Source organism: Pagrus major, chromosome 3 (assembly GCF_040436345.1).
Source record: "Pagrus major chromosome 3, Pma_NU_1.0".
Taxonomy (NCBI): Eukaryota; Metazoa; Chordata; class Actinopteri; order Spariformes; family Sparidae; genus Pagrus; species Pagrus major.
This window is the reverse complement of record NC_133217.1, coordinates 13,241,408-13,363,264: the sequence shown is the minus strand read 5'-3', so window position 1 is coordinate 13,363,264 and position 121,857 is coordinate 13,241,408. Positions and strand designations below refer to the sequence as shown.

Below are 121,857 nucleotides of genomic sequence, written 5' to 3'. Positions count from 1 at the left end.
CAAGCCCAGAGAAAGAAGCATTGGCAAAACCCGTCACGTGTTGCTGCAGGAGTATAAATAGGATGACATCCATCTTCCCCCAATAAATAGATTTTCTTATTAATGTGGCCGGTTTGAGCAAACGGCATGTGGAAGACAAATTTGTCCTCTCCTGCCGGGTACAATGGAATTTTGTTTGACGTTTAACGGGCGATGGCCTGTGCCTGGCAATAAAGCAAAGTAGAATATCGAACAATAATATTTATGACGTTTCTGGTTAGAGATCAGACTTCACTCGTTAAACCGCATGACTGGAAAATGAAGTCTCCAAGGAGAAGGCATGCAGAATGATCCAGCTAATGAGCGAGCATTCGCAAAAATCGAAGAGAATTCAAATGAGGCTATGATTGTTTGTTTTTTCAATGCAAATGGCCGTTTCAGAGAGGAATGGGATTATGATAATGCATTACCACAGGAGAGGGCTTTTTCTGTTTGTTATGCAACAAAAAAATACTGATCCGAACGGGCAAATAGAGATGAATCTGCAATTAAATTGTTTGTCTCCTTGTAATCTTTCTCCCTTTGTCCCCTTCTTCCTCTTGATCCCTCTCACTAACTCCCTCATCCATTCCAACTCATCCCTCTTCCTCTCGCTCGCTCTACAAATCCATCTCTCACTCCTCCATCTCGCTACTTTAGGACAAGTGAGACGGCCGAAAAAATCCCCTCATAACGAAGGTTATGAAGAGATTACCAAGCGGATTAGAGCAAACTCCAAAGGAAGAACCAAAGATCCCTGCATCATAATCAGCCCCATGTATTGAAGCTGCTATCAGCCGCCTGTCCAAAGTGTTCCCATTACAGCCTTCTGTGACAGAGCTCAATCCAAAGGTCTTGATTCACTCCATCTCCCTCTTCCAATTGCGTTAATTGCAGCGCTGTCACATGCTGCTCCATGCAGCCAGATAAATCACATTTGGGATGTAGTATAATTCTCTTTTATTGTGTCTGAGAGGGACAGTAGGGATCAGTGCTGAGGAAATCATAGGATTTGTATCACTTTATATCTTAATTGTTGAGCCAATGGACGCATTTGTTCTCGATTACAATTACAGAGAGGGGGGACATGTCCGCTGGGTGTTCTGGCAAATAATAATGACTGAGACACATCATCACAATAGCTTGATTATACCATATATGTTTTCATGAAAAACACAACCTGATTGATGTGTCAGTGCAACGGCATGTAAATCCACCCTTCAGCACAATTAACTGCATTCCAGGTCTTAAGGGTCAGTTCACCAAAATGACGAAGAACATTTTTGCAGTATACCTCTCATGGTGTCTAGAGTCAGTTAGCTTTGGTTTTATTTGGATTTCTACCTCCGTCACACAACAACGGATGAGAATGTCATTTTGCTTGTGGTGCAAATAGCATTTAAAAATGACATTTAGAGAAATCAGCAGTAAAATCACTTTCCAGAAACAATCTTCATGTTGTTTCGCAGAATCGATAGATCTTATTGTGGACAGATGGCAACTGCTTTCTGTTGAAGAATTTTTCCCAACAGAAATGGTTGACAGCATTTTTCTGGGGATTATTCAGAACCAGGACATGTTTCTGGAAAGAGATGTTGTAGTGGAATTGTTTTCCATCAAGGATTGGCAGTTTCCGTTTCCATCCATTAATTTAGTCTCTACGGAAACATAGAGGATAAAACAATAGTGGATGGATTGCCTCAAAATTTGGTGTAGATATTCATGGTCCCCAGATGAAAACAATTGTAAGCAAGCTAACAAGCAGAACTACGATGGTGAACATGGTTAAAGTATACCTGCTAAACATCAGTTTGTTAGCATATGGACATTAGCATTTAGCTCAAAGCATTGCTGTGCCAAACTACAGTCATGCAGAGCTGTGTGCATGGCTGTAGAAGCTTGTTTAAATGTAACTTTTCAAAGCTGAGTGCCATAAACAAAATCCCATTCACCCGTGCCATATTAGATGCAGCCATTGCAAAACCTTGGCCAGTTAAAACAAAAACTGTCTCTTGCCTCGATACCCCCAGAGATATGTTTTTGTACTTTGGATGAACTGACTTTTCAAAATAATTTTTTGTTTATTTGTTCTCAAAGATTGTTCAGGATGGAGAAAAGGGGTGTACGTTTGAGCCAGACCAACTGAATAATGTGGGTGACATACTTCAGCATTGGCTTAATGAAATGTTACTGGGCGAGGAAGTCGGGTCGCCAGGGGTAGCCTAGCCACCTTGATCTCTATGCAATATTTCTGCATTAGCATAATCCGCACAGGCTCTTAAAAGCACTAACAAAAGCACGCTCACATCCCTTTTGCCAACCCCTCAGGCACAAGGGACTAGATGGGGGGTTACATAGGGGGTTAGGACCAAAAGAAAGCAAATACTAGTTTCTTCTTGGAAACACAGAAGAAGGACTCTGGAACATTAATACAGTCCTGTTGCTCTCTTCTACTTGGAGATCCCCCGTGCGGAACATGCTGGATTAGTGTGTGTGTGTGTTCCCAAGTTAGTGTGTGGGTGTGTGTTTTCTTTTAAGGGGTTTGGGTGGAAGGCTCACAGTAAGAGTCATACCGTCCCTGGGGAGCTCTGGTAAGATGGTATAAAGTTTCACAGACACACTGACACACACTGGCCTGGAGCTCTTCCACATGCATATTACCAATTTCTCCTCGAGCCTATGCAGATAGGCTTAATGAGCTCCACGAGGTGCTGAAAAGGCTTTGCCATCTGGGGTCAGAGGTCAGTATACCCTCGTGCATGTCTTAAAGAGCTCTCTAGAGTCAGGCTATGTTTATGTGGAAATCCCACCTACAGTGCGATCAGTTATGCATCACTGGCCTGCTGGGGGTAACTTGTTGAAAGGTCGAAACTTTGTGTTCGCTCCAGACGTTCTGTGGAGGAAGTTTGGCAACGGAGCAAGATTTGTGTCAGCAGGGCTTTTTCTGATTTAAAATGTATCTCCTTCACGACCGCTCATATCACAGCTGTGGTGGAGAGAGTGAAACATGCGGCTCAGAATATTCCCAAAATATGTGCAATACGTGATGCTTTTGTATTCACCAATTTAGCCTGTGCTTTTCGGACTGTACCCATGAATAATATACTGCACACATGAGGAAAAGTGTGTGCACTCTCACTATATCTTCCTCGCTCTGTCTCTCACACACATACAGTGTGGCCTCCTGGGATGCTTCCCATAGAAGCTAGGTCTCCAGTTCATAGACTGAGCATCAGACAGAGTGCACACAGGGGACTTGAGTGTGCGTGTGTCTGTTTTTTTTCTTTCTATGTGCATGTCGAGAGAGCATGAGCAAGATAGACAAAGAGTACGAGATGTGATGGCCGACAAGTCAAGGTGTGAGATGAGACACATTCATCATCCCAGAGGTGCAGAACGGTCCAGATAGAAGCGAAGGCGACGGCTAAAGAGGAACAGTGTCAAAAGAAAAAGGAGGCTGGGGAAAGGGAAGGAAGGAAAAAAGCGCAGACAATTTTGTGGTGAGTGAGAGCCAGAGTGGGAAGTGACAGGAGCACAGGAAGAGCTTTGGCATTCATAATGCCCCATTTTCAAATCCCGAAACATAATCAACATGTTTGCTCTCAGCCGGCCAATCTAAACACTCAACACAAACCCTTATAATCGGGCCGAGGATTAGTGTATACCATAAATATTCTCTGAGTGATGCAGACAAGAATAGGGAGACGGGTGGAGAGGGGTGGCGTGTCAGTCAGTCTCTCCCAGACAATGGCCCAACACTGATTCTGTGCCCCGATGACCTTAGCAATGAAAACACTATTGTGAAGCCACTTTTAATCGCATCATTTCATTTTAGTCAGTCATAATCCGAGCTAAATGGAATCGCAAAGGCCAACAGCCCGGAGAAGAGACGTGCTGAAATGTGTCTCCAGCAGATAAACACGACTTTCTGAATGAGGAGCATGTTATATTTTTAAGTCAGCTGGGTTTAGTAGAGGGGGGATGCTGAAACATGAGTCAAGAGCGAAGTTTCTGAGGAATGCTAATTTAGCAGGTTTAACTGTGTGGGATGTGTTTGGCACCGTGTGATATTAGCAAACTTATTTCATCTTGTCTTTCTGCTCTCGCATGCAACAGGGAGTTCTGGCCTCCCAGTGGTCTTAAATACAGACACACACTCATACAGCGAGCGTTGTCATGGAGCCAGATATGCATACAGCAAGCATCCAGGAAATCCCAGCTGAGCACTGAACTTATCAATAATGAAGGCTTGTCAACAGCTGTTATCGGCTAGTGTATCGTGGACATCCCATGCTTGTTTTTCCAGCATTCGGTTTGAAGCTCTGCAGGCTAACGTGTGACATGTGAAAAGGACAAGAAGAAGACCACAAAGAGTAAGAGCGTCCGTACCTTCTGAAGCCACTGGGTGTTGTTCTCCATGGCACTCTCCAGACTCTCCAGCTTCGTCTCCTGCGAGGAAGACCTCTCCTTTTGGGCCTTGACCGTCTTGGATTGGCTCGTTCCAGGCTCGGCCTCGGGCGGGGCGTCCCTCTGGAGGGTGTTGGTGACCTGGAAGTCCTTTAAGGGTTGGCAGTGCTCCACCTCGGGGAGGATGAAGGTGTAACTGCAGGGGCCGTGCTGCACGCGGTGCTGTTGGCGCTCCGAGCCGATCGCGGCAGCCAGCAGGTAGGCCAGGTAGGCGAGGGTCAGGGCCAACAGGCGGCCCATGTCAGGGGGAAGAGAGGGAAAGGGGAGGGAGGGAGGAGGATGCTCCACCTGGCAGAGCAGAGAGGGGAGTCAGGTGAGTTTCCTCTTTCGGTCCACTATCTCTCCTTTATCTTTTTCTTGTTAAATTGTCCCTCAAGACTCTAACTCTGTCTTCCTACTGTCTTCTCAGTCCAACCCCTGCTGCTCCCGTCTCTGTTTTATCACTTTCCCCTCTCCTCTTTTGGCACGTCCTCCACTTTGCTGATGCATCCAGAAGTCTTCTTTAGCCCAGTTCCTGCTCCCGCTGTTCCTCGTGAGGGCAGACAGAAAACACACACAGGAAAAGGGAGATTGACTCCTATTGTAGCTTCAGCACTCCAGCCAGCGCATGCAGCTCGGTCCAGGAAACCAACAGCAGACTTCCCTCCCACCATTTATCTCTCTAACTGAAAAGTTGCTTTCCTCACTGCCGTCTTTTCAAGCTGCTGGAGTCCATATGTAGGTCCGGAGGAGAGGAGGGGTGGAGAGGAGAGTGGCCCGCTTCAGGATGTTGGCTGAAGTGGTAAAGCTCTTAAAGTAGAGAGAGAGAGAGTGGCGCACCTCTCCACACACACACACACACACACACATACACACACATGCACCTCCTTAGCACATAATCACTCAACCACCCTTCCCTCTTTCACTTTTTCCCTCCCTCTTACGGTACTCCTGTTTGCGGGGGTTAGAAGAGGAAGCTACACAAATACACAGGGCTCACCGCAAGAGCAAAAACTAGGCACTTTCTCTGACAACTCTTTGCTCCCTCCCATTTCTGTTCTCTTTTCTCTCTCTCTCTCTCTGAAATCCAAATGTGCTTTATTGGCATTACCAGTTAATTAAGTGCAGCACTGCAAAAACATGTTATACAAGCGTTAGAATGCATTTAAAAAAAGGTCAAATAATAAAAGTATAATCGTTCACAGCATGAGTCAGAAAGAAAACAAAAGGCTTGTGATCAAATATTTTAAACTCAAGGCCCAGATCTCGCTGAGCTTTCAACCATATCGTTTCACTATGCAGTATTCTAAAAAAAAAAGCAAATGTTACAAAGAAATCACCAGGAGTAAAATAATTAAAACAAATAGTTAAACAAGTAATTTAGCAGTGTAATAAAGTGGTAATGGTGAGAAAAGTAGAAGGAGAGAGATTAAAAAACAACCATCAGGAGGTGGATTTTGGAGGAGGTGTTCTGCTGGTTTTCCCCCAGGCTGTCACATGCCCTGAGATATTTTGCTGCCTCCATGGAAATGTCAGTCCTTCCGTATCTTTATTGGAGTTTTATATTGGCGAAGAACTGGCTCTTTTGTTTTTAAACAGGCTGCAGTGTGGCATCATGTGTCTCTACCTCTTGTTGTTGGCTGAACTGACTCTGTCTGTTTGACTGTCTCTCGCCAAGCTGTTGTCACTGTGGTCTGTATTTGATTATTGTGTTTAGTTAAAGTGAAACTGAATTTTGAATGTCCCTGTCTTGATATTGAGGAATATATCAGAGATACTGATAGCTATTGAAAGGACAAAACATTTCTGAAAATATTTGTCATCTTAGCATCTACTGTAGTCTTCATGACTTTGAATTCTAATGGCAGTGTTTTGACATCTGAGTGCCCAAATAGCATTGGCTGTCAAGTGTTAGCAATTTAAGTTGTCTCTTTGCAAATTTCAGCAATTAGAAGGAACCATTTTAAGGTTGGTTTGTATTCCAGTTGAAAAGTCACTTGCAAAGCTCGCTAACATTAGCACCAATATCCATTCGACCTTTCCTTATTTCAAAGCTTGCTGAATCACTGTCCAGCTCCTGCACTGTTATATTTTCCCCACATTATACAAAAGAGAGGGATCTACCTACTCTTAGCTTTCTTTGTTTTATGGGTCCGGTTGTGTGTATGATGACAGATATTCAGACTGTCAAAACTCTCCGCAACAGATGGTCCTGCAACACTTTATGTCTCAAATCACAACTCGGAAAAATGTACTAGGTGCTTAAATCAAAAATGGGACTAAGCAACTGCTAGCAACATCACTGCTTTGCCAGTTAATCATCTGTGTAGCCATTGGAATTGATTAGCTTGGAAGGCAACTGGATTCAATCCATCTTGTCATGCTTTAAGTTATACGCTTGTGGCCGAATCACAGTTGTTCAGTCCTATCAGCATCCGTCGACGAACTACTGGCAGTAGGAGGCGTGGTTTAGGTGTGACGACCAGCAAAAGACTGTTCATTTGAAAACAACAATGGCTGCTCCTTAAAAGGTGAGCTTAGATGCTGCTAACATCGGTAGCATCGGAACTGGAGAGTATTTCTTCACTGCACTCTGTGCAACAAACCATCTGGCATATCACGTTGTGAAAGAGAAGCCATATTATATACAATATCTGAGTGCCAACACAAATATATTGTACCAATTAAAATATCACTACCCACATTGTCAAGATGAGAGCCAAGATTTCACAGCCCTTGGAGGACACTAATTACTTGTGACCAATTGATTACACAGGTTGAAACCACCAATGACAAAGTACTCCAGGCAAAAATACATTTTAATTTCATTGTAACTTCAAGTTCTTCGGCAGTTACTCCGTCACTATGTGTTGTCTGTTCAGTGCTGAATAGCATTCACAAGACCAGCTGATGGCAGGTCTTCTCTCTGTCTTCTCTCAATGGTAACACAGAGCTCTACAAATGGTAGTGGTTGAATTTGGTGCCATTTAAGAGTTAAGAGAACTGTAATGCTCTTGTTTAGATACTAATTAAAAGTAGAAATTGGCCTCATTCAGCTTGGCATCCATTTATGTTTCAGAGGATGTTCTCTTGCTCTCTCACTAACACTGACAGCCAAACCTCCTCTACATCAATTTCAATTTCCTCCATCTACACAATCATTGTTTTATTCATATTGCGACTATTTTTACCGACCTTATCTCCCACTGTGCTATAAAACATTCAGTCCACACTAGGCAGCACAGATTGTCCACTTAATCATAGTCTGAATGGACATAGTCATAGCAGGGGCACCAAACTCACTTTCAATACATCCTGCTTCTTTCCAATACTCTCCTGTGACAGTGATCAAGTACCACTGAGTCACAAAAGCAAAATAAAAACCCTCCAAGGAGAGCGAGAGAGGAAGTTGCCCCGTCACACATCCGACATGAAGGCTGTTTGTTTGCTTCCTGTGATCAATACTCCCAAAGAGGAAGAAACCAATATTAGACTTTCAAATTCAACATTTTCTCTCTTCCTCAGTTTCGTCTTTGTTTTTTTTGCTTTTTCCCACGTAAGGGGACGAGTGTACAGTATGGACGTCTTAATCTTGCGTATACTTTTCATGCACCGGAGAATCTTAGCCCTTATCTTCCAAGCATGATGAGCATTCCACGCTGCCACTGTTGTGTGGACGCTTAATGAGCCAGCAGCTTTGAACCCCAGTGTGTGGCCCCATCACTCAGCATAGCAACGACTCGGATATATAGCGACACGCATCAACTTATATCCATGGCGGTCATGCTTGCACTGATACACAGTACCCACCTTATGAACACGGCACGTTTGATTGATTTTAAAGAGCAAATTAACATCAGCGCATAGATGACGGTGCTGATTTCACAAGCAGAGCTGTCGGTGTGTGATGTTCTCCTGTGGAAAACTAGAATAATAAAGGAATGTTTTGCTTCAACCTCGAATTACGGTGCGGTTTTGTTTTATTATGCACACATCTCTCGGTAGACATCGGTCAGACAAATTGACTTGTATGTTAATTAAATTAAAGTACTTCCAACTACTGTTCACGGCAGGAAGAACTCTCTGTAGAGTCTGTTCTTGCCACAGATAATAATCAGATGTCACTTTATGTTCAGCACTCTATCACAGTTGCGAAAATCTGGAAACTTGGACGTGAGAAACATAGAATAATTGAAAACAAAATAAGTTTTCCCACTGAATTGATTTATGCACAAACACGAGCATGCTGCTGTTTTTATGTGTAAAAGAAATTTACACGTGAGACTTGTGTGGGATGTAATGAAGGATGGACATAGCAAGTGTGTTGGGTAACAGGACACAAGTAATGATCTCGTGCAAACTCACTCACACTGTAATATCCAGAGGGAGAACTCCCAACATTGTTCCCCTTGTGGCCTCTTTCTGGGGAATAAAAAAGCACATTACCGTTTTATTGCACTTAGTTTTTCATAAAAAGACAGACTGAAGAGGAAGATGGGATTATATCTTTTTGGCAGAAATAAAACCAAGTGGCAAACAAAGCGAGTCACGCTGGAGAGCGATGTATCGGTGTGATTATTTATGGGGATGGCTTGAACAATCACACTGCCCAAGGTCTGTTGTGTGTCCAGTCAAACACTATGTATCATCGGACTGTTTCCAGTGTTCACTCACAACATGAGGGTAAATATTAAAGGGAGTCTGCTTTCAGTTACGCAACTGAATATGAGCGAAAGTGAAAAGTGGTCGTAGCTGTGTGCTGAGAGGAGTTTGACTGCGGTCCAGTATTCTTTCATGAAACAAATATCTGCTCATAAACCAAGCCTACATCCCATTCTAAAACACTACGTATATTATCTCACATGATATATATCAGATCATGCAGGTAAGCTCAGCTGGATACGTGTGGAACTAACACTAAAACATGTTCTCTTCTCTTTCTCACATATTTCATACAGGACATGCATATTTTTAGCCGTGCTAGCAGCATGGCTCTAGGGATGGCAATGTCGGTAGGCCCGCTTTGGTCCAGGCCAAAATACAGTATCTAACGGATTGCCATGTAATTTTGGACAGACATTCATGGTCCCTAAATGATGCAGCAGTCTGATCTGGATGATCCCAAAAAGGTTCACTTTTTTAGTTTTAACTGACATCTTGACGAATACTGGATGGATTGTTGTAATATTGTGGCCAAAGGTGAATTCTGAAGACTTTGGTTATGCTTCACCAACAGGCCGAAGGATAGAAATGTTGTTCAGCCAGTGCAGACTGAAATATTTTAACTCATGCCTGATAGATTGGCACCAAATCTTGAGTGCACATTCATACCCTTTTTCCTCCTGTGGCACCGTGAGGTTTTTATGTGAAATGTCTCCACAGACACGAGACGGATTTGCCATGAAATTTGATACCGACATTCATGTCCCCCTCAGGATGAATTCACATAACGTATTTGATCCTTTAACTTTGAATCAGGTCAAAATGTCTCTTTGTTTGATTGATGGTTTATGACCGAATAGGCTCAGCTGGAGTTTATGTTATGTGCTAACTTTGAAGAACATTCTAAACGAAGATAACGAACATAGTCCTTGTGAACATATGAGCACGCCTATGTTACAGCCTGACAGAGCCATTAGCACGCTCTTAGTCTTGTTTGTTGCCACATGGCCGGGGCTGTCAAGTCTTAAAAAACAGAGATAGTGGAGGAGTTGAATAAAAACTATTGTGGCTGTTACATTCTTAGCCATATGATCATCAAAATAAAACAACTACATTATGAAACACTGATTTGTTCATTGACGAATTATGTGTTACAATAAAACCTGTGGCGACATATTTTCACGTCAGTCACCTGCACTATTTTTAGATTTTCCACAGAAACTGGAAGGAAACATCTCATATATAAGGTTAAGTGCCTTGTTTATTGAAGTATACATTTCAAAGATAAACACATTTTCTGCCATATAAAACAAAGTATGATGTTAAAAGAAATTGCCGAGGGCCCATAACTCAGTGTGCTGCAGTTTAACGCTTTCCCGGGGGGATGCTGGTTGTTTAGTTTAGTGTCTCCTGTCAGGCCGAGGTATTTCCCGCTGCTCCCCGAAGGCCCTGAATCAATCCGCCTGCTGGATTCGAAGGTGACATTCAGCCTCCCCTCCCTCTGGTCTGGGTAGAGTGACTGGGTTTCTTCCTCGTCTGCACCACTTGTCACCCAACCCTGTCCCCTGGGTAAAGTGCTGTGAAAGTGACAACAGCAAAAGTGTAAGAAAAAGAAAGAGAGAGCATGTTTTTGTGTTAAACAGGATCTAGAAAGGGGAAAGAAAACACAAGGTTTTTATTTTATTTTTAGAAGCCAAGCTTGCCAAAAGTTTTCACTATGCAGAACCCATCCCTAGCCCAAATGCAGTGGGATCCATCACTCCTCACAGCAATCTAAGCCTTCCTCCTGGGCAGGGTGGAAAGACCATAGAGAGAGAACAGAACTGCCCCAGATTCCCCTTAAAAGTTCCTCCTTTAAAGGCCCGCCTGAAACACTTAACACCCTCATCCACTCAGGCTGTCACTCACAAGCAACCATCTGTTTAAGATTTGTTTGTTCAGACTAGGAGAGACGCACAAAGTGCCCAGCTCAAGCTGCCCAGCTCAAGCTGCCCTGTCGCTGTCTGCAGTGGGTTGATAATGATTATGATAACAACGATGAAGGTGTTAGCATAGCTTTACTGCTTTCCCTCATGCTGTTTCTGGGAGAACAAGGCATCTAGGCAACAGGGAGCCCCGGGGAGCTGTTCAGAAGAGAAAACAAAGTTTAGCTACGCTAATTTGAACTGGAAATGAGATGAACTCGGATGAACCACATCTGACGAACCACAAGACCGAGACATGAGCTGCTATAGTCAGTGTTCATTAAAGACATGCAGGGCAACTAAATCAAACTCCTGATGTGTTCACTCTCTTGTGGTACAGATCACTTGGGCAAAGATGCTTGAAGATGACATAATCACAAACTGACTGGTCCAGAACAAACAAAGCTCCAGACTGAATTGTACCACAAATGCCATGGAGAGTGATTCACCCGTGGACCCTTTTGATTGTGTACACAATCATGTACACATTCATTTCCATGGAGACTAAACAAATAGAGCAGTTGGTGTTCTTCGTTCCACGTTACAGGGAAGTTTTACCTCTCCTGACCCACCGATCAAAGTAACGCAGCCAGCCCAAAGAGGAAATTCCTGCCCTGGCAAGAAAAATCTATTATTGGCCATAAAACCCAACCTCTCTGCGATTAAGAAATAAAATGCAAGTTGACTGTAATTGATCCAGGCTGATGCAGACAGAAGAAATATTGGCGTTGACAAATAGGCACTTGGGAATTAACAGATTCCAACTCCAGCATTCAGTTGAATGTAATGGCAGACAGGTAAAGAGTTGTGAGCATGTAGCTCTCAGTGTATGTTCGGGCCTGCCAACCACTCTACATAGACAATTTAACAGCCCTCATAAAAACAAGAACATTAAGCAAAGCAGGTCCAGATCCACGTCTGCCTCTCATCGACCTTCCTCATTCGTTCCCCATTTGATCCACTTCTCTTGAATGAAAAACGTCCCGACTTCGCTTTCCCCTTTATAAATTTAACCCTCTTCCTATCGCTCCGTGACACATACATTCTGCTATGTGAGAGCTGCCTGTTACACAGCCCAGAGACCATTATTCATAGCAAGCTGTCTCTTGTAAAACACCACCAAGAACCTGTTCGAAGCCTGGGCGCAATTAATTAGAGAAATAGGCAGATGAACACTGTATAATGTGGTGTTATTTTACCGCTGTTGCTTCCTGCCCAATGACTTATGTAGAGTTTTAACAGAAAGGCTTGGTAAGGGTGTGATGATGGCAATGAATGATCTAATGCACATTGATTCCAACGCCTCGTTTCCACATAACTCTGTGTGCGTGTGCCAATCATCCCTTACGGGAACCTCTGTGATAACGAAACTCCTCGAGTATGTTGAAAATAGTTTTCTGCAGATTTCGAGCAGACTGTAAACACAGTGAAGCATGCTAGCTGTGTAGCGTATAGAGTGAAGTCATAATGTAAGTTGATCATATGTCTTTCAACAAAATATTTCAATACACAATACACTTCTGGCTGGCCAACCTCATCACTTTTTTGTTGCTATGCATCAGTGGCGGACTCAGGTTGTTTGAGGGGCAGGGGGAAAAAAATAAAAAGGGCACCAGTTGTGTGCTGCGAGGCACCAGCGCGCAGAAAGTCATGATTAGAGGGCACTTCACCATGTTATTTTCTTGATAATGCTTTAAAAACAGAGAATAGCTTTTCTTTGACGGAGAAGGCTTTTCTATCCATCGGTAAAGAAATATGTTTCCTTGTGTTGAAAACTAAAGGCATGCGTCCGTAATTACAGACACGAAGCTGTGTGGAAACGTTAACTGTAAGCCGTCAGGAAAATCATCTGCTTCATGCAATCACGGTTCATGGCACCTTTGCGCCTTCGACGTGTCTGTTTCCATTCTTATCCCCCCTCTGGTTAGAAGGGCTTCCAGTGGCTCCACACACGTGATCTAACTATAAAGACCCATAATGTGCTTCATATGTGATTTCAAACTGCAGTGTGTGAGGGTGCGAGTGTGTGTGCGTGGTTAGGAGGCACCCCTCTTGTTGTGCAGTGAGATTAGGTAATACAAAGCATTTTATGGATAAATGCATATTGGAAGCAGCTGCTTTTCACCAGCTGTGATTGCATCGCCCTTGATTTGTGTTGAGGATCAGGAAGTCCACCCAAACAGCCCAACCATTGCTACCATCCACGCTAATGAAAATATATATAGTTATGGGTGTGCAGGCTTGAAGTACTCTGTGAGTTCTTTTGGGATGGCTGCAGATACTCCAGATACTGGATACTAGGCACACACTGCACATGGCTTTGCATGTGTGTACTTACATTAGGTTTCATGTGGAACATATTCAACATGACCTCTGACCCCTCACACACTCAGTAGTCAGTTTCCTTTTCCTGACACCAGCACCTGGGTGCACTTTTCCACTTTGCACATTTTCACCCCAGGGGGTATCCTTTGTGTTTGTGTGTGTGTGTGTGTGTGTGTGTAGTGTACATGTGTTTGTGTAGGTGTGTGCATGTACATTTCAGGCCCCTAACGTCCAGTTATGGAGGTGGTAACATGGTCACTGATTAGAGCTCATTAGTGTTCAGCGTTTCGGAGGACGTCAGTTCCACGATAGAGTTGTTTGTGTGAATGCTTTCTTTGAGAGTGTGTGTCAATGTGAATTTATGTTATTGCCCTTGTTTTATTTGCAGGTTTTCCATTATAAAAAGCTTGGCCAAAAATGGCAAAGAGCTCTTAGTCCAGAAACACTCCAGTTGAGACAAAAAGGTTTAAAGTTTTTACGCTGGCTGGCAAACTGCATAACTGACTCAAATGTTGGAACACAGATAGAGTACTGGGCCTCTAGACGAGCTTCAGGAAGTGGAGGATGCCTTGTCGAGACTGAGCATTTACAGGAGGGTTGAGCAGGCACTCAGCTGAAACAAAATTTTGTACTCGAGTATAAGTATCATATATGTAATATGTGTCATCATTGGGTTGCTGACAAAGGTTTATTCATTCAAGTATATAAAAAACGTGTTCTGTCAATAGCTCTCTTACTCTTGCGATCAAAAACAGTAATCTGAAGCTCAGTTCGAAGGTTGTTCTTCAAATAGTTTTCAAATTCATGCTTAATTTAGCAACTTCTGATTGGCCCTGCCCACTTCCGGTTCAAGCACCACCCACATCTGCTCTAAGCTCTGCCCATTCCCAGTACGGATATGGACACAGATAAATTAGTTGGTTTAACCGTGGATGTAGTATGATAGCAAGTGGATACAGCTTCAGAGGCAGAGCTGCGTTCACTCCTCGGAAAGCTGCTCAATGACGCATGAAGCCAAAAAAGCTTGGCTTCCCGGGTGTGAAATTACCCAGATCTTCTGCATTGTGAGGCCCATAGAGTGTGCGCAGTGTGCACAGAGTTCCATTGGCCAAGCTAGCTAACTTGAATGAGAATAAAATAATTTAATCGTGCAGCTCTTCTAGACTTTCCAAGTGTTTAGGACCGAATGGATCAAGTTACGAAAGTGAAACGAGTCAGTTTGCAGGGATGCTCGAAAATATATATTCACTGTTTTACAGCCACTTCTTTAAGCTTATGGGAATTACTTATGTATGTAATTACATGGTGTAAATTAGCTTCAAAGCCTGGCACTTGTCCTGGGGGCTCGGGTTTCACAGATACAGATACCCTGCTCATCCCTGATTTACAGCTGTGCTACAGCTAACAGCTTGTAGTTCACAGTGAAATAACGGCGATCCTCCACGTGATTTTTTTGGATGCCGAACTAAAACTGCACAAAAAACACCTGAGTAAGATTTGAACACAGCGTCAAGATGTGTATCCGCACACATAGTACAAACTCAACTCCAGTCACAAACGTGTGCACAAACATAATCTTACAATCTGACACAAACACACGCACAGGACCATCTTGAGTGGATCTCACCGAAGCCCTCGGAACAGTATGTCCCTGTGAATTATGGTTTTAATGCTTCATCGGTTCCCATTAGGCTATCCATCACACCGGGGCTCGCTTAGTCATGGAGCAGTTTGATCAAGCTGGAGAAATCGGATGATTGAGAGAGACAGAGCAAAGAGTTGAGAGAGGAGTGGAAAGGAATGGCAACGAGGGCGGGGAAAAAGAAAAAAAAAGAAAAAAGAAAAGCATGCAGATAAGTGGTTGTAAACGAAGGAATTAAAGAGAGGGAGATAGCTGGGGAGAAAGATGTTGCTGTGACCTGGAGGGAGATAAAATGTGTGGATAAAATGGGCGAGCAGCAGCGGAGAGAGCGGGCAGGGGAGAGGAGTCATTTAGACAGATTGATGGTGATGAGGCAGAGCTTGAGATCCCTCCAATACTGATAACTACTCACGACTCAGAAAATGGGCTGTGTGCGGCTCTGTGTGTGTTTGTTTTTTCTCATTTACTCATCGCACGGTCCCTTGCTGCAATAGCAGCTCTGGAAAAGTGGCCTTGACATCAGGTGGAATCCAAACAATATTAAAACACAAACGCTGGTCTACTTAGACTTGCATGAATGAAAACACCAATTTCAGCACTGTCTCGGAATTCAATTCTAGGTCCCTGGGGTGTTTCTGAGTCATTTCGCATTATAGGTGGCAGGGAGAGGAAACAGAGGACTGTTTGCGAGGACAAAATGTCCTAGAAATGCAGGTAATCAGGAAACACACAATTACACACACAAATGTGTCCTATAATGGAAGCTCATTATGATGACTTGTGCCATGAAATTGTCCCTGGTCCCTCTATCAAACATGTAATTAACCTTCTGGTAGCTTAACAGTGCTGATGGAATATTGGGTCTTTTTTAACTACATGCCTCCATCATGTAAAACTATTTTCGTTCCATGACCAATTCTCCCTTTGTAGATCACAGGCACGTGGAATTCTCCATTTCTGCAGCCGGTGATTACTTCCAAACAGCCTTGATAGTAGACCTTGAAAGCTTCTTGCTGAAAGAAGAGCGCACCTCAAACAATTGTGTTGTTTGATTGGCAATCAGGAGCAGAAGGAAATTGTGTTTTCAGGGAAGCTGCTTCTCAATTTTACCCTTTCCCTAGCTGCTTTTCACCCTTTTTTAAACTTAGAACGGCGTTTTACTTTGGTACCAATTTTGATAAATGTTACGTGTGTTACGCAGCTCTGCATGATGTTAGCTGGAAAATGTTAAACGCAAAAGTGTTCTGACCCAGAAACCATTCGCTGTGCTGCAATGCCGGGCCACACAGGTCTTTATGTGGAGGAAGTATCAAGTCTGATGGAGGTGTTAAAGTAAAATGCTGTCAACAATATGGATCACCGGCCACAGAGGGTTTCAATCAACCATGCAGTACGAGCGGAAAAGGTATGGCAACTCTCCCCAAAATGTCAGTGACAAATGTGCAGTCCGAGAGCTCTGAAGGTTGAGTGTTATTGGGAGAAGAGGGAGGAATGACATGGAATGAAAGAGTGGAAGATAAAGAGATGGATGGAGCCGGACAGGAGACAGAAAAGGGGAATGGTCGGAGATAACGCAAATGAAGACAAGTAGGAGTGGAGAGAGAAAGAGTTCACAGAGTCCAAAGAAAGGAGAAGATGGTTGAAGAGGACACAAAGCCACAGGTTGGGGTTAAAGCTGGAGTCTTATCTTAGAAGATCAGCCTGAGGGATGGGAGCCCTCCACAGTGGAGTCCGGACGAGGACAGGAGGAGGAAATGATGGGAATGTTACAGCTGGTCTGTTTCATAGAAACCTGCGAGGAGAGAGATGGAAAACAGAGGAGATGCAGCGAGCCATATGCTCGTCCTGGCTCACTATGTTCCTCCCCGAGCACCTAAAGAGAAACATCTAAGAAAAAAATTAAAAAGAAAAACATCCAAAAGAAAATGAACTCTTGTTGTTATTACTTTACAATATGGCGTGGCTGTTTGAGGTAGAAGAAAGGTGTGTTCATGTCTTGCCTGAATGAACCCGTTGCTCAAACAGAGGAGTGCATGTTCTTGCTTTTATTACCATGCAACGCAGGAAAAGTCAGCATCAAAACCTAAATGCTGCTTGATATTAAGCTGGTCGTGTAGCATCTGGTGTTACTCAAGAAGGCTGAATGTGCTTGTGTGTGTGTGTGTGTGTGTGTGTGTGTGTGTGTGTGTGTGTGTGTGTGCTGTGTGTGGAATGTTGATTATTAGCCTGTTTTAATGCTTTTACGTAGAAATGAAATGTCAGACTATGTCAGCATGGGGTGTGGGGCAACTTATTGAAAATCTGAAGGTGAGCGTGTGTCTGTAAGTCTGTATGAGTGGGTGCTTAGTGAAGTTAGATACACAGTGTTTAGTATTTGAGCATGATGGTTTCCAACTGTGCCCTATTTGTCAGTAGTGCTTTATATCATACGTTACAATGTAATCACTTCTCTTTCATAAGTTGGACCGAACACGCCAGTTGTAGGTACAGATGACTAAAACAGAGCCATACTGGAGACTATTGGCAGTTTGTATGATCTTTTCCTATTGGTTTTAGACAAATAACAAAAACAGAACCCAGTATAATCTGCACATGGCAAGAAACAATGCTGACATTTTCAGTGCCAATTGATCCAAATATAGCAAAGTGCCAAATGCACATTCACTTCATGAGACGAATAAGAGTTGTATCAACTTTGTTTTCTGCCTTTATAAGGACTCCCGTGTACAGCGCTGCATCCATCAATGCCACAGATAACTATACGCAGAGTTGTCCCTTTATTTTATGATATAAATGGTGTACCATATAGTTTCCAAATGTGTATCATCAATATTAGCCTGCATTATTTTATTTTTTGGCCACTTGGGAGCACCACAAGTAGGAAAAACAGTGCTGTCTCAACAGCTCATGAAGAAACAGAATGGTACTCAGTAGAATGCATACCCCCGCCAAGGCCTAACAGTCCCCTGTAATTCAATCAAGCCTAATCCAATATCAAATTACAGATACTTAAACCCACTAGATCCAGATTTTGTTTTGGATTTGAGGGAAATTGTCTTTACACATAGATACCAGCCGGTATACAGCTGATATGAAATCAAGATCCGTGCATTATTCCCTGAGAAATTAACAAAATAAAGTGTTAAAGAAAGTGAGAATCTGTCCTTTCATCTGGATCCGCACCAAAAGTTAACAGGGTCTACTCTGAGACCCATCCTCCATCCAAACACAACTTTTCGGCTATGTTTAAAAGCTAGCTGCTAACATTCTCCGTTTGCTGTTTGGAGCTGGGCTGCAAATACACAGTTGTATTTTTCAGATCTTTTTTTTTTTTTTACTGAAAACAGCTGTGAATGAGGTTTATCAGAGCAATCAGACCAAACCGAAACAGTTTCAAAAAGTTTCAGGGCATAAAACCAAAAACAATGAGCTGAAAGATACCTTAAAAATGCTTTGTCAAGCTGAAAGGAACTTAAGTCTGATGGCAATTATCTGCAGGTTGGTCACTATGGGCGACCGTGTCACAGTCATTTAAATGAGTGCACTTAAATGTATATTTGAAATACAGTTGAGAGTCATCCCCTGTTACAGCAAATACAATTGAGTTTACAGTGTGTCTGCTTGTCAGAGATGCTGTTGGGGGGTTAACGGGGCTCTGAGTTTGACAGAGCCCTTGATACATGCAAGCAATAAGATATTTTCTGTGTCCTCTAATTTACCTCATGGTATGTCAGCATATATGTTACTGCAGGCTCAAGCAGCCAGCTGTACATTTCTTCTGTTGTGTAAACCTTTATTAGTACAATTGTGCGATTACCTGAGCCATCTTGGACTACTTTGTCCCTAAGTATGTGTATGAAAAAGGATAAATGCTAGAAGATAAACAAGAGCTTGTGTTTACTGCTTGTAAAGATGAATCATGCTCTGCTTTATTTTCTGCTTAATCCAATACAGAGCTGATGTTGGAACATCACAGCAGGCGATAGATTTAATTACAGTTCTCTTTAACGGTTTAACTGTGGCATTGTTAACAATCCATTTGTGCATGCCATCCAGATGTAATACAGTAATTATGCTTCATCTTCCCCATTTAACAAACGTATATTATATAACTGTAATGCAGAAATTGACGGTCTCTAAATACAAACACCTATACAAACATAGTCACAGCAGCCCATATCTGATCCCTGTGGAGAGGAGTGGACAGAGAACAGCTGTTTTAGAGGAAATGTCTCTCAGACATGTTTGAGTCCTCTTTTTATTTCTCTTTCTCTTTTTTCTCTGACAGAATAGGCAAACATTTTTTATCTCAAAATCTCAACATGAAACTGAGCTCACTGACCCACTAATACTCCTTTCACAATGGACAAAAATCCACGAACACCCGCTAACATCTGGCTTTTGTCTTCATTGTAAATGTGTATAATCAGCATGTGCTCACTCGTCAATTGACTCTGCAGTATTCACAGGTATATCTCACAGATGATAAAAAAAAGCGAGATGTCTCACTCTTTTGCAACTTCTGCTATCAGCTCCGGAAGAACACTTTGTTTCTTACTGACTTTGTGAAAGGGGTGTAAAAGTGGTATAACAGTGTCATTGGTTGCTATTGAGCAGTTCTGCTAGCATGATTGTTCTTTTTAAAGCTTCCTTTCGCACTTGGGGCAGGGCTCCATAACAAACTAAACTTCAGACCCCATGAAGTGAATATGGCAAACATGTTCGCAAACAGATGCTTATTTAGACATCTGACAGACATTGTGCAACATTAGCATTCATTTGGAGTCATGTTTCTGACCACCTAATGACTGTCAGTAAAATATTTCAGTCCCGGAGAAATATTTATGGCCCTGCCGCAACCAAATTTTTCACTATGTTCACCAGCTTGTCACTAATTTATTCTGTTGCTGGTTGGTGCTGGGCAGGTAGTAAAGTTGGTTTATCACAACTGAAAATGACATTAATGAGGAAGATGAAAGTGAACCGAAATGTCAAAATTTCAGACGGTAAAACCAAAACAATGATGTTAAAACGCTCCGTAGAGATGAGGGGAACTGCAGAGTCTTATGTTTTAATAATGATAATGGGGGCATTGTTTTATATAAGAATATTGATTAAATGCAGCTTTAAGCAATATATTAGAGAAGTCTGGCATGTTACATTTTAGAAGCAAAGGCATTCTAAATTGATTTTTAAAGCAGTCGGAGTAGGAACACATTTTTGCTCTTCACTTCTATTTGCTTCTTGTGCTCATTCCTGCTTTTCAATCTTTGTGCTATTTCCCTTTTACTGTGTGAAAGACGTCTCGTCGTTTGCTGCATTTCTGATGTCTATCTATTTGTCTATCTGTTTATGAGAAAGAGAAAAAGAAATGGAATGACAAGTGTAATGTGCCCTTGTAAAAACATGTCAGCCTACTGTACGAAGACCTCCTCCAAGCCTACATGCAGGAAATGAAGTTGATTACAGAAAAACTGCATGAAATTGTCCTGCCTCTTGTTATGTCACGGCACCGCTTCACCACAGTAACATCACATTCATCTTCATACTTTCAGTGATTAATTAAATACATACTATAAATAGCTTTAAGGGATATTGCTGACATTTAAGCTAATGAAAAAAATGTCATCTTAACTTTAAAGTAGACAAACCGCTGTGTTGGGAACATGGACAATGTCCCCTTTCTCTCCCACAGACACACATTTAAAACTGAGCACAAACAGATGAACCTGGGTATATCCCTTTAAGTCATTTTTTGGATCATCCAAGGGGCACAGAGCTGGACTGCTAAGGACCATTGTTCGGTTGTCTTGGCTCATTTTGGGTGCAGGGCTTTTTGAGACAGTATTGGCCAGCACTCCGTTGTGGATTTATTATGATTTATTTTGCATTCCATCACTGCGAGCTGACAGTCTGTGTGCTGCTCGCTTGTCAGAATAACACCACATTTCTCATTCATTTTTCAGTAAGAGGGCACCGCAGGTCCAAAACAGCCCCAGCTTATATACTGGGACTAGTTCTTGGCTTGGTGTAGAAAACAGTAGGGACAGCTAACAGCAGGGTGTTAGTGCTCCATTATGCTTGAGCAGGACAGAGGGGAGTAAAGGTTAGCTTATTGAGCTTGTGAGTTTGGCTTCTATACAGCATTATATATAGTATAGTGAACAGAAAATGCCTTATATTTGATTCCACGCTGTAAATCCAGAGCCATGAAAGAATATGAGGCATTATTGTGTGGTAGTAGATGTTAAATATGGAGGGATAGGAACATTTAAAAAAACAAAAAAACAGAACAGATTAAGTGACATTACTCAGACCTTTTCTCATCAAAACATATGACTATGATATGACTAACTCTTGAATAATTCTTTTCGTGGAAGTGCGGGAAAACAACCATACTTTTTGCATGAAGTTGGGTTAAAAGTTAATACCCCTCTCATATCTACGTGCCAAATATGAAGCCAACAGTCAGTTAGCTTAGCTCAGCAAAAAGAGAAGGAGGAGGAGGACATAGCTAGCATAGCCTTGTTTAGTCAAGCCTAACACACATCAACCTGGCTTAACAACAAGAACAAAAGTAAAACATACAGCTCATCATAATGGTTAAGACACCATGCTAGTCACCATTATTAGCAAAAGCTTATGGCGTTTTACACCGTATAAATTAGCCTAGCGGTTAGCAAACGTTTTCTCTAATCATAGCTTAACACGTTACATTTATTATTTATACGTTTTTTCTTTATCACCATTGGTTTAAGTCACTGCGTCCCCCGACAGAATACCACAGTTAGATTTCAGCATGACATTGCTGAAACACATCCGCTAACACTGCTGTAGCGAGAGCAATAAGGTAGCCAACTTCTGAGTGAAATGTCCTCTTTGTCTGTTTACCCATCTCCTTCTGTATTCCTGAGAGGGGAGTCATTATCCTCATTGTCCTTTTTCTTGGCTGCTTGCCATTACCTGCCTGGAGCTAGCGCTGTTTGAATGTTAAGGAAGGAGGTGCACTTGGAGGGAAAAGGCGTCACAGGCGGGGCATGGGAGCTTCAAAATAAAGGGGTGTCTTACAGGTGATGTTTTCATTTTCGCATCGATGATATTGGATCGTTAATCATCAAACCGATATATCAATCCGAATCGATGGATCATTACACCCCTAATGGTAGGTGGATTATTTGAGCTAACTTTGGTCTGAGGTGGGCTCGCTGTTGCCCCCTGCCTTCAATCTTTGAGCTAAGCTAACAATCTTCTGACTTGCATCTAACTCTTGGCAACAAAGACACAAAACGTTGAAATATTCCTTTAAGTGCCACATAAGAATGCACCAGCTTAACATGTGCAACACGTGAAAGCAAAATCCCTGAAAAAAGAAAAAGTGTAGACATGATCTGCCTGTTTCTAGTTTACATCTGCAGCACATCTATTGTGATAACTTGGATTTGCTGTTTGTTATTTATGATGTTTGAGGTTTGGAAATCTCACACTACGGAGTTCAGATAGGATTTAAAGACTACATAGCTTCATGCCAGACCACCTTCAAGGGCCTATATATCTCACCAGTTGCGTTCGCTGAAAAAAGCCTTTCATCGCCCTAAAAGTTAAATCAAATTCAGGGGAGTGCTGGGAAAACCTGCGGGGATACAGCTTTAATAGTGTATCTAGCTACCATAATAGTGTCAGAACATGAAATATTCTTATACATTAGCCAATGCAAACATATTAAAGTAATAGTAACAATCTGTTGCCCCTTCCCCCTCATCCCTCATTTGGCCTTGGTCCGTTATGTGAATGTGTGCCATGCTTTGTCGCCCTAGAAACACCTCACCGAGCTCAGGCTGGGGTCAACGGCTGCTAAACGGTATTTTTTTTTTTCTTCTCCACAGCAGTCATCGCTTTGTCAGCCTGTGACTCAGGGTCGCTTCTCACTGTACGGCTGTGTCTCGCCACTTCATCAGGTTCAACTCAGGTGGCAGGCTCGCCGAGAAAGCCGGATCTGACTCTCAGTGACTTCACTTCACAAGATCGGTGCCTCGAAAGTGGTTCTGCGGCGGGCAGAGCACGGATAGGTGAAGATCTTCACTTGAGTCTTCTCGGATCGAAGCCGGTGAACAGAGAGGAAAGAAAGTCTGAAGGCACGTGACGCACCGTGCTGTGCGCTTCGTGATCGACAACCAAATCACACCACCAAATGTCTTCATCCGCTGAATTCCGTAATAATTTCACATGTCAAGGACGCTTGACTAGACTAGAGAGATTTTCACACTGAAAGAATAACCGTGAAACACCCTAATGAATATGTTTCATACCAGACAGCCTCATATCCTCTGCCTGTATATCATCATCCTGTCAGTGTGTACCTCTCCTCCCTCTGCTCCGACTGTAAACTACGCCTTCTCAATGGAAGGCCTGACAGTGCGAGCCTCGGGGTTGGCCTCGAATCCCGCTGGGTTGTTAATGACCTCCTCTGTTATCACTCCGCTGCTACTCCTCACACCTGCACTCAAGAATAATATTTACCCTGTCTGTCATCATCGTGCGCTGGGTGTGTGTGTTTGTATGCGTCTTCCTGTCTTTGCGTCAGACTGTAATGATGACTTCCATTCAGCCCTTCTCTCGATGGACACGGCCTGTCTGTGTGAAACGGATCTTTCTCAGGAAAAGTAGGAGCTGAGAGCTGAATACCAGCGCAGAACCAAAACCTCCCTGGCCACTCATAATATTTCAATTAGGCGCTGCTTAAATGCATGAGCATGTGTGTGTGTGTGTGCGTGTGTGTGTGTGCTCGCTTTGTTCTGTTTTGTGCATTTGTGTGGTGGCCAGATAATGACTGAGCGGGTATGTGAGGTGAGGATGTGTGATGATCACATATTGGTTGAATTTGGGTGGCATGTTGCCTCATGCGTCTGTCAGTACGCTATGATAAGTATGCTATCCAGTCGTGAAACAAGATGTGATTGCTTTCATTTAGAAAAATAACAGTTAAGTCATATTCCCCCGAGAACTTAAACATGAGCAGGGAGGAAGAGAGAAAGAGAGCGGTTCTGAGGCGGTGGGGAGAGGCCAATGTTTTCCTTGTCTGTTTTCGAAGTTTGAGGAGGCTGGGGATTCGTTTATAATGAGAAAGACAACAACTGCATGATGATTCTTTTCAGTTTTCACCCCGTGAGAAGATCAGCACAGCAGGATTTTGGCTATGGATGCATTTCCATGCATTTGATCTTTCAATTTTCTGAAATCCGATGCGCCTGTGCTCTCAGTGTTTTAGACAGTTTTGTGTGTGAGATTGTGGTGTGTAAAAATGCAAAATGAAATCGAATCGGTGCTCTGTGGCAGATTTGAACAACATAGCAGCAGTAATAAGACAGGCTCAGTGGATGTGTATCAGACAGCTGCCTGCGTTTTTTTAAGTTGTTTGTTGTTTGTTTTAAGCGATAGACGCCTTCTTCCTGACGAAAAAACTAAATCTGACAGAGATTTTTATGGCCCTGGTAGTCCACTGGAAAACAAGAAGAAGGACGATTAAAAATCCTCCATTGTCCACACATCCCCGGGTATCCTGTAGTCTGCTGGACAATAAGGGGGTCTGTGGGCCATCATCAAATTTCTGTTTAATCAGACCACAAAAGAGACAAGAATTAGCTGGCCAGCATTCTATTTCCTAATTGTATTTTCAGTGGTTGTCTGGTGTAGTAATGTCAGCGGCTAGCTTTGATTAGCTGTTCTTAATTGAAATTCAGATGTGTTTTGGCTTTGTGTGGTAGCATCGTTCAACATTTCGGAAAACCATTTGCTTCCTTGCCAAGAGTTAGATGAGAAGACTGATACCAATCTTGTCTCTTCAATATAAAGCTATTTAAGCTTGTTCTGTTTCTTTGATCAGTTAAACTGCATCAAAGGGTTCGTGGGATCCAAACCACACTCTTCCTTGATGTTGCAATTTCCAACTGCTCAAGGAAGTGACTCATAAGGATTACAGAAAAGCACAGTTCTGTCATTTGGTTTTTCGGAACTCTGCTGACATTGTCACTTTTGAAACACACTTGTTGGAGAAGTGGCAGTGAGGCAAACACTTCACAGCTCAACAGAGCAAAATGAATTGGAAGACCATTAACTGTGTCTGCTCGCGGTCTCCACAAAATGCAAATTTGACAAAATCTTTGCGGAAACGACTACCAACAGCACGAATCTCGCCATACAAGATCAACCTGATTTTATGGATGCAGAGAAAATACAGTCGATGGACATAAAGCATGAAAACTGTGGCTTCAGAAATAGTTAAACCAAAGACTCTTTAACACAAAGGGAATACAAAGACTGCTTACGTTACAAGATTCAACCCCAGAGACTCTTGGCTAAGAAAACTGATACAAAAAGGCTCAGAACTACACTGTGCTCCTGCATAATTCACTCCAATTATATCATTTAATGACTATAACCTGTTTTTTAATAAATATAACAAAGGAAAAGAAGGCAATAGTTCATATTTAATCATTGTGTGCAAAGTATGAAAAAGGCAATAAGAAATTTGAGTTTGTTAATGTAGTGTGATCAATGTAAGTGAAGCAGATACACCACTGAGCTGGCCTTCTAATTTATGTAATGTGGTCTGCTGAGATTCCCTGTAGTGTGCAATAAATCTCAATTTACTAATAAAGGCATCTCTGCTCAGCTTCCTCACCGCTGTCTTTATCATCCCTAAGGAGAACAAATGTATAATCCCCAGTTGTAGCAGTGGAGGCCTCCACAGCAATCAAGCTGCTCTGCACACTGGCATCTGTTCATATGTATTTGCTGCCATCTAGTGGACACAGGTGTAATGGCTGCGTTAGCTGTAATGTAATGACTGTACAATAGGGGTCACTATAAGGTCCCCTTTCACATTGCCATGAGTTTTGTTTATTCAGCCCATTTTGATTACTGTGGGAACCAACCTGCTCTTAGTGAAACGACCACTAGATGTCAGTAAAGGGCTCAGTTTGCTGTGTTGATCAGGTATATTAAAGCTCTCTTTTACTTGTCCCTTCATGTCTGAAGTTAATATATGATCCCCTTTCTGTTCAAATCTCTTTCATTTAAGCATTTTATCCTCCAAGGAGCTTTCACGATCCTCCATTCTGTGCACTTCAGCACTCACATGGCAGATGTTTGCAGATGTTAACACCGCCATACAAAAAAAAAACAACAGTGTTACTGAGAGAGACAGAAGCAAAGACAGAGAGTTATTCAAAGGCCTGTGTCTGGGTGTCTTACAGAGTTTTCTTTACACCCAGGTGTCATTCATTGGTCCACTCCCACAGCTTTGGGAGGAGTCTGATTGCTGCTCAGACCAACTGGCTTCACAACTTGGCAGGAAATATGTGAATTACTCCTAAAGCATCCAATCACAGTGTCTGCAGCTGCCTGTTGAGCGCTTATTCAGTAAGTTCTCTCCTGCCCCAAATCTAAGGTGAAAACCTGAGGCGTTTTGAGATACTGTGTGTGTGTGTGTGTGTGTAACTATATATAGTTACACGTGGTTTGTGTGTTCGTGTGTGTTTTCCACGTCGCTGATAGTGTATTTTTCTTCTGCTTTCAGGTCAGGATTATTACACCTCTCTCTCTGTCCTCTCCACCCCTCCCCATCCCTCCATCCATCCCCCTCTCCACTCTCAGCTCCCTACCTTCCCTCCTGAGTGGATTTTTTTCGGGGCAGTGCACATAGACCCCCTCACCCCACCCCACCACAACACCCCCCTCCTCCTTCCCCTCGGACAGCTTTGCTCCACCAGTTCTGCACTGTGCCGGCCTGGAGAGGAGTAAGGGAGCGGAAAGAGGAGCGAGAAGAGAGGATTTGGTGAACCGAGGAGAGACAGACAGGGGAGAGGGACCATGGCTGCGATCTCTGCCTTGCTGAAGACCTGGGTGTTACTGCAGACCTTGTGCCTGGCTCTGGCTCAAGTGGTGAGTGGACAGGGGAGGTTGAAACCTGCTTTATCTGGGGTTCAGTGGGGATAAGGGCCCCTGGAAAGGGCTCTTGATGTCTTGAGGTGATGTTATAGGTTGTGCTGTCATGGTTCTGGTTAAAGTGATCAAAAAGCCAACACAGATCTGTTTGTGGTGACTACTTGGCTTTATAGCATGTAAAAGAAAGTGTTTTTTTTTCTCTTTCTGCTGTGGAGACAAATGAAACTGGACTATCTTCTGTGGATTATCATCCTTATCGTGCATGGACACTTATCTCTTCTCTCAAGGCGAGGATTCGCCATTACCTGGGTAACCTTTTTGTGGCTGAGAAGATTTTATCAATCGAAGAATGGAGGATTTTCTTTTAGTTTTTCATGGGCAGCCATGACAGAGATGGAAGTCAGTGGGCACTGACACACACAGAAACAGACAAGCTTTGTCCCCTGAGCGTGAAAGCCCCTATTCAAACAAGACACCTCCACGTTATTTACTGGATGTCAAACAGTTGTGTCTCTTCAGGATTATTCTTGTTTTTACACATTTTTTCTGAAAAACCTGGAAGTTTTTAAAGTTGGATCCAATTTTCTTTTTTCATCTGTTGGACTGAGCGACCCACTGAGATGATATTAAAGACTCTTAGTGAGAATTTGGATGGAGAGGTGGGGGCGAGCCAGGGGTGCTGGGGGTAAACAGTGCCAGTCTCGTGACCCCTCCTTCCACATTCCTCCTCAGTCCTTTGTTTTTACCCCTCTTCGTAAGCAATTTAATACAGCATTGTCCTTTTTTCCTTATTTTGGTTAATTTTTGTGTGTATTTTTTTATTATGATGCTTTCATTCGAGCTGATGTCAGTGGACACAATGCATTTAACCAACCATAATTGGATGTTGGTCAACCTAACATTATATGACAAGTTAACAATTATTGTTTTTCTATTTATATACGTGTTATTTACAGTTTTGCATTTTTTTTTATGGCCCAATCGCGTGATCTGTACAGCACGTCTAGCCTATCTAATGTGATTTTCAATGCTTTGACAACATTGTTTTCCCAACACCAGGCTAATGGGTCCATTGGTATAGTTGTGACATGCATATTCAGTAATTGAATCTACATCGTATTACATTAAATGATCCACTATATAAAAATATGCTTTAATAAAACTAAATTCCCAAATATTAAATCTAAACTGCACAATTACACCATAAAGAAAATAAAGAAAATAACTTTTTGCTCATTTAAATATAATTTGTTTGCCTACAATATCAGCATCATAGTCATGTTAATGTTTTCAATATTGTTCTGATATTTGTACAGTTCTATAAGAATTGCTCAGGGTTCACTGTTATTTGTCATTATTCAACAGTTTTAAAATGTCTCTCTGTCTGTGTTTCAGAGGGGTCCACCTGGACCTCAGGGCCAGCCCGGCCCACCAGGCCCCTCTGGCATCCCTGGATCAGACGGCATTGATGTGAGTATCCACGCAGGTTTGCCCAGCAGGTTTGTCACAAAGACCATCATTGTGCTGGAGAAATACCAACCCTGTGCTGCTCTGCAGTACCGCAGTCTTACCAGCGGAGGTCACTGCAAAATGAAAACACACCGGCACAAAAGAGCTCTGTTCCCAGCAGAGAGAGGGGTCTTTGAGACGGGACCCTTGCCTCAATCCAGAGTTTGTGTCACAGTAATGTGATACATTTGAGATATTCTCGGGGTTAACTACACACAGGTTGGATAAATATGTTGTAAATGGAGGCTGCTGGGCTACTGGAGCAGGAAACAGGCTGCCTGTAGAGACTTTGTGGTGTCTGATCCATGATCCAGAATGAAATGTGATTAGATTTTAGACTTGTTCAGATCTGCTAATATGTTTAAACTATTTGCAAAAGTTTATGATCTTAAAAACTTTATTGTACCAACTTTTTTATATGCATCTCCCAGATATGCTCTTTGTGCATTCTGACTTGTGACTGATCCATTGCTGAGTTCTCAGTATTAGTTTGTCACCAGAATACAGCAAAGACAAGTTACTGCATTAAGAAAAAAGAGCAATGTGTCTTGGTCCACACTTGAAGGTGTAGTCTGCCCTTCAGTTCGAACGCTGTGGTTTTTTCCCTTTTGGGTCTCTGCCACAGGAAAGGTGGGATGTCAACATGATGGAGAATTCAGCCTTTGTAGAAAAACTCTGGGCTTCATCTCAAGATTGTTTAATCACTGAAGTCTTTGAACATGTGTCCAGGCTGGTAGAACATGATATTAATGTTCCAGCCTTTCATGAATGTCGCATTCAGTCTCTGCATTATTCATGCAGAGCTACGATGACCATCTCAGTAGCAGTATAACTTTCTCAACTTGTCCCATTTTAATGATGTATTAGAACTGGTTGAATACACAGGCTTTTGTTAATTTCTTTATTTTAATTCATATTTATTATTTTTATGTAAACCTTTAATTAATCAGTTAATTCACATAAGGTCCGGAACCCTGTTTGCAAGGCCAAGGGGTCGGAAACAAGTCTGAAAGTGATGAAGGACAAGGTGGTGATAGATAGACACAGATATAATGAGTTTTATGAATGAGTTTGATTGGTCATGTTGCTTACATGACAAATGTCCAAAGTTAAATTAACAAACACCAGATAAAAGAGCTAACCTCTCCACTCTGTCTCCCTGCAGGGAGATAAAGGACCTCCTGGGACCCCTGGTCCACCAGTAAGTTTGTACTCTACTGCTTGTTAGAATTTAGATTACAAAAACTTTCATGTTCGATTCATCCAGATTTGGTTTAGTCCGTGACAATAGTGTGTTTTTTTGTAGGGACTAAAGGGAGAGCCGGGAGAGCCAGGTCCTGATGGAGCACCAGGAGAGAATGGTATTGACGTAAGTAAACTGAGTGATGTCGGTATTTGGTGTGTGTTTGAGAGAAAGAATGAGACACACAGAGAGAAATAAGACAGAGAAAGGGCTTTGTAAATGTGAATGAAACGATAACAGTCACTGCCTCCCACAAGAAACATTCTGAGAGGCTTAATGTGAAAACAGCTTACTAAGGCAAAGAAAAAAAACTTTCAGGTAACAAATGTGAAAGAAACTGGGAATAGCAAGATAGGGCCTTACAAATATAAAGGAAAAGTATTTTTGATATAAATGAAAGAAACAAAAATTAATATAACTAATTTTCTAATGAATATTGTGAAAAGAACAGACAAATACCTTAAAGGACCTATATTTTATTTAATTTAAATAAAATATATTTATGGGGATGTTTGAAGCCCGAAGTTATTACAATAGTAAAAGCAAAGACAGGGTTGGTGAAGGTTATCATAAATAATATGATGATGAATAAAAAGTCAAAAAGCATAATGAGATAAAAACTTTAAAGGTACTCTGTTGTACTTTTGGCCACTGGTGGTGCTATAGTGCAGTGTTTTGATGAGTGGGCCTCTGTGTTGTTTGTATCAGTTGTCGCACCTGTACCTGTACGACAATGTACATATACACCATGAGTGTGAAATGTTGTGACGAGGGTTCAACAACGGTATTAGATTTTCACAGCATGATAACCATCTGAGAAAATATCATGCTAGCTCAGTATACGGTATTACACAGTTATTATTCTTATCCTCAGCTTAAATAAAAAATATTATGTTCCCACAGACATGAAACTTGAAGTGATTGAAGTATGTATATATATATATATATATATATATATATATATATATATATATATACATATATATTTCATAACACTGATATGGTAGAAGTCAATAATTCAGATTAGCAAATGAACACGGTACGGTAACCATCAAGTTTCATACCACAGTGTACCTTGAAACTGATATATCGCTGCAACCTGCTGCGCTGATTGGAAAGGGCTATTAAAAAGAAACCGAACACATTGGGAGTCTGACAGAACAATCTCGACTCAATGTCCACTTACAGAATTAACATTTTCCGGAAAACTTTTGTGTGTTTGTTTTTTGTCACCTTGTCCTCTGCAGCAATTCAGCTTGCTCAGTTGTCATAACGATATAACTGTTTACATGTCAGCTTGCTTGCTGTTATGATTTCAAGCATTGCACATTTCACACCTGAAGGCATGAAAGTAGTTTCTCCAAACAATGAAAACTCAAGGTCCACCTACTAGGTTTTTCAGAAGATATCCACTGTCTCCTTGACACAGCCTGGCAGATGAGAAAATGTTTTACAATGTTGCTGCAAGGATGTGCACAGTGACTTTAGCTGATAAATGTTAAATGTTAACAAAGCTGTTTATAGTAAAAATTCCACAGAGTACCTTTAAGTCATTATAAAGTCATTAGTGTTCAGCCTTTGTTTGTAGCTTTAATGTAATATTTAGAGTGTTTTAGTGCTTCCCATTTCGCTGTGATCATTTTGGTTGTAATGTCTCATAGCTCCTTTTTCCACTTTAGAATTTTAAATAAAAAAACAAGCTTGATAAGCTACATTAAGCTACTGTACATTTCACAGTAAAGCCTTCAGAGCTTCCCTCTATGGGCTGGCTCTGTATTCTACATTGACAGCCATGACACTGCCTCGCTGACCCTTGACCTCAAAACTGTTGGTTTATTGTCAGCAAAGTGATTATGTATTTAAAGCGTATTCAATGAGGTTAATATACATTACATCGAACCCATAATCCCTTGCTGATTATATCTATTCAGCCTCTGGTAATCACAGGTAGCGAGGAGTTTGAGATAAAGACGAGCAGATGAATTTAAAATGATTTCATAGCTTTGAGGCACTTCAGTTATAGATTCACCTGATACTAATTGTGGTGCAGCTTTTCTGGTTTCAGTTATGCTAACACAAGTTGCTGCTTCAGGCTTGGTTGGAGGGGAATTGAGTGTCACATGCTAACAGAGGCACACAAACACACACTCACATGCATTCCTCAGAGATTTAGCCAGTAATCCGGCCTGGAATCTCAAATCTCAGGTTTGTTTCCTAATTACTAACAAGAACAGTGTCAGTTTCGATCAAATGTGTGATTAGCCCTATTGTTGGTAGGATTCATGCCCCATATATCGCCCGTGCAAAGCACAGTGGTAACCCACAATTTCCTATCTAACCTCCTGCGATATTTTGACCCCGATATACATGTCAAGCATATCTGCCTGCCAACATCTCTTTGTGTCTGTCTCCAGGGTTTGATTGGAGCAAAGGGTGATCGAGGTCCTGTTGGGAGTCCCGGCCCTAAGGCAAGTGTCTGAACCTCCACATGAGAACAGATTTCATATTTCATGAGGTCCAGTTGATGACAAGAAGGTCTCAGGGTCATGTTTCTTGTCACTGTTGTGTTGAGCATGAAGCTGAGCTAGGAGAAAAACAGAAGGATAAAACTGCATTTTACCTTTAGTATAGCATTGAACTTTACCTGATGATATTGTCCTCATTTATCTGTTTAAGATTCTAGCATGTCGCTAATTTAGTTACATTGTTGTTTTGTCTGCAGGGTCAGCCTGGACCGAGTGGTGAACCTGGAGCTCCTGTAAGTCAACGATTATCTATCACCCTTCAGTGTCTACAAAGTAGGCATGATGTGTTAATGTATATAATTTATTTTCTTATACGATACAATGGTGGAAGAAGTTTATTAGAGTCTTTACTTAATTAAAAAAATGACCATATAACAATGTAAGAATGTAAAAATACTCCAGGTAGGTATAGGTACAAAAATAACCATTGTTAAAATAACTAAAATAATAAAGTTGTTAAAATAACTAAAATAATAAAGTCAATAGCTAGTTGACTATTAACAATGAAATGCTTTATAAATAATTTATTGAGTAATTGTGAAGGTTTATAAACATCAGTTGCAACTTAAAGCATTGCATGTTTTTAAACAATGAAATAACTAGTAACTAAAGTTTAATTAACCATAAATTTACTTTATTAATGATGGTTATTATAAGATGTTACCCAGCCAAATCATCAAGAAGTGCCAAAAGTAAAATTAATCTTTGAGTGATGCATTGTTATATATCACGTTATTACATTGCTGCTGATGTATCAATATGTAAGTAGCATTTTACTGTTGAGGCTAGCTTTAGCTTCTTTATATACAGCTAGTTTAGTGCAGTGGTTCCACGAGTGGCTCACAAGATAAATCTGAGTGCTCATTAGATGATCTGTTTGTATGACAGAGGAAACAAAATTCTGCAATACAAAACTCTATTCGTATTTTATCTTTAATCTTCTATGAAATGTTGAAGAATTTAGCCTTTATTCATCATTTAATGTGGAAGTAGATAACTTTTTAAACCCTTTCGATGTTTGTTTGTCTGGGGAAAATGGAGCCTGGTAGTAGATTGAATAGCAAATTGAAAGTATTCTCAGTATTCTCTTCAGAATGATAAGTTAGAGTAAAAAGTTGTCTATTGCCACTTTAAAGAAGACCAAAGGTCCGTTCAAGCCAAAAAGGTTACAGACCATTGGCCTAATCTTTTATGTATTGCATTTGTTTAAGTTTAAATCTGCAACTGTAAAAACTAATATACTTACCATAATAATCTTGCACAAGGTGCACTTTGACTAATTAGATGACATTGTACGTAACAAGGCTGTCATGATACTCTGAACAGAATAGGCTTCAAACGATGCCTGATTCAGCCCATCATAACTCATTTTCATAACAAACATATTGTAACCCAGCTGCTCTCATAAGATAACCTCCAGAGTCTCTTTAACTTCATGCCTGAATGCCTGACCAGCTGTGCCCCCCTTTTGGGTTTGGTCTATCCAGATGTGGCATATGCCTTCTACAGCCGACACGAGCCTTATTCCCACACACACCCCCTTAATAAAGAGGAAACATGCTCTCCATGATTCACATTTTATATACATGTTATCATTACATGCAATTCATGCACCTAAATCAATTCAGCAGTGTCATGTAGACACACCTGCACGTCGTCTGTAGCACAGTCTGACGCCACTAGGTGGTGCTCAGTCTCCATCTATCAGACATCATCCAATATATTCAAACATTAAGTTCAGAGTCATCCAATGTCACGCTTGAACGCAACACTATTAGTTAAATCCTTTGTTTAGCATTAGCAGGCGTCCTGTCTGGAGGCTGTGCTTGTACATCCAGCTGCCTCCTGCTGCACAGACAGGAGATCCTGCCCTGTGGGCTGCTCTTCCTGCAACAAGGCTTACTTACTCAATTACTGTGTTTATAATTAATTCCAAGCAAAACACACAGCAAACACAAAGTGATTGCGTCCTGTCGCTTTGTTCTTCTCGAGCACTGTTTGCCCTGCACTTTGACACTGTACACACATATTACTGAATTACTGCTGCCGTTATTAATTGGCTTTCGCAAACGTTAATTGATACTTTGACGGATTGGTTCCACTTGTTATACAGTAATTTAACCCCTCGTCCCTTCTGTCCACACAGGGACCCGGCCTTCCAGGACTGGCTGTAAGTAGCTTGTATGGTGTAATACAATTATGCTCTTATCACTTAATGGCTTCGCTTTGAGGTGTGGAAATAATTTGGAGGCTGCTGGGATGTGTACACATTGTTCTCTCTTGCTCTCCGTGTCTCTCTGTCTAGGGCACTCCAGGACCAATCGGTTTCCCAGGTGAAATTGGACCAAATGGACCAAAGGTAGCAAAGCTGCACTTTTTTTAATAACTGCCTTGACTTATAAACGTCTATAAGCTACCAGACTATAACATTTTCAGCTCCTTATTCACAGTTTCTTTCCTTCCTTTTCATCATTTAGGGTATCTTGGGAGCACCTGGACCTCCAGGACTTCCTGGACCTCCTGGCAAACCTGTAAGTGTCCACCCAGGATTAGTTGTCTAGGAAATATCAGCAATTATTGATTTTGTTCAATTCAAATATCCAATCATAATCACCTTTCTCTCTGATTTCTAATGAAACAAATGCCAAACTTGAGATTTAGAGGTAGGACTGCTATTGAACGATGGGATAACAGGAACACACAATACATCACTGTAGATTGTGTTGTATATCGGTACTAACAATTCATAGGACCCCTTGTATTGCAGGTATCCATGTTATTTTGTCCACCTTCCATTAATCTAAGCTCAGGATCTTTTCAGGGTACACTGGAGAGATATTGTACATGCTGCGAAAATCCATCCATAATTTCCTGACAGCTCGCTGTTCATGTTTTGAAACTAGACACAGTTCCCCACTTTTGTTACAGTAGAAAAAGATAAGGGTAGTAAGCATAAGCAACAGGAGTACAGCTGCATAGATCCAATTCTTTTTTAGTTCCGATCCGATACCTGAATTTGGATACTGTTCAAAATACCAGAACTCTTTTTCTTTGGTTGTCGGTTACATGAGGCTGTAGCAAACCACACAGTGCTTATTATGAAAGGAAAACAATAAATAAAGAAATATTACATTTCAATATTCCACAGCAATTTATTTGAAGTGTAGGTTAAGTAGGCTTCACATATAAACAGGTGTAGGACAGAAAAAGAATTACTTGAACACATCAAATCAGCAGCTATGCTCTATCTACTACTAGTAAGCAGTTCTCTACACATAAGTTTGAAACTGACAATCAATCAGTCTATGGAATCTCGAACAGGACTTAGATCAGTGACGTCACTGTGATATCCAATAAGCTAATTACGTCAGTATTGACACTTATTGAGTTTAACTTACCTATACTATACTAATGCTATTGTAACTTTTACTGATATTTTGTTGCTTTATTAAGATCCATCAGTGGTATAAAAAGTGCCAAAGATTCATACTTGAGTAAAAAGTACGAACAGTACTTGAGTAAAAGTTTCTGTAGTATCTGATAGTAAATGTACTTGAGTATCGAAAGCAGTTTTTTGACAATAAACCAACACAAGTTATGTACAAGTAAAAGTAAATTATATATATAAATGTATGCAATAAATGTTGTGGAGTAAAAAGTACAATGTTTGCCTCCAAGGTGGATTGTAGTGAAAGTAAAGTTGCAGAAAATTGTACTAAGTACAGTACTTGAATATATGTACTTGGTTACATTCCATCACTAAGATTAATACATACTTTATTATGCCTCAAATAGAGGTTGACTACGCAACTACATAACATATTTTTATTAGGAATACTTTCATTTGTTATTAGCAGAGCAGAAGGCTGTTGGTGATAAGTGCATAATAACTAATTTGATAATCCTAACAAATAATTGTTCCCGCTGTCGATCAGGTACCGCTCAAAATATTTTGCTGTTGAGAAAAAAACCTCTCTGGTCTATCTCTATGAAATTCTGACACTTTCCTTCAACTGCTTTAAACACAATCTTTGCCAAATATGTGCTGTAATTTCTTGTTGTATCGGCAGACGTTGACACGATCTGCAAAAAGCTAATATAGGCTGAGCAAATGTATCAGTCGAGCTCTAATTGATGTCACAGCAAATCTTTTCACATCTTCTCAGTGAGACTGCCGAGAACAGCTGTGAACAGAGGGAGACATAAATGAGCTACACAAAGTTTATTGAGCTTAATCAAGCATATAGTTACACCAGTATAATTGCAGTGAAGTTATATATTATTGAACGGGATCACAGTGTAAAAATCAACATCTTCTCATGCTATCTTGCTCCGTTCTGCAAAACCAGCAGCAATTAATGTGTTTTTTAAAATGTGCTGCATGATAACAAAAGCACCTAGCGCACTGCGGCTCGTACGGGTCCCAACAGACATCACAAACAGTTCTGAGCGGTGCACTTTCAAGTTCTGTTTTCAGTGGTACATGTACTCTCCTGTGTGCATCTCAGAGTGGTTCCAAGAAGGGGGAGGTGTCCTCATTGAGAGTGATGCTCCCAGCCCAGGGGAGTGTATTTGTTTAGCTTTAGTGCTGTCCTAGGGTAAATAAACCCCCCATTAGATCAGTGGGTTGTCTCATCTGACTGTTGCAGGAATACATCATCCCCTGTAGAGATACTTTACTTTCTAACTCAATCTATAAACAGAGAGAAGGAAAGATGGGGGGAGATATAGATAGAGAGAGGGAGAGATAGTGCTGGCTCAGCTCATGGGAGTAGTGGCCAGGTGCCTTTCTTCATCTATCTGCCCCTTCAGCCATCTATCTGTCTGTCCAGGGTCCTCCAGGGAAGTTCATTGGTGGAGAAGAAGGCAGCGCAGAGTTCCAGGTAAGATCTAACGACATGCCCCCGTGTTACAAATCTGTTTTGACTTCACTTTTCATAATCCGTGTATTTCCTTCTCTCGACAACAGTGTCCTCTTAACTGTCCAGCAGGACCGAAAGGCCCCCAGGGACTGCTGGGAGTCAAGGTGAGTAGTCGAGTTTGTTTCAAGTTGCCCTGAAGGTAGAAGCCTGCCTCTTTCAGCATCTGCGATTATGTTGCATCACAAAGTAGTTCTGACATCCCCTCTGACGGATTGTTGCCCTCCAGGGACACAAAGGACGTGCTGGTGTTCTTGGAGATCCTGGCAGCATAGGAAAAACGGTGAGCTGCACTATCTCTGCTCCGCACATGCACTTAAACATCCATACATGTACATGTTGTACAGTGTTGCACACTCACCCACCATTCTGGACCAGCAGAGGCAAGGATTAGCTCTAATGAAGCCCCCCGAGGCACATGACTGGCACTAATCTGGCTGCGATTAGTCAGGCCTGGCCTTGGCCCTGCAGTCAGCGTGCAGCGAGCCAGATGAAAGGGGTGCTGAAGAGCCAGGTACATGAAGGGAAGGATGAGAGAGTCAGGGTTCGCGCAGCCCTCTCACCTTGCTGTATTAAGCAGAGCTAATGAGCACACAGTGGGCTCCAAGGGAGCGGCTAGCCAGGCCTCAGGAATTAGCCTCTGATCTTCCCGCACAAGCAGCCTCAGACGCTCAAAACACCCAACACACCAAGTTACCGCTCCATACCTAGCAAACAGATGTGAGGCTGCTATTGATCTCCTCATCCAGCTCTCAGAAAGAAGCAGAAAGTGTGTTTTCCAACAGGTCAAGCTGTGCCTGTAATAACATGGATAAACCACACCAAGATGAACTGGTTGAGCTCCCAACAGCAGGGTCGGGTCAGGTTACTTTGAAATGTAGTCAGTTACTGAATACATTTTTACATGACATGTTATAAATCGATAACACGACCTAACCTGAATACTTTAGGATTACTTCAAAATAAAACCTTGAAAATATGGTCATGGCACTTTTCCAGTCTACAGAGGCTTCCATGAAAGGTGCTGACCTGCTCGTCAGGGGAAATTTGGGGTTCATTATCTTGCCCAAGGGTACTTCAACATGCAGCTGGGGGATCCGTGGATCGAACCACTGCTCTAACTCCTGAACCACTGCTGCCCCATATTAATATACAGCAGCACCATACACTAAAAATGGACACAGCCACAAAAAATTGAGTTCCACAAACATTATTTTTCTCTTCAAACATCGCAAAATATTTTAAATGCAAATAAAATGCAGTTAGCGAATTTGGTTGCACTCTTGTACTGCTTGTATTCTTCATCATGTGGTACAGAGAGTCCCACCATGGGACCTTATTTCAGACAAAGATATATATGGTAGTGAAGGACGAGAGACACATATTTTTTTTATGCTGTTTGAATTGTGCCAGGAGTTAGTTTGTCAATTTCAAAGACAATTTTTAAACTTGCCAAAGTCGCAGTTTGTCATAAAACTAATCAAGTATAAGACTGTGAAATTAGATAATTAGAAAGACCTCACACGCAGCAGACGTCTAAGTGACATCTCGTTTGACGCTCAGCGAAACTAACCCATAACTGACCCCTCATAGAGTTGGTCCTGTATATTAGTTATCTCCCAAAACTGACTAACCTCTCCTTTCAGATAACTGCAGTTGTCAATATGGCCAGATTTATTGTTTTTAATACTTTTCCTTTGCTAAGGCGATCGTCATGTTGGTGTTTGTGGTATATTAAGTGAAGTGATGTATTTCACAGAGTGGTTTTACACAAAACTAGATGATATTTTACTATCTTTACAACAAACTGGGAATTTCTTGACTTGCAGAAGTATCTTTTAAATTAAAAAACATTGTGTGTGTGATTCATGGCACAATTCAAAAGGGATCAAAAATTTGACTGCTGTACAAATTTTTTTCAGGAATAAGGTCCCGGAAGAGGCGGGAAAACGTGTCATGATTTTAAAACTGACATATTTTAAAGACACAACCAAAATGTAATCAAGTAAACCTTGACAATGCAACGACTATCTAATTACACATTTTAAAAAAACAAATGTATTATAGTTTGATTATAGTTACTTATTTTGGTATTCTGACTGCATGATCCAAATTACATGTAATCCATTACTACCCAACCCTTTCCATTACATTGGTAGGGTTTTCTACAGCTAGCTTTAGCTGGCTGACTGCCTTGCGCTAGATTTTTAATAAGCTCAGCCAGAAACATACCTGTATACTGTACAACCATGAAAGACCAGTTCAGACATCGAAAGAAACCAGCAAGCATCACAGACTGGATTCAACTCTACGGTTAGGCACACAAAACCTAGACCTGCAGCTTGCAGCTCTGTGAAAATGTTTGAATGTGCCATGATTCGTAGCAGGCAGCTGTGCATTAGATAGCAGCACAGAATGAGAAAACTAATCAGCCTGTTCTGTTTCCTCTCCTCCACCAGGGTACCAAGGGAGAAGTGGGCATCTCCGGGGAACAGGGCATCCCAGGACCTCCGGTATGCTGTGAACTTTTTAGGTCACTTGACAAAGTTAGACACATAGAATAATATTGTATTTTTTCACATGGTATTATCTTGATTTGACAGGACATGCTGTTATGACTAGACCTGAGTCATTCTCTGTCTCACCCTGTGTTTCCCCGCTTTTCTCTAAGGGTCCGATGGGTCTGAGGGGTTATCCAGGGATGATGGGTCCTAAAGGGGAAGCAGTGAGTACCACCGTTTCTTTACTTTTGTCTCATCTTACTTTCTTCGCCCTCTTTCTCTTTGGGTAGGAGTCTGCTCTCATTCTTAGATGAGCACCAAGGAGGCACAGCCAGACCTGCCCCCACTATACAAACATCATCCATTACCAGCAATGGGGACATATGGAAATGATGCTAACACAAATCTCTCCCCTCCTCTAATGAGTTGGGGTTGTCTGGGTCCGCGGTGCCTCCATCTGTAGTTAATGATCCGCTGTAGCCATCCGTCTTACTGTTAACATTAGCCGCGTTAGCCAAGTTAGCGCCCCGGCTTAGTGCCAAAGCAAGAGTGGCTGGCTCTCTGTGTAGCTCCCATTAGCGAAGTGAGTTAAGCGCTAATTACCCCTTTATCACAATGAATAGTAGGCTACTGTGACTTAGCATCCTCCCTGATCTGAAGTGATTGATGGCACATTTTTTGTTTTCCCACAGGGTCCTCGTGGTTACAAGGGCATCAACGGACCTGTAGGAATTCCTGGGCCTCCTGTAAGAACACACACACACACACACACACACACGCATACAGACACACCCGCACACACAAAGAGTGTAGACTCCTCATAGAAAAATAGGTACCCACATTAAGGTTCACTAAGCCTCTCTCTGTTGTTCGTAGGGTGAGGAGGGACCCCAGGGACCCCCCGGAGAGGCAGGAGACAAGGGAGACAAAGTAGGTGACTCTTCTGGTGTTTTTCCCTTGAAGTTTTGTGTCAAAGCAGTGGCACAAGACAAAAAAAAAAGAAAAAAGATGAATCGTGTCTCAGAAGTTGAGTGGGCACAGTGATCCTGATGTGCGCTGCAAATACACTGACGCCGGTTTGGTTATCTTCTGCAGGGCAGCCGAGGTATCCAGGGCCCACAGGGCGCGGTTGGCAAAAAGGGAGAGAATGTGAGTGACGCACTTTTGTTTGTGCACTACACAGTCGAGGTGGCGTTCAGAGAGCGTGCCAAATGAAGTTCACTGACTCATCTGCCTGCTTTTTCAGGGTCTGCCGGGTATTGATGGAAAAGATGGCACACCTGGTATTCCTGGAATAAAGGTAAAGGGCCGCCAGCCATGGTAATGATGAGAACGTTCGATCTCAGTAAAAAAGATGGCAATTTATTCTTCTTCTGTTCTCTGTGCTGCAGGGCGGCCCCGGCCAGGCTGGGATGCCTGGTCCTCCTGGTCCTCAGGGAGCAGCGGTGAGTGATCCTTCAGTGTAGTAGGGGGAGGAAATGTGTTTGTTCAAGGATTGACGCCACATGCAAATAAGCCTGCCTGTAAACACTTATTGTCACTCAGACCACGTAGGGGGGTCAATCTGTTCTCCTCCTCATTTTAACAAAGCCTGAAACAGCGACGGTGGCGAAGCAATGTGAAGCCACCTGTAAAGCTTGGTATGTTTTGTTTTCTGGGCACTCATCCAGGTTAACAGTGACCCTGTGACCTACGCTGTTTTAGAATTTCAACCACCTTGAAAAAGCGTTTTTCCCTCCCACTGCGAGTGATTTATCACAATCAGACCAGTGGGTATACTCATACGTGTGTGTGTGTGTGTGTGTGTGTGTGTGTGTGTGTGTGTGTGTGTGTGTGTGTGTGTGTGTGTGTGTGTGCGTGCGTGTGATGTTTGTGTGCCCGTCATTCTGACTAAAGGGTAATGGAGCATGAGATGCACACTATGCTGTGTGGTCATTGCGGTGACACTAACACTGCTGCAAACTCAAACACCATAACTTCGTCTGCTTTATACCCTACTGTGATATAGCATAGCACACGCGCGCAAGCACACGTACACACACACAAATCACTGCAAGGAAACCTGCTGCAAAGTATTTGCTGGTAGTTGGCACTGCAGCTTATTTTCATTATTATTACTATTATAGAAGGGATCAGCACTATAACTTCCCACGAGCAGCACATACTGTACTTATATCCACATTCATTACCACTTCCATTTTCAGGGTCACTCTCTGTATTTCCACCATGTGAAGTAGACTGTACAGCGTACAGGTGTAACTTTTTGTCTTGTTAAGATTTTTCTTTGGCATTTTCGGCTTTATTGCATAGTGTACAGTATAGAAACAGAGAGAAACATAGGGGGAAATCAGACCTAAAACAAAGTAGTCCAGCTGTAGACAAACCAAGGATATTGAGACTATGTGGTTTGCATCTTTACCACGAGCCCACCCGAGATACAGACTTTGCTTTGCACTAATTTCATTCTATAATTCTGTCTGTAGGGATTGCCTGGCAGTCCAGGGTCAAAGGGAGGAGCTGGAGCTAAGGTAAGCCTTTTAAAAACTCATATTACATCATATTAGAAGATTACATTTTTACCATATAGCAGGATGGCTGCAGTTTCTTGAAATAAAATCTAAATTCAGTTTCATAAACATTAGATCTTAAAGTCATTGAATAGCCTTTGTGAGGTTTTAATTGCCACAAACATTTGATCAAATTTCATTTTTTTCTTTTAGTAAAAGTCCACATTTCTGATCATACAAATCTTTAAACCTACCAATGAACTTAAAGGGTAACACATGAGGGTTTACCACATTAAATAGTGTTTACACGTCTCAGGAAGTACTACAGCATATGTGGAAAAAGTAGTATCAAGCCTTTTGTGATGCCAGAAAAATCTGCTAAATTGACTGGAGTCAATGTTGCATTATGGGTAATGTAGGCGCTAGGTTTTGAAAAGGAAAAATAATGTGTGGGATAAGGAAGGTGATCTCAAGCCCTCTTGTGTTGATTTTGATCATTTGTTTTTAAACTGACCATAATTAGTCCAACAGGAGTGATATGCAGATCTGCTAATTTGGTCCCTACATTAACCACAGTGCAGTTTAGCCATTGAGTGACATCACAGGAGGCAATTATCAGATACATGGCGCTTCCTCTGGAGCCACCAAAGGCCTTATGCTACATTTTTGACATGTGCAGTCGTACTCCGCAAGACCTGTAAACACACTTTAATGTGTGAAATTGGTGGAGTCTTTTTACTTTAAACTTGTACTTTCCTGTTGACAGAATGTAGACAACTCATTCTAAAAAAAATCTTAAATTTGATTTCAAATGATCTTGAAACGGTCTTAGCATTACATGTAAGTGTTTACCTCGTCTTACCATCTCTTTTCCCTTGTTAGGGCGAGCCTGGATCTAGGGGTCACGTTGGCCAGTCTGGTGAACCTGGACCTCTGGTAACACACAGAGATTTATACCAAAATATGGATTTCTTTTTCAGTTTATTTGCAATTACAGAGTAGGGTGAATAATTGTACTTTACCTGCGACCTCCTAGGGTGAGCCTGGTGTCCCTGGTGAGGCTGGTATGGAAGGAGTTCCTGGACCTAAGGTAAAATCCTCGATTGTGACATGAAAGCACTGAAAACTGCATCTGTGAACAATAAATACTCACCTCGCCTGACTTCTACAGGGCGACCGAGGCCAGCGTGGAGAAGTTGGGCCACAGGGAGTAGTTGGCAAGCCTGTAAGTTGCTTCTATTTAGATATTTTTTCTCTAAAAACATGTTTTAGCTTTTACACACACACATATATATATATATATATATATATATATATATATATATATATATGTATATATATATATATATATGTATATATATGTATATATATGTATATATATATATATATATATATATATATATATATATATATATATGTATGTATATAATTATTTTAATGTCTTTTAACAGGGAGGCAAAGGAGAAAGAGGACCAATCGGTGTTCCTGGTGCCCAGGGTCTAAGTGGAACCAAGGGAGACAAGGTTTACATGAAATAATACTTCTAATGCTCTGTCAAACATGTGCTGAACTGCTTGTATTCCAACACACTATAGTTACCCAGACGTGTCCGTTGGGGGCAGTGTTTACCCATGAATAAAAGCCATGAATCCACAGTAAATCACTGAGTGAGGCAAGCAATATAAATAAGCAATATAAATGATAATGTAAGCATCCTCATCTCCCATGTTTCAGAGATGAGACGACATCTCTCTTACTTTGTGATCTGCGGTGTCACCGACTTGAATCAACATTTAGTTCTGTTTTTTTTTCTTTTACTTTGGAGGATATTATAAGTTAAATTTGACCACATTTACATGCACTCAACCCATCTTTCTTTCCAGGGATTCCAAGGAAAAGTTGGGTCAAAGGGAGACATTGTGAGTAGAAGTTTTACTCCTTTGAACTGGATTGTCACAAGCGTATCTCATATTGCTGTGTGTTGTACCTTGGCTCTATGCTGACACATATTTTCTACAAAAATCCTCTCAGTCTCTCTCAACCTCTTGATCTTTTTCGCCTAGGGTGACCCCGGCGTTGAGGGATTGGCTGGTGAGAAAGGTGAAAAGGTAAAACATCTTTTACTGCACAACCTAAAGCTGTTTCAAACTTTTTCTTATAAGGAACCACACAAGTCTCTGAGTCTATATATATATATTTACTAAAACTTGCAGGATTTGGATGAGACGGTTTAAACATTTGGCTCTTTGAGGCATCAAAGCAAAGTGATTTATAGCGGAAAATATCATAACATGCTGAAGTTAAGAAGAAGAGGAAGTCTGTTTTTGAATTTGCATACAAATCCCCATAATAATCCAGATGGCAAATGAGCTATTTACATGACAGTGAAGCAATGATGCACGTTGGCTCTTTGAAGCAGCGTTCTTAGACATTCATTTACAAGATTCATTCTTGAATTATTGCTCAATGAGTGTCTCTGAGGCATAAATGATAGATGGAAGTGATGAATGTGAAAACAATAGAGTCTCTGTGTTTGCATTGACAGGGTTTGTCTGGTGAACCTGGGCCCAAAGGACAGGTGAGATTGTGCTTCCTTCCTTCAATTGTTCCCTTCTTTCTTTTAATATCATCAGTTTTAATCAGCCTTTTTATTATCTCTTCATAAATGTACTCTTCCTTAATGCTTCTCTCTTGGCAGCAAGGAATTAGGGGCGACTTAGGACACAATGGACCCACGGGAGACCCAGGTAAACCCGGAGACCCCGGACCATCAGGACTGCCTGGTCCTAGAGGACTCAATGGAGAGCGAGGAGTTCCTGGTATGCCAGGCATTCAGGGATCGCCGGTGAGTCCATCTCACATTTATGATGCATGGGACATATTGATCGATGCACTTGGTCGGTCGCCGACTCTCTGCAGTGCTCAGCTTCCTCTTCTTCTCCTCTCCAGGGACGTGATGCATCCGACCAGCATATTATTGAAGTGGTATTGAAGATGTTGCAGGGTGAGCGTCTTGACCTGAATATTCACCTCTGATGTCCATAGGGGAGATTAGATTAGCTCATTTCCCTACTTTCATCTCCTGAGCCATCAGTCGCCCATCATCAAAGGTAATTTAATCAAAATGATGATGTCTGTCTCTACTGTTACAGAGCGGCTAGCAGCGGTGGCAGTGAGTGCCAAGAGGGCTGTGCTTGGCGGAGCTGGTGTAATGGGTCCTCCTGGGCCTCCTGGGCCTCCGGGGTCACCTGGACCTCAGGGGCCACATGGCTTACCTGGTGCCCGTGGCATTCCTGGCATGATTGGAGGACCTGGACAGATTGGAAACACAGGACTTAAAGGTAGACATAGGCAGTAGAGTATCTATCAATACATCTGCAACTAAAGATTATATTCATTATCGATTAATCTGCAGATTATTTTCAAGATTAATTGATTGTCATTTAGTCTATAAAATGTCAAAAAAACCAAAACAATGAAAAATGCTCACCACAATTTCTTGGGCCCAAACAAGCCTTTTCTACCAAATTAGCTCTGGTTCTTGAACTGGTTCCACTCAAGATTCTTAGTGCAATCCAGTGAAACAGCCCACGTTTCCATCAGTCTTGAGTGGAATCATTGTAATCAAGGATGTGTTATCAACAGAAGGCGTTGCACAATGCACGATGACCTGCAGAATATGACAGCCCCACTTCAGGTCAAGGAAAACCTGCTATTTTTTGGTTCAAGATGGGAACCAACTTTGCGGGTTCTGAACCAGTGTATTTTTGGCTGAAATTCTGTATGCAGCAGCTGCAGCTGTATGCGGTGGAGCACCAGTGCGCAGAAAGGTGTGACATATTCATAGAAGAGGGCACCAGATTTTGTCCACTGGATGAGCACCCTAGAGGGCACTTTCACAGCATTTTTTTGAGAATCGGGGTACCCCCCCTTCTTTCATTCAACCACCAGTCCAAAACAATAAACTCATTGAAAAATGAATGAAAAGATTAAAAGATTATCGAAATAAGTAGCTTTTTAGGGTACATCTGAGCCCACCGTACTTTGTCTTCCAATAGGAAAGAGAGGGCCAAAGGGAGACAGAGGAGATCCAGGTAAACCCCATCCAGGACTACCAGGACCCCCAGGAATACCAGGTAAGAGCTGAAGCCTCCCAAGCTTCATGCACACACACGGAATATAAAACAGTACGAAATACTCACCAAAGGTTAAGAAGAGGAAGGGGACAATAAGAAACTGAAGGACTTGGCATTACAGCTCTTGCCACGGGAGAGGCTGCTCAAAGGCATTTTAAAAGCATCATTAACTCCAGTCATTTAACAGATGCTCTTGAATGAGAATGTAATAGGATTGCAACAGTACACACTAATTCAAACTGGGGGAAACAGACACCTCTGTGCACACATACACTCAATTTGAATGCATAGATAGAGCATTCATGTGTAATCCAACTGCAGAGAAGAGCTCAGAGAGATCTTCTCAACATGGACTGATCTTGACCCCAGGAAATCAGTAAAAAATCCCCACTTGATGTTGAACCTTCTCCTGCCCACAGGTCCTCCTGGTGTTGATGGAGTGGCTCGGGACGGCAGGCCCGGCGAGAGAGGACCTGAAGGAGCAGCCGGAGAGGCCGGTTACCCCGGTAAGGCGGGTCCGGCAGGTCTCCCAGGCTATTGCGAGGCGGCGATGTGTCTGGCTGCGTCAGCGTACACCTCCCCGAGACTACAGGAGGCGGGAAGAATTAAAGGACCCAATGTTTAGAGCCCCGTCTCTCCATTAGCAGCTCACAACACCTGGGAGAGAGAGAGAGAGAGAGAGAGAGAGAGAGAGAAAGAGAGAGAAAGAGAGGAAGAGAGAAGGCGAGAGACCACTCTTCTCTGTAGGCCAACATCGAGAACGAGGGGTGGGGGACAATAATAGCGACTGGGTGTATAAGCGCGCCCCCTCCTGAAACTGACAACCTGAAGTTTTGACGGGTGGGACACACTCTTGATCTTAATCCCCCACATCACCATGACAACAGCAGCTCACAGCCACCCACATCCCTCTGAATTCTCTAGTGTTTTTTTTTTGGATGATGTCAGTGTCAGTCCCATCCAAATATCCCAGCCCCGTTCCAGCAGCGAGAGAGGAACAGATTTATATTGCATCTCCTCGTCTCCCACCACCATCACCACAGTATCTATGAGCTGAGAGGAGCTGAAACCCAAGTGTGGTGAAAGGTGCTTTTCTTTTACATCGTGGTCACTTTAATAACACAAACAATATTTTTGTCTGAGATGTGTTTTGAAGATTTTAATGCCCTGCCTCTCTTGCAACATCACACCTGATGCCTGAAAAGTGTACGAAAAGGAGCAATAAATGATTGAAGCCTAAATTTACACTCAGTACTGTAATGTATTGTAAAATGTAGTTTTGCATATGTAAGCCTGACTGAAACCCCCCGACTTACCTCATGTGTACATTGCCCCCCCTCCCTCCGCTACCCCTACCCATCCACGCTTTCTACCCAAGTCTCATTTTAGAAAACTAACGACTAGCTTTATCTCTTCCTCTTGTTGCCTGGCAACAGCATATCCCGATGGGCACTCCCATCTCCCACAATGCAGTGCTGTAAATCTTTGTAAATGTGTGTTGATTATTATGTAGAGAAAAAGAAATGGGTTACGATATGCACCAGCAAAAATCCTGTGTTAATGAATTCAGTGAGTAATAAAAAGTTCCTACAGATATAACGACTTTTCCTCGAAACGAATCAGTCCGAATGTGCCTCCTATGCCACTGTCAACTTTCCACAGGGTGTCAGCGATTTAATGACTGATTTATTCTCATCAACAGAAATTATTTATTGTTCTTTATATAATCATCTGTAAAGAAGGTTTTTTTTTCCCTGGCTGTTCAGGTCAACCCAAACCAATAAAGAGGAACCTTTTCTAAAATGTAATGTTCTTCTTTATCATGTGGGGATTGGAAATGAGTCTCTTTACTCTTTCAGCTCCTTTTCCTTTCATTTCTGCTATTCTTCCAAGTCTTTAATAGCAACAGTTCATGCATGTAAATAAACTCCTATGCGTCTATGGCAGCAGATGCTCAGCTTTTTTTAAACATTCTTCCAGCACCAAGGCCAAATGTCCCCACCATACTTCACTAGACTCCACAATAAAGTTGTTCAAATGCACATCGGTGCACGTCTCTTGCAATGAAAAACAACCACACTTCATCAATTTTGCTTTAAAACGTGTTTTTTTTTTTCTCAAATGCTTCATAATAGAACATGTAAGGCACGTGTTACAGTAAAGAAACATACAGTATATACAGGCTGGTGAGTTGGTGGACACAGATGGGATTACTGAACGGGCCAACTAGGCAAAAGGGTCAGGGGCCCCTGGGCCAGAGCTTCTGTTTTAAGTGACTGTTTCTCTTTTCTTTTGTGAAAATCAATCAAACAAACGATTAAGCGACACAGAACAACCACAGAGAGACATAGAGCAACCACAAAAAGTGCATAACGTCAACAAAGAGACACAAATTGAATAAAGGCACAAAACAACTTCAAAGGTACATAAAACCACTACGGAGAGGCACAAAACTACACAAAGGAACAACAACTAAAAGAGAACTACAAATAGAAGCAAAAAAACTACAAAGAGAGGCAATTAAACTATAAGAGATGCAGAACAACTGCTACGAGACACAAAACAAGTTAAACTTCAATCTGGCTCTGCTCCTCTGGAGGAGAAGTATCTTTTACACGTCTGTACCCAGGGGCCCATTGTCTCATAATCCGTCCCTGGGTGGACGACAGTATTTAAATCATTTTTGATACAACACAATGATAACCACGGGATACAACTTCTTTGAAAAGCAATTTAATTCAGTCTTAAGTTGAACATTTCCCTTGGGTTAGCTTGTGAGAAACATTAGTCTGACCACGACTCATAGTTTAACAAATGTTAATTAAACGACAGAGATGGTAAGAGATGGTGGTGATTTAAAACTCCATAGACTTCCAGATATAAAAATAAAATATAAAAAACCCAAAATACAGTAACATGTAACATTACAAGAGCCGTTAGTGATGCTTTTCAGAATATTTTCTTTATCTCTACGTGATTGTGTGGGCTCGGTGGCCATGCCCAGCGTGCTGCATTACAGTACCTTCAGTGAATGGGCTCAAATATTGCTCATATTTTCTCAAACAAGTGCCCGGTGAAGCAGACAGATGGCAGATATTACATTTACTTTGGAATACGAAATGAAATGAGATGCTTTAAAAAGGTTGCGTTTCCAAGAAGACTGGAGTTAAAATGACACAAAATGGTTATAACAACCAATATGCTTTCTTGTGTAAACACATTTTTCTTAAATAATTTGTCTTTTACCAAACACATTATTCCATTTTGAAAGCTTATACACCTTAGAAAAATATCCCTTTGACATTTGTTGTTGCTTTGTATGCATGAAAAATAAGTGGCTAACCATGCATGTGCCTTTTTATCAAATCTTTTGAAAAAGTATAAAAAGCCACTATATATAAATATAAATATATACATAACAGTCAATCCATCAAAGAGGGTATGAATGCAAGTTTCTGACATCTGTTCCTACAGAACTGAAATACATTTCTCTGGGTATTCTCTTACAAGTCAAATTCAAATATGTATCACACCATAAGCACTGTCAGACGATTAGAAATGCATGGGATGCTCTCTGAGTGTGATTCTGTGTGAAAGGAAAAAAAGATATGAGAGGTGGACGCAAAGTGCTACAATAATTGTGTGTATGCTCTTCCTAGAGATTTAGGCAAAGGAAATGAAAAATAAAAGAAACAGAAGAGGCCAGTATTAATCAAGGAGAAGAAAATACAGGTTGTGATTCTTGTCACCTCCCCCTGGGTTGTTTGAAAATGTACAAAAGGAGTGAAACTGAAAAAAAGAGACAAGACCAAAATATAGAGGCAGTAATATAGCAATGAATTGGCATTCACAGGGAAAAAGAATGATGCAATAAAATGTGCTGCTGCCGGTGCGTCTCTACAAGCCTCATTCCAGCGGGGCCCTTAGAAAGAAATTGTGGATTTTTGCTCACAACTACAGTAGAAATAAGTGAGAATAAATCTATACAACCGAACAACAAAGGCGCTCCTTGTTTTCATCCTGTGATCAGATTTAATAACTTTGGGTCACGGTCTTTGGCTTCATGTTTTCTGTAGTTTCTTTGCTTCAGTCCCCTCTGTCCCTCTCCTCTGTCCCTCTACCAGGGGCCTTTGATAGGTGGTCCCTTGGGGCTGTATTCTACTTGATGGCTCATACAGTCTCCAGGATTACATCGGCCATCATGTCCCTTTGAACCAGGCTGTCCAGGAGATCCTGGGATCCCAGGAACACCCTGCTGGCCAACAGGACCCGGGGGTCCCATCTTACCGTAGCCTGGGGGGCCTGGGACACCTGAAGGAAGAATAGAAGTAGAAGGAATGCAATGATTGTGGCATTGTCATTGAACTGGTACTTAAAGGTGCAACACATGAAAATTGGCCACCTTGAATTCATCCCAACAAATAGGGGCAACATGTCACCAGAGGAACTACTAACAGCTTCTAACTATATTATTTTTATCCATCAATGTAGATACTGTTAGCGTGTTAGCTCAGTTAGCCGTGCAGCTAGCCAGACTGCCAGGGGAGTGTTGGTATTTACACCGCTAGCACAGGAGCTTTGGACCACTGGGAGAATGAGTTTTTTTAGGCTCAGTGATAGCTAGTTAGCATGCTAACTTCAGTAGATATCTCGTCAACACAATACAGACGTGTCTTTGATATAACGTCAAAATTGTTATTTTTTCATATTTTGTTGATCATTTTAGTTCATTTTTGAATGTTTTAAACTAAAATTCTTACATACTGCACCTCTATCCCTCAGTAGGCCATATTGAAAAAGATCGCACATTGTGATTTACAACCTTTAGTTTCTGAATGGATTAAACAAACATGGTATAATGTTTAGTGAATGATTTTTTTTATAGTTGGGCATAGCCATGCTAGATCTTTTTCTTCTGCTTGGTCTTTGGGTCAAGCTAAGCTAACCAGCTGCTGGCTGGAGCTTCACATTTACTTTACATTACAGTGGTATTAATCTTCTCATCTAATTCTTGGGAAAGAAAAGGCAATAATAGTATTTTTCAATTTCATTTCTGTCATAAAACATAAAACCGTAGAATAAAGTTGCCATTGATGTACTGCAGCACCAATACAATGTAGATGAAGGACTTAGGTAGTATAGTAAGGTGATTTACACACTGCATAAGAAAATATGTCAAGAGATTGCACACCAGTAGAAGAGTAAACCAGTCACCAGGGGAGAATCTCTAATAGGGGATGTCATTACCATGAATATTATCTTGGACATGGGGGAAACATTTAACAAACATTAAAATCCTAGTTTAATCATTGGATGTGAGCACGGTTGCTTTTTAAACCAAAACTGCCTGCCATCCCAAAAGAAAAAAAACAAATAAAATAAACTGCAGATGCTACTTCGCTAATTTAGCCAAAGCTATCTGAACTCTGTGATGATTTAAGATTATCAGATGTTGATTTGGGTGTTGTGAATTAGACAGATAATTATAATCAAGGCAGTTTAGGAATGATGAAACATTACTTTCATAATGTTGGCAATTTAGTAATCAAAAGCAAATGCAAACTTTTTAGTAATTAGCATTATTTCTGAAAATCTCTGCCAGAGGGGTTTAGCATTTAGTGTGGCTTGCAATTGTACATAAAGCATTTTGCATGGACCAGTGTGGTACTTTACCTGGTGCTCCAGGAGGTCCTATATCTCCCATCTCTCCGATACCCTTATCTCCTTTTTCTCCATGTGGTCCTCGTGGTCCTACAGGCAGAGAGACACACACGTTAACCACTTGACAGTTCAACAGTTCACAGTTAGATAGTGACAACACTTGCGTCACTTTCATGATGCTTGAAAGATTATCGCTGACAAGGCTCACCTGGGGGTCCTTGGCCTCCTGGCCGGCCTTGTCTACCTATCTGTCCTGGGAGTCCAGGTGCACCTGGGTTCCCGGGTACACCTGCCGTTCCGTCTTTCCCTGGGGGCCCAGGTCTACCTGGGGATGCCACCATCTCTACTGGCATCTGCATGCGAGACATGTAGTAGGCCATTCTCTCTGGGGAGGGGAAACATGCGATAACAGAAATCCAGAAATGGAACAGAGATGTGCATCTGAAGAGAAAATGTTGCTCTAGTCTACAAAGTCTCAATCTCACATAACAATATGCATTTCCAGAGATTAGCACATGCCCTCACCATCAAAGATCTTGATGACCTGCTGGCGGATGAAGTTCTTGATTTCATCATAATTGACTACAGCCTGTTTAAGAACAGAGAAACAAAGAGGAAACACAAAAGGGCAAACATTAATTAAAGTAGATAATGAAAATATTCATTATTTAGAAGAGCAGATGGAGCCAGTGAGCGCCTTTGGCCACTATACCGTGTGTCATCGCCTCCTGGATACTGCATTGGATGGAGCGGATTAAAAGTTAAAGCTATAGCTGCGGTGAGGTAAGTGCAATGAAACTGAATCTCACATCATTTCCTGGTGACCCTGGAGTTCCTGGGAGCCCTGCGGCGCCCTCAGGGCCGGGGCTTCCCCTCTCTCCTCTGGGTCCGACTGGGCCAATCATGGGCTGTGCGTCCTTGGAATGGTAACCTCCCCCACCAGGGGGCCCTGGTCTACCTCTCTCTCCTGGAGGACCCCTCTGGCCTGGGGCCCCTGGCTCACCCTGGGAAATAGACACACACAGGTAATATTAGGAGATAAAAGACAATGTCAGTCACGTTACTTGTTGCTTAGAGAGCGGATAAAAAGTTTTACTTGAATCTTTGGCATTATCCGCGTTTATCGCTTCTTTAACTCACTATTATACTTGCTCATCTGATGTTTCCCCAGAAGTTATAGCAACAGGTGACCCAATGAAACGCAACGTTAACTTGAATAAAATTCCAGATTTCTCTGGATTGGAAACATTTTGGATAATGTAAGTACCCAACACAACAAAATATACTAAAAGGTTTTGGACACTTTATTGCAAAAATGTTGCATATAATCTTTAAATATGAAGCTAAAGCTAGAGGATGTTAGCTTAGCTAAAGGCTAAAACATTGAAACAGAGGTAGAAATGTAAAAAAAAAATCCACCTATCTCGACCTCTAAAACTCACTACTTCACACAGTTTATCTCATCTGTTTAATCCATACAAATTCTTAGTGTGAAAACAACAAGTTGTGACTATCTTTTACTGCTGCTACTCTTTATGCTAAACTAAACATCTCCTAGCTTTCTTCTCCTCCAGAGGAATGATAGTGGTATCAATCTTTTCATTTAACTCTCAGACACAAAGCAAGCTGTTCACTATCACGCTCTTCCTTTTCTGTTTTCATCTGTTGCAGATTTTGAGACGCATGTCAAGATTATTATCATCCCCATTTCAGACGAAGAAGCAGCCGCAGTAGCCTCATAGACAGCTTTTGGCTGCATCTATATCTATTTCCACACAACCCACCATTCGGGTTGTTTAAATACACTCAAAAAAACAGCCTTACTGCATTAGCGACAGTGATTTATCGAGGACAAAGCAGCCCATAATGGACGTCTAATGTTTACACGTCACCGACAGACAAGCGGCTCTTGAAATAGAGAGGAGGGAGAAGAATAGAGGAGTCCGTTCTTGTCTTTCTCCTCTGTTCTCCTCTTCTGTGCAGCTAAAACCCTGACAATGCCATCCTGTCAGCGTGACAAATAGCCTCATCTAGCATCTCCCCTCATGCTTAATAGCATTATCCCAGAGGCAGGGAATAACTTTATCACTGTATCCACCTACAGTACTGTAAGCCTGTGTCTAAGGAGAGATCCAACAGGCTCTGCAGCTACAGAGGGCTAGCAGACAGTTGGCTTGAGAGGGGTGAAGCGAGGTGAGGAGGAAGAAGGGCGTCGGTGGGTGGGTCGGAGAGTTAGTGAACTGATGACTGTGTTAAGTGCGGGTGCTGAGAGGGCAGAAATGGAGAGTGCAAGTGTGTTCAGCACCACTAGCCTCAGTCTCCCTGAGCTAAAGGGAACAGAAAAAGGGTGCATCGCGCCGAAATCAGATGGTCTGCTGAGGTAATGGATGATTGATGCTCTGCCCGGCGACACACACTCACATAATATACTGTACCACCCTGAGTCAACTCTTACTTTTTGACCTGCCGCCCCGCTGTCCCCTTGTAGACCTGCGGCTCCCTGTCAAAACAAAGAGAGAAATATTCATCAGAGGAATGAATTATACACATCGCCACATCCATCGCTCTCCATTACACTTTAATGGGGACAAACACCACACCCAGACATTACTCACATCTTTACCAGCAGCACCGTCATTGCCTGGCTCGCCCTTAAAGACAAAGTCAAAGCAGGAGAAAAAAGGTTAAGTGAGATATATCGGTGTGGACGCAGCTTGAATGATGTTTCATTTAATTTACGTGGTTTCGGAGGACAAATTTGGAAGTCAACAAAGGTTGAGAGGTACTAACCATGGGACCTGGGTGCCCGGGTGGTCCAGGGGCTCCTCCCATCCCTGGGAGACCTCTCTCACCGCTTTGGCCCTTATCTCCTTTTATACCCTACAGAGGGAAGATGGAGAAATCAGATTATCTTCTATTGTTTGCACTCATTGGTTATTAATAGATCTGATATTCATATTTCTCCTGCTGTCGGTGTGTTTTTGCAGATAAAATGAATTAATAATCTGAATCTGCAAAGAAACGAGTGACTTGAGCTATTGAGTAAATATTGTAGAGTAAATTAAACAATGTTTGCCTCCAAAATGCAGCATAGTGGAAGTATAAAGTAGCAGGACATGGAAATACCTACCTTTGTGCTTAAAAAAGTACTACAGCACAACAAATATCTGGTATTGGTCCCCTTAATTTCTAATAATTGGTATCGGTATCCGCAATGAAAAAAACATATTGGTTGATCCATAAAATCAAGACACCATATCTTGTCTCTGATCATATATTTTCTTTTTTCACCATGTAATAATTTACTCTAATCATAATTCATGCAAGTATTGTTTGTCATGCTCAGTGCTCAGTATTTACTGTTTTTCATTCTTATCTCCAACAAGCATTTGGCTACAAAAACAAACTATTTCTCCCTGGTGAATGTTAACTAATCAGCTTTCCAGATTTAATATTACCAGGTCCCTTTCCTGTTGATTAAAAAGTATGATGGTGCTCAGAGCATTTCTCTTACCACTCCTGATGGACCAGCAGGTCCTGGTGGTCCAGCTGGACCTGTAGAACCCTAAAGCGGAAAGTAAACACTCACATTATTCAGATTTTACACACTAACATACTACAATGTCAACAGATTATACACGCATGAGGTGAAAAGTGTAGTGAACTTACAACGTGGCCGGAGGGTCCAGGTCGTCCCTGAGGTCCTGGGATGCCGGGATCACCCTGGAAAGGTCACAGATTGACCTTTAGAGAGCTCCAGGGTTACACTGACTATGATATATATATGTACACTTGCTTTGGGCTTGAATGCAGATGACAAATGTGCTTTCTAATCTTTATCCAAATCAACTTGGGGTAACTATGGAAAGCAGAATACTCACATCGTGACCTGGTCTGCCTGATGATCCAGGCGGACCTGAAGGTCCAGCTTCACCCTGAAGGTAAAATGAGGAAACATGAGTATAATGCATCACTCTTTTGCTAGTGGAGACTGAAAACAACAAGACAGCACAGTACTAAAACCCACACTTGAGTCATGACACTTTTCATAATTATCAGTTTGATAAAACAACTTGGTTTAATGCACAAGCAACAGACAGCAACTGTACGTTGACAAACAGACAGAGATGGTGTGATGGTACAGCAATGAGTTGTTGGCTAACCTTCTGTCCAGGGAAGCCAACATGGCCAGTTTTCCCTTTGAATCCCTGAGGAGAGACATCAAAGAGAATGAGATTGGTACAGTATCAAAATTCACAAAGTCGAGGCTGCCAAAGAACGGGCAGACGTGTCTTTGAAATCCTGAACACCTGCTCTCGGGTAGAACACAAACTGAGATACAGAGTATGAGTGAGGGAAATAAAAAGGAAAGAGAGGCAGCTACTCGTTGCCTTGCCGAAGCTGACAACAGTGTGTGAAAATCACTATCTCTGCTGTGTTGATATACAAGACAGAGAGTTAGAGAGATCTTAGAAGATGATAGAAGGCTTGGAGGTTCCAAACGGGGTCACATCACCAGCGATATCTGCAACATTAACAAGACTTAACAATGACTGCACATAACAATGCACACACACACATATATATATATACAAATTCTACACATATGCATTAATTTTAAATTCAAAATGCAGGTCAGAATCCCAAGAGCACAAAATATTCATCCATCTCTCCATAAAGAGCATGAGATAGGCTTTCAGTGAGAAAGGTTTAGTCATGCAGGCTGATTTGCATACTAGTTTGCTGTTTGTGAAACTGAAGGTGAGCCATGGTGATGCAATTCTAATGCACTGTATAAAAAGAGTGCCTTCCAGATTTGAACTACCAAAACAAGCTACTGTTGGTGAAAAATGATGAGGGCATTGCTGATGTGAATGTTTGGAGGAACACAGAAGTACGTTTATCTGAAATGATTCCATGTTTCAAAGCCATGCCACAGTAGATGCTCCATGACACAGCACTTAGACTTTGTGCTTATTGCTAACACATCACTGTGTAAAATTTTAGCATGCTAGCATCTGTTAATTAGCACTGAACACAAAGTACTTCTGAGGACGATGGAATGTCATTAATTTTGCAGGTGTTTGGTCATAAACCAACGTACCAGACAAATTAAAAATCTGATGATGGCACCAGAGGAAAAGTTCAGGGTTCAGTAAGTTGTTACAATTAATCCTGAGGGGGACATGAATGTCTGCACCAAACGGCAATCCATCCAATAGTTGCTGAGACAATTTACTCAAAGCCACAAATGTGAACCTCATGGTGGTGCTAGAGGGAAAGTCAGGGGATCACCAAATTCATTACAGTACATCATCCGGCCGACATTAATGTCTGTGCAAGAATCTGTGCCAGTCCCTCAGTTACGGTGAGATCATTTAGACTGGATAACTGAAAACTTTGACCTGCTGGTGGCATTATAATAAATGTCAGGGGATCACCAAAGTGCTTATGATACATCCTCTAGTGACCATGGTTATCTGTACCAGATTTCATGGCAACCCATTTAACAGTTCTAGATATTTTAGTGAAATATGATTATGGTGCCATGGGAAAAGTGGGGGATATTAAAGTGATCAATATTCATCCTCAGGGGAAAATTAGTGTAGGTACAACATTTCGCGCCAATCCATCCGGTAGATGATGAGATATTTCACTGGTTAAGTGAAAACCTGCTGGTTGAGGAAAAGTCAGGGAAGGTCAGTACGAAACATCCTCTGGGGACCATGAAAATCTGTAGCAAATTTAATGGCAATCCAAACAATACACATTTCAGTGTAAGTCAAACATCTAAATATGGTACCATAGGAAGAGTGGGGGAACATTAAAGTGATCAGTATTTAACCTCCAGGGACAATGAATGTATGTACAACATTTTGAGCCAATCTATCTGGTAGAAGCTGAGATACTTAACTGGTAAAGTTAAAACCTGTTGGTCAAGGACATTCAGGGGATCAGTAAGGTCAGTACAATACACCCTATGGGGACCATGAATGTCCGAATCAAATTTCATGTCAATCCATTCAAAAGTTTAAGACCTTTTAGTGAAAGTCAAAAATCTCAATCGGATTATGGCAAAGTATAGAGAAAGTGGGGGAATATTAATCAGTAAGGTTAGTACAACACATCATATGGGGACCAAGAACATGGGTACAAATTTTCATGGCAATCCAACCAATAGTTATCGAGATATTTCAGTCTAGTCAAAAGTGGGTGATGAACTGAACAACCTAACGATAGCCATGCTGAAAAAAATCTCTGTATGTGTAACTTAACGAAACAGATGTAAGTGCAAATGGTTAACATACACTTTATTACATATTATTACATTTTTGGATTGCATTAACTATTTGGGATATACACAGTAGGCTGTACTTCTCATGTTGTTTTCCACAATGGATATATAGAGAATCAAATGAGGTCATGTAGATGTCAGAGGTTATACTCACTGGGATTCCTCGTGGTCCTGCTGGGCCTGGAGGGCCTGCTTCACCCTGATAACGAAAAAACAGCCAGCGCCAAAGGTCAACTATTAGATGGATGTCTTAAACTATACTATATAACATCTCTTCAGTATGTGTTCGGATATTCAGCTTGTGTGTGTGCATGCCAACCATGTGATGCATGTGTGTAACTTACCCGCAACCCTGGTTTCCCATCTTTTCCATCCAATCCCTCGATACCGGGGGGGCCCTTTAATTGCAAATACACAGTGTGATACAGCATACAGTTTATATTGGAATGGGTGACACATAATATGCAGAAATATAACATGCAAATACCATCAGCCCTGGGGAGCCTGGTGAGCCTGGAGGTCCAGTTGATCCCTGAGAGCCTTGAGTGCCATCGTTACCCTTTGAAAGTAGCGATTGTCAGTACAGCAAATGAGAACTTTGGATGCTAATTAGAAACAGGTAAAGTTTTGATTTGTACTCACTTTTTCACCCTTGAGCCCAGCGAGCCCCTCTCTTCCAGTTTTGCCAGCAACACCTGGTGGACCCTACAAATTCGCACAGAAACAAACAACGATCGCTCAAACTCTTCCAAAGACAGGAATTCGTCATAAAGAAATTAAAGGTAGGCATCAGCTATTCTGATCGATGATACGCTCTCTCAGAGAGAACAGGTTGTTTTGTCTGCAACAAGGTCACTGTCTCGAGATTCTGAGAAAAATAAGGGGATTTATACACAACACAGTATGTCTTTCTTAACTTTATATTATAGCTTATATTATCCATATTGTATATAGTGTAATATTGTATGGGAAAATAGGTTTCAGACTTATCTGTACAAAATATTGCTGCTGCAGAAACAGTTTATTAGATTAGCAACTTTTTTCAAAGCTGTTGTACCAAATGCACCCCACGTCCTTTTTTAAGTTGCAGTTGTTGACTTTTTTTTGACATCAACATTCTTCAGGTCTGCAACTTTTTCTCTTAAGTGAGATATATGAATACAGATTAATCTTATAGTTTTCAATATTGTGTTATTGATAATCCCATAATATCCAACTAGAGAGGCTAAGAATCTTCATCTTTCTTTGTATTGACCATCCCGTGGTCTGACTTATATCACGTATATTGTGGGGTTATCTTGTGGAATGAAAATGTACATTTAAAGCAACATTATGTAACTTTTTTACCTTAAAATAACAGCTTCATAATCATTTTGATGGTACAGTGTCTTGCAATAGGGAGAATGGAGTCACAGCCACTCCCCCACCATCACTTGTTTATGCACTATGTAACTTCAGTGAGAGGGTAGGATCACAGCGTTACACACGTTTACTTCAACATACAAGTTTTCAACACATAACATTGTTATGATGTAATGAGACATGTGCATTTATATTTCCTTCATGTGTTTTGTATTCATGTATGTGAAACAAAAACGAAGCATTGACATACTGGTGGTCCTGGGAAACCTGGCTGTCCTTGGAAACCCTTGAAATATAAAAGAGTAGCATATGATCAGTGTTTCATTTGTTTATAATGGTCATATTTTTCTATTAAGCGTTATACATACCTGATCCCCTTTGGGACCAGCAGGCCCTGCCGGTCCTGTGTCTCCTTTAATGCCCTGCAGACACAGAACAGCTCACATTATTCTCAGTTATGAAGTCTGTGATGATAAATGAAGAAGCGAGGCTCTAAATATTGCTTATAGAACTAAATTTATGATGAAACACTGACCGGTGAGCCAGCCTGTCCTTGGTACCCAGGGCTACCAGGAGGACCCTGCAGAAGGGCAGGAAATGTTAGCCAGTGATATATAACACTAGCTGGAGATTCATTTATGTGTGTTACGTAACAGTGATGGTGTGATGACTTACTGATTCTCCTTTCTGACCACTGCTTCCTGAGCTCCCACGCTCGCCCTTCAGTCCCTGTCAAATACATATAAACAGTTAATCAATGTCAGCTCACATACCAGTGTGACCACCTGTCCATCCATCCATTAAAGCTGTCAGATTGTTGTCAGACCCATAGTTCCTTTATAATGAGGCGGTGAGAGTCACTTACAGGCAGTCCGGGCGCTCCCATGGAACCTGGATACCCGCTCGTCCCCGAAGGGCCCTGAGGTAAGATCATACAATCAATCAAACACGGAGGGCGGTTATTTTTCCTACAGGATGTAATTCCAGGGAATTTGATTGGCAGAAATGTACCTGCTCGCCCTTCATTCCTTGGAGGCCGGGTGACCCTCGCTCACCCTGCTGACCCTGCGGATGATGGAAGCGAGGGATGATTAGAAAATGAAGGGGAGGATGTGATAGGTATGTCAGGGAGAGAGAGTCTCCCCTGGTGGAAATGAGCCAAGGACAAGGCAACTCAATATCAAAGAGAGGAAACAGCTAACTGGCTTGTTCCATCTCCCCCTCAGGGACTGTCTACATTTGATTTTGTCCTCTGCTCTACACCTCTACGAGGATGACTTCAGGATGGGGATTTAGGTCTGTGATGGTGATATCCAGAGGCTGAACATTCCCCGCTCAGTCCATTGGGTTGGTGAATTCATTTTATTTATTTTTTTTCCCTCCAATGATACAGATGTCCAAATGTTGCATCCTTCTTGAATGGGGGTATTGTGTTGCAGATTCAGATGCACATTTGACCAAAGCTGCAGACATCTTGACTTAGTTATGTTTCTCTTTCAGACCACACAAAAGACAAAGAAAAAAAAATGTATTGGGATCACATTACACACTGATTCCCTGATGTATCGAAAACCTTTATTTCTCACTCTGTAAATTGAATATTGAATGGTGTTTTGGCATAAATATTAATATGCATGTGCAAGTGTGCTCTGTTGCCGGGCAACAGCTGCTGTAAGCGGAAGACAGATGAGTGCTGGAAGAAAAGAAAGAAGTTTTTTTTTAAAAATGAGAATGTCATTGGAAGCTTTTAAAAGTGGGGGACTATTATTTTATAACGTTGGCATCTGAGAGCAATCATTTCACTTGAATTGTCTTTTTTTAAATAAATAAAAACGAACTTCAAAAAATGCTAAGAATATCACTGTGAGATTAGATTTAGCGGTATGATTGGTTATTAGAATGATTACTGAGGGTTGTAATTTAGAGAAAGTAATTACAAATTCATCATACTGAGGAGAAACTAATTAGTAGCTGATCATTGTGAGTAACTTCCTCACCACTGAATATGAGTAATATATTCAGCGGCAGGGTCCTCTCCCTCACAAACAGTCCAAATGGACACACACAGCAGAAGCTAACACCTGCCATAAAGTGCTGCTACGCCGCAAATGGATTCCACGCAGCGCTCACATGGCTCATCCATTTAGCATCTCTATTCTCCGAAAACAATAAATCTGTATGAGGAGGAGGAAGAGGTGGAGGGCGGCTCTGTCTGCACAGCAGTCCCACTCTCCATCACTTAGACGGGGGAATAATTGAACAACCCGAGAAAGAGACAAGCAAACCGTTTCCTCATCTGAAATAACTTTTATTAAAGAGCTGCAGAGAGCGGCAGGGAGGACGCAGAGATGGCACAGACAGTATAATCAAGGGGGGCTTGATTGAAAAGTGAGATGATGTGTCTTTCAAAAAGCCAAAAAGAAAAGAAGAAAGGAGGAAAAGTAGATTAGATGAAGATATTAAAATCAGAGCTGTAAAATAAGTAAGTATAAGTTTTGTGCTTGAGCAAAATTCTTGTTACAAAGTTTTTGTTACTTTACTTTTTCTATTTACTTCATTACATGTATTTACAAAAAATGTACTTTTACTTTACCACATTATTTGACATCTACAGTTACTGGTTGCTTTTCAAATTATAATCTAATTTGTTAAATATCATAGCGGTTTCCTTCCTTTTTGTAGGAGTTGTTTTCAGTTACCAAAGAGTAATTTCCCCTCTAAACGTCTCAGACGGTTACATTTAACTAACAATCTGAAGCCCGAAAAGCTTTAAATTATCCAATATTTCAGAGGCAAGCAAAGATGAAAGCAAAAAAATGAATATAAACTTGTGTAGCAGAGCTTTATTTTCCCTTTTTCATGCTCAATTAGTCACCTTACAACCCCCAGATTTGTTTCTGTGCCCTTTGGACCTTTGGCCTGACATCTATGTTTAGCATCACTGCACTAAACTGCATATAAATTAGATAAAACTAGCTCCAACTCAAACAGCTACAACAGTGAAATGCAGAGTGCGCACTGATGCATTACTAACAATTAGATAATGTCATATATAATAATGTATTAGTCTGAGAGGGCTTTTATTTGCAGAACAAGTTTTTCTACTTTGATACTTAAATAAATCTGAATATATCTGTACCATCTGTACATATATAATTATTATTATTATTATTGTATTATCATTTTTACATTGTTGTATTAGTGCCTTATTAAACAATCCAAGTCCTTCTTCCATCACAGATTTAAATAGAGTAAGACAAGAAAAAATGAACATGTAGTTGGAAGTGTGAATAAAACTTACAGCTAAACCAGGTGAGCCCTGAGGACCTGGGAAACCAGGTGGCCCCTGTGGAAAGAAAACAGTGAAGGGAAAACTTGTGAGACTTAATTAATTTAAAATCAATTCACACCTACAGTTAAAACAGGCTTCGACTTGTTCCTGCCAATTAAGTAAACACTGCAAGCACTGCAGGGGAGCTAGTGTGTGTTTCTGTCATCAGTATTTAAGAGGGTTTGTGTGAAGTCCCAGTGTGCGACATTTTCACTGAGACCAGTAAGGGGCGCTGTGAAGTCATGGAAAGCTTCAATTACAAGGCCCTCTCAAGTCTCTTCAAATCTAAAATCTTGAGACAAAAACCCAAAGGTGCTGCTCTAAAACAATCATAATAGAAATAAAATGTCATTTTATTCCTTCACAGATGTACTGACAAACTATTGTGTGGCTGTGAGTAGAATTCTCTCTTCAAACATTTTAGCATTTTTAGTTGGAAAAAGTTTTGGAAAACTTGAGCACTGTAGGCACATCCACACAGTAAGACCACCTTCAGAGCTTTCTAGTCTCGCCATTAACAGTACAAAATGTGTCCTAAATCAAACTGTGGCAAAACATTCAGGTTTCTCTACTATAAATAATCTTGATGGGAGTTTAGCTTGAGCCTGGAATGAATCAACAAAAGGCAGATATGTTGCTGAATCCTGAGGTCTGAAGAAGCCTCACCATGTTTCCTGGTAATCCAGCTGGGCCTCTCTCTCCTTGTTGACCCTGTGATAAAGATAAGAAAAATAAAGTTGATCCTAAACTCTGTTAAGTCATTTGGAAATGAGATATAAGAGCACAGCTGTATAGGAAAAAGGTGCTCTGAATTTATAACACAAGACAAAACAAAAAAAGGCATTGCAAAACAACATGGCACAACAACAATTTTATCTCAATTATCTTAATTTCATAATCCCTGGAAGCCAAAATCAGTACTGAAAATAAACTTTGGTTAATTTCCCAGCATTAGTGTGCTCATTAGAAACACAGTCACAGACTCACCGTCTCTCCTCTTACTCCTGGTGATCCAGGTGATCCTGGAATTCCGGGTGTTCCTGTGCAGGATCGGTCACCCTACGAGGCAAAGACATAAAAACACCAGGAATTGTGTACATACGTCTGTGTGAATGTGTGCATGTCCTTGGAATCTGAAAATGATCTCAACTGACCACTGCTTGTGTCGCCTGCTCTCTCTGAAGTCTCTCCAAACACTGGAAGCAGACAAGAGAATAAGTTATCAGAGTAATGCCTCACTGCTGGCATCATGTCAGACTGATAGCTCCTCACATCATGCCATGCAAACTCGAATGCAATGCAAAATGAGGGGTTGCCATCTTGCATTTGTCAAAGCACAACAACAAACAAGTCAACTGTACCATTAGTGACAATATGTATGATTCTGGATACGGAGAATCATCAAGTGAAGCTGAAAATGTTTCAACAAGAAACATCCACTCTCACCCTGTCACAGCTGTCCAAGGGAGTTACACCAGGCTTGCCATCGTCTCCTTTTTCTCCCTTGGCACCAGCCATGCCTGGCACCCCCGGTGACCCTTGGGAACAGCCCTCACCACAGCCCTCCTGAAGAAATACGCACACAGCAGTTTTCATGCAGTTTTCAAAACCGGCATGTCAAAAAGAAAGGAAAGACCAATAAACCCCCATTCCCCAAAACACATTTTTACTCATGAACTTACATCTAAATCCACTGTAGAAGTGGTGTCTTGATGCGGCCGGTCTTGTCCAATGGGGTTCTGCAGAAGGGGCAGGGAGATGGAAAAGTTAATATTCCTTTAATAACTTTTTTGCATCAATGACTATTGATAAGGGAAACTTCAACTGTCAAAACCAGCTCTTCTCTTCCACATTCGACAAACCAAAACAAAGTTTCACAATTATTTCTTTCAAATGCAGTGTTATGGTGTCTTCTTTCTTCTTATGGTTGACAGTGTTAAGGTTTCTTCTTGATCTTCAATCAAACATGAGACTAAATCAAAGGTTTCCTCAAAATTTTATGCAACTTATAAAAAATAAATCTGTCACTAATCCTGTGGGGGATTTTGAGTCCCACACATGACTCAACATGATGAAGACCAGCTGAGTGCTACATATTAATTCTCACCAGGGTATGTTTGTTCATTCACATGGGTGATGGACACTGTTCCTCCATGCAATGTCCAGTTGCACTGTGGATGAATAGGGGACCTACTCGATTAGTAGTACTCATAGCTGGATGAATGGAAAACTAATCAGGTCATCTAAAAAATTAAAAAAGGAGTTTTCGAGGGTTGCAGTTTGACTGATGCCAATTGAGTTATTTTTAATTTCTTACATGGGTGTCTACTAGAAAATGTTCAAATGCTTTAATGTTAAAAAACACATTATTTTTCTCATGCTGCCCATTTCCTGCAAAACTTCTGTTCACCCTGTGCCTGAACACTCCATTTCAGTGCCTGTCTCTCTAAGCAATTATACAATACTTACTTTGTACAATATGGGACCTTTAAGACACAAACACTTTCCAATACTAACACAAATCACAAATACCAAATAGCAAAAAAAACAAACAAACATTTAAATCTGCTGTATTTGTCCTTCTATACAATGGCATTCAATATTTGCATTGCACTTTGCTGAGTCTGTCAGAGTGTTCTTGAAAATCAGACACTTCACTTTATCAACAGCAAAAAACGTGGTACAAACTGCCACAACCTTTCCAAGCAATATGTCTGTGCAGGACCATCTCATTCTGTACACTGTCAGGACAAAATGAATTACTGAGGTGGCAGAATTGAGGACATTTCAGCCCTCACCCAACAGGCCTCCTCAGTTTAGAGCTGAAATTTTGTTTGCACCATTGTACTGCTTCATTTCGTCTCAATTTAAGATTCAATATTCTACAGTGACAGAACATCTAATAGGGACTTACATAAACCCATGTCTACTAATCCTACTAAAATTATAATTTTATAACACATTTTCTTTTAAAATCCAACTTAATTCACACATTAAAATACAGTATCCAAGGCTTATTATACCCTCACTGCACCAAATACAATGTTTACTGCCATTAGGCTCTACAGTACATACAGTAGATTATCAACATGAAGCTAGGATAACCTCAGCACCCATTTCAACTAATGGTTTAAAAACTGCTGTCGACAGTTCCAGCCTGCACCACAAAAGTTCACAATTTAAAGAGCAGACACATAACTGGCTCTGCCCACACACACATACAAACAGACTGGATAAGTGCAAGTACACATAAATAAAACACAAAAACAAGAGACAAATGCCACCATGGAGTTTTGCCGTCTATTTATAGCAAGTTCTGAGATAAAACTGCTAAGTCCGCAAGCCTAATCACATTTACTGTGAAAGGCGATCTGCTCCCTGTCAAAGCAGTGGGACCCTTTCCACTGAGAGAGTCTGTCAATAGCACCTGGCCTGGTTTCAAAGTCATTACTATCCCATTTGACATTGTTCAAACTGGAGCCATTAGCTAGAAAGGCTATTTTATGCTGTGCGCTATTGGCTGTTAATGGCCTTGCTCAAAAGAAGGTTCTCTCTATAATTATATGTCACCGCGCACAATGTTCACTTCTGCTACACTCTAAAGGGATCTGCCAGTTGTTGACTTTGTGATTTCTCTGAGCAACATGCTGTTATGTTTCAAAGACAAAGCTGTTCCTGAGGGTACTGAGAGCTATATTGCTTTGAGTGACATAATACAGAACAATATGGAAGAAAAAAAAGTGCCTTCTTCCAATATTAAGGCCAAACTAAGTCTGGACATGAACGTGAACCTGAGTGCATGGAGTGGAGCGGGTGTCAACCTTCCCACTGCAGTCACACTTCTGATAGGGGGAAAGTAATTATTCTGCAATAGGTTAGAGCTCACATTACCAACTGCTCATTTCTGTGCATCTCTTCTTTTCATCCATGATGCATAGATGCACTCAATTATATACTCTGTGGTCATTTAAACTACTGAGGTGTTGTGCTTAATATGCAATCAATTAACACCATTCTGCAGAGAGCTTCTATAAGATCAGTCTCAGATCCTTTCCAGATTTCTCAAGTGATTTTCCAGGACCTCCATTTCCTCCATTGAACTACTACTTTAATTCCTGTCTTGGAGGTCAAGTTCCCCTTGAGTACTGGCTGGAGATCAGCATTGATGTTCCCTTAATGAAATTAAGCCAGCAGACTTGAGAGAAACAACACTGACAGAAAGGAATCCAAAGATAACTTCACAAAACTCCGCCTCATTTCTCCACTTTGATGTTGTCCTTACAACACTTGCATATGCCTTATGTACACCCACAGAATAATCCATAAATAGATATCAACATTTTATCAACCTCTTTGTAATATTGTCTGACATAAAACCAACTTGTTCTGTGCTTGGTCTATCATCAGCAGCATCCTTTGAATAGTACAATTTCGTTTGATTTTTTTGTCAAGTCAGTGCCAAATTTTGAAGCAAACCATAATCTTTTGTGACTAAATTTGATCCCTTAAATAACAATCTCTGACCTAGGTTACTAAGTAAACTAAGTAAGTACAGTAAATACCAGTTCCTGACAAATCATTTATATATTGCATCATTTATAATAAGGCCCCAGATCACGATCAGAAGATACAAGCCGCCTCTCCTCCTTTTCTCTCTAATTTTACTTACGCTGTATCCAGGCAAACCCGGTTTCCCCGGTATCCCGTCGTTTCCAGGGATACCCTGAAAGAAGGAACTGAGGTTGAACTGATATGTTGCCAATCAAGGGGTAACCACTCCCATCTCCACCAGAGTCAAAGGGTCAGAGTCAAAATGGTAAACACCTCTTCCTCCTTCTTCCACATCTTATAAAACTTCAGAAATCTCAAAATCTGATTTTTCATTCAGTAATTATTACCTAATCAACGACATGACCTCCTCCATCTAGTCACCATCACCACTCCTGATGTCTTTGTTACACCTTTGACTCTTGCAACACAGATCACATTATTTGAAGGTCTGCTTGAGTTACAAATTTTATAAAATCGTGAAACTGGTTCTTTCAATAGGCTTTGCAATATTGTTTTGAATTCATATTTTAAACAGGACCTTCAAATAACTGTTCATGTCTTGACAGACATTCCCAAAGCTTGCTCAGTTGCTTCCCACATGGTTAAAGCTTGAAGCACCAGGTGGTTAGTGCGTTCATCATTTGTTCCTGGTTCTCCAAACCTATTTTAAACCAAACCAATGCACACATTCAGTATGTCATTCCATTTTCTACATGCATATTTTGAACAACCATCAAGTTGCAAAGCACATCAAAGCATTGCCTTTCTGAAGTATCCCAAACGCTTAAGCTGAAAGTCTACATCATAGGCAGCTTATAGTTCAATCCAGGCTGATTGAGCAGCGACTGAGTTGAACTGAAGAGTGACCCCCTTCACCATCCAACTGCCCCTTTATCTTACCTGTGGTCCCTGGACGCCCATAACACCATGAGGCCCAGGTGGGCCAGGGGGGCCAGGAGGTCCTGGTGGGCCCTACCACATAGAAAGACATGGCCACAAAAGTCTAATGTTTAGTCAAACACAATTGAATATTTCAGTGATTTTCCAAAGAAACTTGTGCAAGTTAACAACAGAAAGCTTGCAAACAAAGCGCAAGTTATCAGTGAGGACTGCTGGCTGACAGATCAGACCTGAGGCCCGGGCTGCCATGGGTGCACTGAAGTTCCTGGAGCTCCCTGGAAGGCAAGTAGTCAAAATCAGAGCAGCACAAACAGGATATACTGAAAGCTCATGGTGGGAAGTTAAGAATAATCACAACAAATGTGGAAAATTTATGTTTTTATCAGTATGTCCCCTGTGGAGTCACAATAAACCCTCTGAGAGTTGTGTTTAAAAACTCAATGTGTATTCAGACTCCTGTTGTGGGGCAACAATTCTCTAGATTCCAATAATTGCATGCCTACACATATTATGTACTCACAGGTCCGCCAACACCCGTGTGTACGGGGGCTATGCAGTTGCACTCTCCAGGTTCCCCCTAAAATATACATCAAAAAAAGCTAAAGTGAAACTCTTTGCACATTTTTTAAGCACATTCTGCAAGAAAAACGAGTCCTCATTCAACATTAACACTGCTCTTGTTACTGTAAGGAAGTCAGAACTCTTTGAGCTTTCAGGACACTTTTTGTGCAGATTTGCTAAATCCCGCAATCTTATGCATTACAAAGACACTCAGAACCACAGGGGATTTCTTTTTTCATCAACTTTGAAGCGTTGCATTACATGGATTTGTCTCTTAAACCTTAATGTGGTGCGAAGACACAATGAACGTATGGTACTACGATGAGATAGAAGGTACAATTCTCCTAACATCTATAATAGGATTATCACACACATGTTCTCACTACTTTCCACTAACATCCAAATCAGATTTTCACATTATATATGAGCTCTCCAGGATAGCTCCAGACTCTGTATGAATACAGATTCTGAATCCTCTGCAAAATGTTACCTATTTTTACTTGTTCCCTAGCTTTGTTTTCTCTACGTTTTCCTCTCTAACCGTGGGCTCCTGTCCCACATCGCACACCCCTCCCGACCCTTAAGCGCTGCCTCCACCGCTTCTTCATCTTTCCCACCCTCTCAGTGACAGTCTGGACCGGTGGCTCTGATGAATGCGGTAATTAATAGTCGCACACACTCTCTCTTCAGGCTCCTGAAACTCCTCTTGTCTGCCAGCAACAGTACTACTCGTCACCTCTGCTGCTACTCTATCTGTGCCCCGAGGCAGGCGTGTGCATGTGTGTGTCAGCGCATGTATGTGTGTGCGTATGCGCGAGAGGGGGGGCCTGTTGAACCATCTCTTGCGATTACCATCTGTTCCACCCCCTTATATTCAAACCCCTCCAGATCCCTTCATCCAAACAAAACGGTAGACTTACCTTGTCCCCCTTAGCTCCGTCAAATCCCTGCAAAAGGAGGAGACAGCACAAATGCACACACACAGACACACACACAAACACTTAGTTACTCTTGCTTTGTTGTTCCAGAAGAAAGCTCACGGGGCAGTGAGCTGAACGTAGATCAGGGGACAGAGGATGAGATGGGAGCAGACATTGCCTCTGTTATGGATCGAGGCAGACATCCTTGGTTACAAATGATGCCTAAATCAAGGACAATTCCCAAAGAAGCTCAAAGAAAATTAAAACTCGCAACAGACACTAACACAGAGGCCAACAACTCAAGTCTGCAGCAGAAATTTCTTTAACAATTTGTCACATTGTTGATGCATATGTAGTTACAATAGCATGCAAATGAAACACACACTTAAGTAAATAAATTAACAAGACAACTCACAGGTCTGCCATCAGCTCCTGGCAATCCTTGAGAGCCAGGGGATCCATCTCTGCCCTAATAAGTGAATACGAAACAGCGTTTGACAATATAACAGCATAACAGTGTTTGCCCATGTGCACATATAAAAAGATGCATTCATGTCCTACTGGGGGTCCTGCTACTCCAACGCCCTCAGGCCCCTGTGGTCCTGGAGGCCCGCCATCTCCTCTGGAGCCCTATGAACAATAAACACTTTGTATCAGACAAAACGAGCTACATTTACTTGCAACAATAAGATGAGCTTACACAGCTCTATTTAATGCTACCTTATCCCCTGCAGGGCCAACAGGTCCAGGAGGTCCTCTGCCTCCAGGAGGTCCCTGCATAAAACACACAGATTAGACCAAAATCTCATTTTGTATGCAGAAAAAAAAGACTTGAGAAATATGAAGTGCAGCTTACTGCAAGTCCCGGTAGTCCTCTTGGTCCCTCTTCACCCTATGACACGAATCAAAGAGACAAATGATATGAAATACAGGAGGTTTCGGGAGTCTGGCGAGGAAACAAAGAGTGGAGATTCGGGCGAGGGAGCCTGTCTTAAAGATGATGTCTCACAGTGGATAAGTGGGGAAGGACTGGTTTCCTTGTGTCAACAAAGCAATGAAGATTCCAAAACAAATCAAAGGATTTGAGAGGATTATATATCGTTATTTACAACCTCATGACTTTACTGTTAGATCTAAGAGGCAGGAAAACAGTGATATCATGGAGAGATATGGTGTTCATTACTGAGATCACAGCAGGACCGCATCCATTAAGGAACTGTTTCTATGTTGTGTATGTCGGAGCTGCATCAGCTGTCAACATAAAACTTTTTATCGATGCAGATGTTTTTTTATAAAGACACATCAGCCTTACTTGTGGTCCTGGAAGGCCAATGCCTGCGACTCCAGCATCCCCCTAGAGGGGGCAGAGGACAACACAGATGAGAAGCTGTTAGTGACAGAGACACAATCCTCTGCATGTATTTATAAATCTGATAACACAATAAATGGGCATTCATACCTTGCTTCCCTTGGGACCCACAGGCCCCTGAACACCTGGTAAGCCCGGTTTTCCCTGGAAAGAAAACATGTACGATGATCATCAGTAATTCTCATAGTACAGAGAGGCAGAGGCGAGGAGATAAATAAATAGAAACACAATCCCCTCACATTTTTGCCAGGTTTGCCTTCTCCTTGGGGACCGGGTTCTCCTCTCTCCCCTTTGGGGCCTGGCACGACTACACCATCACCCACCGCAGTGCCCACAGAAGAGCAGCTGGTACAAGCATCACCCTGGGAAAACACAGCAAATGTAAACCATGACCCAGAGACCTTACAGTCTGCAGAAAGAAAAAGGGACTGTGCAGAAAACTTGGCTGCTACTTTTTTACTCTAGACCCTTTACAACTGATGCAGTAAATGTCAGTATCAAACCAGTCAGATGCAAAATAAGGAACAGCAAAGTTGATCTGACTCAACAAGTCAGGTTCTCTGTACCTTCTCTCCCTTGAAACCCATTAGTCCGTCCCGACCAGGCTCTCCGGGCAGTCCTGGGGCTCCAGGAGCACCGTCATCTCCCTTATCCCCTCGATCTCCTTGTTCACCCTGTTAACATTGCAACATGATGATGAGGGGCCCTGACAGTGAATTCTTCTGTACTGTAGCTCTCACAATGCTTACATTAAAGGTAAACATTGGAGTGTTTGACCACTTGGAGTGCTATGGAGCACTGTTTTTAGCAGAGGTGCACAATATGGATTTTTTTAAGCCAATACTAATAAGATAACAGATGATTTTACATTTTTTGTGTTTAAAAATGAGTCCATAACATGTAGTTTTTCTGCACACCAAGATGTTTGGCACTTTAGTCGACCAATATACAGCCGATAATATAAAATTACCAATATTGGACAAATCATTTATCAGTCATGCATCACTAGTTATAATTAATCACTCCCCCGTTTGACCCAAAAAATAAAGCTGTACAACAACAAAGGCAGTTAAAAAGAAGACTCCTAGCAGGTAAAGGTAAGTATAAAAAAGTGGCTATGCAATTTTTTAATTAGGAAGGAATGAACTGAACACATTTGTTAGACCTCAAGGATACAAACAATAAGTTTTGGTGAGAAACACTAAATGTAAACACTTCTTTTGTTTGTATAGAAAACTCCACAGGGTACCGTTTTGTTCCCTCGGCAATCTCCTCTGTAGCTGCATTGTTTATGTGAAAGTCAAATACTTTTATATTTATTGGCTAATTTGAGTTTCTGTGTTTTATTGGGAGATTTATTGAACTCCCAAATGCTGATAATGGCATCAACCTCAAAAGTCCTCTATTGCTCTGCCTGTGCTTTGGAGTCCCAGCAAAGTGATTGTGGGAGAGCTTCAATGTAATCTAAGGCAGCCTGGCTCTGTTGATGGCAGATTTATTTCCCAGTTTGTAGGTAAAGTGATCCGAACGTTCCAAAAGACTCTGTGACCTGAAATAAAGCGGAGTGCCTGTGATCTCCTGAAATATTATTCAGCAGTATGTGGGGTGATTTTCCTGCAGACATCCTTGGTCCCAGTAGATGTCAGATCAGTTAAGAAAGTCTGAGTCAGTCTCAAAATGCCAGCAGTGACTCCAAATAGGTTAGGGCTGTTTTGGGTATTTAAAAAACTGCAAACTGCCCAACAGACACTCATTAATCGGTTTTAATTTTCCAAGCAAACATCAAGGCTGTTTAATGTGGTGTGACTTTGTTTTTTATAGACAAGATCTGCACAAAACTTTAACAGGAAACTTACCTTGTCTCCAGGTGCACCGGCAAGACCCGATGGGCCCTGTGTAAGCAAACAGAAGGCGATTTACCTCGGATACATGACGCACAGCTTATTCTCACACACCCGGACTCTCAAACATGTGCTGTCAGCTACAAGTATCAGGCAAGCCTCTCTATCTGTTCAGGTAAAAATAACTGTTGACATAAGCTAACCACAGAGGCACACAGCATGTAATTGGGGAGGGGTGACAGAAGCCAGTAGAGATTTATTACTTAGTAACAATTCTGCGGTAAGAGGAGAATCCCTGCATATCCTATTTGTACAATAGGCATTATGGTTGATTCCCCCTTGGGATGAAATCTTTCAGCATCTCATACTTTTCACTCATCCAGATGCTGCTTAATCTTTTTCAGTGTGGCAACAAAATGAGACGGCGAGAGGCTGCTTCGGTTATGTAGAATTTGCATGAAGATAAAGACAGATAATTCTGACAGTGGTTGTGCGTGCAGTATACTGTAGACTCTGCCGTTTAACTAAACCGTGAAAAAATAATGTTTCTGCTTCAAAGGGAGCTGCAGCACTGTTATATGTTGGCTTGGTTGTATTGTTTCCTTCAGGTTTTAAAGAACAAATGCACAGTCATGAGTGTAGTAAACAATCAGATGCAATAAAGCACGACAACATAATATGCAATAACTAACAGCACAAAAAAAAATGGTGGTGACAATTTATATAATTACGTACGATCATACGGGACGTCAATAACTAAATAACTCTAACATAAAGTGAGTTATCAGTGTGACATAGGAAGTACAAACCCGAAACAATCTCACATCAATTTAGCAGCAGGAATTAAACAGTCCTTGGTTCTTTAGGAGCTCAGAGAGCATCATACTGCCCTCTAAAGGAGGGAACAAGAAAGTCATAAGAGGGCCTAACCTTTCATCATAGGAAATCTGAACAATCTGAATGAATCCAACAATTCATACTGCAAGTTTCTCTGTGACTGTAGTATACAGTGTCATGAGTGCAAGGATAGCATAAGTGATGCTTCTAGTCCTTTTTCTACTAGAACAATCTCCTTGTTTTGCTTCCATTGCAAACAAGACAACAACACAAACATTTAAAGCAGATTTAAAGAACCTAAATTCAATTTGATTTAGCTTCTCGATATTCTTCTACAGGCCATCTTTTTATTACAGAACAATCTCACCTGTTTACCATCAGCTCCAAGACCTGGAGGTCCGGGTGGACCTGGAGGGCCTTGTTCTCCTGGCTTGCCTTGTGTTCCCTCAGGCATTTTGATGCCGGCAGGGCTGCTACCAACCTCTGCCGACTGGCAGATACCACACTCGCCCTAGGTAGGGGCAGTGGAGTCAGGAGGTTTAGTATGCATGAGAATGAAGGTGAAGGATGCAATGAGCAAAGCATACGTCATATGATTACCTTTTCCCCCTTCAGGCCAGGAAGACCGAGACCAGGCAGCCCTTGCTCTCCCTGCCAAAAGATAAATATAATATTAAAGTGCAATGAAATGGCGTTATCAGAAAATATGCGCATGTAGATGCGTTTCTAAGCAACAACACTGTGGGATGCTTGCACATACAACACGTAGAAAATGTTAAATATCCCAATGAAGAAACTCAGTAGGATTGAAACTCAGTCAGGTTTGCAAAGTCTCATTTCATGATCCCCTTTAGCTAAAAATAAAACTTCCTATATTTGAGATGGTTTCTTATGGGTGAAGCTTTGCCTGTATATACTGCAGTCATACAGTATAATATGTTGTTTTGCACTAATGTCATAGATCCAGCGTAAACAGTGTTTGGTATATTTTGATGGCAATCAGCAGGTTTATAAATGCTGATATGTACTAATATATATTGAGAATGAAGGGACAAATGTTACTTGTACTTCTGTGCTTTTAACCACATACTGCACATCGATTATTTGGGACACACACGTCAATTCTCACTAAACACACCTGCAAGAGCTAATTTTGCACTGCCTGGATTAACATTATTACTGCTACTAGCCACTGTTTCTCACTGGAACTCCATGGGTCATGTTAGCTAGCTGGAGCCTGACAGATGTGTAAAAGTGTAGTAGAAAATATTTCAAAATAAGAGGATGGGTGCCATGTACAAGTATATCACGCAACCTTAATTTAAATGGTTTCTAGCGAATTGCTTTATTTCTAGACACTGAAAATGTCCATGTCCATCGCGACTGTTTGTAAATCGTGACTTGTCCCGATCATGTAGATCATTTTCTAAAACCCTACATTACTGACAAAATAGAAATATCCTGACTAGACAACACTAGACCATTCCTTTCTCTAAAACCATTGAGAGTAAAAATCCACAAAGCAAAGTAAAGTTCATCACTGTATTCTCTTGCCTTCATGCCTCTCTGTCCATCCTTGCCAGCGGGTCCCCTCGGTCCAGGTTTTGCCTGTCATGTGGACACAGTCCATTTAACAGCATCACTGAATTAGGATGTGAAACGAGACATTCTGTCCCAAAGAACTAAATCTGAACTTACCGGCTTACCGTCAGCTCCTTTGTTGCCTGCGTTACCCTGAAGACAAATTTTGTTGGAAAAAAAAAAAAAAATTACTACAGTCTGAATTTCACAAATTGATAAAAATGGATGGTTCTTTTAAATTGGTAATTCGCTTTTCATAGCAAGGAGCACCCTACGGGTAGCCACGTCAAATGATTGAGGTTTTTCACTACCTAAGCTTTGCACTAATAAGTTCCCTGCTGAGTAAAATCCCCACGGCAGACAGTTTTGGGCCCTAAAATTAGCATGCTGCTGTGATTATCTTCCTCATGAAGTCTATTAAGAGCCCCATTCAGCAGCCAACTGAGTGAGTTCCCCTTATGTAAGCGCAGTCTGCTATTGAGGTCACCTACTCTCAGCCCTGTTTCTTTTTATGTTACTTACTTTCTCTCCTCTAAGGCCAGGTGATCCTACTTTTCCTGGCTCCCCCTGTGGAGCAGAAAAAAGCCAACGATACATCATTTTAATGAAGGTGCTTATCACTGCTCGCACATGCAAGCAAACACACGTTAACAAAATCAGAGAATAGACGTACAGTCAAAAAAAGCAGTTTTCTTCTGCCATGAGTGTTATATAATGTTTAGACTGTTGTTGTTTTCACCTTGGTTGTGTTTCTGCTTTTCATTCAGCACAACAATCACATTAATTCTTACTAGAACATGCTAACCTTCTCCCCTCTCTTTCCGATCCCAGGCTCTCCCTTCTCGCCCTTCAGCTGCAGGGTTTGGGTCATGACACCGGGGAGCAGGTTAGCGGGCAGCTCTCCCAGAGTGGGGCACACAGAACATGGCTCCCCCTAAAGCAAAGTCGAAGGCAGATCAGAGGTAGGTCAGAGAGAGTCTCCAAAGAATTATCCACACAAAGATTCATTCAAATGATGTAAATCAACACAGAAACGTTCTGGTGCTCCAACACAGGTGCAGCTAATGCTACATAAAAGATTATGTGAATAGCGTTAGCAATAAAAACACTGTTTAGTCCGCTAATTAGGGTATTCCATCAAGCTGACAGCAAAATAAAGTAGTCCTAACAAGTAATTGTTTAACCTCGAGCCTAATAAAGACACAGGGCTGACCTTTTCTCCTTTGGCGCCATCTGATCCTTGTTCTCCCTGAAGAATACAAACAGCATCAGAGAAGGCAAATTAGTTCCAGCTCACCCTAGTGAGCGTGTTTGCTTTGGGATCGCTCAACATGGCATTGGAGGCATACATAGGCATATGTTGGAGTATTAGTGCGTTCATGTGCTGTCGGAATAATCGGAAAAACGTATCTCCAACCGGGAAAATTCACATAAACGCCCCCCTCGAGTCGGAGCAACAACTTTTGGTACACAAGTTGCTAAGCTGACGTCATATGGCGCTAGACATGCAGCATATACCATCACTGTGTGAGTGGGTAGTTGTGGGTGAGTAGACCTGAGCGCCTACTGAGGTGTTCGTGTGTAGAAGTGCTGAATTTGGTCTCTTTTTGTTTTGTGGAGTTTAGTGCATCTGCTTTAGGAGAGAGCCTTCTGCACTGCTGATGTTAGCATATCTAAATGTGTAGGAATGCAGATGAGCGTGTATAGGTCATGCTTCCACAGAATATAAATACACAATACACAAATAGCTGTATATGAATGAGAGGAGAACTTCTTACCTTTGGTCCCGCCTTGCCTTCAGCACCTTCAGGCCCCTAGTAGATAGAGGAAGAAGAGGGGAAGGGAGAAGCAGGGATGAGCTAAAGTAAGCGTGTTGTTAGTTCAACTTTGTTAGAGTGAGGTGATATCTCCCTTTCCCTGCTTCTCCTTATGCCCTAACCAGGTATGACAGATGGATGCTGACATTATTGGAAATCGTTGCACAGAGAATCTCATAAGGCTCTAGATTTATATTCTTTTCCCCCCCACAAATCATTCCCCATTTCACCTGCTGGGATAAGTGGGAAGATGCAGAATGAACAGAAAGAGAAATACAATGCAAAGCATGTCGATTCCTGGCTCACCAGAGAGAAAGAAAGAGGCGCTAAGATTATATTCACAAAATGACCTTTGCCTTGGAGAATAAACTTTTGACAGCCTATCAGGCTTTCTCTCCTCGAGCTGCTGCAAAACTGTGAGAATTACAAGGCCAAATACAACCCCAAGGTAAGAGTAAACGCCATACCTTCCCTCGGAATGATAAGAAAAATAAAATACATCCACTATCAAACATGTGCTCAAGGTTCAATCGACGGCTACAGCTCAGACTGTTTCTACGACTCTCTAATAAAACAGGCAGCAAGATCGTAAAAATGTTAAACCGAACACTCGGGGCACGCTCAGAATACATTACAGTATGACATTACGGTCAAACTGTTGTTACTTACAGGAAGACCTAGCTCTCCGATTCCTGGTAATCCAGGCTCTCCTTTAGGGCCTGGCTTCCCTGGAAGAGCTACTGTGTTACCCATATCTCCAGGCAGCACGGGGCACACTTCGCAGGGGTCACCCTGAAAGTTGAACGCAAGTCAGACAAAGTCATATGTGGATGAGAGAGAAGACGCAGGCATGCAGATAAAGAGATTATAGACAGTGTGGGTACCTTCTCTCCTTTATACCCTCCTGGTCCTCTTGGTCCCTATGAAAACAGCAGAATCCCAGTTGAACACTGATCGGATCAGCTCACAGTTCGTACAGTGGAATCTCATGCATACATTACTGAATGTAAATCAATATCTAAAAGAGTCTCTTACGGGATCCCCTGGCAATCCATCTTCTCCTGCAGGTCCTGCATCTCCCTGTTAACACATGTCACTGCATTTGTCTCAAGAATATTGTTACAGTTACCATGAAAACCATCATTTTTTAACTTGTTGAGTACTATTCAGTGCTGGTCACTTTCAGGTTTGCTAGCCTAAGCTATCTGTTTTCACTGTTTGTCCATTATTTTTTAGCTCATATTACTTACTTACTAATTACATTACTTTTTGCTAGCTATTTCAACCATTTATCTCTTACTTTTAGCTAACTAGTTTGACTATTTCAACAGATAGCTAATTTGCTACGTTTTCATTTGCATTACCTTTGAACTACGCAACCATTACCTTTTAGCTTACTTGTGTGCTCACTTGCAAACAATTTTTTTTGTGCACCCTCAAATACAACATGTCGTGTTAATGTGCTACAACTGGCTCGGGTTGACAGGCAGCTTACAGCTCAGCTAACTGGTTATTGTAGATCACTTAAAGAATAGTATCACAGTAAGAGTAAACCTACCTTGTCTCCTTTTGCACCACCCGGTTCACCAGGAAGGCCCTGGCAGGGAAAAAAATATTTTCAAATTCCTTTCTTTAGACACTCTTGGGCTTCTGTCAAGGGCAATGCATGCTGTACCATATCCTGCCAAGTCCTGCCCTCAGATCTGAGAGCAGCATCTATTAAAAGTACTTTTTGGGCTATGTAAGGGCATTAAAATAATCAGTGAAATTACACCATCCAATATAGGCTTCCCTTTTTGTTCTTCCAGAGTTCTTAAATTAAAAATCACACTTACTGGCAGGCCTGGCTTTCCAATTCCTGGCAGGCCTGGAAAACCTGGCTTCCCTGGCTCCCCAGCCAACCCTTCGGGACCCACCAAACCTGGTTTACCCTGGGAAGACAGGTTCAAAACAGCTCTATTAAATCCAAACTGAACTAAATGTAGGTGACAGACAGGTTGACGATCTAAGCGGCCAGACTTAATGCAGACAGACCTTCTGTCCCTTGGGGCCGACGACACAGATGGACCCTGCTCGACCCTGAGAAACGGTGACAGACAGAGAGGGGAGTGACAGCATCAGTATCAGCCGAGAATAATCTCTAATTATCCCTCCGAAATGTCTTCATAAATCACTGAAGACACTTGTTGATTTCCCTCATTTGTTTAACACTGGTAAAAGAAAGACGGAGAATAGAAGAGCCTGTGAGACGTATTATCTTCAGCAGTGCATATGCAATATTTTCTGCCTGCCTGATTCTAGTCACATCAACAAGCACATTCATATTCACAATGTCAGATGGATGGGAGGCTTAAGAAAATCTATCCTCCACCAAATCCATCTGTCCAGGACAAGCACTTGGCCTGGTGAACGGCTAAATGTGAGAGTGTCTGCTGCCGAAAAGACCAGGGGAATATCTCGGAGCACACACACGTTGTAATTTGTTCCTCAAAACTTTTCATGCGTCTACAGGATCACAGCGCTGAACAGGGAAGATTATAAGGTTTAAGTCTTCCTGAATAGGCGCCTGCCTGTGTGAGAGACGAACACAACAGTCAATGAGGCAGCATTGATTGTGCAAGCTTTGTTGCTCTAGCCTAATCTAACAGGCATTAACAGGCTGACTTAACGCCATGGGAGAGAGGAGGGGGGAGAACACATATCAATGGGAGTCTGAGCTTAAAGAGTAATGCCGTATAAGTTTACTGAATATCCCCTCTTAGCCCGATAAAACTGGCTGTGTGAGTGCATGTGTGTGTGTTTTGAGAGTTCACGCTCACGTTAGCATTTGTTGTATTGGAAATATATAAATCGAGCTAAATGTTTGACTTAACCTCCGAGCCAATTCATCCCCGAAAGACACTTTCACTTGCTGCCGTTACACGGACAATAGAGCCCGACCGATATATTGGTTGGCCAGTGTTATCGGCCAATATTGGCCTATCACATAATGCAGAAAAAGATGCTCGGGATCATTTCTATTAAATTTGCAGTAGGTTTGATAACCACATTCCTGGTATCATTGCAAAAGACTTGTGTATCTCGGCCAATATATCAGTATCGGAATTTTTCAGCATCGGCATTGTCCCCAAAAATCAAATATCGGTTGGGGTTTAATCTACTTTAACCAAAATAAAATCACCCTGATTAGAAATACCAACTTAACTGTTTATACAGACGCTAAATAAAGGGATCTGAAAGATGTGTGTTTACGTGCTCCAAAGAATTTAATCAAGTTAGATCTTTTTTTGAGATGCGCAAAGGGGTTATGGAGTTAATCTTATGAAGCGTCTAATCTAATAATCTAATAATATGAAACACAATATCACTGAAACAATTAATTGAATGAAGTATTAACATCCTTCATGCGTTCGAGACCCTCAGAGGAATGTCTTTATACTATCATCACATTACATGTTCGCCATGTGTCTTTCCATTGTTCACATCACTTAACGCTCCCCCTACGTGGAACACACATGCACAGAAGGCAGAAATCAGATTAAGTATTTACATGGTTAATACATGCTCATATTTTCCATTTCCATTCTGATAATCAAAGGTTTAATCTAAACATGCTTGAAAACATTCTGACTTGTCAAAGCAGGAAAATCACAGGTGGACTAACATTAAAAACGGCTGCATTCCATTTAGGTGAGCCAGCTCCAGCGCTGTGGTATTGTGCATGCTCGCTCACTGATATGGCTTAGTGGGACACTTAATAGAATGGAGCCGCTGTCGACGTTAGTCACACCTGTACGTTTTCTGCAGTTAACATAGCTGCTGATTCTTCATACAGAAACTCAGTGAGACAAAAATGACAAAATGACAAAAAACACCTACGTCCTTCCCTGGAGTGCCTGTGAGACCCTGTGGACCGAGCTCTCCCTTCTGACCTTTCTCTCCCTAAAGACAGAGCCGGAACAATAAAAAGGTGAGAAACATGCAGAGAGAGAGACAAGTGAAACTAACACGCGGTCAGAAATTAATTAGAGGACCATTAAAAGGTCATATCTTCATTATTCATCACAGAAAGTTTCCTAAACCTTTCACCTTGTACCCAACTGCTTCGCCCCAGTTGGCAGGCAGCGCCTGTGGAGAGAGGGGATGGAGACAAGTCCCAGATCAATGACCTGGCTCTAAAGAGACATCACACACACACCACTGGAGCATAGCAAACAACACAGTGACCAGTCAGCAACCCGTGTGGACTACCAGCTGGACCCATATGCTCCACTCTCTCTCTCTCTCTCACACACACACACAAACACACACACACACACACACACACACACACACACACACACACACAGTCTGAGCAACAATCAATATTAGGGATGCAATAATCTGCGGTATCTACAGATGTGTATATATGAATCAGATACATCAGACTTAGACACCTGCTCACATAAATCCATGCACACACAATGACTCACCAGTAAGCACACACTCATTCCCTCTGCATAATTAATACTGGGACTGGATGCTTGCAAATGAGGCTTTGGATACGGATCAAGCTGAATAGCTGAAGGGTCTACAGGGTTGAGGGGCAGTGGGATGCGATACTGTAACCTGGAGGAGGAGATTGGCACTCACCGGCTCGCCTTTGTCTCCCTTCTGGCCTTTGGGTCCCTCTGTGCACTGAGGTCAGAGACACTTGGTTGGCATGTGTTATCACAGACCACTTATTTGGCCAAATTTCAGGTTCATACTGCGCTGCGTGCCAAATAACGAGACAATGCTTTTTTGGCAAAACGAGGCACGCTGCGAGAGAGAGAGGGAAAGAGACGCAGTGGAAAAGTTACTTACTGGACCTGAATGGGAGCCAGAGCAGCCGTCACCCTGCGATGGAGAGAAGAAGAAAAGATGACTGATCGCTTGTGTGTGAGGATTTTGAGTGTGTGGATTGGTCCACAGCCAGCATCATATCAGACTATAGCGACATCAAAGTGTGTGTGTGTGTGTGTGTGAGGGTCTAATGATTGTTCAGTGCTAGGCATGCCTGGACGATGTGATGGCATCACACATTCCACTGTTCTAACTCTGACTACACACGTGCAGATGTGTGTGTCTGTATATGTTTTGTCTTGTCGCACTCACCCGGTCACCTTTTTCTCCTTTCATCCCAGAAACTCCACCAGGATTTACTACCTGCAACACACAAACACAGAGTCACACACTCTGCGGCGCTGTTTTACTATGAACATGTTCTGATGGAAAGAGGTGAAAGTAAAGATCAGTGATCCTTACATTTTCTTCCCTATTCAGCAGTAAACAACCAGCACACTACAGACGGACAGACACAGAGAGAGAGAATCATTATCAGACTGTATTTAATATCCACTGGAGGAGTTTGTGGAGGGGCTTGTGTAAATGACGTGTAGTTCCCGTAGTCGCCATGTGGTGGCACTGTTACACAAAACTAAACTGAGGGCTTGAGCCGCTGTGCTGCTACAGTATGCAGTTAAAACGGATGGGAGGTGGGCAAGTGGGTACACACACACACACACACAAACATATTCACACACACACACACACGCACGCACACACACACATCCCATGGGAGACGGAGATCAATAGGAATGTCTGATTCCCACAGCACAGGAGTGAGCAGACCAGCTGCTCCTCACAGGAGGGCACACACACTCACACACATACCAAATAGGGATAACCATTATAAATAACTGAAGCATTTTTAGCGGAAGCGAGTAATTAAAGCCGAATCGCTCACCCGGTGTTTCTGGGAGTCACACCAGGAAGTTTGCATATATTGCAGCAGTGCCTATGAGCTTGCTGAGACTAGGAAAGCGGGCGAGTGACGGCGAGCACAGAGACAATGTGTAATTCTCCCCTCCCCTCTCCCCACACACGCCCCCTTCCCCTCATACGAGCTACAAATCTATCAATGGCTGGCTCGGCCGGCTGCAATGACGAGTCACTCTTTCCGAGCTCCCGTCTGACTGTGGGCTTAGTCGAGTCTTTGTAAAGTTGCACTTAATACCTCAGTGGCTTTGACGTTTCTGTTTGTTCTCTGCGTTTAACTTTGAAATGGAAAAAGGCAGATTGCTGGAGTCAATCTAACCTTGTAATTGAGCCCACTTTGCGGTCATTGCTATTCTTAATTAAGTTAGATTAATTACCTGAGGGCAGGATTGAAGATCTCTGACAGTCAGAACACTATGCTCACTGTAAAGTATAACACGTAGTTATCTCTGTCTCTACTGTATGAGATTCAGCTGTGATGAGTGTCTATCCCACCCCCTCTCTCTGTTCCCAGTTTGCCCTCTTTGTTGCCTCTGTTGCTTGACCGTTGACCATCCCGGGACCTTTCTCCGTCTGTCTCCTGGCTGTCAGCGCCTCAGTCCAGATGTTTTGGATATAGCTCTTCATCCTCCAGTAGCTTCGGCCTCTCCTTTGTCTCCCCCTCTCTCTCTCACTCTCTCTCTGCGAGTGTGTTTGTTTCCTCTCTCCTATCAGTGTGAACGGTGTGCCTGCGCTCATGTGATTGTGTAGTCTGTCGCCTTTCCAGGTCTGCGTGGTGGATAGCAGGTCGTGTGGCTCAGGTCCTATTTGTTTGGTGGCACCTGGAAGTAGCTTGATGCATATTCATTCCTCTATTGTTCCTTCTGAGGTTTCTTCCATTTTGATCCCCTGAAATGTTTTTTAAAGAGTAGTTTCTCCTTATCTGAATGGGTCCAAACAGAGGGTGTATGCTAGACATACTATAAAGCCCTTATAGGCGAAGTTATGTGTGTGTGTGATTTGGTAGTCCAATTTATAGACTCTAGTGTGCAGTGTTCTTAAATTCTGGTCCTTAGGGGCTGCCATGCGTGTTTCAGATGTTTCCCTGTTCCAACACACGAGTCAAATAACCAGCTCCTCATCAAACTCTGCTGAGCCTGATAACGACCAATTCATTTGGAATGGAATGGAAACACTTAAGGCTATTTTCAGACCACCAGCCCAAATCTGGTCTTTAGCATATTAGATTGATTTTAGGAAGTCTGGACAGCCACAAAAAAAAAACCATGAAACTGGCTTGAAACATGAAAACATGAAATGCTATTTTTGCGAATCAGATCCAAACCACATTTGGAGGCGGTTTGAAATGCGATTCAAATCGGATTTCTACAGATGCATCTCAGTATCAATATCCGCTCATATGGCATTTCGAAGTGACTTTTGTGTCACTCACAGTCCGACACATAGCGGCGATGTCAAATCCAGAGAGACGGAAGAGCATCCAAGCGGCTGAGCAGAATCCATGGCATGAAGACATCACAGAGAACAACTGTCTGTGGAGTCACATGATCATTTGGAGATGATTGATGCTTCCTTGTAGGAAAGTTACTGACATGTTTGTTGTTACCATAGCAACACATGCAGACAATGATGATGTCTGGACCCAAAAATCCGATCTGATCACTTGAGAACATACAGTCCTGTATTGATTTCCTAATTTATTTTGAAATGCCACAGGTGGTAGTCGGCATCCCAATTTCCCAATTTAAATCAGATGTGTGGAAATAGCTTCGGTTTCTTTTGGCCACTTGTGTTTGCAGTTTGTTCTGCTGCCCCCAACATTTATATTACCACCTTAATCATTTGATACCTAGAACCTGTTAGAAGCACTTGCCAGCAGACACAGAGCTACATTAGCATGCATTTGGACTAGCATGAATTTAAGTCCAACACTGTCCTTTTAGCTTTGTTTTGGTCTCTACTGACTCCTAGTTCTTTAGCTGCTAAATGCTGCATTATGATCACCAGCTGGTCGCTAACCGTCTACCCATTACCCGTCTAGAGCTGAGGGCAACTTGCCAGTGATGCCTTTCTGTGTGTTTGTCAGTATAAGCAATGCCTTTCATGTTACACAGTCATTTTATACATTCGTATTATATAAATATTGATTAGTTTCTTTTGGCCTTCCACTACAACTTTTTAAAGTTTTGGCAGACATATCCTAATTAGCACTGTCATTTTAAAGTACATTCAAACAAATAGGTTCCCTTTTTGACATCCAGCATCCCAATACATAGGCACTCATTCAACATTAGGCATGCCAACACCTATGCTCATTTATTAGCTTAAACATCTGAAAAGACAGCCTGGATTTTTGGCACCAACATCCTGTCAGCGAGCCTTGTTCTTTGGTATTAAACATCCCAATGGGATCAGTTTTTGGCATTGTCTGTCTAGCTGCCAGGCACTGACAGAACAAGGGCAAGACCCAGCACACACTAATGAAAATCTAATATCAGTATAAACACAATGTTTCAAAGTATGCAAAGCCAATTATATCTGGGGCTTCAGTTGAAGTGTCTCAAATTCCTGATAACTTATTCTGATGCGTGAGCTAATGGCAAATAAAGGATGTTGATGCTGGGATTTCAGCTCAGAAATAGCCCTTTATGTTAATATATTTCTGCTGATTGGTGGAGCTGAGCCTTTAGACTCACACAACCATGATGCCACTGGTGTTGCGGGAACAAACTCTAGGGGAATAGCTGAAGCGGCATGACACGAACACTGCGATGAAAATTGGATCCTGACTGAGCTTTAAGATTGTGCAGCGGAAGCCGGATATATCCCTTATTCAGAAAATGTATAACCATAATCACATTAATACATAGGCCTGCTTGCTGGTATTCGTGTTGCAGTGCATAATGTCAGGTAATATCATCAACTGATTCCCTCTATGCCAATCTTAACCTTGAATGAATTGTTGCCTGTTTAATCTAAGCAAATTAAATCCACAGAACAGAAGAAAAGTCACTTTTCTTTCTTCGTGTGTGCCCCCAGCGGCAGGGCAAGCTGTGTGCTCCAACCCAGGTAATAACCTACATTGAGGAAGTCAAGGGAGGCAACCAGCTGCATTAGTAAGCACACACAGGAGCAACATAATGAAGCGTCTGGAGCTCCGTTTTCTATTTGTGAACGGAACATTCCTATTGTAGGTGAATGACAAAATTAATAGGCAGCAGCAACTCCCGACTGAGACTCGGTGCATAATGAGGTGTAAATCAGTCCGCGGTCAGTCAGCAAGCTGAGAGGAGGGAGGGAGAGGGAAATAGACGTATACTGTTTCTTTCTCTAACATCCACACACACACACACACAGACACACATATGGCCTGCATATTGTTTTCCTATTTGAATTTCAGCAGCACACGTTGGAAATGTCTTTTTCCACCCATGTGCTTGCTAATGCTGAACCATATCGAATGTACTGGGATAATGGAAGGGGACGCACCGGACCAGTGGCCAGCCAGGCCAACCTGCACGTCTATGGAGAGTGGGAGCTTGAGGCTCGCTTTGAGGACGACCATCTTGGTCCGAGCCACATTGACGCCCCACAAGTGTCCTTGAAATTCAATATTGTACTGTGTGTGTGTGTGTGTGTGTGGGTGTGAGTGTGAGGTGAGAGGCTTACTTTCTGTGCCAGATCCTTGGATGCGAAAATGTCCTGAAGGAAAGAAGGAAGGAAGGAAGGAAGAAAGAAAGAAAATAAATGTCAGGACACATCACATCCGAAGATGAACTCAATATTATGACCATTTCTGGCTCTGAATTGGTTTCTGTCTATGTTGGACATTACTGCTGACAGTTTCATGGCCAAAACTGTCTCCAATAACATTCATGCATGCTGAATCCAATAGCTTTGAAGGCCCCATGCAGAAATATTATTTAGGCTGTTTTTTCTCCATTGTGGCAGCACTGTAACCTACTTCTTGTCTCAGCCCTACTTTTTGCTCATATCGTATCAAGACATTTTCGACATTCTTCTCAAACCTTTGAGCACATAGTTTATATTCCCCAGTCACCGGCAGCTCTGCTGCACTTCACAGTGACTGAATCTCTTGAAGACATTCCCTGGAATGGCAACAATTACATTTGAAAGTCTTTATAATATCAACATCGTGTGACATCTCTGGCATAGGAAAGCTGTTGTTTTCATGTTGCATGTGCAGTGCATCCCTCTAAACCTTGTTGCCATTACAATTCGTTGCATCAGATACAAAACAAAGAACGGAGGAATAAGGGCCATCTTGGTTTCACACAAGGGTCATTAACAGCCATTCTGTATTCTGAGTAAAAAAAAAAAGAGAGATGAAAGAGGAAGATGAGAGGAGGGCAAAGAAAAGCACTGCACCTCCTGAGCCCAGAGGGAAATGCAGAGATGGACCCCGCTGTGCAGAGTTGCAATCAGACAAAGAAAGTCAACAACATGAAACATATGGGAAGGACTGGAAAACTGAACGGAAACAATTTGTTTAAGGTGGCAAGGAGAGAAATAAGGATGAGTTTCAGCAAAGGGAGGAAGGGAGAAGACATTTAACAGCTGGTTTTTATACTTGGACAGCATACTGAAAGCAGAAACACACTGCGACCAGGAAAACAAGACACAAGTAAGCCTTTGGGTCTTCTGAGAACTAGATGACCTTTCAGTGCGGAGTTGGGTTGAAAGCGAGAAAAAATATGTTTACAGTGTTGGTAAGATACCAAACAGTGGTTGAGATTCGTAATACCTCAGGAAGGCAGTAACTCCACACACAGACACAAGCAATGATTCACACACACCTCTGCACCAAACGGATTTGGTGTAGCTGATGCAGAGATCGTTTAAGTAATTCCTGTAATCCTCACTGACCAGCTTCATTACAAACTAGTACTGTACAGCTAAACCTTGCTAAAAAAAAAACGGCTTAGATATAAATTCTAGAGGAATTCTTCAAAAAAACACCATATCAGGCTTAATTTTGAGGCGTGTTTGGAATAAACATCAAACACATGTATTGGTTGGAGTCTTGAGTTGAATATTTCATTAGCATAAGCATCATTTAGCTTTGATGAAGAGTTGGAACAAGCTGTGACAGAATTTATATGTAGCCTAGTAATATCTGATAGTGCGGAATGAGATGGCTTTTCCAGCCCTTAAACAGGAGCTCAACATTTTGGGAAAGATGCTTATTTGCTTTCTTGCTGGGCATTACATAAGAGGATCAATACATATAAGGCTGTGTTCAGAGAAAATTAGATTTAAAGGTGCTGGTAGGTGGTGTGACATTCAGAGTAGTCGTGCATAGCCAGACTTCCACAGCACTGTGTCAGCGGAGGTTGTTGTTTCATCCAGCAATAGGAATTTTGAAAACAGCACACGTAGATAGCTGAAAGAAGGGGCGGAATAGGCGCCCGATGACAGGCTTTATACCATTTAGCATTACTATAAACAAAATATATACATCAGAGAGAACCAGAGATATTTCCTATTTATTCCACGAATTCCTCTCACTTGTCAAAACCTGACATAACAATTCAATTCAACCACCGACTGTTGGTCAGAGATTTGGGTCCGTTAAGCTAGTAGCAGCTAGCCTCGAGAAGAGATGAAGAGCAGACTAGAGAGGTCTACTTCCTTCTAACTCCAAATCCTAGATGGGTTTTTTTTTCATCATCAAACTTTAAAGGTGCAATATCTAAGAAAATTAGTTGAAAAAGATTTTAAAAATAATTAAAATGTCAAAAGAAGTGAAGGAATAACAGTTTTGACGTCATGATGTTTATGTATTTGGTGCAGAGATATGCACTGAAGTTAGCGTGCTAACCAGCTAGCCCTGGCTCGTACACCAACGCTGCCCTAGTGCTTCGAAATCCTAGCCTGGACTGCTAGCTGCACGAGTAACTGAGCTAAGTAGCTAACGGCAGCTTCAGTTGGCAGCGGTTAGCAATTATTCTGGTGGTATGCTGCCCCCTGTTTGTTTTGAGTATGAATTTAACAGGGAGCTAATTCTTACATACTGTACCTTTAAATATTTAGCCCCAAATGGCTCTGACCCAAGTGGCATCACTTGAGGCAATGTATCAGACTTTGTGCAGTGCCCTCTGCAGCTGCAAAAGGCTTAATAAAACCCTTTTCACATGTCCAGTTGTACTTCCTGACCTGTGAACCTTTCTTGTGTAAAACCAGAATTTCACTTCAGGAGAAAAAAAGTGGAGGAAACTGTAAAGGAGCAAAGATCCACAGAGATGTTATTTCACCGATAGCTGACCTCAGTTTACCCTGTCCTAACTTCATAGCCATAATGTACAGCTCCACATACAGAACACATGACATTCCACGAATGCTGAGTTTAACAAGCTGCCACTCAGTGAGGCTTAGTTTAATGGAAGCAGCGCAATGGCTCACCAACATCTGGCCTGCACACTGGAATCTCGGATTACATTGTTCATTTACTGTGTACAAAGCTAATACACAAATAAAAATCGAAGCCTCCCAAGTTAAGTCTCTGCATGTGTGTGCATGTCTCTACATGGGTGTGAAAGAGCTTAAGAAAAAAGAGCCAGAAGAGATATAAAAAAGGCAAATGGGGACAGAAATGTGTCTGGGCTGCATTCACGGCAGAGGAAAATGGAAGGCTAAACATCATAATACATATATAACAGTCAGCTAACAGGCAGTCTGCAGCACCTGATAGCAAAGGAGAAGGGGAGACAGGATGACAGGTGAGGGAGAGAAGGAGACAGAGTGAGATGGCTGAGTTATTGTAACTGTGTCTGGCTGAAGCCATCTCTGGGATTGATTACTGTGCCCTGAAGTCTGCCAGAGCTCTAAGTTAACACCAGCACTCCACAAGACAAACACCAGGCCCTAATGAATAGATAATTGGATATAGATCCCATTAATATGAATGATGAAACAAGCGGGTGTGGAAACAAAAATAAATTGCCTTTACGTTATACCGGGCAAACTTCATGTATCAGGCGGCATTGAAGCAACCATAAAAAACACCATGGAAATTTGTGGAAAAACTGCTCCCATGTGTTGCATAAGGCTCTATTTGTCATGCATTCGACACTGCCCGCCAACACTTTGAACGATTGCTACCGGCAGACTTAACTGAACTGAAGTCGCATAAAACTCAGGCTGCAGCAGAGTAGAAAACGTGTTTTCCAGAGTTTCAAGGGAAAACAACCACGGCATTTGGTCTAAGTCCTACAGGCCTGTGTTTGCTTGCCAGCAGGAGCATCTAAGACAACTCAAACTGTCTCAAAAACAAAGCCGTGTAGGCCAAGTGCTTGTCTGTGTCGGTACATGTTGAGTCTGTGTCTTACAGGAACCATGTGTAGTGATGATGAAGTCATGATGGAAGTGTCAGTGTTTGTGGAACAGTCAATAACACTGCCCTTCAATTCATTACTGGATTTACTGGCTTGTCATTGATTTTAAAACGACTATTGTACGTGTATTTTCAGTGTATGGTATCTGGTATATGTGGTTTGTGTGTAATCACATCCCAGTGAGCAAAAAGTGGTCTAGATCACGTCTTTTAGACGTCATTTATGGACATCCAAAGACGTCTTAAAGACGTCCTCTGGGGAGCCAGAATGAACATTTTTTATACGTCTTTTCTGGACGTTGTATAGACGTTTATATGTTGTTTATCGACTAATTCTGGCTGTCAGTGGATGTCTAGATTATGGCCTGACTGGACGTCTTTTCTCAACGTCATTTATCGACTAATTCTGGCTGTCAATGGACGTCCAGATCATGGCCTGGCCCGACGGACATGATATCAACCTGTTTTGGACGTCCACAGAAGTTGCCTGCTCAGTGGGATGTGGTGGCATTGCTTTTTGTTATAATGTCTCCCTTTGTGTACGTTTATGTGTGTGTGGGTGCAGGCTTTGATTTACCTCATTAAAAGTGTTTTCCAACAGGTCATTTTCAGCAGCACGGCGGCTCTTGGGAGCGTCTGGTGGGCACTGCAAACATACAGAAAACACATCATTTAAGACAACGTGAAAGAACGCTTTGATGATTTCCAAACGGAATCCTATAATTCTTCCCTCGACGGGAGGTGAAACAAAAATTCCCCTGCATTTTGTGCCTCTCATTGCTAGTTGAGCTAAATTGGACTCCTCATCTTACAGACAGCAGAGATCTGCTCTAAAATACATAAGTTAAATATTTCCTGATTTTCTGTATGTGCTGTGCATTTTTTGTGTTGCAGCAGCTCTGTGGGGGAGGCAGCAGCTCTGTCTGTAGGAACTTGGCCTGGGACCCAAGTGGATGGCTGGTTCGGACCATGTTACAGAGTGTGGACTGGGCACTGCCTAGGTGCCCTTGAGCAGTGCTCTGAACTCCTAACTGCTTAGAGTCCAAATGTAGCAGCCCTGTTTCTATGTCAGACATCTCTCCCCAAGTCCCCATGATGTGCGCCGAGCTTTGAAGCCAACCTGACAGAGTGGCTATAATGTAATTACAACATCAGACGATGCACACTGGTCCCAAAAAGACTTCAGCCCATAATCTTACATTATGAAGGATGTGGCTGCAAGAGGTGGATACATGTTTTTAGTGTCTTGACCCCTGTGGAGTGGCTTCAGAATTCGATCCATTTGGTACAATAACTTTTGGATGGTCTAGATGAGCTGCACGATTAAACTTATTCAAGTTAAACTGGAAGTTAGCATTTGCCCCACAGTGCAGAAGCATGGAATGAATGAATGGAGCTCCGCTTCTGATGCTGTATCCACATTATCCTTAATACATACATGCTCTCCACTAACGCATGGCTATAGACCAGGGGTCACCAACATTTTTGAGACTGAGAGCTACCTCAAGGAGAGAGAGAGTAATGTGGGTGGCAACTTGTTTTAAAGGGCAGATGATCCACTAGTTAATCAATCACGGATGGCGTTGTTCTCCAGACGGAATTAAAAACAATAGAAGTATAAAATGCGTACACGGGTTCCCAAATATTCTTGGCCTGCCAAAGTAAAGCATATGTGTGGGAAACACTGTTTTACATTTAATAGGTTACAGGTATTAGGAGACAGTGCAGGTTTAAGGTGCTCTGTGGGAGATGCATATGCTTCACTGCGGGTGACCAGGTGCCAGTCACCGTGTTGGGGACCCCTGCCCCTGTTTATTTGCACATTTGTGCATATACTTACAAGAGAGTTTAAAAATGGACGTACCCCAAGCAGGATTAATAAAGTGATAACATATTATGTAGTATTTGTAATTTTGGAGGATCATGGCTGTATTTAGCACACTATGATTTTAGTTTAACATGTCAGCATTCTAACATTTGTCGAGCATTAAAGACAAAGTACATCTGAGGCTGACGGAACAAAAATTGTGGACCAACCGATTAACACTGCCATCCCTGGAGCCGTGCTGCCAGCACAGCTAATGACCGTGCTGGGTTAGACCTGAGCTTATTTGAAATTATCTTTTCTAATTTAGGCACATGTAAAATTCATTAAAATCACATCTACATTAATGGCATGTTAAAGAGAAGCAGCAAATATGTAGCGCTGTGGAATTTAGCTAAAATGTCACATCTCCAACGAGGCAACACACGTTCCTGTACAATTTAATGTAATATGTAATGCAGCGATCAGATCACAATGTCAGAGCTCTTGACAGCGATCAGTTCTGTATTTTCCTTTTGTGATTCAAGAAGGTGCAGCAGGGGAGTGTCTAAATATGATCACACATGCTCCCCCACTTCATAATTCAAATTGAAACACAGCTTGTAGGGAGCAATGCAACACACAGTTCCTGAGCAAAGGAGGAAGATCTGTCCTTCTTCGACCCCTCTGATCAATTTATAACATTCAGTTCTTTTTCCAGAGGACGTAGCAGTTTTAAAAGTGCGAGACAACTTGTCAAACTATTGTGTGTCTCTCTAATAAATTAATTCGGTAATGAGACAGAAAGATATGCGTGCACACGCAGACACGTAAGCACCGACACGCTGGAGAATTCTGACAAAAAGTTGGCTGAGTACAAAAATACCTTCAGCACAAAAATAAGCCAGAGAACTGGCTGCTTGCAGCTCTTCTCGGAACTGAACAATCACCTGCTCTGTTTTCCCTGTCTGACAGAAACATATTGTTGCATTTAGTTCCAATGAATCTGTTTTCTATTTTGATCAGGCATCTGCACACAAGTTCGGCTGAGGAGAAGAAGGTAGACAGACAAGAGGAAGAGAGAGGAATATGAAGCAGAGGAAATGGTGTTGAAAATTCTATTTCTGAAGCTGCAAGAGAGAACAAGTGATACCTTTAATTAGGCTTTTAGTCACACTTTTGGAGGACAAACAATATGAGCAAACCACAGTTGATGTGACATAATTGCACACAATGGAATTACCCTAGGCTCTAGTGAAGAGTCTTTGAAGAATGTTTTGTTAACCTACATAAGACAGGCTTCTTCATATTTGTGGAAGCACAAGTCAAGTAATAGACAAAGTGCTTTGTGGTAAGGGCTTCCCCTGCATATCGACATCGAAGGTGGGCAGTTAAGTTCTTTCTGACCCCCTAAATTTAGTTATAAGGAAAAATTCTGCCTCCACAGCAAATGCAGAGACTGTTTAGGCTGTTTAATTCTGATAAAGCAAACTCAGCTCTTCTTGCAGCTGTTGCACGGTAACCTTCTAGCACATAACTACGATTTTTATTGTGAAGCAGCTGCAACAAGTGTTGAGTTATATTCCCGGGGGACTGTTTAGATTAGGTTGAACTGAGGTAAGAAGCTGCTTCAAATTACTCTGGAAATATTTTCAGCGCATCAGTTGAGGTGGGGTAGGCGTCGACTGACGAAAAGTAAGGATTTGTGTGAGCCTGAAACCTTTATATATATCCACAGGAAAGCCTTCTCCTGTGATGATGTTCCACACTCATACCCCCACCTTTGCCCCATGTCAGGAGTGGGATTGGACCAATAACTTGGGATTGCAAGGGGGCCACCTGGTGGGTGCTAGCATAAGAGGTTCATGCCCCTTGCTGAGAAACATCAGCACTACTGAAGAATCCTTGTGAAAGTCAGCGAATCTGCACCAGTTCCAGGACAGTTGCAGGTGAAAATCCACACTGATCTTGTTGAAGCAATAGTTTGACCTTTTGGGAGATATGCTTATTCGCTCTCTAGGGTGTGAGTGTTGGATTAGATCTGTTAAAAATACAGCTACAGCCGGCAAACATTCAGCTCGGCGTAGCACAAAAACTGGAAACAAAACCAAACAGCGAGCCCGGCCCTATCCAGAGGTAAATAAATTAGCCAACTGTCACCTCTAAAGTTCAACAAATAACACATTATCTCAAATGTTTAACGTATATAAAAATATATTAATAGATATAATAATATCATAAATACATATGCCAGCAGAGGCTCCAAGAAGTTACTGCCTTGAGCCAAGAAATAATCCAATACATAAACAGCAAACTGTCTTTTGACCTATATTAAACTAACAAGATGTTAAGTGTTAAATAGAACTGTTTCGGTGGATTTGTTACCTTCATACATAGCCAGGCTAGTTGTTTCATCTGTTTCCAGTCTTTATGCTGAGCTACGCTAACCAGCTGCTGGCTGTAGCTTCATATATATATATATATACACCTTACAAAAAGGAGCAGTGTGTGCATCTTGTCATTCACCTCTCTGCCAGAAAGCAAATAAGAGTATCTTCCCCGCACAGTGAACTTACGGTGACATCATCCACTGGCTTGTAAAGGGAACCAAGAGAGACGGTGAAGGTCTAATTTTTCAAATCCACTCACATCATGGCCAGTAATTTAGTTATTAAAACATGTAAAATGCTACAAATTGTTACGTAGCGCCCCTTTAAATTTCAGATTTACCATTCTTTGCATTATACAGGATGTTGTAGGACATAATCACCGTAGTGCAGCTGTGAATCATCCGTGCACCACACAAATTCGTTATCATCTTTACTGTTAATCATTGTTAGCGGTTAGCCTTACCCGTGCCCCGGGTATCTCACAGCAGGCCTCCTGAATGGCGAGGGAGGGGTCGCAGTACAGCATCACCTGCTGAATGTCCATCTAAGAAAGCGATGGGAGAGAAAAAGATTGTGATTTAACATGCAGGTCTCCGTAAGTCCTCTGGGTTGTTTGTTTAATAATGTAAATAGAGTTTGAATGAGGCAGTAAACAAGGTTGAGAGCCAATTAATTTCTCATTTATACAAAGTATTAGGAAAGCGCTTTGTCAGGAGGTTTGCATGTGTGTGTGTAGTACGTGTTTGTGTGTGCGTGTGCATGTATGGACATTTCCTCCCTGCGCTAACAAAAGACCCTGCCTGCTTTCTAAGTAGGCCAGTTAATTGATCGTCAAACTAAGTGCCCGGATTACTGGATCTATTCAGCGTTAATAGTCCCGGCTCACTACAGGCCCATTCTCCCAGGTAGTGCTCTCGCTTTTTTAATCAGGACTGAATGAGATTGCCTCAAAGAAAAACAGCACCTCAGGGGCGCAGCCTATGGTCTAAAACGCACATGCATTCACACAAATATGAATATGCACTTGCACACATTGGAGAGAATAAAGGATTTCAGTAAAAAGGCTTTTATCAGAGGTTTGTCCACTAGAAATATTTCACTCTGTCTTCACACAGAGAGACACTGAAGGTCACCACACTTTCAAATAGTGAGCTTAGATGACATTTACATTGCAAAGCTTAGCCTTGATCAAAAGCTCTTCTATAGCCATTACAAAGGGCAATAACACGCTGAAATTCACTCTCATTTCTCTGTATCCATACCTGCACAGGCCCAGCATCTGCAGCCCGAATGGCCAGCAGAGTGTGGCCGTCACTGGGCAGAACTCCTCTGGGCTCCAGGGGTTTGGTCTCAATGGAGCTGCAGTCCACGTGGAGGGAGGCGGCTCCGTGTTGCACACTGAGGGCCACCTTGTGCCAGCGCAAGTCCATCAGAGCCTCCACGCCTTCGCCGGTGAAAACGCAGCTCACCGGGTCAGCCGCGGGGTCTTCCGCCCTGGCACGCAGAGATAAGGCGCCATCGGGGCCGCTGAAGTCTACAGAGAGCTGTTTTTTTTGGAGCGGAGGGTACGAAGATGAGAGAAAAGTGATATATGAATACGCACAAGTGCTAATTAAACACCAAACAATGTGTTCAACATGCCAACGCCTCGGAAAAATGTGGCTGTCTGAGTAATATCTCCACCTAACAAAGCTGTAGAACACAGACGCAGAGATGAGGTAAAGGAGAAGACATATTAATTACACACGCCAGCAGTACAGCCAATCAATCACTCCTAATGAGGCGCCTTGGCCTCCATCCATCATACACATTGAGTATTTAAATCTGGCCTCAGACTCTTAGTGATTATGGGGACTCTGAGGGACTCTAGCGCTTCATCATGGAACACACATGAATAACAATGAAGGTGAATGAAAGAGGAGAGCGGGAGATGATCGAGGGAAGAGCGTCGGATAAAGAGAGGGATGGAGAATAAGAGGGGACAAAAGGCGCGTGGAATGAAAGCGGGAGAGAGAATTGAAAAGGTGTCACGGGAGGGAAATAAATCGAAGGGGAAAGTGGATGACTATGCAAAAGAGAGATGGGAGACGGGATGAATGAGTAGACAAAAGGCGTGATGAACAAAAGGGATAGAGATTGAGAAAGAAGGAGGGATGGAGACAGGGAAGGAGTGTGAGCTGCACCTGTGGGTATCCCTGCTGGTCAGAAATCTGGAAAAGGTAGATGGTGTCTCTCAGGGCAGCTTTCTTTAATGCCAGGGTGAAGATCAGGGTGAACTCTTCAGGTAAGCCATGAGGAAACACCTGACTGGAAAACAGAAGTTTGGAAGAGGTCAGGGACACGTCACTCCTCGATACGTGGCAGCTGAGGAAACTAAGTGCGGGGAAGTTTACAGTGGAACTCCACCAACTTTGTGCAGAAATGTCATCCAGTCACTGTGAAAACAGTCTGATATCATCTTCTGCGATGGAGGACGTTTGTCAAGTCTGAGAAAATAATGTTATCTTGGCTTTGGAGACTGCAAATTATAACATCAAGCCCTTTGTTAGAAACTTGAGTATAGAGTTTTATTTTAAGTGGATGCTACAGATGACACCTCTTCACTCCACTCTTCATATTTCTTTCTTCTGGTTACAGATAGAGGGAACTGCTTTTGTTGCAGCAGCCCTTACTTTAATACCTTACTGATCGTTGTTAGTAGAGGTGAATAATGTCGGGCAAGTTAGTTGAAAACTCCAAAGCGTCCTACACACAAACGTGACAGCTTCTGTGTTTAAAGTGCGGAGATTTTGGTTTGAAATGCAGACTGCCTACAGTCTCCAAGTATTTACTAGAGCTGACCTGAATGCTTCTAAAAGCTTCGACTACGCCAACCGATGTCCAAATCAGCATTCGAATGTAAAGTTGTTTTTTGAGATTATTCATTGAAGAAGAAGGAGACTAATAAAGAGCAAGAAATGAATCCCCACTACGATTTTTGGGACTTTGGAGCAGGAATGGAAAGTAGGCTTGCCGCGGTAGCTGGTGCTACGAGTGTTTTGTATGTATGGTCGGGCATACACCGATTTCATTACTTGCCCACTGCCTTCACCGTTGTTTTGCTTTTTTAAAAAATCAGTAGCAGGAGTGTTATTTTGCTTCTAGCCTGATGAGAGCAAGGACAGCTGACCCGCAAGATGATGGCAGAGGATTGGAATAGGGAGCCTGATAATGTTAATGAGGGAGAAGGGGTTTGTCACCTCGCTGAGAAGTTGGAGGTGTGCAGCCTGTTGCCTGTTACTCTTCATCCACCATCTCCTTCTTGTTCCATTTCTCCTACAAACTGTATAAAACTGCTCCCTGACACATTTCAAAGTGACTTACTGTGAAGTTGCGGCATTCACACCCTCCAATTCTGAACAAATACCATTTATAGGCTTGCCAGACAAATTTAAGCTTACAAGTGGCTACCTAGCCCGGGAGGCACATTTCTTGTCTCAGCGTGATTTGTTTTATTTAGTAACAAACGCTGTAAGGGATTTAATTTGAAATTCATCTCCTAATCTCAGTAACGCTTGATCTCTTAGACATGTTTTCAATTGCCTTGTTTGCTCTTGCAGGGACAGACTGGTCTGGGATGTGTTAGCTTGACAGCTGGAGGTGCGGAAGAGTGTTTAGCCTCTTCCTTAAGTGTTACAACACTACTGTGGGCTATTTGTACGATATATGTATGTGCTGTACATGTGCACAGGTGCTTATTGTGTGCATTTCTACTGTTAAGTGTTTTTTCAGCATGTGCAAGCTGCAAAAACTAATTTCACTCCGGGACAATAAAGGCTAACTATCTTAACATAAATTTGGTTGCCAGCCAGACAGCTTACATCAATTCAATTAAGCCTTTGACAAATGAAAACGACTCTTGGTTTTTACAGTCTTCCTTTGATGTCTGCATGGGTGCAGTGACAAAGTAATCTTATGTGTGTTGCCTGTGTGAGCTTGTTTGTATTCTGCGCATGGTTTTTCTTCCCCCTATTCTTCCCTTCTTGCTTGTCTCCCCACATTGTGTGACTGCAGCCAGCAGTACAATGCAAAGCCCACTGTGTGTAACCCCCTGGCATTAATTTTCATAGCAGATACAGTCCGGTAAGCCTCATCCTTCAGTTTTGGTCAAGGGCATCTAAGCGCACAAATATATACACACAGACACACTCACAAATATTCAGCGCATGGCTGTGTGTAGATGTATTGAGAGATGAAGGGTTCACAAACAAGCCCAGTGAAATGCATGCTCACTGAGATGGTGAACACTTTGAAATATTCTCTCTCGCCCTTTTTTCCTTCTCCCTCTCTTTTGGACACACACACACACACACACATACACACACAGAGAGAAATGTTGATGCTGGCAGCTGGTTTCCCACTCCTAGAAGTGGGGTGACAGTGATTTATGACTGAGGGAAGATCCAAGGGAAAACAGCCAACTACAGGACGTCAAAACAAAGGGAGGATGAGTAGGAGAAAAGGTGAGGAAGGGAAAAGGTTGAACGTGGGGACTAAGAGAGAGAGAAAACTATGGTGAAGGATCAAAACACTCTGGATATACTGTGAAAATCGATTAAAGTTTGAAATCCACAAATAAAGTAAGTAGGTAGGCAATACGAAAGAGAGTGTGTGTAAAGACAGACGGGCCGACGTAGAAAGAAAGAGAGGTACCGATGTTGAAAATAGAATTGTTTTGCTGTCGATTAGTGACATGAGCTGCGGGGCACAAAACCACTCACAAACTATTGAGTTTTAAGTGGGAAGTACCTCACCTTGGCCGATAACATTTGGAGTCCTGGGACAAAAAAAAACAACACATAAAACCCACAGACACACATCTACCGACACACACACACACACACACACACACACACACACAGAGGCAATGGGGAGATAAATCACTCAGTATGGGCCAGACAGATTCAGATCTAGCCTCTCCAAACTCTGAAAGTTACTTCTGTTTCTCTCTGTTTTTTTTTAAGAAAGTCAGTGCAAGCCAGAGAGGCACAGGGGGATGAAGAGGAAGAGGAAATCTAATGTTGAAAAAACAGATCTCTGGTTTAAGATGGGAATATCACCTGGAGAGGCATATAGGCACCCTTATACCGGGCTCTGGCTACGCTGGAAATCAATTGCTTTCAGTGGAGAGGGTTTCTAACCCTGAATGTATTATACACACCTGACTGATAGGAATGTTAAACAGCTCGTAGCTGAGACTTAAAAGAAAGAAATGCTGGAGTGGTCAAATGTTGCTGCACATTGCAGCTTGTTATCCAATGGCTATTATCTATTTTAAACAGTATGTAAACAGCTTTAGGAAAAAACTGAACAGTTCAGACAACAGCACAAACCTGGACCACTATTGTTAAAAGTATACTTTGGATATGGGGATTTATGTGCTGCTGATGAAGTCCTGCTTTGGCTCAGATCACCATTGTCAGCAATGGCCCAAGCCTCAAGCAGAATTGTATTCGCTTGTCAAAAACATGACAGACAAGAGTATACCTGGGCAGTATGCAGAAACACTTTATAATAACCATCATAAGTAAAGGGTGGCATTTACAGTTAATGAAACTTTAGTGAATAGTTACTTTAAGGTTAACAAACAATGAAATGCTTTTTATTATTATTCAACAATTGTTAAAGTTTATATACATTATTTAGAACTTTATAATGGCCATCCAGATAATGTTTATAGATGAACTACACAGTATGTATTATGTATTAACCACTTACAAAGTATCATGAACATCAGTTGCAACTTCACAGTAACCATTTGCCTAATGAATTGTTTATTAAGCATTCTGTTGTTCGTTAAAGGAGCTCTTTGTAACAATTTGCAGCAATTTCCATGTATTAATCACTTTTTTATTAGTCACATGTGAGCGGATTGTAACGTGACATGAAAAATGAGTCCTTCCCCGTCTCCCTCGGTTGCCTATGCAAGCCTGTGGACAATTTGTACATTATACATTATCACCCTAAATGCTAACATCAGCATGCTAACATGTTCCTGATGAAACTGCACATAACATTTGTCATTCGATTTTCAATTATTTCAAAAGTAATAACAAGAATCATGAATTTCTGTATACAAATTTCATGTCAGTCCATTTGGTAGTTGTCAGGCACTTCATTAAAAGTCAAAAATGTCTTCCTGCTGGTAGCAGTAGAAGAACATTCAGGGGATCACAAAAGTAATCAGGATTTCATGACAAAATTTCATGACAATCTGTCAAATAGTTGTTAAGATGGTTTGGTTCAGACCAAAGCGGCTGAATAACAGCGCAACTGACCAACTGTGGTCGCCATCCCTCCAGCCATGTCAGCATTAGTCAGTCACCCTCCCACAGATGTAAGATGAAAAATCTTTGTAAAAACCTCTCCCTATTGACTCACATCCCCTGTCTGCCTTCTGTATTTACCCTCTAAAAATGAAATTGCTATTCTTCTCTCAAGCTCTCCTCTTTTTCACCTCCTACACGATCGCATCAGTGTCTCCACCTTTGCACTCTGTGTCTTTGCTTGCTTTCAGCTTTTCTGATCTTTTAATAGAAACTAAATCTACAAACCACTCTTGCTGTGTGATAACGAGTGCTTAATGTATTCAATGCTTTTCAGTTCTGCCATAAACAGTTGTTGTGATCTTGGCCTCGTGTCATAGTATCACCGAATTGCTTCCTTTCCCTACACGGTGGAGCTGCGTTAGAGAAAAACAGGCCCAAAGCAATCAAATCAAATTCTGCTGAAATTAAAATGCATGTGACCAGCTGTGACTGGTGCCCGTTTCACTGTCAGCAAACAACTGAGAGAGGCAAGAGACAAGTAGCTTCATCTGGCTGCCACTCATCTGCGTTAGCCTGGATTAACGGAATGGATTAGCCCCTGATACAAAGCAAAACGCTGCTTTCCAATCACTGTACACACGTCTCACACTTGAGTCAACCTCACTGGCGATGAATTAAAAAGCTGCCTGAGTGACAGGAGGCCTGGGCCGGGTGGACGCCTCGTATAGTACAGTTTCAGCAACAACAGTTTGTACTCCGTGACTGAAAAAGATGCTGCAATTGCAGACGCAGACCCGCCAGCATACACGTATAAGTGCTGAGCGCACTGAGAGAAGAAGCCATAGAACAAGCCTGAGGGTTTGTTCTGATGCATTCACTTATTGCCTGGATTTAAACCTTTAACCCTCTTGTTCCCTCGCCACTACATCCCTTAATCGCCCATCTGTTCTCCGCCTCCGCTCTTCTTTTTCTAAATGCCTGAAACCCTTCACTACAACCTAATTTCAGAAGGCAAAAAAAAAACAACCCAGAAATATAAAAGCGAAACAATTAACGAAAGGGAGCGTTATGACTAAAAGATAGGCAGTCGTCTCTGATTCTATCCGCCTTTTTCGGTGAGGCGGGAAGGCAACAGAGAGAGGGAAAAACAAGCAAACTTCTCCTCTGATTCTGTTTAGTCATTTTGGGAAACGCGTACAAGAAGACAAGTGCGTTCTATGTATAGAGGGAAGCAGAATGAAAGGCAGCCGCCGGGCAAGGCTGATGTGCAAACATTGATTATTCTCTGTCTGAGTTGAAAAGAAGTCACCCAGGTAGCGTTCTTCACTGACAAAACCGACAGCAGAGCTCTCGATGGCATCACAATTTCAATAAACGCTGCGCCATAACAAACTCCCAAACCAGCGGCAGAGAAGAGAGGGAGAATGGTGCACCCCTTCTCTTTTTGTATGGTTAGAGGCAAAACAAAAACATCATGGATTTTCCACTTTGGCTCCAAAGATTCTGATTTCCTGAGAAGTGACAGTTTGTTTTTTTTGTCTCCCCCCCCTCCCTTTTCATAAGGACAACTACTCTCTAAGCCTGTGACAAACAATATATGTGACACTTTTAGAACAAAATGTCTCTACCGAAAAAAGACTGTTTTGTAGACAGATTTATCGGGCCTTCAAGCAAGTGGAGCTCACAGTGCTGGACAGAGTGATAAAATACTCTAGGCTGACCCAATTGGCAAGTTCTGAAAAACTGCTTTATCGCTGGGTAGAAAGAAGCTCAGCCGCCTGAAAACCGGCTATAATTCACACAAACGGAAAAAAACAAAACAGAGGAGTGAAAAACAGCCAGCACACGAGCCTAATAAGCACTTGTCACGCAATTCCAAACACAATCTACACCCGCCGACTGTGTAATAACGACATGAATACCCGGTAAAGCATAATTAAAACATGTCAGGCTGCGAAACCGTGTTGTGCAAGGAAGCTTTGCTCTGTTGGATTTTATGGCTGCAGGTCTCTTCGCCCAGAAACAAGTTGAGAACAAGCTCAGGCTCCCAAACACTGCTATTAAATTCATATGCTTGTAACTTTAAAAAAATCTTTTTTACTGGCGGCAGCATCATGTCAACTAATTAAGGCATCACTCACATAGCTCGCGCTCAAGCAAATTAGAGAGGCATTTCATATGAAAACTACTTACAATAAGTACATGCGGTCACAACCGGAAAACCAAAAAGGCTGTCACAGCTGAGATTTACAAGCCAGTGTCCGTGGTGAGAGAAATGAAGTGGTGTATCTGGAAATGCAATCAGAGAATGACCCGTGGTGCATCGTTTGCCAAGCGTCTGCTTTTTACACAACAGCCATTGGACAGCGCTGACATGTTGAGTGAGGGTTCAGAGGCTGAGTAGCCGTAGGGCGTTCAGTCTCTCTGCCTTTCTCTTTGCTCAGACATGGCATGAAAAGCAAGAGCCTGCCAACATAGACCCAGCAGAATCCAGCGGAAAATCCAGCAGAAAATACACTTTATTTCACTTCCTGTAATGCATTCTCAACCACCTAAAGCTGTACATAAATGTCTTTGTACGAGACGTGTTTTGTCTGTAGGTGCTGGGAAAAAAGAGCAAGTGAGGGACATGTGCTGTAAACTTACTCGGTGGGGCGTAGGAGTGCGGTCTTGCCCAGGCGGAGGATGACGGGTCCTCGAGGGTTGCGGATCTTCTTGACATCTGCGCTCTTGAGCAGAGAGAATCGCCTCACCAGATTAAAACCTGACAACAAATGGCATCCATCAGCACCCACATGAATAAAACTCAGAGAGGCATATGTGTCTGTTTAGTCAAGGTTTTCTTTTCACCAGTGATATTGTGCCTGGCGGTCTGAGGAAACTTCCACTCATCCACTTGCAAGGATGGGCACTGTACATCTGTGGAAACAAAAAAGAAGACAAAAATAAAATAAAAGGTCAAAAAGTGAGTGTCTAAAGAGCAAAAAAAGTGAAATGTACTATAATTCAAGCATTCATGAGATGTCAAGAAAAGCACATCGGTCTCTGGAGAAGTCCGCACTTACTGCTGGGCGGAGTGGACGGAGTTAGCGTGAGAGAGAGCAAGCAACATCAAACATACGTGCATTTGAGAGTAACAGATATATCGATCTGGAGGACAGACAGAGGAAGTTGGCGGGGGTGAAAGAGAGTCAAAAAGAGTGTAAAACACAGAGAGCAAGATAACATGAGGGCAAAGCTGTGCAGAGAGGCACACAGCCCGGTCTGACAGGTTGTCTAGCACCAAGCTTGTCTGTCGGGGTAGCCTCTGTTTGATGGATATGTTCTCACCCTGTCAGGGGAGGTTACAGAGAAAAGTGTTGCCTGTCAGAGCGAGGGGGGAGATGTGAGAAGTGTAGAAGAAAAACGGGCTAGTACAGGTAGACATGGACCCTGTGAATCACTGTGATCCACAGTTAATTGATCTCTTTGGGGCCAAGGACCAAGGCCCCGTGCCAGACGTTCTACGGGGCATGGTTTCTCAAAAAAATGTGGTTTTTTGACAATAACTGCAGAATATCTGGAGGCAGGAGGTGCTCCGCGTTAACCGAAAATAAAACCTAATCATTTTCCTCCGAGCCGCGTTGCTGTCAGTAATATTCTAAATCATTAATGTGCGAGCAGAAGGTCAGATATTTTAATTTAACCTCATTCAGTGCCCCTCTTTTACACCTCGTGCTGAAGAGATGTCCGCGTGGACCAGATAAGAACGAATCTCTGTATCCAAAGGGTTTGACGGTTGATGGTCTAATTTAACCTCTTTCCAAAACCAAAATCAAAGAGCTCAAAGAGAAGTAGGCTGAACTCACCGACTGGACAAAAAAAAGTACGGAGATTCTGGAGAAGCCAGTGCAGAAGTGCCTTAAACCTGCGTTCCTCTCCACTGGTTTCAAAAAGAAGTCGGATTGTATGTAAGTTTATGAGAAAATTACCATATTTATTACCATAGATAACAGTTTCCTAATGAGTTTATAGTTTTAAGTCTTCTTTAACACAGCCTGATGTTCATTTTGTTATTTAAGGTTCCATTTACAGTAAAAAATTATAACAAGAAGTCTGCTACCACGGCGTGTCATTGGGTTCTCACTCAGATCCAATCAGGATATCCTCCCCAGCTCCACCCTTTCATCCGTATTTGGCCCACAACACTTGTTTATCTGCTCTAGCACAAGCTGCAAACATTTGCATTCCTGGCGAACCAGCAACCTAATGTAGTAACGTAGTGTTATTTCCAGAGGCAAGAGTCATGATTGGCTAATTGTTTTTATTATTACTCAGAAAAAAATACCTTTTTTACGACTGGAACACACATATTGAGATCCAATGTACTAATATATCATTGTGTAGAGTAACAATAGCAGCTCTGATTGCTGAGTCCTCGCTCCTCATCAGCCTTTTCTCATTTAAAAAGTATTTAAAAATGTTTTTTTTAATCTAATTCAGGAACAATGCTCCTTTTCTTCTAACCACATGGATCATCAGCTGATTGGGATGCTAACGGGAATCAGGGATTCATCTTGTGTTAAAACAAATTACCCAGAAACATTAAAAAGTCAGCTGAAAAAAGGGTTTAGGTAGTTTAAGTGTTAGAATTTCCTGATGCTAGGTAGCTACAGGTGGTCAAATCTGTTCAATTCGGTTCATTTAAGCCGACATAATCTTTGATCATCGGCTAGAAATGAGAAGCGTACGCACTCAAAATCCTGTTAGTTAAGAAATAACTGCAAATTTGTGAGGGGGCAAATCTGCCAGACTTATGACCTGTAACATCATTACTCTAAATTGCATATGTACTGTGCAAGGACAGAAAGATTGACAGGGATGGCAACCGTGACTAAGAAGGATGAGGCTCAGCTGACAATCAATTGTGTATGCAGGGAGAAAACCGAGGTGCTGATTCAGACGTGGGATTGATTTGAAGGTCGCTATTGACTGTTGCTGTTGAAGAGGAGACAAAAAGCTGAAGGAAAAGAGTTCTTTCTTAGACATTGAATGCACTTTCAACAGAATAGAGAAATGTTTTTGTGTCTCCTAGTTTTGTGGATTCAGAGTGATAAAGTTGTCTGTTTGATGAAAGAGTGAGCGCACTGCGTGGTGCCTCGGAGCATGCAACGGCTGCACAGTCTTCCCAACCACAATTTAGCTTCATCCAGGCTGGGAGTCACATCAAAACGAGGGGGAAAGAGCATAATATAATTACTCAAATAATAACATCCAACTGACTTTAATTAAGAGTAAGAAATTTAATTTCACGCAATGCGGCTCAAGAAAGAATTAAATCACATTTAGCGCTTCATCACCTATAATCAAGTTCATCACTCGACACCCTGCAGCTTCTGTGCGCGTTGGCTTTCAAACATGGAGCCCGTTTCAAAACACAGCTGCACGTTTCAGTCTGTCTGCCTGCACAGTGTGTTGTTCTCTTGATTGTTGTCTACATGTACAAATCAAGGTGTGGAAAAGAGTTGTCAAACAGCAGTGTTGCGGGAAGCTGAGAGAAAAACTGGAGATGAAAAGTCAAAAGAAATAGCACGGATTGAATGTGGCGCCTGAACAAAGTAACAAGTATCACACATGAGTAAGAGTCTTCTGAGACCTCGGAAACTCTTTTTCTCTCTCTCACACACACACACACAATCACATATACTGTATTTATAACTTGACTGGTCCATCCTGAAACCTTTATCTGCTAACTCAGCACAAAGTACACCCTCTGCAGCCCCACAAAGACACCGCCGCCTTTTTAAAGACACATACATATTCACATACGCCGAGAGCTTATCTTCACATCTCCCAATCGCAGGTTTTTGAAGTCAGGAGATGGTGAGATCTACCTTTTCAACGGCATTTACTTTTTTTCTTGTTGTTCACCACTGCCCCATTTCCATCAGACACAATCGAGATAAAGGCTTTGTCAGGAGGAATCGTGGCTGGAGGGAAGCAGAATGAAAAGTTAGGAGATGAAGGAGGGGAGACGAGTCAGAAGGAACATAGGAGGGCAGAAACTGGGGGAAGCGACCAGACAGGGATGGGAGGTGAGAGAGGTGTTGCTTGACGAAAAGCAGCGTGCCCTTAACACCTGGACAAACGCTCTTGAGGCTATTTTTTTCCCCCTCCTTTCTGAGGTGATGCTAAGACTGGCTGACTTCAGACTTCTGTTATATTTGGTGTCATTTTAGCACACCGCACGGCTTGGCTCGACTGTGATCGGTCTGAGCTGTATTTTAGCACGCTTAAATAGCTCAACATCCTTCAGTAATTTAGCTAGAAGTTAGTATACTAAAAGCTAACAAACACACACACACACATGCAGTACTGAAGACTGGAGAGGGATGTAGGCCACGGTGTGTTACATCGCACGCTGACGTCAGCTGCTGAGATTCGAACATTAAGCAGCACGACATGGGGGAGATGAGACAACTTTGATTTCATGCAAATGATGATGTGCAAGAGTGACAAACTATTGTATAACCTCTCCTCCACTCCACTTCGTAAAGGAACTTTAAACAAAACCGAGGAGAAAACAATGCATACGATTAACTTTAAACTTTATTCACTTAAGCCGCTGACAAGGGCCGACCAGTGCCAATGGAGCAGACGCACTGCAACAAGTCTCAGACGCTCACAGATGGCCCGGACATCGGTGTGTCAGGGACCTAAGGCTAACAGAGATGACAACAACCAAATGAGAGTGTGTTAAGCCACATATCAATTGATATATATTGAGTATAAAGCCTGATGATGTAAGGGTAAGCTGGAAAAGCTGAGGCTGAGATGTCCTGCAGTGGTCCCTGTATTCAAAACCTATTGCATAATGATTGCCGGCAAGTTCAGGTTCTGTCTGACAGTAAAGAACAGGTTGTGTACTGTATGATTTGCATGAGTAAATCACTTTGGTAAACAACTTTCAAACACTTATTACAACCCAGAAAGCTGTGAATCATGCTAAATGCTGCCATCAGACTTTTTACTCGCACTTGTGGGTGAAACTACCCATTTCCACATAGATCAGAGAGGACGGATGATATTTTAGTGGACTGTTGCATACTCAGGCACTTTGGCAGTAAGACGGAGGACACACTGCGGAACTTGAACCCCACTTCCTCTCAAGCTGTGATCAAAGGAAAGCATTTGCTTGTTGACAAGCTAATTAGCACATAGTACGAGTGCCACTCCAGGATCCCGCTAGTAGCTGCATGTAGCCTTAAAGAGATTGGATGGTCTTGGCTGGGTTCACTTCCTCTTTGATGGGTTGCATTTGAGTCTTGCCAAAGCAGGTAATGATACCATACTGGCACTCATGCAGCACGCCGCTGTGAGTGTTCCCCCAAGTTTCCACCTTGCCAAAGATAAAAAATCAGTACATTTTTAGGTCTTTAGAGAAGTGAGGCACTACTTTTTGATGTATACAGACAGTTATTACACTTAAATTGGAGGGTGTACGAGTAAAAAGTGTTCGGGCCCAGGACAAACCTGGGTGATCTGATTATGAAATGCAGTGAACAGAACAGAAAGTTAGAGAACTGGAATGTAATAATGACTTGACAAAGCTCTACCACACAGGAAGTTATATTATGAAAAACTAGCTGACTCTAGCTGACCCTCTGCAATATCCTAGCTAAAATAAGTAATGTGTGACCTTTCTTGCATCGTGACTGTTATTTAACAGCCCTCGGAGTGTTAAGGACTCACTGGCCTTATCTACCAGCGCCTCGTTTTGGCCGGGGTCTACTGAAACCAACTGAGTTTTAATTCTGTTTTCGTAGCAGCAAACACTTGGCAGCATGCTTTCATTAGGGAGGAGAGGTCAGAAGTGTGCTCACAGTGTCAGAGTGTGTGGTGTGTGGATAGCAATAAGAGGGTATGGTGGTTATTGAATGTGCTTTACAATGTGGCATTCCAAGATAATTGGACTGTGCTGCTGATCAGCAGAAAAGTCAGACTCAGAGGCGGAGTCCTCCATCTCCCAGAGCTATTAAACTCATGCAACATATAGGGAGGAGAGGGGCATGCTGGGTGATGTCATTGATGATTCATGAAGCACTGAGATAATTACAGTAGTAAACTGTAGATGGACATATGTTTGCGATGTTGGCTAGCCACACGCTAACGTTGGCGCGCCATGGTTTGTTTTTAAAACACTATGTATAAAAACAAACAGTAAACTATATACAACATATGCAAAGCAAACTGTGAAAAATTAAGTATTTTAACTTAGTTACGGATAGAAAAGCACAGAGATAACTATATTGTGGATAGACAACTGTTAGCAAATTTAGCTAGCCACATGCTAATGTTAGGTCGCCATGGCTCGTTTTTACATGCTTGGAAGAGCTGCCAAAACGGAAAGTGAAAGTGAGCAGTAAAGCTCCAAACTCATTGCTAGATAAGGGATTTAAATCACAAATCAGAGAGAAGGGCGAACGGTTCTATTAATATGTCTATATGCAGAGCTTTTTAGGAAGCCAGCTAGGCTAGCTGACAGGCTAACCTCGCCAGTTGGAAACACCTACAAAATGATCAAAAATGCGAAAAACATTACATATGAAAATGAACAGTTAACTATTAATATATACACAGCAAACTAAGTTAAGCACAGAGATAACTACAGAGGTGTAAATGTTGGCACCTGAAGCAAAAGAACGTGCAGTCTGTAAAGCAGACATACGTCACACTACACAGTGCAAGTGGGGACTCAATGCAGCCGATGTGCGGCGCATATGGGGGGGGGGATGATGAACTGAGAGAGAGATAAAGAGAAAAGGAGGGGACCGAGACAGAGGCAGAGTGTGCGTCTCACTTGCCCTCTCGGCCAAATGAGGCAGACAAGAGAGAACATTCCTGGTGGTTTTCCAGAGATAAAATTGCAGCACAGAGGAGTGGAAAGACTTAAAACGCTGCACTTCAGAGGGATGAGCTCACTCATTTTCCCCTTGTAGGCCTCTGGCCCACATTCAACGCTCTCCCAAGCTCTCACACACAGACCGGACTCATGACACACACATTTACAAGATTTTCACAACAGTAAACTTCCTGACCGTATACATAGTGGGAATTGAGGCTGGATTGAGGCTGGATTGGACCATCAGAGAAAAGTGGTCACTTGTCTGTAACTCTTATGCACTGCACAGTACTGAACTTGATTGAGTCAACTGTCTGCCAAGGTTGCTCATTATGCTTTTTGCAAGCAGGATTCTGATGAAGTTCCAAATGCACATTTTTTCCTTTTGTTGAGCAGAGTCAACACAGGACAGGTTCATTCATGAGGCAGCAACACTAAAGCAGTTACAAGTTTAAGTGTTTTGCTCAAGCTCATTTGCCAGTAATGTTCAGGACACAGCCTGCTGTAGCCTATACACCAGCCTAGTCACACCCTGAAGGTTACTTATCAGCCCTAAACATTGCCCATCAGCAGTGGAAATAGGGTAATTAAGGCTTCTTAAGTTTTATGGCGAAGGGTCTCTCTCAGATTCCCTCAAATAAAATGGCAAACTCACAGTCTTGACAAAACTAATGGTTAATGACATTGCTTTAAAGACACCATGAAATGAACACTTACAGGAGACATTTTTATGTCGATGTCCAATCAGTGTTGATGGAAAATGTTGTAAAAGCTGAGTCACTACATATACCAGGATGCACGGCACACGACTGTGCATCTTCATCCATAACATCCTCTGCACTTGGGATGCCATTTTTGCTGCAAGAAATGAAGCTAGTTTACAGGCAAGAGAAAGTTTTGTTTGGCAGCACACTCCCTGGCTCAAGAAGCTAATTCCAAACTGAAATAGCCTGTACTTCTTCTCTAACACCACTTGCTTAGCTGGTGAAGGAAGAAAGCTGCAGAAAACTCAGCTTTCTCAACCAATGTATTGCTGCAATTGACAACAATCAGCACTAAAATGTGGCAAATTCTCCAACTTCCATTCCATCTTTCCATCTGCAATGGTTAACAATGGTTAAAATGATTACTCTTCATGTAATGTTATAGGGGTCATCAATGGTGATAACATAACTATCAAGTGACTCTGCAGTTCCCGTCAGCTCTATGTAAGGTTTAAACACCTTTTGGCTCATTGTTTTGGTTTTCTGACCTGCAACTTCAATGTTTTGGTTCAGTTTCACTGCTCTAATCAACGTTGTTTCCAGCAGCAGGGTGCTGCCTTAAGTTATAAAGCTCTGATAAACCCACTGCTCACTACAGCCCAGCATCAAACTGCAGACAGAGGAAGAAAGTGGAGCATTTAGCAGAAGAAGAGATTTTTCACAGGATGAATTGTCGGAGACCAAAACAGGACTAAAAGGAGGCTTAATATTGGACTTGCCTTTGTGGGGTGGCCAGACACATGATTTTTAAATGAATACCAATGTTGTTGCACCATGTGTGTTGGATTAGTAAATAAGTAATCTCTATAAATGTGCATATGACAAGATTTTGGTATCTGAAGCGCTTTGGTTGCATGCAGGTAAACAGTCTGTGTAGAGAGCAAAAGGTCGAAAGGCCAAATGGATTGGCCGAAATTCAATTTCAGCTTTTTTTAAGCTTTTAATTAGCTTTTTTAAATTGCTCTGCATTCATATGCAGATATATACTTATGTAAAGAGATGAACCGAAATTAGAGCTAAGCAATATATATGATTTATATAGTTATCTTGATATGAGACTAAATATCGTCCTCGTCGACTTTGGACTGTGATACTTTGGACTGTCATATGGCATAAGTGTTATCTTTCCTTGGTTTTAAAAGCTGCATTACAGTAAAATGTAATTTTTCTACACTTACCAGACTGTTCTACCTGTTCTAATACTAGGCCATACTGCCAAGCCCGAGCCGAAATGTTGTTTCACTTATCTAAATTTGCCTGTTGGTCTGTTAACAATGACTGGCACTTGGTAGAGGAAGTCTTGGCCCGGATCTGTTATCCGGATATCCACTGTCTACCCCTGAAACATTGGCTCCAGAGGACAAATCGTCATCAGTGAATAGCCAGTGGGTTCCAAAGTTGGTACGTAGGCAGATGTTTGTTAACATGGTCATCAGTCTTACAAGTATGAGTCACCATTGTGTTGGCAGCTAGTTCTGGCGACCAAATCTGGCCAGAAAAATAACCCAGTGGAAAACTGTAATTTTACAATTCTTTCTATGAAACAAGCAACTCTGTTGACTGATATTGTATTGGTGTACACCTATGTATGTCCTACCTTGTGATGTTCCATCCCAACATCCTGTTTGCAGTCATATGCCATCGCATTAAGAAAGTAAAGAAGCCCTTTAGTGTTGTTTTAGGATCACTTTTCATTCCACTTCCATAGAAAGTCAAACTTACTTACTTGTTATGAGAGTAAGTGAGGGGCTAAAGAACGCAATCAGTATCATAATCCGAATACAAGCCACGCAAGTGTTATTCAGTAAAATTATTCATGTTCTAACCACAATAAAGAACTTACTCGTCTTCTTCTGAAACTTCTGTTTCTGTGCAAATATGTTTATTACTACGTCACTTCATTACCACCACAAAACATACAACTCAGCTCAAACCCAGACAGAAGGAAACAGAGTACAAAAAAAAATCAATACATAAATCCATTACTCCGCACAGCAAAGGGTCTGTGGTGCACAAAAAAACCCCCAAAACATATCAGCAGCATTTTACAAGTAAGAGGGGATGTTAGCAATTTATTTTAACTATGGGGACTAGTCTCTCTGGCTGATACAGTGCAGAACTGCAGTGCAATCATCCGGCTCGACTCCTCAACACCAGTTTTACTTAAACTTGCTTCCCTGCTGTAATGTCAGCAAATTACCAGCGAGTCGACATTTGGATGAGTCAGAGGAATGGTGATCGCGTGTGTGTGTGTGAGCCCATGCGAGTGTGTGTGTGGTGCTCGCTGTGACAAAGTGTTGTAGCTGCACTTGAAAAAGCACTTTCTTCCAAACACTGGGGGAAAGGACTCAGGGGAGCTGCGAGCTGACTCAGTCTCATCTGAAAAGCTCTGACTAGGGTCTCCCAAGAGGGACCCCCCCCCCTCCTCCACAAAGCTCCCTTTAGAGCTCCATGAGCTATGGAGGTTTGCTCGGCCCCCCGAGTAATATCACAGAGCCGGCCCCCGAGAACACACTGACAGTGCGATGAGGGAGTATGACAGTTCAGAGCGAAATAAATAAATAAAACAAGACAACAAAAGAGAGATTTCTCTTCACCTCTCTGCCTCTTGATTTCTTGGTTGTCTGTTTCTGTCTCTGTCGCACTCAAACACACACACACACACACACACACACACACCTGAGCGCAAATAGAAACACATGCACATTCTCTACCAACAGATAAATACAGTGGCATTTGAACAAGCTCACTATCTCATATAAGTGCGTACAGACGTTGACATAAAAGTCATGGTTCGTCTATATGAATACACAGAATCTCAAAAGAAAAAAAATGAATGATTGATGGCTCGTGACGAGGAACGCAACCACACATGGTAAACACACTATGCCTCCTTGCCACAGTCTCACCACAATGCCACCAACAGCCACCAGCATCAAACAGACAGACGCTGTAATTACAGTTCATTTTCATTCCAGCCTTTGGCCCCATCACACATACAGGGCACACACACACACACAAAGAGACACAAATGGACACAGTTTCATCAAACTCAGACGGGTTCCAAAGCTCAACGAGTTGGTCAAGCATACAACTCCACATTGAACCGAAGTCTCTTAACGGTTTTAATGGCTTTGTGACTGTGTTAGCATTTAAATGAAGGTGTTCTGTTCTGAGAAGCAATTAGTCATTTGTGGCCTTTACCATTAGGATTTTGTATCCACAGCCTTAGTGGTGTGCAGAAGTGATATTGGATGAATAAACGAGTTCAACAGAGCTCTAGAGCCGCTTTGGTTGTAAGAAAGTGAGTTTCTTTTCTTGAATCCAATTTGGAATAAATGTTCAACCTAATTTATTTTAAATCTTAGTTGATAAAGCTTTGACATAAAGTTTGACATCTTTGACCCTAGCGTCGGGGAGGTAGATAGCTAGGTACATTAGCATGAGGCTTGAGGTGTGTTCTTAAAGAGTCGCTCTTAAAGTGGACCTTTCGTAAACTCAGAGCCCTATACCATTCTGTTATTCCGACAGTCCTAGCTTAATGTGGCAATTGTGGACTGACGGGTGAATTAACTGAAATAATACAAATCAAAGAGGTAATTCTGTTTTTCTGACGTCAGCTCACTGGTCACTGTCTAATCAGCCAAGCAGACATATTTAGCAAATTTGTTTGAGTTGAGTTGTGCATTAACATTACAGATAAAACGGTAACTTTTTTGGATAAAAATGGCTTTACTGGATAAAGTTGTTGGAGTTAACTGAAAGGAGAGCTATGAGAGTGCATCAACTCATCTTTCTCTTTGCAAAAAACATTTTGTTTGTTCTGAACATGACTTTTTTTTATATCATGCATTACCACTAATGGAATTGACATTTATAAAAACTGGCATGACAGAGGAAACTCCATAGATTTATAATAGAACTAGGTACCAGGTATGAGGATAGTGCCTGTTTAGATTTTCTCGCCATGCACATATGCTATACATTACGCCAAAAACGTCTCAGGCTGCCAGGTTTACTTCCTGGAAATGTGGCCCACCAATATGTGCAGTAGTGTTTCTCCCACTGGCACACAACTCCAAGAGCCCATAGACTTAACATCATCACGATGACTTCACAGATTTTTAATCAACTATAAAATCCACATGGCTCAAAAGTTCATAATAAAATGAGTCATAATTGACTTTGTTTGCAGCACGTGGTGTCCTTCACAGATGTTTCTTTTATAATGGTGCTACATGGGGAACATGCTTTTCTGGCAAAACTGGAAACGAGGGTGAGTACGTCTAAATAACACATTTATCGGAAAACTCACCTTGCTCTGATGTCAGCTCGTCACATGATCCCAAGCTGAGGGCCAACAGAGTCAGAGAGGAGCAGAGAAGCCACATGGTTTCACTCCTCCGAAAACACCTCACCTCGCCTCACCTCGCCACAGCCACCAACTGATGGATGAACAAACAGAAAAAGGGAAAGTCAAAAAAGTCAAATCCTCCCCACATTCTGTCAGCGTGCCACCCAGTCTGCTCACTCTGCCGACAGCTGCGCATTATGCTTGACTCCTAAATAGACGTTGATGTATATTTATGAGTCAGTCGCAGTTGATGTGTTAATTATGTGGTATGATGCGGGCTTTGTTAGTGGCATATGAATTAACCAGAATGTCCCTCATTAAGAAGTGTAACTCTATAAAGTCTGATCATAGTCATTATCCTGTCCATCTGGTTGGCCTTTGACTGGGCAGCTGCTACACACACACACACACACACACACACACACACACACACACGCACGCATGTAAATATATCTGAGAAAGTACACTTAAGTGATCACACACTCATGATGACTTTATTTAGGAAACCATTCTTGGAGTCAAAAAGAAAGAACGCATACGGCTTCAAACAAATACCTAATGCACACACGTGCAAGACAGCAAAGCAAAATGCACAATGCAGATGATTTACACGCAGGCTGGTTGGTCCGGAGTCAAACAGACTGTGGGGCCAAAACACACAAACACATCTGGAGACTATTCCGATGGAGCCATAGTTGTGCTGCACCAGATGCTTCCACGTGGCCCAACAACAAGCACACACACACACACACATATACACTCACAATCATGCAGAGATTAAAATGTGTGCCACGTCTAAATAATCATTATATTCAGTTCCTCTCTCTTACTACAGCTCCTATTCATGAACGCACGCAAGAATGCACGCACATAAACACACCCTCCCACTCTGACTTGCATAAACACATCCCAGCTGACCTGGACCTGCCCTCAGCATGTGTGAGGACCCGATAACTCTGCAGTGTTTACAGGTACAGCAGGGCCCTGAAGGCAGGCAGCGAGCAGACTGTGTCTCCGTGCACACACCTGTCCTGTCTGCCAGGAGAAATGACCCCCACGCTCCCCAGAGGGGTACACAATGTGGTGCTCCTGCCCGGCCGAGGACACGGCATGAATACCATCTAGCCTGACCTGACTGGGTTGCTAACAGGCAATGTGGTGGAGGACAATGTTTCACATTATGTTCTGAAATAACCGGGACGGCTTGACATGACCCACATAGTGAATTATGCATTCAATTTTGGGGGCTTAGTCGCTTCCCTTGTTTTCTTACATTCTGAGAAGGCTGGGTCATTCTAGGAAAAGGACTTTGTAAGATACCGTATAATCACGCCAGGGTCCAATTTATCTGTGTTCACAAATCTTGACAACATGGACACTTCTCATTTGAAAGTAGCTGCGAGCTAAACATCAAGGAAAAAAGTTTCCCCCTGCAGTTGGATGGGTGGAAGGTTAATCAAAGCCTTAGACGGCTGGGTTTGAGCACTCTGAAGCTGCAGCCATTATTATAGGCTTCATGCCACATGATCACAATAATAAGAAAGTTCACACAGTACATAATACATAATGCATCACAGTCCAGAAAACACAGGCTGAGGGAAAAGTTACAGCTCATTGCTATTATTGTCTGGCCATAATCCAAAACAATTTAATAGGCTTCCTAATATGTGTTGCCATGGATGTCTCTCTTCCTCCTTCTCTTTTTGCACTCAATCTGCAGCTTCGCGGCCACCCGGCTGGCTATAGCAGATAAAGGAAGTACGGGGTTAGGCCATTGGGTTTGGCTGTTGGGCTGGCCATGAGCCCGGTAAGCAGGCCTGCGATTCACCGGGTCACTGAGTATGAAGTCAATACAGGAAGGAAAACAATGACATATTTGAACGTCTTCCAGCACAACAAGCCTGAAGACCGGAGCAGAACAAAAGTGTTGACCGACATCTATGTTTATTTGTCTCTCTTGAAGATGCTTCGGTTCTGGGTCCAGACCTATTGCCTGCTTTCTATTTCTAGTACAGCTATCAGTTCCAGTCCTTTTTATGGCTCGAATAGACAAACAAAAGCTGCACTGATACTGTGGTACACAACAATGGAGGTAATTTGTGTTCAGTGCTGAGCAATTTTTGTTGTCACGCATTTCATCATCATTGCCGCCGCTTACAGATGGAACAGCAGCCCCGGCACAGGCATGTTTAGAGGAACACACTCTGACAGAGTTAAATGAAACATGTCCTCTCTATGGCCTGACAAGAGAATTGCTTATTAGCCACCCGGACACGGATGATTAAATAACAGCGAACCAGAAGCCCACTGTTTAGTCTACTTTGCATCTGTTTAAATGGGAGTACCCAGCGTAAATGTGTCAGTCATGCCCTTCCAGCTGTCGCTCTCAACACACTGCAGCAACAAGATTGATGGACAGCTCGCTCACAGGCTATCCCGCTTCCAATCTACCCCGTTCTATCTCACACATACAAACACACACAGTCAAGAGTAGTTTCAGTGCTGGGCTGTGAAAACAATCTCCTGATCTGTCTGTGAGGTTGTGACCCTGACTGAAGCCTCCAGAGAAAGTACTTTCTCAGCAGAGAAGTGCACTAAAAGTTGACTAAGATGCAGCACTAGGACAGACCTGCATCATTAGTAAATGGACATGCAGGCATACATACACTGACGCATTCATTTACAGGACAGGTTGTGTGCCACAGAAGGAAAAGGGCAGAGATTCCAAGACACAACATTAAGTCTGCCAGACAAACACATACACAGTGACACAAGCCCTCCTTGCAACATGCACCATTGAAGTCAGAATCACAAAGCCAATTCTTGTTGTTTACAAGATGATTAAAAGTCTACTTTTTAAAGTTTGTGTTAAGTAGGGAACTCAAACTCTGCGATTGAGCAGTGATTAAGCGCTGCCTGAACAGAGACAGATGGAAAAGTATTGACAAGCCAGAGTCCATAGGTTCAATGCATGTCATGGCATCGCACCTGGCAATGGGCCAAAAATAGCGTGTCCACCCTGGTGTTGTGGTTTCATCACAGCCGATTGGAGCTTGAGCAGATCATCTGTTGCCGGGGTGAATGTCGATTACACCCATTTGCGTTAAAGACAAAGCCAGATGTTAGTGGGTGTTAGTGGGTTTTGTGTCCAGTGTGAACGGGGTAACATTTTCTGCATAGGCATTGGTCGCGAGGGTCTGTGGCGTAAATGTTGTCATCTGCCCAAGTGTCTGAGCATCTGGACGGATCCCCAATGGGAGCTAAGTGCTCACACCAGCATGCTATCATGGTCAAAATGACATGAATATAATGATGTTTAGCAGGTATAATGTAGTTTAGCATGTTAGCATGTTCAGTATGTACTAATAAGCACTTACCTCAGTACCACAGTACATTTGATACAGAGGGTAATGTTATGTTTGATTGCTGGAAGTTAAAATTCTGACCTGATGGTGTCACTGGAAGAAATGTCAGGGGATCACAACAAATGTATAATTGCAATGAATCCAGAAGCGAACATGAGTGTTGGATCCAAATTTCATAGCAAACCATCCAATAGTTGTTGAATTCCACAAATGTGAACCTTCATGATGGCGCTAGAGGCAAAGTCAGAGGATCAAGTCAGTGGGACTATGGGAACCATGAATGGTGGTGCCAAATCCTGTGCCAATCCATCTAATAGTTCCGGAGATATTGCAGATAACAAGTGAACATTTTGGCCTGCTAGTGGCACTGGAAAAGTTACGCAATCACAAAAGTTATTAGGATTTGTTCTCTGAGAGCTCTGACAGTCATAGAGTGCACAGACAGACAGAGCTGTGCTGCCAAAATGGAATAAAAAGATGGACTTCCTTTTGCCAGATTGAGTGGGAAGTATCAAACCTTTCTGTTGCATGTTTCTGACAGTCAGATACTTCCCTTCACTGCACTACTGTTATGTCATCATGAACACAACAATATGTACACATACACTCTTGGCTCCTGGAACTTGGGGTGCGCTTCAGGCCAAACCTTGTGAGTGCACTGCAGGCCTGTTGCAACGGGGAACTAGGAGTGGATAAAAGTATCTAAAGATGCCCTCAGGCTTTGATAGACACTCCAGATATCCACTGACCGAGAGTAATGGAAACTTGGAAACTGCACGACACTCATTGCAGACTGAGGCAAGTTTTTACTAGTCTTACATTCTGTGGAGTGCTTTGCTCGAACGTTTGTGAATGAGAAACAGGTCAAAACAGTTGCAGACTGTGAACAACAGGAGAGAGTGTTGAATAGATACAAACTTATCTCTGCTCAGGGCCAGCTTCACTGACATGGGAGCTTTTGGTCATTTATGATATAAAGTGAAGCCTACTCTGATGACATGAACAGGCTGGCCTCAAGCCCATGCTGTGCATGGCTGACTCATCCTTCAGCAGGGAGATGACCTGCTTCCTTTCTTTAGCTCCGGATTTCTGATGAGCTACATGTTCAGGTCACTGCTGACCTGAATATGGCAAAGAGTCAAGTGGGTGATGCACTTTGCTGCGGGCCCATAGCACAGGCTTGGAAACAGCGGGTGAAACAGATACTACTAAGCCCACAGCTAAACACTGCATGTGTTCTCTGCTACAGGTTAAGTGTTGCTTTATGTGCAGTTAAAATTCAAGGAGACCGATCTGTAACATTTACAGGGTTATCCCCCAGAGTCCGGAGAGGGAGTGGAACCTGTTACTGCAGGGGAGCGAAGCATCCCTGGAGATACTGCACCGTACAAGGGCTTCCACACTTATTAATGACCGGGGTCCTTACGTTATGTTTGCCTTAATATAACCCCGTAAGAAAAGATGTTGTGTACTGAAGAGAGAATGACACCTGTAATCAGAGAAATAAAGAGGCAGCACCTCTGCCATGAATTAAAGGTGCACTAAGAAATTTTCCTCAGAAGAGAAAGATCTTCATTGACTGATTTTTATTATGCCTTAACAAACTAAATAAACAAACTGCCTTTGTTTTCATGAATAAACTGAATAAACAAACTGACCTCAGAGGACAACACAATTTCATACTGTTTGACTTTCAAACAGTGTTCTGGGGACCTTATTTTCCTCTTAATATTAAAGTTCTGAGTTTGAGCTTTTTCCCCAAAAACTACATAGTGGCCCCTTTAAACAGATGCATCACTGAGCTGTTCCACATTTGGAGGGGGGAGTGGGGGGTGGCTCACAGAGAACTTTCAAGAACCCCTTGTGGCTTTCTCAAACATGGGATGGCTGAGTCATGAGGAAAACAGATGTGACCGTGGCACTAGAGCTTCCTTCCCCAGCTTTTTTCCTCTTATTCCCAGGTAGAGGATCAAAGTTGGTCAATTTTTCTGATCGAATCAGCGCAATCCCACGCTCAGACATTACTCCACCAGAATGACGTGTAGGAGATCCAAACACATGGCTGGTCAGGGGAGGCTTTTCCATGCCACAGGGGGTTGGATGTTGGATGCAAGCCACAGAGGTTTACAGTGACAACTCAGCCCCATAATGTGTCGTATAGAGAGGCCTGGCTTAGATGTGAGGGGAAAATAAGCATCACTTTAGCCCAGCAGCTATACCAAATAGGGTATTTGTGGTTTTTAAAGTTACTCACAAAACCCAATAAAGACATGCAGCACTGCTAACTCAGCAGATTCAGCTTTAATGCTCTCCAGTGGGAGAAAGTGTGTTTGTCATGCTCACTTAAAATCATTACACTTTTCTTTAGCATCACTATGATCACCCCATAGGGAGCTGCACTCTGTCTACTGCATGATGCCCAGTGGTGACTTTACAGTGACTTTGTGGTGTTTATTTCATCATCTGCTGTGCAAAACGCCTCTGATAACCCCATGCAGTCTGAGCCTGTTGCAAGATTAAACCCACTGCAAAAAGTTTCGCCACAAAGTTTCACTCCCACACGATCTGCATTCACTGCAACGTGTTCAACCATCGCTAACAAAGCCCATAAAAGACATACCTTCAACTACTGGTGAATCCACAAATATGCGACCACATTAGTCCGTCAGTAAATGCGTGTTTGTATCCAGGGACCGGGCTGGGGAATCTTGTGTTGCGATGCAAATGTTAATCCAGTGTGAGTCTGTCTGCTTTTTTTTTGGTCCCCCTTGACTTCTGGAGGCTTCTTCCACGGAGAGAAAGGAAAGAAGAAGAAGAAAAAAAAAAAGTTACTGCAGGATTGTTCGTGTCCAACTTTTCCCCTCCCCTCTCTCTCTCTCTCTCTGTCTCTCTCTCTCTCCTGCAGCTGCACAATTGAAATCCCCAGTTTCTCTCTCTCTCTTTCTCTCTCTGTCTGTCTCCCCTTTCCCCCTTTCTCTCTTTCTCTTTCTCTCTCTCTCCCCTTTCCCCTCTCTCTCCCCCTTCCCCTTCTTTCTCTCTCTCCCCTTTTCCCCTCTATGTCTCTCTCTCCTTTTCCCCTTTCTCTCTCTCCCCTTTCTCTCTACCTCTCTCTCTCTCTGTCTGCCTCTCTTCCTGTCTCTTCCTCCTCTCCCTCTCTATGGGAGATCCCCCCCTCCTACCTCCCCAGTGAAACGTGCAGTGACATCACCTTGTCCACACAGTGCTGGAGAAGGAGGTCCCGGGGCCATCTCTCCAATCTCTCTTCCAGGGCCTCCACACTCTCCGTTTGCCCTCTACCCCCCACCATCACCATCACCATCGCCTCCTCATCCTCCCTCCATCACTTCCCCCTCGCTGTTTGATTCATGGCTAACTGGAGGGCGAGGTGAGTTTCTCCTCCACTCCGTCTGGGTTAAAGCGCTGTATTAAGACAAGAAATGGGGATAATGGCAGCGAGGCCTGGTGCGTTATT

General features: G+C 42.2%; 3 protein-coding genes across 3 annotated transcripts in view; 1 reads left to right on the top strand and 2 right to left on the bottom strand.

The window, feature by feature from the left end:
- Positions 1–4,725, bottom strand: part of angpt2b (angiopoietin 2b) — a 21,753-nt gene extending 17,028 nt beyond the window's left edge. Inside the window, exon 1 of the mRNA XM_073463357.1 lies at positions 4,408–4,725. Within this exon, the coding sequence (XP_073319458.1) occupies positions 4,408–4,725 (318 nt within the window). The remainder of the gene's footprint in view (positions 1–4,407) is intronic.
- A 22,200-nt stretch (positions 4,726–26,925) lies between these two features.
- On the top strand, positions 26,926–46,965 carry col9a2 (procollagen, type IX, alpha 2). The gene is made up of 32 exons (XM_073462801.1): positions 26,926–26,997; positions 28,396–28,470; positions 29,675–29,710; positions 29,816–29,878; positions 32,167–32,220; positions 32,475–32,510; positions 34,424–34,447; positions 34,583–34,636; positions 34,755–34,808; positions 37,110–37,160; positions 37,247–37,303; positions 37,426–37,479; positions 39,656–39,709; positions 39,868–39,921; positions 40,390–40,443; positions 40,574–40,627; positions 40,793–40,846; positions 40,944–40,997; positions 41,089–41,142; positions 42,181–42,225; positions 43,087–43,140; positions 43,241–43,294; positions 43,376–43,429; positions 43,656–43,727; positions 44,088–44,123; positions 44,268–44,312; positions 44,750–44,782; positions 44,903–45,049; positions 45,154–45,208; positions 45,357–45,545; positions 46,263–46,340; positions 46,760–46,965. The coding sequence occupies exons 1-32, from the start codon at positions 26,926–26,928 to the stop codon at positions 46,963–46,965; spliced, it is 2,076 nt and encodes a 691-aa protein (XP_073318902.1).
- A 1,490-nt stretch (positions 46,966–48,455) lies between these two features.
- On the bottom strand, positions 48,456–121,140 carry col16a1 (collagen, type XVI, alpha 1). The gene is made up of 71 exons (XM_073463506.1): positions 121,006–121,140; positions 114,982–115,111; positions 103,872–103,940; positions 103,668–103,785; positions 96,897–97,020; positions 95,976–96,257; positions 95,177–95,257; positions 91,097–91,165; positions 86,835–86,867; positions 82,653–82,688; positions 82,503–82,553; positions 82,212–82,244; positions 81,999–82,043; positions 81,456–81,494; positions 81,246–81,308; positions 79,401–79,445; positions 79,202–79,297; positions 78,925–78,963; positions 78,402–78,446; positions 78,251–78,286; positions 78,036–78,158; positions 77,328–77,363; positions 76,763–76,798; positions 76,355–76,483; positions 76,072–76,116; positions 75,667–75,702; positions 75,523–75,576; positions 74,569–74,619; positions 74,336–74,479; positions 73,147–73,182; positions 71,857–71,964; positions 71,530–71,652; positions 71,381–71,434; positions 71,234–71,275; positions 70,778–70,813; positions 70,642–70,695; positions 70,483–70,551; positions 70,337–70,390; positions 69,922–69,948; positions 68,961–69,017; positions 68,671–68,715; positions 68,441–68,512; positions 67,659–67,712; positions 64,672–64,728; positions 64,436–64,555; positions 64,144–64,185; positions 63,977–64,048; positions 63,656–63,700; positions 62,960–63,004; positions 60,670–60,723; positions 60,524–60,577; positions 60,334–60,387; positions 60,194–60,238; positions 60,027–60,080; positions 59,909–59,944; positions 58,939–59,001; positions 58,784–58,855; positions 58,641–58,694; positions 58,451–58,495; positions 56,165–56,209; positions 55,883–55,936; positions 55,671–55,724; positions 55,516–55,566; positions 54,792–54,881; positions 54,617–54,652; positions 54,457–54,501; positions 52,811–53,005; positions 52,527–52,590; positions 52,210–52,386; positions 52,014–52,091; positions 48,456–50,651 (listed from the first exon to the last, which is right to left on the bottom strand). Exons 2-71 carry the CDS (start codon positions 115,055–115,057, stop codon positions 50,458–50,460), a joined length of 4,860 nt encoding a protein of 1,619 aa, XP_073319607.1. The 5' UTR covers positions 115,058–115,111; positions 121,006–121,140; the 3' UTR covers positions 48,456–50,457.
- Positions 121,141–121,857: the final 717 nt, after the last annotated feature.

Excerpts from the sequence above, each read along its gene's own strand:
- col9a2 (XM_073462801.1), top strand. The coding sequence starts at position 26,926 with ATGGCTGCGATCTCTGCCTTGCTGAAGACCTGGGTGTTACTGCAGACC. Across the intron at positions 29,879-32,166 it reads CAGGAGAGAATGGTATTGAC|GGTTTGATTGGAGCAAAGGG; the intron begins GTAAGTAAACTG and ends GTCTGTCTCCAG. Across the intron at positions 34,637-34,754 it reads TTGGACCAAATGGACCAAAG|GGTATCTTGGGAGCACCTGG; the intron begins GTAGCAAAGCTG and ends TTCATCATTTAG.
- col16a1 (XM_073463506.1), bottom strand. The coding sequence starts at position 115,057 with ATGTGGCTTCTCTGCTCCTCTCTGACTCTGTTGGCCCTCAGCTTGGGA. Across the intron at positions 67,713-68,440 it reads TGGGCGTCCAGGGACCACAG|GGTATCCCTGGAAACGACGG; the intron begins GTAAGATAAAGG and ends TCCTTCTTTCAG. Across the intron at positions 59,945-60,026 it reads CTGGTCCCAAAGGGGATCAG|GGTTTCCAAGGACAGCCAGG; the intron begins GTATGTATAACG and ends TTATATTTCAAG.